At 44.1% G+C, this 144,179-nt stretch overlaps 1 protein-coding gene across 1 annotated transcript; it reads left to right on the plus strand.

Moving 5' to 3' along the window:
* Positions 1-20,741: 20,741 nt before the first annotated feature.
* Positions 20,742-81,055, plus strand: BSG (basigin (Ok blood group)). Its single transcript, XM_073594036.1, has 9 exons — positions 20,742-20,923; positions 60,968-61,312; positions 64,152-64,308; positions 65,395-65,483; positions 67,112-67,248; positions 73,275-73,551; positions 73,836-73,860; positions 77,473-77,534; positions 80,507-81,055. Exons 1-8 carry the CDS (start codon positions 20,851-20,853, stop codon positions 77,525-77,527), a joined length of 1,158 nt encoding a protein of 385 aa, XP_073450137.1. The 5' UTR covers positions 20,742-20,850; the 3' UTR covers positions 77,528-77,534; positions 80,507-81,055.
* The last annotated feature ends 63,124 nt before the right edge of the window (positions 81,056-144,179 follow it).

Genomic DNA, 144,179 nt, shown 5'->3' on the forward strand with positions numbered 1-144,179 from the left:
CAGGTATCGTTGGAAAAGGTCAATCGTCTTCCGGATCCCGAAATGCGAGGCCAGCTGGTGGTCATGAAATTTTTTTCAAGGCCTGCAATCTGACTTCCTGGGGAACAAAAATTTTGTCCTAATGCCACAGGAACTCTTCGAGACTCCTTAAGGTTGGAATTCCTGGCTCTGTGCACTGGAGAGAGGCTTGTACAATAGATGCTCTTAGGTCTGGTTGAATTAAAAGAAAGTTTTGTGTAGTCAGGATTGTGCCAGAAGTGGTCTCTTCAGTGGTGTCAGGGAACATCCGAGACAGGGCATTAGTCTTTCTATTCTTGGATCCGGGACGATAAGAGATATGAAAATTAAATCTCGGGAAGAATAATGCCCACTGCGCTTGATGCGGTCTCAAACGCCTGGCAGTCGTAAGATACTCTAATTTTTTATGATCGGTAAAGATCATGATGGGATGTGCTGCACCTTCAAGCAAGTATCTCTATTCCTCCAAAGTTTTAATGGCCAAAAGCTCCTTATCTCCGACATCATAATTTCTTTCTGGTTGCGTCATTTTTCGTGAAGAAAGGGCTACAGGATGTAACAATGATTGGGGCCCTGTCATTGAGAAAGGAAAGCTCCTGTGGCCACTTCTGATGCATCGACTTCCAGAACTTCCAGGGCAATGCAGGATCAGGGTGCTGGAGAACTGGTGCCGAAACAAATACTGCTTTAAGTCTGTCAAAAGCTGCCTGAGCCTTCGGGGACCACTGGAATCTGGAATGCAAACACGTTAGTCGGGTAATGGGTGATATAATGGCTGAAAAGTTCTTACTAAATCTTCTGTAGAAGTTTGAAAAAACGATAAATCTTTTAACACCCTTCTTGTCCGAGGGGGCAGGCCATTCCAGGATCGCTTTTACCTTTTGGGGATCCATGGCCACTCCTTTAGTAGAAATGACAAGACCCAAGAACTGGATTGACTCTTTTTCAAAGTCGCACTTTTCAGCTTTCACATACAATCCATGCGTTCTTAGAATAGTTAGCACCTTCTTCATGTGAGCTCGATGGATTTCCGGGGTGGCTGAGAAGACGAGGATATCATCCAGATACACAATGATGAAGTTGTCAAGATAATATCGGAAAATATCGTTCACAAAATGCTGGAACGTGGCTGGAGCATTACAGAGTCCAAACGGCATCACCAAATATTCCAAGTGTCCAAAACGAGTTCGGAATGCTGTCTTCCACTCATCCCTCTCACAAATGCGAACCAGATTGTAAGCACCTCGTAAGTCCAGTTTAGAGAAGACTCGAGCAGAATGGAATTGTTGGAAGAGTTCCGTGATGAGGGGGAGTGGGTAGAGATTTTTGATGGTGATTTTATTCAGCTCTCGGTAGTCTACACAAGGCCTCAACGTTTTATCCTTCTTCTCGACGAAGAAGATGCCAGCACCTGCAGGGGATGAAGGGGGACAAATAAATCCCTTTTCCAGGTTTTCATCAATGTATAGTCGTAAAGTCTCAAGTTCAGTCTCTGACATAGGAAAAATACGACCAAAGGGAATTTCGGAACCTGGAAGCAATTCAACAGGACAGTCATAGGGATGATGAGATGGAAGGGAGTCCGCTCTCTTCTTGTCGAATACATCCAGGAATTCTTGGTAGGCAGAGGGTACATATGGATTAGTACTAGAAACAGGTTGTATGGTCAGGCAGCTGGTGAAGTCCCTAGGACTGGGTGCAAGGCAATGCTGCTGACAGTAGGTAGCTGAGAACAAAACTTCATTCTTGAGACAGTCAATGTGAGGGTCATGTACTCGTAGCCAGGGGACTCCCAGAATGACCGGAATGGCTGGAATTGGTTGTCATAGGGATTGGCAGGGTCTCATGGGTAATCAGTCCAGAACTGGGTAGAGAGCCATTAGCCAAATGTACTGTTAACTGCTGCTTCTTGATAACAAGGGGAATTCCAAGTCCTTTGGCCAAGGTTATGTCTAAGAAGGAGCTACAGGCCCCAGAGTCGATGATAGCTGAAAGCCGGATTTCCTCTTCTGCCACTGATAGGGAGATAGGGAGAACGGGATGAGAAGAGGTAAGTCCTGACACTTGACAGTGCATTGGGGGCTGGTAGGATGGCTTCTTCGGCCTGATGTGGCAATTTTGCAAGAAATGACCATTGTCTCCACAGTAAAAGCAAAGATTCGCCTGTCGGCGGTAGAGCCTTTCTTCAGGTGACAGAGCAGGGCGGACCAGGCCAATCTGTCTGGGCTTGACTTCAGATACAGGAAAGCTGGAGGGACTAGATGCCGGAGGAAAGGAAGTTTCAGGCAATCTTTGGGCTGGTTGGAGAGTCTGAGACCTTTCAGAGTAACATTCTCGTAGGCGTCTATCCAGCTGTATGGTTAACTGGATGAGGCCCTCTAAGATACCTGGGATTGCTACCCTGGCTAGCTCATCCTTGAGGGACTCTGATAAGCACAGCTGATATTGGTATCTTAGGGCAGCTTGATTCCAGCATGTATCTGCAGCCCATGTGGGGAAGTCTACTGTGTAGTTGTCATGGATCTGTCACATAAGGGTTAACTTAGTGCAGGCTGATTTCAGTGATTGGCAACAGGCTGCCTTATTTAAACACCTTAGCAGCACTGTGTATTTGCTGTCTGATCTGCAGCTTCTTGTGACCCCTGCTCCTGTTTACCTGCTTCTGTGATTGATCTCCTGAATGACCCGGCTTGACCTTTGGACTTCCCTTGCTTTCTGCCTGCACCTGACCTCGGCTCACCTCTGACCTTGAACCTGCCTGCTCCTTTGGATTCCACTCTGCCCGCCAGTTGTAGACCTGGCCTGTGACCTGACCTGTTTGCCTGTAGCTCCTGCTCCAGCATCTCCCTGTCTGTGCTTTAACCAGCCTGCTTACCTCTGCTTGTATACACACCCCTCTGAACTGTGTACTAACTGCCAGACCCGATTTTTGGGTGTGTGTAAGTGAGGATATCGGGTGTTCCAGCCTCCAGTCTGTCTGCTGTTCGGATCCCCCTTACAGCTGGTTCTGACCTCTACAGCATCCGGTGCCACCTGTCTGCTCTACCAGGGGCCGCGAGTCAGATACGTAAGGGAAGACTTCTTCTGCACTATCGGGCTCATCAGTCAGGTACGTGAGAACGTGACAGTAGTCCTCTGCGGGGCGCTGCCCCTGCTGCAGGGTGTGCAGGGCATTCTCGGACGTAGCCATACATTGGGGGGTCATCGTATAACTGGGCCATAGCCCCGAAGAAAGTGTCAACAGAGTCAGTAATGGGGCTCTTTTGTTCTAACAGTCCGTGGGCCCAGACCTGGGGATCGTCCAAGAGTAAGGATATAATGAATCCAACTTTAATTTTCTCTAGGGAGAAAGTTCTTGGTTGTAAAGCCAGGTATAGCAGACAGGCATTTTTAAAGGCCCTAAACTTTCTTCGGTCCCCCCGAGAACTGAGTCGGTACTCGTAGTTCAGGAGGCGGGATCAGCACTGTGAGGGAAGACTCCTGAGGCAGCGCAGAAGTACAGGTTGAGGTGGGTTTCCTATCAGGAGACACGGGATCCGAGGAAAAGTGTTGCAAATGACTCTCTAATCGAACATAGGCGCCTTGCAGCCTCTGCACCACTTGGGTAAGTACAGAAACCTGTTGACACATAGCCTCTACAGGGGAAGCACCTCTGTCGATCTCTGACATGACTGGACTATACTGACAGGTGCGGGTATGGAGATCAAGATGCTAAGAGGGCTCCCCTTGCGGCTAAGTGCAGTGCGCCCCTGGAGTTGGAAACAGAGAACGCAGTGCCCAAAGAAGCACGGTTGGCCAGGTGCTTGTTTACAGTTAGATGAGCCAGGCCAGAGGTCATACATAGATAAGTCAGTCCAGAGCATAAACAGGGGTGGGCCAAGGTCATACATGGAAGACAGGAGCAAGCAGAGTCCAGGTACAAGCCGAAGGTCAAGCCGGGTGATCAGGATACAGAAGCAGGCCAAGGGTCAAACCGGGAGATCAAGAAGCGAGGTCAAGGCAAGCCGGGTCACACGGGTAATCACAAATTAGGAAGCAAGGTCAAGGTACACAGGGGAGCTGAGGAGATAATCCAGCAATGTCCTGTAGTCACAGGCTGGCTTAAATAGGGCCATTGGCGCCAGCATCTGTCACGCCAGTGCGCGCTCGTCTTGGAACCCTCTGTGAGCATCCATGTAGGTTCTGGGCAACATTGCCAGTTCTGTGACGGCCATGTCCCTGATAGATGCTCTGACCCTGCCCTGCCCCGCCCCGCCCCATGTAGTCTATGTGCTCAGAGATCCCCTGGCCTTTGAAAATTTCCCGCCCCTACTGCCAAAATCCCCGCCCCCTACTGCCAAAAGCTCCGCCCCCGGACCTCTGAGAGCAGGAGGTGAGCCCAGCTCCCCAGGTAGGTCTTTCTGGCAATATACACTGCCTGTAGACTCACTATTACGCTAAACCCTCCCTGACAATGTTGTTTACCCCCCTGTATAGCTGTGCATTGCTGATGCATGGGGCAGTCCAGAGATCAAATCTGTTCATCCCATGTAGCCAGAATGTTTATTTGCAATAGTCTGGAATGAAACTGGGCTTTTGGCACCACCTCAAAGGCAGCCACCATCAGACCCAGAATCATCACGTGGAAGCAAATTCAAGATGGCTCTGAGACCTGAGGACTCAAACAAAAGATAGGAGTTTTTCACGAGGCAAAAGCATTCTAGTGAAATATTAGATCCAGGAGTCAGTTTCAACAATACTCAACACTTTGGAGAGAGACTATCACCCATTGTCAGTTGAGTCAGAGTGGGCCAGGCCCCCTGACCCCCTATCTCTACCTTTGCAATCTGCCATGTGCAGTGCACTCAGTGTCCCCAAAAAGGGGGTCTTACAACCTCCACAGCTGTGAAGCACATTGGGCCAACTTTAGTGCCCACACAGTAACATTACAGGCTGGCCCTGCATCTTCTTCAGAGTAGGGTCTAATTACAGCCCCTAAGGTTTAGCAGGAGACTGAACCGATCCGGATGCACATAAAAGCCTCAGTAGCTATGGAATAGCTACAGATTGATCGGTGAATCCTGTGGAACAAAACCCAGTAAAAAGGGTGAAGTAAGTTCACTCAGGAGAGAGAGAGAGTCCATCACTGAAACACACTAAACTGAGGCTTGCTGGAAGGGGTTTTATAAGGAATGTCCGTATAAGTGCATGCCATAATATTTTTTATTGCACACTTATCCCTGCACAGTGGAGTGAACCTACATGATAAGAAACAGGGCTTTTTGCCTCGTCTTGTGTTGGACTGTGCTGGGCAGTTTTACAGTTCTGCCAACACATCTGATGTGAGACTCTAAGAATGGAAAAATGCTAAGAGTGTGGGGTAAAGGCTTTTAGGTGAAGGAAAGTTTTCATGTCTATTTTGCCAAACCGCACTAGATCCTAGCAATTTTTAAACCAGTTTGACTTGTTTTGCGCAGTTATGCCCATAATCAAATTCTTTATGACACCTGGTCAAGATATAGTGTGAAGGGGGTTACTAGGCTAGATGAACATAGTAATATAAATCCAAGGAAAAATGTAACCTTTCCCCACTCTGCGAAAACAAACAAAATGTTTCTGTTGCTGATTTCCACTCAGAGGAAGTGTTAGGCTTAATGTACACGGGATGCTGAGGCAACCTCCTCTGAATGAATTTTTTGACAGCTTCAAACAGGCGTTTAAAAACGCCCGTTTTGCGGCGTTTGCTTGCCGCGTTTACGTCTAGGAGCGTTTATTTAAGATGACATCATAGGACCCTCCCAAAGCCCAAAAAACAGTATTATTTAACTATTTCAGCCATTCTGTGAGACCAGAGTGAGTAGCAGAAGCTGAGAGAGCAGCAGTGTACTTGTATCTACCTTGATTTCAGTGCTTTTACTACGGATCCCATAATGTGCATATGTGAGGAAAAGATGCAAATTTTGTAATATATTTAATTTTTAAATTGCAATTGATTAGTATATTTTTGGTTTATTTTTTTTTATAAGCTATATATGTAATTTCATTTTTTTATTTATTTTGTCTTTTTTATGCAAAATTTAATTGCAATTTTTAAAATATATTTAATTTTAAATTGCAATTAGTATATTTTTGGTTTATTTTTTATTATAAGCTGTATATGTAATTTCATTTTTTTTATTAATTTATTTTGTCTTTTTTAGGCAAAATTTATTTGCAATTTTTAAAATATATATATGTATATATATTTAAAATATATTACATTTTTTAAATTGCAATTGATTATTAGTATTTTTTGTTTAATTCTTTTAAAAGCTGTATGTGTAATTTAATTTTTTTTAATTAATTTATTTTGTCTTTTTTATGCAAATTTTAATTGCAATTTTTAAAATATTTTTAATTAACCCTAACCCTAACCCTAACTGGAAACCCTAACCCTAACGTTCTTCAAGGGGAAAACCCTAACCATAACCCCCAACCCTAATGGGAAACCCTAACCTCAACTCCTAACCCTAACCGGAAACCCTAATGCCGCGTACACACGAGCGGACTTTCTATCCTACTTGGTCCGGCACACTTTCCGACGGACTTTGTCCGCCAGGTGCGCCGGACTTTAAAACGAACGGACTTGCCCACACACGCCGGGATTTTCCGGCGGGCTAAGTCCGCCCGTCTTTCCGACGGACTTTCGCCGGAGTTCCGGCGGACTTTCAGAATGAACGGACTTGCCCACACACGGACAAGTCCGTTCATTTTGAACGTGACTCAGGTGCGACGGGACTAGAGAAGGATGTCAATCTTGCCGCTTTTATCGGCGAGATTGACACCTTGCTGGCCCCGTCGCGGGGCATACCAGGCCCTTAGGTCTGGTATGGATTATAAAGGGGAACCCCGCTACGCCGAAAAAACGGCGTGGGGTCCCCCTAAAATCCATACCAGACCCCGATCCGAGCACGCAGCCTGGCCGGTCAGGAAAGGGGGTGGGGACGAGCGAGCGCCCCCCCCCTCCTGAACCGTACCAGGCCGCATGCCCTCAACATGGGGGGTGGGTGCTTTGGGGGAGGGGGGCGCCCTGCGCCCCCCCCCCCAAAGCACCTTGTCCCCATGTTGATGAGGACAAGGGCCTCTTCCCGACAACCCTGGCCGTTGGTTGTCGGGGTCTGCGGGCGGGGGCTTATCGGAATCTGGGAGCCCCCTTTAATAAGGGGGCCCCCAGATCCCGGCCCCCCACCCTATGTAAATGAGTATGGGGTACATGGTACCCCTACCCATTTACCTAGGAAAAAAGTGTAAGTAATAAAACACACTACACAGGTTTTTAAAATATTTTATTAAACAGCTCCGGGGGGGGATCTTCCTCCGGCTTCGGGGGTCTTCTTCCGGCTTCGGGGGTCCCTCCGCTTCATCTTCTCCCGGCGTCCGGTTGGTTCTTCTCCGCTCTCCGGCCTCTTCTCCCGGTGTCGCAGGTCTTCGGCCGGCCCCTCCGCTCTCTTCATGTAGCTCTATTGCGAGCGGAGGTCCGGACTTCTGGGCTTCTTGGCTTCTTGGCTTCTCTTCTCTTCTCTTCCCCCAGATGTTGACACGACGCTCTCTCCGGCTGGACTGGTCTCTGAGGGCTGCGTTGTGACTTATATAGGCGGAGACCCCGCCCCCATATGATGTCACAGTCCCTGGGCATGCTGGGACTGTGACGTTTTAGGGGGCGTGGTCGACCACGCCCCCTAAAACGTCACAGTCCCAGCATGCCCAGGGACTGTGACATCATATGGGGGCGGGGTCTCCGCCTATATAAGTCACAACGCAGCCCTCAGAGACCAGTCCAGCCGGAGAGAGCGTCGTGTCAACATCTGGGGGAAGAGAAGAGAAGAGAAGCCAAGAAGCCAAGAAGCCCAGAAGTCCGGACCTCCGCTCGCAATAGAGCTACATGAAGAGAGCGGAGGGGCCGGCCGAAGACCTGCGACACCGGGAGAAGAGGCCGGAGAGCGGAGAAGAACCAACCGGACGCCGGGAGAAGATGAAGCGGAGGGACCCCCGAAGCCGGAAGAAGACCCCCGAAGCCGGAGGAAGATCCCCCCCCGGAGCTGTTTAATAAAATATTTTAAAAACCTGTGTAGTGTGTTTTATTACTTACACTTTTTTCCTAGGTAAATGGGTAGGGGTACCATGTACCCCATACTCATTTACATAGGGTGGGGGGCCGGGATCTGGGGGCCCCCTTATTAAAGGGGGCTCCCAGATTCCGATAAGCCCCCGCCCGCAGACCCCGACAACCAACGGCCAGGGTTGTCGGGAAGAGGCCCTTGTCCTCATCAACATGGGGACAAGGTGCTTTGGGGGGGGGGGGGCGCAGGGCGCCCCCCTCCCCCAAAGCACCCACCCCCCATGTTGAGGGCATGCGGCCTGGTACGGTTCAGGAGGGGGGGGGGCGCTCGCTCGTCCCCACCCCCTTTCCTGACCGGCCAGGCTGCGTGCTCGGATCGGGGTCTGGTATGGATTTTAGGGGGACCCCACGCCGTTTTTTCGGCGTAGCGGGGTTCCCCTTTATAATCCATACCAGACCTAAGGGCCTGGTATGCCCCGCGCTCGCCGCAATAGGAAGATTTGTTTTTCCTATTGCAGCGAGCGCGAGATGCAATACCATCCCCTCGTGTCGCATTTGGTCCGTCGGACCAGCCTACACACGAGCGGGCTTTCCGTCGGACCAGCACACACACGAGCGGACTTTCCGCCCGAAACTGAGTCCGACGGAAAGATTTCAAACATGTTTAAAATCTAGGTCCGGCGGGCTTTTGGGAAGAAGTCCGCCGGAAAAGTCCGCCGCCGCCCACACACGGGCGGATTGTCCGGCACACTCTGGTCCGCCGGACCAAGTATGCCGGAAAGTCCGACCGTGTGTACGCGGCATAACCCTAACTTGTTCTTCAGGGGGAAAACCCTAACCCTAACCATAACCCCATAACCCTAATGGGAAACCCTAACCCTAACCGGATACCCTAACCCTACCCGGAAACCCTAACCCTAACTTGTTCTTCAAGGGGAAAACCCCAACCCTAACTGCCTAACCCTAATGGGAAACCCTAACTCCTAACCCTAACCAGAAACCCTAACCCCAACTTGTTTTTCAAGGGGAAAACCCTAACCATAAGCCCCTAACCCTAATGGGAAACCCTAACTTCTAACCCTAACTGGAAACCCTAACCCTAACCGGAAACCCTAACCCTTACTTGTTCTTCAAGGGGAAAACCCTAACCATAACCCCCTAACCCTAATGGGAAACCCTAACCAGAAACCCTAACGCTAACTGGAAACCCTAACCCCAACTTGTTCTTCAAGGGGAAAACCCTAACCATAACTCCCTAACCCTAATGGGAAACCCTAACCCCTAACCCTAACCGGAAACCCTAACCCTAACCATAACCCCTTAACCCTAATGGGTTAAGGGGTTATGGTTAGATGCAGAAAATCAGTTTCAAATTCCCCAAACATTGACAATCCATGGTGCCACTACCCACTGAGCTGGAGAGCTTGATCTGCCATCCTCATTGACTCCAGACTCAGAGAAAGACTTTCTTTTAAGGAGTGCTTGCGGAAGCCTCCTGTACGTTTGCCTCCGAGCTTTGCAGTCCCACACGTGCCTCCCTCACCTCCCATGCCTCCTGGTACTGAGTTGGTCAGTGAAGATGAACCCATGCACTTGGGCTTCACGCCTCTCTCTGCGGATGAGAGAGCCTTTATGAGGAGGGAGAGATTGTGCCTTTATTGTGGCCAGGCAGGTCACTTTTTGAATTCTTGTCCTACCCGTCCTGGGAACACCCGAACCTTAAAGTCCTGTCATGGACAGACCTTAGGTGGTGTTGTGTCGTCCCCAGTTATCCAGAAGGATAAGCCCCTGGTTTCGGTCACCCTTTCTTGGACTAAGTCATCTATCGAGATACAGGCTCTAATCGACTCTGGGGCTGCAGGCCTGTTCATTGATGCTGCCTTTGTATCAAAGCACTCGATTCCACTGCAGCTGTGTGACACTCCACTTGCCATTGAGGCTCTTGACGGGAGAACTCTACAGCCTGCCCATGTGACTCATGACACGGTTGCACCAGTCTTACTTCTCCTTTGGGTGACAAAATTCTTGCTGCTCAGGTCGATGCTCCTCCTGAGAGACCTTGTGACCGCTGCTTTGCCCCAGAGTGTCTCCGTACTGCCGTGCTCCAGACTTACCATTCTCCCAAGGCAGCTGGCCACCCTGGTAAGAATCAACTTGTTTGGGCCATTTCCCAACATTTCTGGTGACCTAGTCTATGTGCTGATGTAACTGCCTTCGTTGCTGCCTGTTCCGTGTGTGCTCAGAGTAAGACTCCACGACACCTTCCAGTGGGCCACCTACAACCCATACCCAATGGAGAGAGGCCCTGGACCCACCTGTCTATGGATTTCATTGTGGAGTTGCCCATCTCCCAATGCAACACAGTTATCCTTATGGTGGTTGACCGGTTCTCAAAGATGTGTCATTGTATTCCACTTAAGAAGTTGCCCACTTCTAAGGAACTGGCTTCCATTTTTGCTCGGGAGATCTTTCGCTTACATGGGCTACCCAAGGTGATTGTCTCGGACAGGGGTAGTCAGTTTGCATCCCAGTTCTGGCGAGCCTTTTGTGCACAGCTGGGAATTCAGCTTGCTTTCTCCTCTGCGTATCACCTGCAGTCTAATGGGGCTGCATAACGAGCCAATCAGTCCTTGGAGCAATTCCTACCTTGCTATATTTCTGACCATCACAACAACTGGTCAGACCTATTAACATGGGCAGAGTTTGCTCACAACAGTGCCATGAATTCTGCCTCCCGATTGTCTCCGTTTATGGCGAATTCAGGTTTCAAACCTTCCATGCTGCCTGACTCGTTTGTTCCGCAGAGTATTCCTGCACTAGAGGAGCATCTCCGTGGTCTTTGTTCCTCTTGGGCACAAGTCCAGAAGGCTTTGCGTCATGCTAATGATAGGTACAGACTCCATGCTGACCGCACACGCCTGCCTGCGCCTTCCTACCAGGTTGGGGACAGGGTCTGGCTGTCATCTCACAACCTCCAACTTCGTGTTCCCTCACTGAAGTTCGCACCTTGGTTTATTGGGCCTTTCCGTATCCTTCGCAGGATTAACCTAGTGGCTTACACGTTGGACCTTCCTCCTAGTATGCACATCTAAAATGTGTTTCATGTCTCCTTATTGAAACCGTTGGTCTGCAACCGCTTTACCATCTCGGTGCCACTTCCTCACCCTATACTGGTTGAGAACCATGAGGAGTATGAGGTACAATCCATTGTTGACTCCCGTAGGTTCCGTGGGCACATACAGTACCTGATGCATTAGAAGGGGTACGGTCCGGAGGAACGCTCCTGGGTCTCATTCTCGGATGTACATGCTCCTGCCTTCCTCCATGATTTTCATAGATGTTTTCCCCTCAAGCCCGGTGGTCCTCCGAGGGGGAGGGGTCATTGAGGAGGGGGGTACTGTCAGGGCTGGCTCAGCCCTTCCTTCTCTGAGCTGGCCGCTCAGCTGACGGCTAATTGCCAGCTCTCATCTCTCTCCACAGTTAACCAGCTGTTGTGGATCTGCTCGTCAGTCCCGCCTACTTAAAGATCTCCAGCTCACTTCATTCCTGCCTTCGCCTTGGTCACATCACAAGAAACCATCAACTGCGTACCTGTTTAAAGACTGGCTTTGCTGACATCCCTTCTGGCTCCTTATCCTGCTTGCTGTTCCTCTACTTGGATCCCTGACTTCTGGCCTTGCTGATTACCTGATCTGGTTACTGAACTCTGGCTTGGCTGATTACCCGATCTGGTTACTGAACTCTGGCTTGGCTGACTACCTGATCCGGTTACTGGACTGGCTATGCTTTGACTACTCTTACTCTATTTACCCTTTTATTGTTATTAATAAACAAGTGTGATTTTACTGTACTTCTGTCTCAGTCTAGTTCATGGTTTCTGTCACCCAGGAAGGATATAGAAATCCTACTAGACCCAAAGGCTTCCCAAGCTTGTGGTCCGGCTCCAAGGGGGAGACCACCAGCCCCAGGCTTCGGGTTCTATGGAAAAAAACAAACGGTTTTACTGTGGGGAAACACAATTAAAGGCTGAGGAGCACAGGGAGGGGGGGTTTTTAACCTCCTTGATTGTGTTTCCTGTCAAGTGGACCAGTCATCTCTCAGGGTGCCGTCCTGGAAGACGACTTGAGAAAAAGTGTCACTAATTCTGGGCTGTCGGCAGGGAAGGTAATTCTCACAAACTTAGTGTGAGAGGAGGACCAAGCCCCCTGCCAGCTTATTGGAGGGAAGAAGACCAGCACAGCACCAGAGAAGAAGAATAAAGACAGTATCTGGCGGCGCCCATAATGTATTCTAAGCACATTGCGTATCCTACCTGATACAACTTTATTCCTCCTGCAAAGGGTTGCCTGGGCTAGAAGCCTACTGCCCCTCTCTGAATGCTGGCATCTCTTTTGAGCACCACAAGAGGTGACCCACTGCAGCGGAGCATTACTCAAGCAGAGCAAGTATAAAAAAAATATTGGCAGGCAAAATACAAAAAAAAAAATTAAAACTTTGGCAGGCTGGCATAGTGTCACTTACCTTTCTAGCAGTCCAGGTCTTTTCACGACATGAGGCTCCTTCTAAGCTGAATAGGAGGCTGGCCGTGGTGAGCGGCACCGTCACAAGGAGCAGCCCAACTGCTGCAGAGTGGGGACCCGGGCCACAAAGAAATGGGGCCGTCTCCGCAGAGTCGGCCGTGGAGCCGGCCGCGGTAATGGCCGCAGAGAGGCCGGAGGTGGATGAGCAGGCCCGGCCCAAGCAGCTGAGAGTCGGGACCTATGGCCAGTCTGGGCCTGACAGACAGGGATGGATGGTGAGCTCACATACCTCTTGGCAGTCAGCTCCTCTCATCCAGATGTATCTGTGGCTGCTGGGCTTCAAATTTCCCGTCTCACATTTGTGTGTGTGTATGGGGGGGGGGGGTGTTGGTGAGACTGTTAGTGCTGGCTTTGGGCAGTGTGAAAGAGAGTGTAACAGACACTCTTGGCTTAGACAACTGCAGCCAGCAACCCTGCTGGGAAGCCATAGTCCGGTCTGAATAATATGTCCGGGTTTTAGGCAGTCTGAAACCTGGACACATGATTCAAAACCCAAACTGTGCGGGTGATTCCTGGACAGGTGGCAACCCTAGGCACTGCACTGCTGGCTCTGTGAAAGTGATTGACAGCTATGGAGCTGCCGCATCACTTTCAATTTGAAGCCGGGAGCCGGCTAAACAAAACCCGCACAAGCTGATGGCTTCTACCACAGCCATCACCCTTTGATATTAAAGGTTCACTCTTTGGGTGTACGTAGTTAAAGTCCATTTATTCCAAAATGTAATGTTAAAAGCAAGTACAATTTTGAAGTACTTTCAAATAACGTTTGTCAGGCTGTTTGATGCACTGAAATTTTTCATTCGTACTAGTTTATACCAGTGTATGGCCAGCTTAAATTGGTTTTAAACTCTAAAGTAGAACTTTGCCTACAGGTAAGCTTATAATAAATCTTACCTGTCTGTCCCTTGGAAACGGCCTAAGGTTTTTTTTTTTTACATATGCATTCTGTCTGTCATTAACGGATGGATGAAAAAGGAACAGCAATGCATTCCTATGAGCAAATGGATATAAACAGATGATTATCGGTTTACATCCACGTGCGTTTAGGTCCATTTTATTAAACAAAACAAGTCTCTATTTTTGTTCCATTTAAAAAATGGAAGCAGACCTAAATGGTTGTAAACTAATGTTGCGTACACACGACCGGTTTTGCCGTCATAATAAACTCCGACAGTTTCTCCGACGTAACTCCGACGGAATTCTATTCCAGCGGTCTTGCCTACACACAGTCAACCCAAAGTCCGACCAAAGTCGGACCGTCCAGAACGCTGTGACATACAACACTTACGACGGGACTAGAAAAAGGAAGTTCAATAGGCAGTAGCCAATAGCTTCCGTCTCGTACTTGCTTCAGAGCATGTGTCCTTTTTGGTCCGTCGGACCAGCATACAGACGATCGGTTTTCCAGATAGGAATTGGGTCCGTCAGAATGATTTAGAACATGTTCTATTTCTAGGTCCGTCAGATTTTTCGAAAAAAAGAAAAGTCTGATGAGGCCTACCTACACATGATCGGTATATACGATGAAAAGCTTCCGTCTGACTTTTTCTGTCTGACAGTCCGCTCGTGTGTACGTGGCATTACAGTCTGTTTTTTTAATTGGTTGTGTCCTAACAATGATGAGCCATACCTGCTATCAGCTGGGGATTCCTATATAAAACTCACCATGGCTCTTAGACCCTTTCACACTGATGCACTTTACAGGTGTTTTTGTGCTAAAAATAGCGCCTGTAAACTGCCTTTTCTGCAGCCCCAGTGTGAAAGCCCGAGTGCTTTCACACTGGGGCGGTGCGCTTGCAGGACATGAAAAAAATTCCTGCAAGCAGCATCATTTGGGGCTGTGCGGGAACAGTGTATACACCTCTCCTAAACTGCCCCTGCCCATTGAAATGAATGGACGCCACTTTCAAAGCGCCTTAAAAGCCATTTGAAAGCAGCACTAAGCGGGCGCTTTTAACCCATTTTTAACCCCTTCCGGGGGGTTAAAAGCACCCCGCTAGCGGTGCCAAAGCGCCGCTATAACTACCTTTAACGCTAACGCCCGCACCACCCCAGTGTGAAAGGGGTCTTACTAAATACCTTGGACTGTTCACCAGTGTAAATTTTGTCAACAAAAACATTTTCGTCAAGACTTTCGTCAGCGGCATTTTTACAGTGACGAAAACTATGACGAAAATCAATTCCGTTTTTGTTAACGAACGAAAACGTAACGATAATGACAGATCTTCATGCTTAGCAGTTAGCACTATGGATGTTGGCTGCATCTCTCACACCACACGAGTGTCTGCTTTCTGTTCTCACTGAGCCTAGGCTACGAGCATCTGGACAGCACATTCCCCTGGATCTGGAAATGTGATATCATCTCCTCACTGCCTGTCAAATGCCTCTAAAAAGTGACCTGAGCATGGATCACTTTTCACTGGAGTGACGGTGCCTGCTGCAAGTGTGAACAACCTTTTGGGTTCACACTGGTATGCTGTGATTTGGCCGCAGTAGTGGTGTACTCGCAGTTTTCCTGCATGTTACTCTTGTTTATATCCGCAGTCCCATAGACTACTATTAGGTTGCACATTTTTTCCACATTTTCTGAAAGCGCACCAAAAGTCCTGCATGCTGCATCTTTGGTGCGCTTTTAGAAAACCCTATAAAAACATGCAACCTAATAGTAGGCTATGGGACTGTGGCTATAACCTAGAGTAACATGCAAGTACACCACCACAGTGGCCAAACCACAGTACTTTGCACTATAGGCCTCCTCAGACCATCAAGAGTGGGCTAAATCTGTGGCATTGTTCAAACCTTAATACCATAAATATTAACATATTAGAATTTTTTACTCAGAGATATATAATAAATTTGGAAATTCTAGAGAAATGCTTAAAGGGTAACTCCACTTTTATGGGAAAAAAATAGCAAACAAAAGAAAAATAATATAGCGTATACAATTCATATTGTGATTGAATGTTATTAAAAGTTACCTTTCCTTTTCAATCTGCAACGCTGTACTTTTCTGTAAATGCAATGCAATATGGCTACCTGGAGGTGCTCTCTACACAGAATGTATACAAAACGCCCCCTGCTTGTGTGATTGGCTCACTGATTGTTCCAGAAGTCTGCACTAAGAAACAAGTCAGGTTTTTGGCATCCCCTGCAACAAAAATGTCATTTTTGGAAAGATACTCCCAATATGAAACATCATCTGGAGAGGTGCAGCCCCAGCAATTTACCTCATTAGAACTCTACAGCTGAAGCAGCTGATTGATAATCATGAAAACACTCCCATTAGATTCACTTAGCACAGGGGCACATAGGGAACACACAGGGATTTCTTCAGATAAAAAAGGTAGGAATCTGCAACAAGGTTTGTTAAAATTCTTGCAATGTACATAGATCACCCAGAGGGGAATGTTTTTTCTCAACAAAAGTAAAGTTATGCTTTAAATAATGCATTACAATTTAACTACAGTGGAACCTCTGATTGCGAGTAACGTGGTTAACGAGCTTTTCGCAATACGAGCACTGTATTTTGAAAAATCGTAACTCGGTTTGCGAGTGTTGTCTCGAAAAAGGGGAACAATTCACACCAAAGCGTGTGCATTACCGCGTTTGGCCTGAGGTGGGGGGAAAAAGGCCCGAAAAGGAAAGCTCGGCTGACCTCGGCAAACCTCGGGAACGGAATCTTTCCGAGGTTTGCCTAGGTCAGCTGAGGTGTCCTCGGGCCTTTCCGGCCGTTTCTGAGGCTCTCTGGTGCCCCCCACCTCTGGCCGCATGCGGTATTGCATGCCATTGAAGTCAACGCGGAACTAATTATTTTAGTTTCCATTGACTTCAATGGGAAAACTCGCTTTGATATGCGAGTACTTTGGATTACGTGCATTCTCCTGGAAGGGATTATGCTCGTAATCTGAGGTTCCACTGTAAACCCATTCGATTTTAGTTTTTAATAAAATGATTAATAAAATTATTTTAGTCAACTAAAATGTACTGCAGATTTAGTCGACTACATACTACTAAAACAATTGCAGATGACTAAAATGGGACTAAAACTAAAATGTCATTTTAGTCAAAAGACTGAGACTAAAACTAAATTGAAATTTGCTGCCAAAATTAACACTGATGTCCACTTTCCAAAAAGGGGTCATTTGGGAGGTATTTGTACTGTCCTGACTCCTGACATTTTATGGCCTCAAGAAATGAAATAGGCCATCAGTAAATCAGGACTTGTCAATTTTCAAATATATATACACCATAATTTGTAGACTCTAGTCTAAAACTTTCCTACAGACTAAATAATATACACTGATTTGGGTTATATTTGCCCAAGAAATGTAGCAGAATACATTTTGACCTAAATTTATGAAGAAAGATTATTTATTTTATTAAAATTTTATAACAGAAATGACGAAAATTGTGTGGTGATTAAATACCACCAACAGCAAGCTCTATTTGTGTGAAAAAAATGATATAAATTTCATTTGTGTAGAGTGTTGCATGACCGCGCAATTGCCAGTTAAAGTAGTACAGTGCTGACGAGCAAAAAAATGGCCTGGTCGTGAAGGGGGTAAGGCCTTCCAGAAGTCAGGTGGTTAACCACTTCAGCTCTGGGAGATTCTACCCCCTTCATGACCAGGCCATTTTATGCTATTTGGCACTGCGCTACTTTAACTGATAATTGCGCGGTCATGCAACACTGTAACCAAAAGAAATTGATATCATTTTTTTCCCCACAAATAGAGCTTTCTTTTGGTGGTATTTGATCACCACTTGGTTTTTACTTTTTGCTATAAAACATATCCAACAAAAAATCAAATGTCTTCATAAATTTAGGCTACAATGTATTCTGCTACATATTTTTGGTAAAACAAATCCCAATAAGTGTATATGAATTGGTTTGCGTGAAAGTTATAGCAACTATGGGATATATACTGGATTTATTTATTTATTATATACTGGTAATGGTGACAATCAGCAACTTATAGCAGGACTGTGATAGTGCGGCAGGCAATTTGACACTAAGGCTGGGTTCATACTATTGTGAATTCGATGCGGTTTTTTCCGCATCCAATTCGCATAGCAGGAGATTGTGACCGGCTCTCTATGGAGCCAGTTCACACATCTGCGCAGTGGCTCCGGTGCAATTTGTACAGAATTCCTGTGGGTCTTTTGGTCCGTTTCAGGTCCGAATTCAGCCCAAAATTCAGGCTGAAATCAGACCTGAAACAGTGAATGGAGAAGCACCGGAATCCTGCTGTGAGCTGCTGCGTTCTCCAGTGTGAACCCAGCCTCACTGACACATTGTGGGCACTGACTAACTGACAATGACATCACCAGTGACACTAATACAGTGATCAGTGCTAAACAATATACACTGTCACTATACTAATGACACTGGCTGAAAAGGGGTTAATATCTAGGAGCAATCAAGGGGCTAATTGTGTGCCTAGCCATAGCTTAGTATCATTCGCAAATACTGAGATTGAGCTATACCACTTACCACACCGAACCATTCCGAGTACTCACTATTTATCACCGCCCTTTGGACCCACCCCTATAGCCAGTTTTCAATCCATGTACTCACCTTATTTTGTACAGTAAACTTTTGTGGGGAACTGTATCAAATGCCTTTGCAAAATCCAGATACACCACGTCTACGGGCCTTCCTTTATCTAGATGGCAGCTCACCTCCTCATAGAAGGTTAATAGATTGGTTTGGCAAGAACGATTCTTCATGAATCCATGCTGATTACTGCTAATGATACCGTTCTCATTACTAAAATCTTGTATATAGTCCCTTATCATCCCCTCCAAGACCTTACATACTATTGATGTTAGGCTAACTGGCCTGTAGTTTCGTTGAATATATTGCGGTCTTTTATAAATATTGGTACCTCGTTGGCTTTTGTGCAATCACTTGGTACCATCCCAGTCAGTAAACTGTCCATAAAAATTAGATTGTGTTGTTTACCAACACAGAGCTCTAGGCTTTGATTTGACACAGTGATCAGCAGATCCTGGGCACAAATCACTGGCTGGGATCTGTTAATGAACACTGAGGTTTACTAAAGCTGGAGAGGGCAAAATCAGGCTCACTTCTGCATAGAAACCAATAAGCTTACAGGTTTTATTGCCAAGGCTTAATTAAATAATCTCAGGTTAGAAGCGGATTGGTTACTATGCAGAAGTGAGCCTGATTTTGCACTTTCCAGCTTTAGTAAATATACCCCAGTGGGCCTCAAATTGGGAAACAGGCAGTGACATACCAGTACCTTACGGTGCCTGTAGCTGCTGCTGTGGTGGGTCAGCAAGCAGTTAAAGAGGAGTTCTGCCCCCCCCCCCAGCAAAAAATGAAAAGTCAGCAGCTATGCATACTGTAGCTGCTGACATGTCCTTGAGTCCAGTGATGTCGGCACCCCAGACATTTTTTCCATCGGCTCTCGGGTGCTGTCGCAGCCATTCGTAGTAATGGAACCTGCCAGTGAAGCCTTTCGGCTTCACAGACGGTTCCCTACTGTGCATGCGCAAAGTGCTCTGCGCTTTCTGAATGGCTTGGCGGCGGGGGAAGGAGGAAGGGGCTGAACATACAAGTGATCTTGCCGTGGCAGGTGAAAGGTGAAAGTGGGGTACTGGAGGGGGGGAGGAGGCAGATAAGCGGAGCGCTTCACATTATCAGTGCAGGTGCATCTGGATATACACCTGGGGTCCCCCTCTCTCAGGCTGGATGTCCAGACTGGCTGTGGATGCCTGAAATCACGCGGTGGACTGACCTGGGAGGCAGCACCTCTCCCCTAGGTCTAATCTCTTCCTGTGGCTCGTGTAGTCTGACAAATCTCAGATCAGCAAGGTGGAGTCCCTAGTTCCTTTGCTCCCAGAGCAGACTGGCTATTATAGTTCTGTCTCCATAGAAAGCTAGAGGGCCATTTTAGAGACTACATATCCCAGAATCCTTAGCAGCTGCTGCTTGTTAAAGTTCTTCCAATTTGCTCCTGTAATTGGCTCTCCTCCTCCTGCCAATAGGGACACAGGGCGGGGCGCAGAGTGAGCAGCTGTGTGTGTGTCAGTGAAGAGAAAAAAAAGGGAGGGGGGAAAATCCCCGCCACAGAAACTGACAGGCACTTTCTCCCTCACAGAAGAATCTCTTTGGCCAGCTTGGACAGGCTGCGGGATATGGTGAGGCACCCGCTACACTGGTATACACATGAAAATCTCTATACTAAACAGCGGCGGCTGGTGTTTTTTTTTTTTGTTGGGGGCGGGGGGCAAACGACCACCCCCTCCCTTTCGTGCTGGTAGCCAGTCATCCAGTCCTGCACTTACCCCATCTAAGTCGTGGGCGGGCAGCGCTCCTACAGGGGGTGGCTTCCATCATCCTGCCTCCTCCCTACTCCTTCTAGGTGTCCAATAGGTTCGCCTGTCCTTTCATCCAATCAGGTAACGGGTCTCAGGACCTACTTCCTGACTGGCAGAGAGAAGGATCAGTGTGAGAATATTGAATATTACATTTGCTATTGTCACACAAGTGGGTGGGCTCAGGGTGCAGTGCTCTGCGCCCCGACCCCACCCTTCTTTGAAGCCTAGTAGAACATAGGAATCTATGCGTCTGGCGCCCTGCATGTAGATTACGGGGCTGGATGGGCGGGGGGGGCGCCTGTGTGACCCTAATTGATGGGCCCCCACTGATACTAAATCTACTATTTTACTATCAAAGATGAAATGCTGCATTAAACTCCATATTACTGCATTTGTTATTTTTAAACACTGATAAAGAGAAATCAATAGAGGTAAAAAAAAGGCTTGTGTGGTTTGTCTGTATATGGGATGTATGTGGCTGGTGTGTTAATGATTTCAGTATAGGCTGGTGTCTGGTGAGGAGAAATCTTCCCACATATTGCCAGAACTTGTCATTCTCCCCTCCATACAGCAGCAGATAATAGTGTATGAAGTGAGTAGCAGGGCAGCCATCTCCAGAGCTGCGTGTCCTCTGTACGTGACACGGAGGAAGGCGGAGCCAGTGTGCCCCAGGCCTCTCCCACCAGGGCGTATGATTGGCTCCCCGCCCCCTGACATAAAGCAGCAGCTGACCTCCAGCTCCTTTTCAGTTGGCTGCCGGTGTGTGAGGAGAGCAGAGCAGAGGAGGGAGAGCCGTGACTTTGAGTGACCCGGTGTAGAGGTCGCACGATGTACAGCTTCGCGCTGATCACGGTGCCCGCCGTGTTACTCCTATTGGGCGGGAGAGGAGCGGACAGCTCAGGTAAATGGCATCACCTCCGGGCCTGGCACCGTGTGTGAGACAAGCCGGCGGGGTCACTTGTGGGGACAGGGGAAGGACATGGCATCCATGTTTCTTGCTCACCTACCTAACCGCAGCTCTATATGACTGATGGAGTCTTAATTAGGCCTGTTAGGAGCTGATTAGGGCGCTGTATACTGCTAGCTGGGCTCTCTAATGGCTCCAGGAGCTGAATGGAGAACAGTGCTTCCAGCTTTGTCTTCAGATTGAGCTCTGTTTATGTAATACGTGAAAGCTGTATGCCCATAAGCTAGTAAGCTAGGCCTTGTTTTCTTTTAGCTCCTAGATACAGTGGATATTGGGTAACACCTGTGTTTGTATGTCTTTCGGGAAATTTCCCTTTACTTCCTGCTGCCTTCAGAGACCTAACAGGAAGTAAGAGAAGGCTGTTCTGGGGGGGGGGGGGCTTTTTGGGGTATGCGTTCCCACTTGGAGCAATTTTTGCAGCCCATTAATTTGGAGGGCTGAAGTTGCTTCCGAACATAAAATAATGCGCACATATTTTAAAAAATGAACCACAACAAATTTGAGCTAGCATGGTGCTGTTGTACCATGCCAATTGGTGCCCACAAACGCATCACGTGATTACGTCAGGGGAGCGCAGAGGCAAGTGAGTCTTGCGTGCTGTGTGGGAAAAGCGCACAGGTTGTAGGTTTCCCACACCTGGTGTGAACTGGTCCTTAAAGCAGGACTAAAGTAAGCTCTAACCGGCAGGGCCCTCTGATCCCTCCTGTATTCATTTCTATTGTAACTGTACTGTCTGCCCTCATGTTTCAAGCTGTTGGCGCTATATAAATCCATAATAACCCCTCCTTCCAACGGTGCACAGTCTTTAGAGAATACTTCCCAAAGGGAAATTGTTTACCAGCATCTTCTATCCTTTTTTTTTTTTTTCTGGGTGCCAGGCTGCAGCCATTTAGATCGGCCTGGCAAAGGATGACCTGCAGGAATGTAAGCTGAGCTGTGCATGCGCAGCTCGGTGCACATGCTAAAGAAGGCTGCAAACAGGTAGGTTTATGTTCCTGAAACTTCAGCAGTAAAAAGCCTGTCTGTTTGCAGGTTTTCTAATTTGGAGACTTTGGCTGTGCTTTAACCGCTTCAGCCCCGGAAGATTTTACCCCCTTCCTGACCAGAGCATTTTTTGCGATTTTAGCACTGCGTCCCTTTAACTGACAATTGCGCGGTCTTGCGATGTTGCACCCAAACAAAATTTACAAACCCCCCCCAAGCTTTCTTTTGTTGGTATTTGCCTCTGCGATTTAAATTTTTTTGCAATATTAACGGTTAAAGACCAAAAATTTTGAAAAAATGTTATACTTTGTTCTAAAATTTTTAATAAACTCAATTTAAGTCGTACATTTAGGCCAAAATGTATTCAGCCACATGTGTTTGGTTAAAAAAAAAAAAAAAATGTCAAGCGTAGATTTTCTGGAATTTACGCAGTTTTTAGTTTGACTACCTATCATTTCTTGAGGTGCTAAAATGGCACCCCCCCCATGACCCCATTTTGGAAAGTAGACACCTCAAGGAAATTGCTGAGAGGCATGTTGAGCCCATTGGATATTTTATTTTTGAAGTGATTGAAAAATGAGACAAAGTTGTCACTAAATGATATATTGCTCACACATGCCATGGTTATATGTGGCATTACACCCCAAAATACATTCTGCTGCTTCTCCTGAGTATGGGAATATCTCATGTGAGACTTTTTGGGAGCCTAGCCGCACACAGGACCCCGAAAATCAATCCCCGCCTTCAGGATTTCTAAGGGTGTAAATTTTTTATTTCACGCCTCGCTACCTATCAGTTTCGAAGGCCATAAATAAAATGCCAAGATGGCACAACCCCCCCCCCCCCCATGGCCCCATTTTGGAAAGTAGACACCCCAAGCTATCTGCTGAGGCATGTTGAGTATTTTGCAGATCTCACTTTTTGTCAGTTTTGAAAATTAAAAAAAAAAAAAAAAAAAAAAAAAATTTTCTTTCCTTTCTTCATTTTCAAAAATGAGATCTGCAAAATACTCACCATGCCTCTTAGCAAATACCTTGGGGTGTCTACTTTCCAAAATGGGGTCATTTGGGGGGAGGGGGGGGGGTTGCCCTGTCAGGATATTTCACGGCCTCCATAACTGATAGGTAGTGAAGAGTAAAATGTAAAATCACAATTTTATGCCTTTAGAAATCCTGAAGGCGGTGATTGGTTTTTGGGGTCCTGTACACGGCTAGGCTCCCAAAAATCTCACGTGTGGTATCCCCGTACTCAGAAGAAGCAGCAGAATGTATTTTGGTATGTCATTCAACATATAACCATGCCATGTTTGCACAATATATCATTTAGTGACAACTTTGTGCAAAAAAGGGTCCCCCCCCCCGAAACTTGTGGCAAAATATAAAATTTTCTAATGTACTCAACATGCCACTCAGCAAATAGCTTGGGGTGTCTACTTTCCAAAATGGGGTCATTTGGGGGGGGTTTGAACTGTCCTGGCATTTTATGCACAACATTTAGAAGCTTATGTCACACATCACCCACTCTTCTAACCACTTGAAGACAAAGCCCTTTCTGACACTTTTTGTTTACATGAGAAAATATTTTTTTTGCAAGAAAATTACTTTGAACCCCCAAACATTATGTATTTTTTTTTTTTTTAAAGCAAAGGCCCTATAGCTTAAAATGGTGGGTGTTGCAAATTTTTTTTCACAGTATTTGCGCAGCGATTTTTCAAATGCAATTTTTTGGGAAAAACACTTTTTGTTTTTAAATTTGAATGCACTAAAACACGCTGTAGTGCCCAAATGTTTGAAATGATCTTATGCTGAGTACATGGATACCAAACACGACATGCTTTAAAATTGCGCACAAACATGCAGCGGCGACAAACTGCATACATTTTTAAAAAGCTTTTAAAAGTTACCATTTTACATTTACAGAGGAGGTCTACTACTAAAATTACTGCCCTCGATCTGACCTTCGCTGTGATACCTCACATGCATGGTGCAATTGCTGTTTACATATAACACCAGACCGGCACTTGCGTTCACCTTTGCGTGTGAGCACGGGGGGCACAAGGGTGCGTGTGTTCCCACGCCCCCCCCCCCCCGGAATGTAAACATCGCCTATGATAGCAATAGGTAGTGACAGGTACACTTTTTTTTTTTTTTTTTTTTTTTTATTGGTCTATTAGACCTCAAAGCATCTGACCTCACCAAGATCGGTGTGATAAAATGCTTTGCCAATTTCCCAATGGTGCTATTTACATCCGGCAAAACCTAAGTCATGAAATGCTTGTAGTTTCCGGTTTCTTAGGCCATAAAGATGATTGGAGCCATTCTGGTCTCTGATCAGCTCTATGGTCAGCTGGTGAAACCACCGGCTGCGTTCTCGGATTCCCTGTTGGGACAGGAGAGCCTGAGAAAACAATGGAAGACGGGGGGGGGGATGTTCCCTCCCACTGCTTATAAAAGCATTCTATGGGCTAATTTAGCTGCTAGGATTGCTTTTACATGAAAGCCGACCGCTGGCTGGAAAGAATGATACCAAGATGATACCTAAACCTGCAGGCATCATTCTGGTATAACCACTCAGTCCAGCAACATAATAGTACGTTGCTGGTCCTTGTTGGGCATACATTGTAATGTTGGGTTTTTTTTTATGGGTTTTTTTTTATGCAGCCTGTGGGCTGAACAAGAGACTGATCGGTGGTTATGCCCACCATTAGAATACCGCCCTTCATCCACCCACTTCTGATGATGGGCATACATGCACCATTTTCCTTCAACTGGGGTGGTGAAATCACCTACAACAGCGATGGAGTCACGGCTTTAGATATCGTGGGAGCAAACTCTGTTGCTGTCCAGATAAATAAACCCGTGCTGCAGCTGAATGGTGTACCTGTTAACAATAAAACACAGTAAAGTATAAAAGAATTGCATACCTGAAAAGCAAACATGCTAAAACATAGTAACAATAAAAACATTGCATTGTAGAATACAGTAAAAAAGCAGAACAATAAAATGACATTATTTGACACTATTTTTGGTTTATTTTTTTGGGGTGTTTAGTGGCTGTAACTGTTCCAGGTTTGGGTTGCCCAAAATGCGATGGCATCTTGGGAGACCCTGTGAAAGTGTGGCCTAGTCTGTGCAATGCTGTACCCTACGATAAAACTCCACTAGTGTATGGTAGCATTTAAAACATTCACCAATGCATAGACCAGGATGGTCAGGACAGGAGGGACAAAAATAGCGGGTGTCACGCCTATATCCGCGCTCTCTACAAACACATTTTCTTTGGGGGGCTCGTTGGGTAGGGGTACTCTGGAGGACATACGGAAAATGCCTCTCATGCAGCCGGCTTACTGCATTTGGATTGGGAAGTTGGACCAAAACACTGTCTGGAAACAGAAGGGCTCTGATCTCCTCCTGGAATTTAAGGAAGGATCCAGTTCGTCCTGAAGCTTTGTATAGCACAAAAGCATTCAGCAAAGCCAATTGAAATAAACAGATGCTTTTTTTTGTAGCAGCGTCTGGCCTTGTGGGCAATTGAGTACGGTGCCAACAACTGGTCGTTGAGGTCCACCCCTCCCATATTTTGGTTATATTCGTGGACACAGAGGGGTTTCTGACACCAGTCACTGTAGTAATTTGCACCTTCATGTCTGCGTGAAGGGAGGAAAGAACGAAAACATTCTTATTATCCCTCCACTTCATAGCGAGCAAATTATTACACTTCAAGCAGGCTCTCTACCCCAGCCTAAGACGGGAATCTACAAGCCTCTGGGGAAAGCCCCGGCAATTAGATCGCACGGTGCCCCATGCTCCAATCTAATGATCAAACAAGTGACTAAAAAGTGGCACGCTCGTGTAATAATTGTCCACATACAAGTGGTACCCCTTTCTGAATAAGGGTGACACCAAGTCCCACACTATCTTACCAGCGCTTCCTATGTAGTCTGGGCAGTTCTCTGGCTCTACGTGACTATCTCTTCCCTCGTAAACCATAAAAGTATATGTATAGCCTGTGGCCCTGTCACAGAGCTTATACATCTTGACCCTGTATCAGCCACGCTTGCTGTGTTTTTTTTTTTTTCAGCGATTTACTACCGCTTTTAAGAGTGAGGTAAGCTTCTCGATCTGATAATCCTTTCCTGATGTGCCCTGAGATGCAACATGTGATTCTGAGACCTTTACTACTTTTGAAACCCTTTGATGGCCTTCGTTCTTCCCTGTGTATGTAGAAACCTGGTGGTTAAAATGCTTTTTTTGTTGAGGCACAAGTATATTTAGTGCTGAAAGGTAACGCACCTAAAATGCTCCATAACCGTGAACCAGCTATAAGGCAGACCTAGTAAAAAAGCTGTCTACGTAAAAAAAGTGAACTGTGTAGTTAAATTATATTCTTAATGTGAGTAGGTTTATATTTTTGCATAAGGGCCAATTTCATACTAGAACCTTGAGTAGCATGTCTTCAAACAGGAAAAATGCCAATCACAACTAGGGCACATAGAATAGAATTGTTCCTTTCACCCCCCCTTGCTGCCTAAGCCAATTTTTGACAGTCACACTTTGAAAGACAATTGCACGGTCATGCAACACTGTACCCATATGACATTTTTATCGATTTTTCTTTTCACACAGATGGCTTTCTTTTGGTATTTCATCACCGCTGGTTAATGTTTTGCTTAATACACGAAAAGACTGAATTTGGGAGAAAAAAAAACTTGTTCTAGAATTTTGCAAATAAGTAATTTTACTACTTCACTGATGTGCCATGATGAGGCTGCGGTGATGGGCACTGATAGGTGGCCACACCGGCTCTGGGCTGTACAGTGGATGTCCAGCTTGGGGCCATTGGTGAGCCAGTTCAGCGACGCCGGTTCTTGCTCCAAGGTGAGGCAGGGCCTCCCTGGACAGCTCGGCTTTGAGCTGCAACTGTCCTTTGTCCTGCAGCAGCTCCTCCTCTGACCTGCTGTTAACTCGCCAACAGTCCCATTCACTTTAATAGGGCGGCTGGTGATGCAGCAGTGACACAACAATGTGAGTGATGTGGCGGAAGCAGGTGAGTGAATGCCTGCTTAAAAGGTGCTGCCATGATGGATCTAAAATGACAGGTGCTCTTTCAATGTAAGCATTCATTCTTGCTGGTAATTAGAATCTTTAATATTTGCAAACAAAATGAAGGTTTCCTACTTAAAATAAGCCATCAGGTTGGTAAAACAGCGATATCAGAACCGACTCAATCATACAGTTTGTAGTGTACATAGATTTGCAAAACAATGGGATCAAGGAATATTCCTGAACTTTGACTTATCTCATGGTTACTATGAAATTGTGTGAATGCATCAATGCAGTGCATGTTATCTCAGCCTGCAGAGTTTGGATTCATTGGAGTTTACCAAACATGTTAATATTGCAGAAATATACAGCCTCATGCTACATAACAAAGCTCCTTTTCATGCTGAATAAACTAAATATCTAATATAAAATGCATCCCTGGGAATTACAGACCAGTTAGCCTAACATCAATAGTATGCAAGCTCTTGGAGGGGGTAAGGGACTATATACAAGATTTTAGTAATGAAAATGGTATTGGCAGCACCTCCCAAGCCGCCCCAAAGATGCTGCTTGCAGGACTTTTCCTAATGCCCCGCAAGCGCACCACCTCAGTGTGAAAAGTCACACAAATGAATGGGAGGTGGTTTTCAGGTGTTAGAGGCTATTTCTAGTGCTAAAACACTTGAAAACTACCTCGGTGTGAAAGGGGTCTAAGGGATGCAGGCCCAGCAGCTTCCCTCATTAGAGCCCTGCAGGTGCACAGCTGATTGAGAATTATGAAACCACTCCCATTCGACTTTCCCACATGGGCAGAGAACACTACAAAAGGTAGGAATATGCAACAAAGTTTGTTAAAATTCTTGCAATGTAAATCACCCATAGGGGAATTTTGTTGAGCAAAAAAGTGGAGTTGCGCCTTAATGCATATTTTGGAAGATGTCTGCAGTGAACCTTGTCTAGGCTACAAATGCTGTGGGTGACAAAGATTGCAGTGATTTTGCAAAAGGTATTGCAACAAATCTGTTTGGATAATGCTCACCCTGTATGTTGCACTTTGCATGTAGTGATGCTGGTGAGTCCCTTGCACACCAGTGCACGAGGCTCTGGTGTTTAGGTGCAGGTGGAAGGCATAGGTGCACTGTTTAGCCCTGCTGCCACAGCCTGTAGAAACTCAGACTGAAAGCTGCTGAAGCTGCACAGTGCTCAGAGTGCTACTAACATCTTAGGTAGCAGGTGCCCAGGAATGAATTCCCTATCTGCAAGAAGACTGTTGGGGCATTTTATCTCTGGGTCTATATTAGGGCTGAAACAACTAATCGATTAATCGGCAGCTAATCGATTAATCGGCAACTAATCGATTAATCGGCAACTAATCGATTAATCGGCAACTAATCGATTAATCGGCAACTAATCGATTAATCGGCAACTAATCGATTAATCGGCAACTAATCGATTAATCGGCAACTAATCGATTAATCGGCAACTAATCGATTAATCGGCAACTAATCGATTAATCGGCAACTAATCGATTAATCGGCAACTAATCGATTAATCGGCAACTAATCGATTAATCGGCAACTAATCGATTAATCGGCAACTAATCGATTAATCGGCAACTAATCGATTAATCGGCAACTAATCGATTAATCGGCAACTAATCGATTAATCGGCAACTAATCGATTAATCGGCAACTAATCGATTAATCGGCAACTAATCGATTAATCGGCAACTAATCGATTAATCGGCAACTAATCGATTAATCGGCAACTAATCGATTAATCGGCAACTAATCGATTAATCGGCAACTAATCGATTAATCGGCAACTAATCGATTAATCGGCAACTAATCGATTAATCGGCAACTAATCGATTAATCGGCAACTAATCGATTAATCGGCAACTAATCGATTAATCGGCAACTAATCGATTAATCGGCAACTAATCGATTACTATTTTCATAATCAATTAATCGGACAGTAACCTAATGGGGTTAAAAAAACTAAAATGAGCCCTTTATTAGTACAAAGAGCAAATAATTGCTACTGCAAATATTACTTTCATGGTTCTACACTAAAAAAAATTTACCCCTTACAGTAGTGATTATCTGCTGCTTTTTTTTTTTTTTCCTCTATTAAGGGCTAATTTTAGTTTTTTTTTCACCCCATTATGTTACTAAACGCCTTAGACCTGGTTCACATCTGTCTTTTTGGGGCTTTTTGCGGAAACGCACTACAGTTCATTCACATGGTTTCCTATGGGACACATTCACGCAAAACTGTGCTTTTTTGGTTCAATATACTTCAATAGAGAAGCTGCAGAAAAGCATGTAATACGTTTTTGCAGCAATATGTGTTTTTTAATCTGCCCAACAACAAATTGGCCAAAAAAAATGCAAAAACGCAAATTGCAGCAAAATCACGTGCACAAAAAGCACTGCAGAAACAGATGAAAAGCAAACTGTATAGGTGTGTACTGAGCCTTATATTGGCCACACGGATCAATTTTCAGACGAGAATATTCAGGCAAAATCTTTGTACATTCGCTGAATGAAAGAACGAATGTTCTTAAAATTACATTTTCTTTTGAAGGAAGACATTGTTTTTAATAAAAAAATGTGATCACTAAGTCTGATATTTACTAGATTCACCCTTTATTAGTATATACAGTATATCTCTTCTGTCTGTTATTCTCAGAGTGGATTTGATATTTTGCTCCCTAACCATATAGTTTGTTATTTATATTTACTACTGCATAGAGATTTTAAGAATAAATTAAATTTTTTTTAAAACTGTACACATTAACTAACTAAATTATACACCACACTTTTTCTAAGGTTATTAACCAAATAATTGATTAATCGAAACTATATTCGGCCAACTAATCGATTATGAAAATAATCGTTAGTTGCAGCCCTAGTCTATATTGCCCTAAATGTTTGTATCGTTCTGTGCACTGTTCATCAGGCTGCCAGCAGCAGGGCTGGATAGTGCACCCACTTCCAAATGCCTTGTGTGTGTTGGGCCATCTTTTGAACCATTGCTTGACTTCTTGCCAACCAGACACTGTCATTCTCCTGCGGCAGGTTGGCACGGCTGTTGCAAACCGCTGTAGGTGTACATCAGCCGCTTTAAGAGCTATAGGGGGGCGAATGCCCACAGTGCAGAGTTCTATGCTCAAGCTGACAGCTGTCAAAATAAAAAAAGCAGCATGCTAAGTTTCTCACTTCTTCAGGAGGAGATGAAGAGAAACCTTGTAACCTATAGTTCTTTTAGATCAAAGGGATGCACAATTGGTCTGTAAATGAGGTCGGTTTAACCACTTAAAGACTAAACCTTTTTCTGACACTTGTTGCTTACAAGTTAAAATCAGTATTTTTTGCTAGAAAATTACTTGGGACATATGGATGGATGTTCTATTTTTATTATAAAATATCTAAACCATTAAGTTAAAGTGGAGGGCCACCCTGGAAAAAAAATGCCACCAAAAATCCTAAAATTTTTTTTAAAAATTTGGGAAAAAAAAGTTTATACTTGCCTAAACCCTTGTTGCTAGGCAGTCTTCCTAATCTGCCTCTTCCTATTCCGCAGCATGTTCTCTTTGGTGAATGGCCCTGTTGCCTTCTGGGAACTGTGTGTTCCCAGAACACCACGGAGCCATTCAGATTGCTGTGCCACTCGCGTGTGCGCAGTAGGAAACTGGCAGTCAAGCTGCAAGGCTCGACTGCCTGTTTCCCTTACCTAGGATGGTGGTGCCGGGACCCGAGGGACGGGTCGGCCTCGGGCGGCCGACATCGCAGGCACCCAGGACAGGCAAGTCTACTTAAAGTCAGCAGCTACAGTGTTTCTAGCTGCTGACTTTAAAATTTTTTTTTAGGTGGCCAGAATCCTGCTTTAACCCAATTTTTTTTTTTTTTTTTTTTTTTTTTTTTTGTATAATGTGCAAGATGTTGCGCCGCATGAATCGTGAGAGAAATGTGATCTTTTAAGCAAAAAATTGCGATTATCACTTTAGCCAGAATTGTGCAACTCTAGAACAGCTATACTCACCAAAGCCCCCCCCCCCCCCCCCCCCAGGTGCCTATTTTCAGAAGCTTTTATAGTTAATGTGTTCACGTAATACAAAAGCTTCTGTGTTTGGACATGAGGGGCACGCATGGTAGCGGCTCTAGTGTTGAAGATGCCAAAACCAGAAGGTCCAGGCATCTGGGATTTTAATAAACCTGTCAGATGTAAATTGAGAAGCCCAGGTGGTATCATGCACCTCCTTCGACATAACTCGGTGTGCCTTTGCTTTTTGCAAAGGAGCTGAATTCCTAGAGCTGAGATTTAACCACTTCACCCCCAGACCATTTGGCTGCCCAAAGACAAGTGTTTTTTGCGATTCGGCACTGTCGCTTTAACTGACAATAGCGCGATCGTGCAACGCTGTACCCAAGCGAAATTAACATCGTTTTTTGTTTTTGTTTTTTCCCACAAATAGAGCTTTCTTTTGGTGGTATTTGATCGCCTCTGCGGTTTTTATATTTTGCGCTATAAACAAAAAAGTGAGAATTTTGAGAAATGCAGTATTTTTTACTTTTTGTTATAATAAATATCCCCTAAAATTATTTTTTTTTCCTCAGTTTAGGCTATGTACTCTTCTACATATTCTTGGTAAAAAAAATTGCAATAAGCGTATATTGATTTGCGCAAAATTTATAGCGTCTACAAAATGGGGGATAGTTTTTATGGCATTTTTATTTAAACATTTTTTTATTTGTAATGGCGGCGATCTGGACATAGTCGTGGACATAGTCCGCGGGACGCGCGGTCAAGGAGACTGCGCTTCTTAAAGGGGACGTACCTGTATGCCCTTTTGCCTTCCAGTGCCATTTTGCCGATTTACATCGGCGTGCGCTGGTCGGCAAGCGGTTGATCTAAAATGTGTGCCTGGTTTTGGGGTATAAACTGTGTGGGTTTTTTTTTTTTTTTTTTTTTTTCTTGCTGGTTTCAGGGGCAGGTGAACATGCTGCAGAATAGATTTTAATTTCTACATGTACATGCTAAAATTGACAACTTGTATGTGTACATCAATTAAATATTGACTTGGTTTTTATTTGGGCAACTGATTAACTGAAAAAGATACAAATTAAGTTTAAAGGTTAACCAAACCAAAAGACCTCCTTAAAGCATGTTTTAGCATTAAGCAATGATTTACTTGTTTACATGTTAAAAAAATCCTTTTGCCACATGTATCTGTAAAAAAAAAAAAAAATTAAGTTTAGAGCCTTAAAGGCTTTCTGTATAATCTTAAGTTTTACTAAATTGATGTAACATGACATATTCCTTTGTCACTCCTGCTGCTATGAGTAAAGCGGTATTTAATTTCAGTTTGCCGGTGCTTAGATATGAATAACTGTTCACTTTTTTTTCCAACCTGGTGATCCTGCCATGAGGTCTATTTTTTCAAAGGACAAAAACTGTCCAGTAAGTGACAGGTTTGAGACAAACTATTTACCAGTGCTGACGGGTGCTTACAATTGGCTTTTATTCATTCATGTAAAACCTTATCTCAAAAAACTTTTGCTGTAGCTGCTTAAAGTGCTTGTAAACCACCCCCCCCCCCCACCCCCCCAAAAAATCCTGTTTCTGTAGCCTCCCTGGCGGTTTTCCCGAGTGTGGCTCGGGGTTAAAATTCAGTACCATTAGCGGTAACCCCGAGCCACACTCGGGATCGCATCGCAGGATCCTGGTGCCTCCTTACTAACCTTGTCCCCGGGATCCTGCGATGTCCCCCGCAGTGTCCGAGGGCTCCGTCCTCCTCCGAAGCCTCTCCTTGCCAGGCTCCGTTCCCTGCGAGCGTCGCGACGCACGGGGGTGGAGCCTGGCGGCAAATTTAAAAAACAGTAAAAATCATAACACATACAGTACTGTAATCTTACAGATTACAGTACTGTGTGAAATAATTTCACATCCCTTTTGTCACCAGTGCTTTGGCCCATGCCCTGCATGCAGTTTTATATTATATACACTGTTCTTTCTGCCTGGAAACTGGAGATTGTCCATAGCAACCACAAAGTGTCCCTTTACATCAAAAGTGGCTTTAGACCAGCTAGAAAACAGCGTTAGTAAATTGGAACACTTGCAGAATTGAGCGATAGTGAATCGTGGGGAAATTTATTTTATTATTATTTTTTATTTATTATATTATAATTTATGATTTTGTGTTTCAAACTTTATCATACCCGGGATATCTACTAGACTCTGGTTTGGACAGATTTAAGTGTGTTATTAAGATTTACAGACCTACAATATAAAACGCCAAATTTCCATGCAAAATAATTGTACCGCTTTCAGCACCTAAAATCCGAAATAATCATACCGCCAAGGAGGTTAAGGGCCAGTTCACACCACATGCAGTCCAGTGTGGGGTTTTTTTTTTGTTTTTTTGTTTTTCTGCATCAAAAACGCATAGAAAGTAGGTTATATGGTTTTTAATGGCATAGTTCACACCAGTGCGTTCCAGGAAAAAAAAGATAATGCTGCATTTTTCATGGACTGGTATGGGTAAACTACGGGAACACACTGGAACACCCATGTTCTTAAGGTTAAGGGAAAAAAAGGGGGGGGGGGATGCACTGGAAGGCATTAAAAACCCGCAGGCAAAAAAACATCTGGCGCACATCCGAACTGCGTTTCTATGGTTTGAACTGGCCCTAAAGCATGTTATACAGCACAATGCTTGTGCTGTCGTTTGGCTCTTTCTATCACCTGAAATACTTGGCTGATCCTGCCTGGTTCTGAAAGTCAGATGTCATATGATGTCCTTGGGCTGAAGGTGGTTAACAACTTCAGTACCAAGCACTTTGACCCCCTTCCTGACCAGGTCAATGTTCAGCTTTCAGCACTGTCATACTTTAGCAATTGGTCATGCAACACTGAACCCAAATGACTTATCATTTTTTTCTTTTTGCTAGGTAAATAGACTGAAAATGTATAATTTTTTTTTTTTTTGTAATTTTGCAAATGAGTTTTTTTTTTTCTTCACTGATGTGCGCTGATGAAGTGGCACTTGTGATCCGTGCCCTGAGTATCCATGTAAACAATGTACTTGCTGGGGCTTATGTACGAACACTGGATGGTGCACTTCTGCACTGAAACAAATACGCTTCCAGGTTTTATTGCCAAAGCTTAATTTAACAAGTTGAAGTTAGAAGCCGACTGGCTACCATGCACAGCTGCACCAGATTCTGAGTGCACCAATTTTGGTAAAGCTCCCCCACTGTGTTCGGTCAGATTGGCAGAGGCGGCGTGCGAAAAGCCTATTCAGTTCAGATGGTGTCAAACGGGTGTGGCGGCGACCAGGTAAGGAGTACAAAGACAAGTGTGTCTTGCCTACAGTAAAGCATGGTGGGAGTGTCATGGTCTGGGGCTGCATGAGTGCTGCTGGCACTAGGGAGCTACAGTTCATTGACAGAACTTTGAATGCCAACATGTACTGTGACATGCTGAAGCAGAGCATGATCTGGCCCAGAATGTCTCCAGACCTAAACCCTATTGAGAATCTGTGGGGCATCCTCAAATGGATGGTGGAGGAGCGCAACGTCTCTAACATCCACCAGGTCTGTGATGTTGTCATGGAGGAGTGGAAGAGGACTCCAGTGGCAACCTGTGAAGCCCCGGTGAACTCCATGCCCAAGAGGGTTAAGACAGTGGTGGAAAATAATGGTGGCCACACAAAATATTGACACTTTGGGCACAACTTGGACATTTTCAAATAGGGGTGTAATCACTTTCGATGCCGGCAGTTTAGACATTAATGGCTGTCATTTTAAAGGACAGCAAATGTACACACTACTTTACATTGTAGCAACGTGTAATTTCTTCAGTTTTGTCACATGAAAAGATATATTTACAAAAATGTGAGGGTTGAGATACTGTAGCTGAGGCCACATACTGCACTGAGAATGCATCTCTTGAAGAAATAGATTAGTCCAAATTAACCATTTAAAACTTCACTAAAAGCAGACAATCATTTTTAAAGGTGTTAGGTTCTGAAGAGATGTAAGCCAGCTATTCCTCCAATACAGTGGTGATTGTGGAACAAGCAGAAGAGGCAAGCATTTACTTATTGCTTTGTTGGGACACTTATCAGAAATTTCATCTTTGTGACAGACATTTAAAAACTGTAGATTAAAGCGATTGTAAAGGTTCACCTTTCAATTTATAACAGGTTAAACTTGCCTGCTCAGTGCAATGTTTTTTCAGAGCAGCCCCAATAACTCAAGTCCCTCAACGGTGCACCTCTCCCCATCAAGTGAGAACGCATAGCTAGAGCCTTGCTATGGGGGCACTTGTACATGCTCACTCCCGAGTCGGCTTTGTGTGTCCAAAGAGACAGCATTGCTTGTCCCCTTGTGATTGACAGCAGCGGGAGCCAATAAGCCACTGAGGGAGGTGGAAAGTCTCTGCTGCTGTGCACATCGATATGTACAGTTTTATACCAACACATGTCAAAGTTCCAAAATTGTGTTCAGGCATTAATTGTGATTGAGAGCAAAACAAAGGTTAACAGGTCTATCTTCTATTTCCCAATGCCGCATCCTCTACTACTAGGCAGTGTGGAAGTTTGTTTGCCTCACCTGCCCATAGCCAGTGAGGGGGAAGTGGGGATTGCATAACCCTGCCCCCTCATTACATACTGCGGTTTAATGGCAGTTCAGCACAGCTCAAACTTTCAAGTTGTGTGAAGTCCTTAACGCTGCACCCCACCACATTACAGGAGCAATGTGAAGGAGGTATCAATGGTGGGTGGCAGAATATGAAATTCTATAGGGGGGGAAAATCTTGAAGGTGAAAACTGAATTAGTATCGTAGGAAATGTAAAGTGTTGACAGGTGTTAGGGTTGTAAAAAGCTGTACAACCTTTTCATTCTCCAGGTGTACCCTGTGTGGTTTAGGAATCTGGAAGGCGTTTTGAAAGCTTCTAGCCCATCAATGAACGCCCTGCATAATGACCAATAGATTGCCTTTTTCTAGGCTTTCCTTTCACTGGACAAAACAGACAATTTTAAAGCAGAAGGAAAGTCAAAACCTAACCCCAGATCTACTCCCAATCCCATACTAAACCTATTCTATCTACCCTGTATAAGGAAAGGTTTATGCTTTCCTACTATTCCCCAAAGGCAACCTCTGGCTATGACGCTGAGCATTTGCACTCAACTTCTTTGGTTGACTATGGCAAGGCCTGTTCTGGGTGGAACCTGTCCTGTTAAACCGCTGTATGGTCTTGGCCACCGTGCTACAGCTCAGTTTCAGGGTCTTGGCAATCTTCTTATAGCCTAGACCATCTTTATGTAGAGCAACAATTCTTTTTTTCAGTTCCCTTGCCATGAGGTGCCATGTTGAACTTCCAGTGACCAGTATGAAAGAGTGAGCGCGATAACACCAAATTTTAACACACCTGCTCCCCATTCACACCTGAGATTTTGTAACTTAGAGTCGCATGACACCAGGGAAGGAAAATTGCTAATTGCACCCCAATTTGGACATTGTCATTTGGGGTGTACTTGCTTCTGTTGCCAGCAGTTTAGACATGAATGGCTGTGTGAGTTATTGAGGGGACAGCTAATTTACAGTTGTTCAAGCTGCACACACTACTTTTACATTGAATAAATCACACTTTGCTACAGTGTTAACTTGTCACATGAAGATATAATCATTTACAAAAATGTCAGGGGGGTAGTCTTGTGATATACTGTACATAGTGTTCTGGCAGTGGGATGGGAACTTCTGTGCCACTCCCAGAATATCAGGCTCTGGCTTTTACAGAAAGCGCGTTCTATGAATCTTCCGATTGGCTGAGACAGAAAAGCGGGCAGATGACTTCACAATCTCCAACTTAGCCAGTCAAAAGAAGCTTTTGTATTCAGAGGATAAAAAGCTCCCTCCTGAAAGGCTGAGTGCTGCTCACCCCAACTGTATTTGGTTCTGGGTGTGAGACGGGAAGTTCCATACCACTCCCAGAATATAGTGTACGTAGCTAAGGCTACATTAAGTTTACACAGCGCTTCCAGTTGCTACGTGTCATGGGGAAGTAAATTTATGGTAAGATGCAAGAGACTAGATTTAGAAGCAAAAGTGACTCATCGCAACCTTAGTTTAAACAGTGACATGCCTCCATCCCTAAATACATTGTAAGTATGGGGAGGGAAAATGGGACTTTAAATGAGGCATGTCAATGTGATTGGTAGACATATGTATATAGATATAATTTTTTTTTTTGATACATTTATATTTTGTGTCATTCATAATCCCCTAAGGGTGGTCCATGATATTTGTAGGCATAATGAATAAATAGAAATTTTCTTAATTATGTTTATATTAACTTTGTAATATAATGCAAACAATCAATGGACATAATATAGTAGATACAAATGTATAAATAAAATTACAGATCATAAATGCAGAAATCTCATAATAAAAACAGTAGATCATCATTGAAATGGACTTGTCTGGGCCCCCTTAGTTGTATGCCCAACACGTTTCATGGATGACTGCCAATCGTCAGGGGTAAAATGCACATATATACTGAGAAATCAAATAAAATGACTAATATACAAAGCCCTCGGGTGAGAGGGAAATGTCAAATACACACTTTCCTAAAAATGTTTTTTCCATGGCTGCTGTTCCTTCTGGCTCTCTGATTGCTTGTGGAGGGGGTGGGGTGTTATCCTGCCTCAACCCTGGCTGGGACAATCGCTTCCAGGCCACCATGCCAATCCCCCACTGGAGCTAGGTCTTGCTTGCGGATCTTTCTGTATTTTTTAGTAAAGGGGGTATATTTGACATTTCCCTCACCCAAGGGCTTTGTATATTAATAGAATATTTTTATTACATTTTTCAGTATACATGTGCATCTTACCGCTGATTGGCAGCCAGCCATGAAATGCGTTGGGCTTACAACTAAGAGTGGCCAGACAAGTCTATTTCAATCATGAATTTTATCTACTGTTTTTATATTTGACTTATGCATTTATGATCTGTAATTTTATTCATACATTTATTTGTATCTACTGTAGTAACGTATGTCCATTGTTTGCATTAAATCTATTACAATTATGTTCATTTTCTTAGACAATATATCATTTTAAATATAATCTTATTTTATTTATTCATGCCTACAAATATCATGGACCACCCTTAGGGGTTTATGACACAAAACAATAACTTATCAAAAAAATTGTCAAATCTATATACATATTTCTACCAATCACATTGACATGCCTCATTTAAAGTCCCATTTCCCCTCCCCATACTTACAAGATACTGGAGATGTCTCGTGTATTCTAGAAGTATAAGACTTGGATTTTTTTTTTTTTTTTTGAACAGTGTAATTTCCCCAATCTAATCTAAATGCTCACAACAGCATTGCTTCGTATCTGTTCCTTAGCTTGTGGTTTGAATTTTTCAAGTACAATTGCTGTCATAGACCAAAGGCTGTAAAGAAGAAAAATCAAAAAACCTCTATCTAAAGCAGGGATATGCAATTGGCAGACCTCCCAGCTGTTTCAGAACTAAAAGTCCCATGAGGCATAGCAAGACAGCCACAAGCATAACTTGGCGGCAGAGGCATGATGGGAGTTGTAGTTTTGCAACAGCTGGAGGTCTGCTAATTGCATATCCCTGATCTAGAGGAATGAAGTTTTGATTGAAATCAATGTACCGTCCAGGACAAACTGGTATAGCAAGTCTGTGGGTTGAATGCACAGCAATAAATTATGGTGTTTTTTTTTTTTTTTTTTTTATTGTTCACAAATCCGCGTAAGGGATGGTACATTTATTGAACTCCAATCTATTTTCCATTAATAAAAAGTGCTCTATAGCAGGCAGACCTTTCATTCACCCATCCTCCATAGAGAGCTTTTCATTGATGGAAGCAGACATTTAACTTGTCCTCCCTTTCTCCATTTCATAGAGCATATTTTTTTGATGGAAGTTGTAGCACATCCCTCTATAAATGGAGGGGTGAAAAGGGTGGCCATGGTCCTATTCTAAATGACTACCTGACAGGTAGGTTGAACTTGGCCTTTTGATTTGTTCTTGCAAGTTCACTTAAAGGGCATCAGATTATTTACTTGACAAGTACCTGTCCATCCAGATAGTGGCAACTTAAATGACCTGTCTGAGACTCTGCCAATAAGATCTTTGATTTTACTTTTTCGATTTCCCATTAGACTTGTATTGCAGATTGGTGATATGGGAGAGGGGGTAAAGAGAATTAGTTTTTTGCAGTGTCATTGGAGGCATACAATTTTTAGGCGCTGTTTGACTCGTGCATGACACTCTGTATGGTGCAAGCTATTGACAGATATGGTTTCTCACAGATTAACCGCAAGTGTTAATGTAAACTTGTGTTTTTACTTTTACAGTATGAAGTAACCGCATTTAGTTAAGCTGTTTTCATGTGGTGCAGAGATTGATATATTTTTTGTTGTATGTAAGCGGAGACATGATGCAAATGTGTTCAATGCATTGTGGCACCCAATGCTCTACAGGGGTTATTTCTATGGTAGTCCCTATATCTACTGCCCCTCCCCCCACAGAAGTCTTGGGTACTTGCTGTCCCCAGCCCAGTGCTACTGACTAGATTGCATGTCTATTTGACATCAGTTTTCTAGCTGATCCTGCACTCCTTCATTGCTATGGAGAGTTCAGACATCCATAGAAGGATTGAATTTTGGCCAGTTTAGCTGGAACCAGCTGAATATCAATCCCATAGGCATGCTGTTTTGAAGTCTATCACTTAAATTCAGTACAGCCAGCCTGTCAGATGAAGAAAAAAACTTTTTTTTTTTTTTTTTTTTTTTTTTTTTAAATTTGATCACAGCTAACGGCTATATCCAACAGCAGTGATTATTCTATTGATACCTGAAAAACCTCCCCATTTTCAGATTACAGCAAGTAAAGTTTTCCCCAGAGAGGGTGGGACTTTAAAGGCATAGATTGTCAACAAAAAATTGATGAATACATTTTAAACAATATGTCAAAGTGTTAGAAATTTGTTTATCACATATCATAAGTACAAAAAAATAATTTAAGTTTCCAAATATGCATAAAACTTTAGGAGTGGACGGTGTCTCCAGAAAACTCAGAAACAAGATACACACAAAGTGTAATAACATGTAAGCATTTGATAAATCCTACGCATTACGGAGTGTTCCACACTCCTTCAGGGATAATCTGATGTGCATTAATTTTGTGCATGTAACCATCTAAAATATAAAGAAATGTATATTTTATCAACATAGCTAAATCAGCACTTATATCAATCAAAGGCAGCAGATGGTACAAAAGATACGTCTGAAGCTACTGTACTCACGCGTCCAAAGAGCAACCAGAGTCGGGACAATAGAGCCAAGGGCCAAACTTGAATGAATCAATGGATAGAGATAGAAAAGATAAGTTCCTGTCTGATGGCAGAGGTGGGCACGGAAAGCAGCTGGACGCAAACCGGGACCGCAAACAGCTGGAAACTTTGCTTGCATTAAAATTTGGGATGTTGGCTGACCCTAGCAGATGAGTTATTGTAATTCACACCTCCAATCTTTTTGACATTTTCAGATTACAATAGTGCAGTGGAAGGGAAATCCAAGCTCTTTTCTTGGCTTGTGGTTGAAGGAAAGAAAATTGCATAAATGTATGGCCAGCCTTGTACAGTCTTAATGCTGAGCTTTGTGTATTCCTTTTTTAAAACCACTACATGCCTTTTCAGTTAAACTAGATTAAATACCTGGTTGTCTTCATCGTCTGCATCCAGCTCCTTGCCTGGAGTTGAGCCTTTATCAAGTTGCCGACCCATCTTTTTCTAAGGAAATGTGTATGGTAGCATTCGTAGACAAATGGTTGTCCCAGATTAGTCCCAGTTGGATGGAAAATCCAATTAGTATTGCACTATGCTATTTATCTATTGTCTATAGGAGGAAAATTGGGCACAGAAGCTGTAGGGCAGCCCCTTAGTGCCGGTTCACACAGGGGCGACTTGTAAGGCGACCTAGCCGCCTGACAAGTCGCCTCCCGTTCTGTACAATGGAACCGTTCTAATAGGAGCGACGCAAGTTGCTCCAACTTAGGAAAAGGTTCCTGTACTACTTTGGGGGCGACTTGAGACGACTTGCATAGACTTCTATACAGAAGTCGTTTTGCAAGTCGCCGTGGCAGTCGTGTGCAGGTCACCTCGCTGAGGCGACCTGCAAGTCGTGCCGCCCCTGTGTGAACCGGGGCTTAGAGGCTTAAACCCCTCATGCCTGCTCTGTTGTGCTTGGTGTCAGAACACACGTCTCCTTGCTTTTCTGCTACAGGTTTTGCTTGAATTGAAGATATTATTTTTCCTTCCTAAGATCAACATCTATGGTAGATGTGGCTATATTAAATACTGGAAGTCTCACTTATTTTTTTAACAAGCGCAGGCTTTCCCAATTTATACTGGTGGTCTTATGGTCAGCGTGGACAAGGCCATCTGTGTTCTAGCTGGCACAGGACTCTGCAAGGAATCCCCAGAAACACTGTTCTGACCTGAATACCAGAGTATTAAAATTTCAACAAAGACTAGGTTGTTTTAAGACTAGGACTTTTTTTTTTTTTTTTTTTTTTCCCCGTGCTAGCCTGCTTTCCACCTTGAGTATTTTGGGAACTTCACTGTGCCAATTGTCTAGTTTTGGAGAGGGCCTTAAAGTTTTACTACTTGGCCACCGCTTCTTTCAAACCTATGGACTTTATAGGTACGCCTATACAATTTAACCACTTACCGACTGGCTCCTGTACATTGGCACTTTGAAGAGGGATATCTCTAACGGTAGCAGCTGCTGCCACAACCGAGGTATCCATCTTTACAGGAGCCAGCTGTGTTTCTGATAATGGTGGTCTCCGCGGTGGATTCTCTGCGAGATCGCCGCTATCGGTGGCGGGAGAGGTGCCACCCCTCTCCCGCACCCTCCGTCGCGGGTAGCACCCGCATATACGGTGGTCAAACCACACATGTGAGGTATCGCTGCGACCGGTAGAGCGACAGCTATAATTCTAGCCCTAGACCTCCTCTAATGCAAAACATGCAACCTGTAGAATTTTTTTAAACGTCGCCTATGGAGATTTTTAAGGGTAAAAGTTTGACGCCATTCCACGAGCGGGCGCAATTTTGAAGCGTGACATGTTGGGTATCAATTTACTTGACATAACATATTTCACAATGTAAAAAAAAAAATTGGGCTAACTTTACTGTTTTATTTTTTTTTATTCAAAAGAATTTTTTCCAAAAAAAGTGCGCTTAGACTGCTGCGCAAATACGGTGCGAAAAAAAAGTATTGCAATACCGCCATTTTATTCTCTAGGGTGTTAGAAAAAAAAACAATATATAATGTGTGGGGGTTCTAAGTTATTTTCTAGCAAAACACCTAAAAGCCAAAACGAGGCTAGTCCTTAAGCGGTTAATATAAAAAAAATATACATTTTTAATTTAAACAAGATTAAAAAAATGACATACATTTTGTAGTTTGACATAGCACCTGCATAATCCATTGTTGCCAAAATAGAAAAATCAAGGATAATTCAACTTCAGTGCTAGTAATGGAAAGAGATGGTTGGTGGTAGAGGCATAATGAAGGTAACTACATGTTGCGTGCTGTTTAGCACTTCAGGAGCTTTGAGATCTAATATACATAAAAATAAAAACCATGAATTTAACATCAGTTTAAAGTTGGAACTTTTTTTTTTTTATTGTATACATAATCAGTAGTAAGCATGTCAGCTGTGTGCATCCTCACCCATAGGCAGCCAAACAAACCAGCACACAGCCACGTTATCGTTATCGAGGCAAAGCCTGGTTGCAGGGGCGTATGTAACTTTGTATTACGAAGCAAAGATCATATAAGTAGGAAGAAGCCACTTACAATACTAGGGTATCGGAAGTAGTATAGGCAAGGGGCCTGGCAATAAAGGTCTGCCAATCAGACATCGTAAGTATTAAACGATTTGCAGAAATCTAAGTGTGTGTGTGTCGTCACAACACCACCCATACATATAAAGAAGCTGGTCAGAGGAAACTTGCAATAATTTGCAAGGTATGCTTACACAGATCTCCACACATTTCTCAGGACGGGGTAGCCACCAGACTAAGAAGCCAATCTAAAGGCCCTTCAAATGGCCACAATAGGATAGTACCATATAGACTCTCGAAATAGCCCAACCTAGACTATCCTTGCTGTATACCCAATATAGGCATCAGAATCCAGTAAGGGTCAAAGGAGGAGAGGGATGGGGATATATACAGATGGACGCGGCATTGCTTAGATGGAGACAGCCCCACTCTGGAAGCATACGGAGGCGGGTTTTACTATATCCTCCGGCGTTAGGCAGGTTTGGTGTTTTTTCCGTAGCGTGTGTGTATATATTTTTTCAATCCCAACCATAGTGGTAATATCACAAGGGTCCATGAATTGCCCCCCAAAGCCACGCTAGAAAGGTGGAAACACCAGACCTGCCCAAAACCGGTGGATATACTAAAACCTGCTGTCCATATGCTTCCAGAGTGGGGCTGTGTCCTTTGGCCCTTACTGGAGTCTGATGCCTATATTGGGTATACATCAAGGATAGTCTAGGTTGGGCTATTTCGGGAGTCTATACGGTAGAACTGCACAATTAATCGCTAAAAAATTGCGATCTCGATTCAACCCCCTGACAATCTCTGTTGCAGAGTTTGCCGATTCTTTCATATAACAAGTGGAGAGACTTATCTGCTCACTCAGCTATCAAAAGAAACCATCCGGGCAGTCTTAAGTTTTTAATATGAAACATTGTAACTAACTCTTCCTCCTTAGATCAAAGGGATACACTTCTGTTTGTAAAGAGAATCTGGGCAGTCTGCCAAGTTTTCAACGTGTAAATTCAGGAAGTTTAACCACTTAGCCCTCATGCACACAGGCTGTTAAAAAAAGTTATGAAAACGCCAGTATCTTTGCAGTGATTTTTTCAGCGTTTTTGCAATAGCGTTTTTGCAATAGCGTTTTTTAGCGTTTTTGAGCGTTTTTTTTTTCAATGGATCAAAAACGCTAAAAAATGTTGGTGAATGACGTTTTTGAGCGTTTTTCAGCGTTTTTGAGCGTTTTTCAGCGTTAGAGCGTTTTTACAGCTGAAAAACGTCTTTCAGAACCCACTGGTCCTGGGTTTTTTTTACAGCTTAAAAACGCCTATGCCACTTGCAGCTCAAAAACGCCTAGGTGGGCATGAAGCCATAGACTAACATAGACAGGCCTTTTTAAGCTGCAAAAAAAGCTCAAAAAAGCAGCTGTAAAAACGTCCGTGTGCATGAGGACTTAAAGTCTAAATCTTTTTACCAAGGCGTCTTTCAGGACAGCACAGGAGATAGTGACTCCTCCCACCGGACCATAGGAAACACCTTCTTCCTCCAGAACTTTAAAGGGAGGCTCCCTTCCATACTGCAGTTTTTGTTTGCTCCGGCCCGGAGGGAACATCTTTTGGGAGGCGAATCAATGTCTCTCGGGTGCTCCTGAGAGACAGGGCTTCCTTCTCTTTTCCTCCACTAGAGACCCGCTGTCCTCCGCGGCCTATCCAGGCAGCAGTAGCAATCGGGCTCCTCTTCCCCTCCTAGTGCTCGGTGAGAGCCGAAGATCCGGTGGCCCGCGCGGTTGTAGGAAGCGGCGGTGCGCGTGAGCCGCCGCTGGAAATGACGGAGCGGGTCACTGGGTCAGCGAAAACATCTCCGCCGTGGATGCAAGGAGGGACAGGAGCTGGCGCCTATTTCCGCTTCTGGTCTGGTGCATATGCTGCACACCAGACATGGAGGAGTCAGTGTCTGCAGCGGTGGGGACAGGCACAGGCGCCAGCAAAGCTCAGGTAGGAGCAGCGGTTAAAGTCTGCCTTTTTTCCTTTACCTGGTGTTTTGGTCTATCCCTTTTTTTCCTACCCCCTAATGGCAAGGGGCCTGTCTGGGCACTAGAGGTTGACTGGTTTCTTCTTGTGGGTGATTCTCATGAAGCTGAGACTGGGTCTCACTAAAATGTCCTTGTTTTTTTCCCTTTTTTTTTTTTTTTTTTTTTTTTTCCTCCTCACAGGCTAAAAGCTCTGACCCAAAAAAGATGTCCTTCTTGCAGGGCCAAAATGGGAGAGAATTGGAAAAAAGCCCTGTGCAGTGCTTGCATCACTTCTTTAGTCAAGGAGGAATCGGCTTCGGTTTGATGACCTGGTTGCCTCTGTTAAGAAGGAACTATATGCCACAATTCAAACTTTTTGTGACTCTTTAGTTAATCCAGCTGCTAGTCAGCCATCCACTTCTGAGTCTTCCCAGGGTTCCCTTTCTATCGCAGTGGACGCTTTACCTGAGGACCCCTCAACTAGGGAAGAGCAGTCCCCTGCTCCTTCCGTTAAAGATTCGGAAGAGGATGAGGAGGCTGAGTTGGCCCCTTCCAAATTTTAAGCTATCCCTAGAAGAGGTAGACGGGCTCCTTAAAGCTATTCATGTTACCCTTGGCTTAAGTGAGGAAGAGAAGGAATTGTCTCTTCATGACCGCATATATGCAGGGTTAATAGAACCTAAGGGGCGAACATTCCCGGTCCATTCAGTCATTTGACGCCATTGCTAAGGAATAGCAACATCCAGAGAACACTTTTTTTATTTTTTTTTTTTTTCCCCCAGAGCCCACAAAAGGCACTTTCCTTTTGAGGACCCTTCTGCGGTGTGGAATAAGGTGCCCAGGTTGGATGCTGCATTCTCCCAGGTCTCAAGATCCACAGACCTGTCTTTTGAAGACATGGGGGTTCTGAAGGCTCCAATGGACAAACGCATGGATCTTTTGCTCAAGAGATTGTGGCAATCAATCAGCAATTAAAAGCCAGCAATGGCCACAACATGTGTAGCCAGGAATTTGGAATTCTGGGTGAACCAACTTAGATCACATACAGTGGCAGATTCCCCTAAGCAGGAGATCTTGGATTCCTTTCCTACCCTGATCTCTGCAGTTGCTTATATTGTGCATGCTTCGGCTGAAGCAATCAAAATGTCGGCTAGGTAAGCAGCTTTGACAAATGCTGCAAGAAGAGCTTTATGGCTAAAAACCTGGCCAGGTGATACAGCTTCAAAAAGCAAGCTTTGCGGTATTCAGGTGACCTTCTTTTTGGACCTGATCTAAATAATATCCTAGACAGAACTGCCGATAAAGTCCTTCCCGGTCAAAAAGAAGCAGGCCCCAAAACGTCTTTTTCGACCTCAAAAAGCTCAAGAGCAGGACAGTAAGTTTCAGGGGAGGTGGAAAAATTGGTCCCCACAAAAAGCGAGGGGTAAAGGCAGAATTCTCTTCCGGCCTCTTTCACAGGCTGAGAAATCGCAGTGACTTGACCCTGCGGGTTGGCGGAAGATTACGAGAGTTCTGCAGTGGTCAGGGATAACTTCAAATCAGTTTATTCTGACCACTCTCTCGCAGGGCTATACTTGAGTTTTACAGAAACCCCCCAAGAAGGTTTCTGATAACAAATACCCCTAGAGATCCTATAAGGGCCATGGCCATGAAGTCCTCTCTCAAGGAACTGATGCAGCAGGGTGTAGTAATCCCAGTGCCACCAAAAGAATGGCAGGAGGGGTTCTATTCTCATGGCTTCCTGGTAAAAAAAAACCAACAGGAAGATTTCTAAAGCCGCTAAACGTAGCCATCAACTACAGAAAGTTCAAGATGGACTCAATTTTCATTGTCAGAAATCTACTGACTCCAGCTTGCTTCATGGCATCAGTGGATTTAAAAGATGCATACCTGCATAGTCAAATCTCATCCCAGAGGTATCTCAGGTTGGCGGTAAGGATAGAAGGCAGGATTCAGCATCTACAATTCAGAGCCTTACCCTTTGGGCTGTCATTGGCACCCTGAATTTTCACCAAGGTGATGGCAGAAGCCCTAGCTCTGCTTCGTCTTCAAGGAATCGCAGTAATTCCTTATTTAGACTATCTGCTATTTTTCGCCCCCTCAAGAGGAATTGCAGAGCAATTTAGGCAGAGCATGCAGCCATCTGGAGTCTCTCGGATGGATTCTAAATCTTCAAAAATCTTCCATGGACCCATCTCAGGATATTTGGTTTCTAGGGTATATAATAAATTCTGTAGATCAAAAGATCTTTCTTCCTTCAGAGAAGAAGGAAAAAAATTCAGGATACAGTGTCTTTACTGCAGACCAACCAGCATCTGACGGTAAGGCGGGTCATGTCAGCTCTGGGTGTTCTGACTTCATCAATGCCGGCTGTTCAGTGGGCAAGGCTACACTTCAGACATCTGCAGGCCTTTCTTCTGAGATCTTGGGATCACAATTTGGAATCCCTAGAATCTGAGGTAAAAATTCCAACTCGGGTGAAGAGGTCACTATGGTGGTGGAAGAGGCAAAATATCCTATCGGAGGGGTTAGTCTGGGCTTTTCCAATCGAAAAAAGACTGACAACTGATGCCAGTTCCTGGGGTTGGGGGGCCCACCTAGCAAAGGGTTTCATTCAGGGAAACTGGTCCAGGAAAGAGGCAACAAAGTCCTCAAAGTGGAGAGAGCTCAAGGCGATCGACTTAGCTCTGAAGTCATTTGCTCATGCTTCAAGCTCAGCATGTTCACATACTAACAGACAATGCCGTGGCTTATATAAACAGGCAGGGAGGTACAAGGAGCAAATTGCTGCAGGTACTAGCCATGAACATTCTTCGGTGGGCAGAAGGACACTTGCTGTCTCTATCAGCAGTCCACCTAAAGGGGTCTCTGAACAGGGTGGCGGATTTCCTGAGCAGCAACCTCATTCAGGAAGCAGGATGATCTCTGAACCCAGAAGTTTTTGCTATGATTGCCGAAAAATGGGGGCTGCCAGAGGTGGACCTGTTTGCCTCAAAGGAGAATGCCCTGGTTCCTCTTTTTTTTTTTTTTTTTTTTCCTCCCCCTAAACAATCAACGGGTCACTAGCAGATGCTTTGGCATAGCCATGGAAATTCCATCTTCGCTACGCTTTCCCCCATTCCAGTTAATTCCGTTAATAAGGAAAATTCAGAAGGAAATAGTACCAGTCATCCTAATCGCACTCTTTTGGCCAAGGCCTGGTTTTCAACCGTTCTGAGAATGGCGGTCAAGCCTTAGTAAATCGTGCCTGAGGAGCAGATGCCAATATTACAAGGTCCCGTAAATCATCCAGAGGTAGCCACTTTGGCGCTCAGCCTGGTATCTGAAGAGCAGCTCCTAAAAAGCAAGGGCTTTTCCAACCGGTTGATTTCAACACTATTATCAAGTAGGAAAAGGGTGACTAGGGACATTTATTCCAAGGTCTGGAAGGTTTATAATACATGGTGTAATTCATCTGCCCAGGACCCAGGGATTCTTGTTACCATTCTAGAATTTCTACAAGTTGGTGCAGACAAGGGACTAGCAGTTAGTACCCTGAAGGTGCAGGTTCCTGCGCTAGCAGTGTTCTTTAGAAAAATCTGTGGCCTCGAATCCGTTGGTAACTAGATTCTTTAGAGCTCTTACGAGATCCAGACCAGCACTGCTTAAGTTTTTTCCTAAATGGGATCTGTCGATTAGTCCTTCAGTCTCTACAAAGAGTCCCTTTGAGCCTTTGGAAGAGGCGCCACTCAGATATCTCACTTTTAAGTCTGTTTCTGATTGCTATTGTCTCTGCACGCAGGATCAGTGAGCTTAATGCTTTATCAATTAAGGAATCTGATTTGTCTATTTTTCCAGATAGGGTTATACTTAGGACAGACCAGAAATTCTTACCAAAGGTAGCTTCAGTACATAATCGTGTTCAAGACATTGTACTTCCAACCTTCTGCCCTAACCCAGCAGGGGAGAAGGAGACTTGTTTCCACATGTTGGATGTCAGGAGGACTTTGTTATGTTGCTTGGAAAGAACAGAGCTCTTTAGACATTCAGATTCACTGTTTGTGCTATTTTCAGGCAACAGGAAAGGTTGCCAGGCTTCTAAGGTGACTGAAACTATCCATTTCAGAGGCTTATTCGCGTGCAGGTGTCTCCACCAGCAGGAATTTGTGCACACTCAGCAAGAGCACTAGCAGCCACTTGGGCAGAGAGCTGGTGCCACCCTGAACAAATTTGCAAGGCGGCAACATGGTCAAGTTTTCACACATTTTTGAAATATTACAGGCTGCACCTCGCATCTGCTAGTGATCAGGCGTTTGGCAGAAAGGTCCTGCAAGCTGTTGTCCCGCCCTAAGGGGGTAAGTCTGTTATCCTCTCAGGGGCTGTCCTGAAAGACGCCTTGGAAAGAATCAATTAGACTTACCGGTAACTTGTTTTCCAGAAGTCTTTCAGGACAGCAACATCCTGCCCTATTGTATTATACTGTGCTGTGACTAACGTGTTTGTTCCAGCCGGGGCCGGAGGTTTTCTCTTCTACAACTGAAGTATGGTAGGGAGGTGCCTCCTTTTAACGTTCTGGAGGAAGGTTTCCTATGGTCTGGTGGGAGGAGTCACTATCTCTCAGGTGCTGTCCTGAGACTTCTGGAAAACAAGTTACTGGTAAGTCTCTAACTTGTTTTTTCTGGCACTTCTGTTAAAAAATCAATATTTTTGCTAGAAAATTACTTGGAACCCCCAAACTATATAGCTATCTATCTCAGAGATCCTAGGGAATAAAATGACAATTGCTGCAGCAATATTTTATGTCACTATTTGCCCAGCGGTCTTTCAAACGCAATTTTTTTTTTTTTTTTTTTTTTTATTTGGGGGGGGGGGGGGGGGTGCACTTCAATGAATAAAAAATGAAAATGCCACAAGAATCGTGAGAATTGTGATCCATCTCTCCTAAGCAAAAAAATTGTGATTCTCATTTTAGCCAGAATTGTGCAGCTCTACGATACAGTACTATCCTATTGTGGCCATTTGAAGGGCCTTTAGATTGGCTTATTAGCCTCTGGTGGCTACCCTGTCCTGAGAAATATGTGGAGCTTGGGTAAGCATATCTTGCAATTGTAAAATTTCCGCTCTGACCGGCGTGTGTACATATTCTCTCATTGGTGGACCTTTATTGCCAGGCCCCTTGCTTATACTACTTCCAAAACCCTAGCATTATAAGTGGTGTCTTCCTACTTGTATGATCTTTGCTTTGTAATACACATATAAAGTTATATACGCCCCTGCAACCGGGCTTTGCTCCTTTGTGGCTATGTGCTGGTTTGGCTGCCTATGGGTGATGCACACAGCTGACATGCTGACTATGTATAAAATTCAAAATGGTGGTTCTTTAAACTGATGTTAAATTCATAGTTTTTTTATTTTTATGTATATCAGATCTCAAGCTCCTGAAGAAGCGCGCAACATGTAGTTGCCTTCGTTTTACCTCCACCACCAACCATCTTTCTATTACTAGCACTCAAGTTGAATTATCCGTGTGGTGGGTTTTTTTTATCCTATTGGTAACAGTTGATTATGCAGGTAATGTGAGTGCTGTGTAGGTCAAACTACAGATTGTTTGTTTGTTTTTAATTACCATATTTATCGGCGTATAACACGCACATTCATTTTAAGAGGGAAGTTTCAGGAAAAAACAAATTTTTAATAAGGGTTAGTGCCCATCGGCAGCCTCATCATTGCCATCAATGCAGCCTGATCAATGCCCATCTGCAGCCTCACAAGTGCCATGAATGCAGCAGCCTTGCCGTTGCCATGAATGCAGCAGCCTTGCCATTGCCCATCTGCAGCCTAGAGGAGACAGGGAGGGGGGCGGGACAAGCGCCGACAGATTACATACAGTGAGAGTCTCCTATGATAGAACAGTGGTCCAATGGCGGCCCAGGAGACGGGACTTTCTATTAGAGGCCGCCAAGTAAACAGGAGATCCTCACTGTATTTAATCTGACGGGAATCATCCCGCCACCCTCCCTGTCCCCTCAGAGGCAGCTACAATTGAAGTATTGGCGTATAACACGCACATGCTATTTGCACCCGATTTTCATGGTGAAAGTGAGTGTTATGCGCCAATAAATACAGTGTCAACTTTTAAATTGTATTTAAATAAAAATGTATATAGTTTTTCTATTGTACAGGTGTGCCTATAAAGTCCATATTTCTGTGTCCAAAATATTTCTCCAATCTAGTTAGGACGTTGGCACACAATTTTTGTATCCACAATGCCATGTGATGCAAATTACTTTTATCTTTCAAACCTATGGCATACCTGTATTGAACATCCTAAAAGAGGTTCTCTGGCCTCTAGGATACACAATTTCTACATGCATTTGACAGGTTGTGCTGCCATGGTCTAGCCTTCAGATTCCGTGTGCCAGGTGTAAATTTCTCCTGTAGGTGGCAGTATAAACCTTGGTTGCTTATTACCGTTAAAGCGGTTTCTCTAAAACTCAGAGGGTAGGATCTAATAGAAAGTCCAGAAATCCTCCATCTACCACACTGCATCTGTCAAATCTGAATGGAAGACCTGCATATATCCATATATCGTTTGCTTGACTGTCAGACTTTTTTTTTTAAACTTTTGCAGTGTCCATGGATATTGAGATTTGATGTAAAAAAATTGTGAAAGACCTTACTGACTGCAAGAGTAGAGGTGTGTGTGTGTGTGTGTGTGTGTGTGTGTTTTTGTTTTTCCCCCTCCTCCACCCTTCTCTGTAGTGTCCTGTTTCGGTATTGTAAGGTCAATGATGTGATCTTTAGTGTAGCTGACAAAGGTCAACAGCTGTTCAGGAACCTCTACCACAAGTGTCAGCAAATTAAATTCTGTAGTGCCTTGCATTCTCTAAGCTTTAAATTATGTATCCAGCTATAGTTATGATTTGGACCCTGTTATCCCTTTTTAATAATCACTTTAATGAAGGCTTTACAATTTGGCAGTAATGCTGAATTCCCTTCATGAATGGGCCTTATTGTGGTAACTTTTTTGGTGTTGTCTTTGTCAGATATGCTTGCATTACTTGTCCAGTTAGTACGATCCTAGTTATAAAGCAGGGCTACACAAATATTACTATATTTTGTTATTACTAGATTTTGCTTGCTCCCAAATCACATTTTACTATGAATGTTTCCCTATGTTTGACTTATTTACACACATTTACAACCACTTGGGTAGTGTGTGGATAAAAATCTATTTTTTTTATTTGATTTTTATCAAATTTATTTTAATGCTTTTGGAGTAAAAATCAAAAAAAAAAAAAAAAACTACTTTAGTTTTTTAAATTCAAGATGTATTAGATTAGTTTGTTCAGCATGAAATGGAGCTTAGTTATGTAGGCTGTATATTCTGCAATATTTTGTTTTTCATAAACACATTCAAATGAATGCAAGCTGAGAGCATGCACTGCATTGATGCATTTACACAATATTACAGTAACCATGAGATTAAACAAAGTTCAGGAATATTCCTTTATCCCATTGTTTTGCATATCTAAATACACTACCAATTGTATGATTAAATCGGTTCTGGTATCGCTGTTATACTAACCCGACAGCTTATAATATTCTAAATGGGAAACCTTAATTTTTGTTTGCAAATATTAATAATTCTAACTACCCTCCATCAAGGCAGTGCCTGTTAGCGGGCATCCACTCACCTGCTGCTCACACATCCCTCACCTTGTCACTGCCGCAGCCTTGCCATTAAAGTGAATGGGACTGTCGGTGAGTCAGAGGAACAGCTGTCGTGGGACAGATGACGTTTGCTCTTTAAAACTTACGATTTAAATCAAATCCACTCTGATACTGTGATATGCGTTACAGATCCATACACTTGCCTCCCACAGATATGTAACTGATTCAGAGCACATGTGCATACATGTAAGTGATGTATAACTACCTGTGTACACAAAGACCTTTGGTTGTATTTTTTTTTTTTCTTCTATGTACTTCACTGATCCATAGTCACAAACCAGACACTTTGCGACTGGCACAGCCAGTTGTGGTGTTGGCGGTTTTTCTTCCAGACTCCAACTGCCAGTTACTGATGAAATTGAAGTTGATGAAACTCCAAATGGGCTTCAATAAGGCCCCTTTCACACTGGGGTGGTGGAGGTGTCGGCGGTAAAAGCCGCTATATTTAGCGGCGGATTCAGCCGCTAGCGGGGCAGGTTTTTTTTTTCCTCTATTGATTTTTAATTTACAAGAACAGAACCTTGGGGCATTCCCCGGCTCAAAAAGTACCATGTAAATCGGTACCTAACAGGTTATCTGCCTAAAACAGTGCTGTTATCGACAGAAAAACAGACAAAAAAAAAAAAACAAACAAGATATCACTGCTCAGCCACTCCATTTGGAGAGATTATGAAAGGAGAATGTGCAACTCGTCTTCGATAGAGGTGAGGTTTCCCAAGAGGGAACTCTGGTACTTGGCCTAGGATATTACAGATTCAACTATAGGGGTGTCACAAGGGTCTTGGCAAGTGTTAGCACAGAAGGGGGAGTTAATGGGTGTCAGATATACCATCTACTCTTGAGCGGCATTAGTGGAGGCAGAGTCAATCGTTAAGAAAAAGCACCAAGTCATCTGCGTATAAAGCTAATTTTTCAACTATGGAGCCCACTCGTATGCCTACCACAGCATTAGAGTTACGGATGGCAGTGGCTAGTGGTTCCATCACCAGGGCGAACAAGGGAAAGTGGGCATCCCTGCCTAGTTCCCTGTTGTATCTGGAACTGTTCTGAGAGCATGCCCCCTAGTTTAATTTGTGCTGTTGGGGATTTGTATAGAATGGTGATCCATTTACAGAAGGTGGGGCCGAATCCAAAGGCTTGTAGTACTATAAGCATGTAATCCTAAATGACGGTGTCAAGCCTTTTCCACATCTAAGGCCACCAAGACCTTAGTCTGGGAGGAGGTTGGAGGAAGTTGCAAATGTGTCAACACTCGTCTCAAATTTATGTCTGGATTTTCCAGGCATAAACCCAGTCTGATCTATGTTGATAAGGGAGGGTAATATTTTAACCAATCTAGCAGCGAGAATCTTGGCCAGGATTTTTAAGTCATAATTTAGAAGTGAGATAGGCCTATATGAGGCACAAAGTCTTGGGTCCTTCCCAGGTTTGGGGATGAGAACTATGTGGGCCTGATACAGGGTAGGTGGGAGAGATCCAGTCTCTAGACTGTGCATGTAGAGGGCTTGTAGTCTGGGGGCCAGCCTCTTTACGTACGTCCTATACCAGTCTCCCGGTAGACCATCTGGGCCTGTTGTCTTAGCAGGGGGAAGGGATGAGATCGCCAATTTGATCTCTAGTGGAGATCTGGGTGTCCAGAGCCGCCACATCTTCCTGCTCCAGAGGGGGAAGGGAGAGATTCTGGATTTCCTCTGTCATGAGTTCAGTAGAGACAGGCAGAGATTGGCTATACAATTCCCTGAAGTAGTTCCCAAATTCCTGAAGTATGGCTTTCATGCTCACAATCGTCTCCCCGTCAGGTGTATGTAGTTCAGATACCACTGCCTGGTAATGTGGGTCAGCAACTAGATTAGCTAACAGTCTGCCGTTGTCACCTGACTCATTCTACCGGCTAATAAATTTACATCATTGTTTGTTAAGGTGGTATAATGGAGGTTTAAATCTCTTCTTGCCTGTGCCAATAGCAGATAGGCCTCTGGAGAGGGGCTACGTGCGAAGCAGACGGCCGCTTCAGATGCACGGTCTTCAAGTTGTGAAGTCAAGAATTTATAGTCAGCCCTTGCCGCTTTGATGGCTGAAATGTAGTAACCCCTCGTGGTCGCTTTAAAAGCTTCCCATACCGTCTCTACAGAAGCCGTATCCTCATTGGCAGGCCAGTAAGAGTCCAATAGTGGAGTGACCATTTCTGTAATGGTTTCATCTTGTATCCACCGTGGAGCCAATCTCCAGGTGCCTGGGTCATTCCTCTCACCCACAACAAGGCGTATCTCCAAGGGGAATGGTCTGATAGCCCCGTCAGGAGATAGGATGTCTCGGATTACTTTGAGAGAACAGAAGCGCTGCCAAATGCCAGGTTGATCCTTGAGCTCGATTTTATGAGATGAGGACAAGTGTGAAAAGGCCTTGGCAGAGGCGCGCCTCCATCTCCAAAGTTCAGTGAGGGCGAAAGTGTCAGCCCAGTGCCTGAGATCCAGGTTCCCCTTACGCTGTGTGTTAGAGGAGTCAAGAACAGCATCTAGAATGGAGTTAAAATCCCCCCCCAAATTAATACATGAGCAGATTGGAAGGGTGCAAGTTTCTCATAGGACTTTGCTGCCATTCAAATGCGTTTCCTGGAGAAACAATAATGAGGTTTGTGTGTTGAGGTATTTAAACAATAAGGACCTTTTGAATTTGTTATTAAGCCCCGTACATTCCAAGAGAGCAGCGTAATTTCAGACATTAGTACACCTGTGAAAAAATGGTTAGCAGGAGTAATCAGATTAGTAAGTAAAGGTATGAAGACAGTTTCTGGCGGTCTAGTAGATGGATGGATAGATCAGATGAGTGGTGAGCACACTTAAACTGTAGGGAGAAAGATCGACCCTACACATAACAAAAAACTCCCTGCCATGCAGCCTTAAACTCGTAGAGTAGCCACTTCCGTTGGCATGCGTCCCATCTTGATAAGGGGGAACGGGCAGTAATTCCTCCAGGTTGATGGAAAGCACCCGGTCTCCCACTTAGAGAGAAGCCGTGGGGATCAAGTGCGAACCTCTTATCGGAAATCCGTGCATCAGATAACTTTTGTAGGGAAAGTGCTTCAATGCAATTTGTTCAGCCAGTCCTCAGCATCCGCTGGGTTGTCGAAGAACCAGATTGTTCCGTCATGCTGAACCCGCAGGCGGCTAGGGTAGAGCATTCTGTACTTTATGTTCTTATCTCTGAGCCGTCTACGAACATCATTAAAGGTTTTTCTCTTCCGCTGCAAGTCAGCCGAAAAATCAGGGAAGAGGAGCACAGAGGCATTTCCATATTTGACTGCAGGATGTTTGCGGGCTTCAGAGAGAATCCTGTCCCTGTCCTGGTAGTTAAGAAGGCAGACCAGAAAAGGCCTGGGAGGGTTTCCAGGAATGGCACGGCCCGTGGGCACCCGATGGGCCCTTTCTACCACGTAGGTGAGTGGGACGTCCGTAAGGCCCAGAAGGTTTTTAAAGAACTCCTCCGCAAATTCAGCGATCCTTTCTCGGGTAGCCCCAGGACTCTGATTATGTTGCGCCTGAAGCGGTTTTCAGCGTCATCAGACTTTGCGGCAAGGGACTGTACTGTGCACTGCAATTCGGCAATGGAGATGGCATGGGTGGCTGTAAGATCTTCGGTGGCTGATATTCTAGACTCAGTTTTGGACATTCTCCCCCTTATTTTGTCGAGGTCATTCCTTATAAGGTTACACTCCGCAGCAAGATGGCCAATGCACACCAGCAGTGAGGTCCTGCTCCGCTTGATCGCAGCAAGGATCATGGCTGTACTATCAGGAGGTAGTGGGGCTGATACTTCCGCCTCCGGGGCCCCCCAGGACCCATCTCCATTTCTGCCAATAAAATCCGGAATCCGATCAGTGTGGGATCCGGCAACAGGGAGGTGGTAGCCGGAGCGGTGAATTGACTGTAGTGGTTTTGGAATTCTGGAGGAGGACATCTGGTCAGTCTCAAGGGGGAGCCCTATAGCGGGCGATCTTCTCCCAGATGTGTGGGTCCACCACCATAGATGAAGTGCCTGGCCGCTTACCGGAACCCCATGACCCCCCGTTACAGAGGGTCTAACTGGGCATTGTAGTCTTGTTGCTTCGGGCAACCCAGGAATCAGGATGGAACCGGAATGGAACCTCAGAAGCTGTAGTGCAAATGGATCCCCAGGGGAAGATAAAGCCCGGCCCTCAATGGAATGTTAACATCATGTGGGGAAAACAAAAGAAGGCTCCCATAGTGTAAAATCCAATGGTATTTATTGAAAAAATATAATAAATACTCACATATAGAAAAACAATTCGTCCTCTGATGAAAGGACAGTCTGTGACACCGGCCGGATAGTCACAGGCCGCCCGTCCTGCTGGAGTGACAACGACAGAGGGAGGTGACGCGATGACACCGCTCAGCCCTACGCTGCGTTTCACAAAAATTTGCGTCTTCCAGGGGCACTGGGGTTCCGGTAAGCGGCCAGGCACTTCATCTATGGTGGTGGACCCACACATCTGGGATTTCATTCAATTAATTAATTTTTTTGCACATTACTGTACTTTTTTTGGGCTTCTTGTATATGGACTTTTATATTGAATTTTTGTACATGGACTTTTTTTATATATAATTTTTATAATTCATTTTTTATTTTTTACTTAAGGGGAGGTTGTTTTCATTTATCAACCTATTTTGGTGTTGTCACATTATATTATATGTTCACATAAGGTTTATCTTTGCACTTTTGTAATCATACATGTGCTAGTTTTTTTTTGTTTTAGCGCGAGTCAATTTCTTTTCCCATTCAAATTTGTGTTTGTGTCACATATAGGACTCTGCAGCATAGAAGGTCAATATCATTTACTAATTTTCGTTGCGCAGTTTTTCCTCTCTTTTTTTTGATCTTCTCCCAGGTCAGCGTTCAGGGGGCTGTAAGGGGTAATCAAGGTCGGCAGCAGGTAATGAGCACCAGGAGGTCACAGCATGAATAGGCATGTCGTGGTCACCAGCAGTCCTCCCTCTCAGCAATCCCTCCAGGTAGTGGGGGTAGATGGCTGAGTGTACCAGGTAGGGAAGGCCCAGAGCTCAGGGACAGAGGCAGAAGGAGGATGATGAAACTGGGTCCCAGGACAACTCAATCAGCCCACACCGGCAGTCTACACAGGGCAGCTCGCCCGATTTACAGTGGGTAGGTGGATGGATGGTGAGGCAGAAAAGTGTCCGAACTCCGGAGCCCGGGACCGGCTGCCCGTGGCGCACCTCCGTGGGGCCGCGGCGTAGGAAAGAGCGGTGCCTGTTAAGCTTCACTAGACCGCGACGGACAGTCCCAGCAGTCCGGCCGGCTACCAGGCCACGTCAGGCAGATGAATGGGCAGGCAGGATGGTGAGGGGGGGGGGGGGGGTTGGAGTGCCTCGCCTCGCAATGAGGCCAAAAACAGCTCCCCCCAGCAGTGCACAGGCCTGGAAGATGGCGGTGGCTGCGAATATGCAGGATCGATGGCCCCTCGGATGACAGCGGACGAATCCTCCACATTACAGGCCCAGGACTTGGCAGAGTGTGGAGAGGAACAGGCAGGTAAACTGGCAGTTTTTGTATTATCCTGTGCACGGATAGCTTAGGATGGAGAGCAGGATTCCCGGAGCTCCTCACAAACACGTCCGCCGCTGCTCACATCCGGACACGCCCCCTAGCGGGGAGGTTTTAACCCCCACTAGCGGCCGAAAGGGTTAAAACCGCCCGCAAAGCGGTGCTATGCCGGCAGTATAGCCTCGCTGCCCCATTGGTTTCAATGGGCAGGAGTGGTGAATACACCACTCCTTCACCGCTCCAAAGATGCTGTTTGCAGGAGTTTTTTTTTTTTCCTCCTGCCAGCGCACTGCTCCAGTGTGAAAGCCCTCGGGGCTTTCACACTGGAGACACAGCAGCGGCAGTTTCAAGTCTGTTTGCAGGAGCTATTAATGGCGCCTGCAAACCGCCCCAGTGTGAAAGGGGCCTAACCAGGTTACCAGACAGCATTTCGTCACTCTGGTGGCCAGGAGTTTTCCTGCCAAGTTTAACCACTTGAGCTCCAGAAAATGTTACCCCCCCCCTTCATGACCAGGCCATTTTTTGCTACTCAGCACTGTGCCACTTTAACTGGTGGTTGTGTCGTCATGCAATGCTGTACCCAAAATGAAATTTTTATATTCCTTTCACACATGGTGGTATGACCACTTTGTTTTATAGCAGACGTTAAAAAAAATTATCTATAATCTAATGTCTTACGTTTTTATGTAGTTACAGCACCTACAAACCGATAGTGCAGTGGACAATCTGACACTGTTATTGTGACAAATTAATACAGTGATATATACTGTACCAATGATGCTGGCTTGAAAAGGGTTAACACCTAGGGGTGGTCAAGGGGTTAAATGTGTGGTGTACTTTGTGTAATAGGTTAGTAAAAGCAGCACGCTTTACAAACACATCTGTTTCTTATCCCTGCTTTGCAGTGATGAGAAATGGACGCTCCCTCTGTACAGATCTCCATTTACCATCACAGAGCTCTGGGCTGTGATTGCACACAATCAACAGATCCCAGCCGTGAATCATTGGCCAGGAATTGCTGGTGGGCTCCTGCTGTGTACAATCATGCACGCCCTAAACCTGGAAATAGGCAGCAACTTATCAGTATATCGCTTTGTCTACAGTGGCTGCTTGGCAAGCTGCTGCAGTACGGGGTGGGTTGTCAGCAAGTGGTTTAAAGTGACGGGGAAAAAAATGAGACTTTACAATTAAAATAACATGTTATACTTGCCTGCTCTGTGCAGTGGTTTTGCACAGGGCAGCCCAGATCCTCTTCTCGGGTCCCTGGCGGGAGCTCCTTTTTAAGTGCCTCCACAGAAAGCAGCTTGCTATGGAGGCACCTGAGCCGAGCTGCAGCTCTGTGTAACCATTCAGGCATGGAGCTGTGGCCTGGCCCTGCCCCCTCTCTCCTGATTGGCTCCTGCGGCCTTTAAACTCAGCCAATGGCACCGCTATTGTCTCAGCCAATCGGGAGGTAGAGTCCTGGACTGACGAGGCACTTGTGAATCTCGCTGGATAGAGATGGGGCTTGGGTTAGTATTGGGGGTCTGCGGTTTCTTGTAATGCATGAAGATTAAAAAAAACTGACTTTACAACCACTTTGTAATATTGTGTATCCTTGGTCTTATTGCAATGAGCTCCAGTTTTTACTGCAGTGTACATTACATATATTGTATACTAAATTACATATATGCAATATGCATTGGTTTAAGGAGTTTGGAGACCATGAAATCTGTTCATTTTCAAGCATTGCACAGAGCTCATTCACATTCCATTCTGCCTGGGTGCATGTAGTCCCATTTTATACTTCTCTGATTAACAAGAGAACACTTTCAACAAAAAACACAAGGTTTTCTAGACGACTCGATACCTAAAATATTCTTAAACTCTGTTTATTGCCACTTGAAAATGCATTGACTCACACATTTTTGTGCAATGGAAAATGTTGCTCAACTTCCATTGCAAAGGATGGACCTTCTGTCTGAACTTTTTTCCAAAGGCCACTTCCAGAAACTAAATGTTGGGGATTAATCATTTTCTTAATGTGATGGACTGAAGTCAAATATTTGAGTCTTGTGATGTCTATTTCTTGTTTGGTCTGATTTTAATCTAATCTGTTTAATTATGCCTTGTCCTATTTAGCTGTATGTAGCCTAAATGGCTCAGATGATTGAGAACAGTGTTCATTAACCATCCTGCTTCCATTGCTCATTCTGTTATCTAATACTCTTGTATGATTTAAAAAAAAAAAAAAATTCTAAATAGCAATGTATGTGAAAGCATGCGCGTACAGGTGTAATGGGTGAGCACTAAGTCTTCAAACCCTACGGCTCGGTTCATACGGGGGCGACTTGTCAGGCGACCTAGCCGCCTGACAAGTCGCCTCCCGTTCTGTACAATGGAACCGTTCTAATCGTCGCTCCGACTTAGAGAGGTTCCTGTACTACTTTGGGGGCGACTTGCATAGACTTCTATACAGAAGTCGTCTTGCAAGTCGCCCCGGCAGTCGTGGCGACCTGCAAGTCGTGCCGCCTCTGGTGTGAACCGAGGCTACAGCTTAACTGCAGTGCCAGCTAGATATGAGAGGCACTAGTGGCAGCGTTGTTTAATATGCTTACTGTAAGGTGCTATAAGTTCTAGTTAACAGTTTAGTACTTCATCTAAATTACTATGAGCAGCAAGGTTCCAAAGTATAAATCAGTTGATTCTGTTCACACCTACTCTTCTGTGTTTTTATTTTATTTTTTTTTTGTTAACCTTTTACCTGTGCCCCACAGCTGGGTTCATAAAATCTCCACTCTCGGAGGTCAGACTGACAGGTGAATCAGTGGAGCTACACTGTGAGGCCATTGGGCGCCCCATACCAGAGATTCAGTGGTGGTTTGAGGCAGACTATAACGAGAGTTTCTCTCAGCTGTGGGATGGAGCCCGTGAAGACAGAGTACAGATGAACACAACCTATGTCTTCCATGCTACAAGCACACTCTATCTTTTTGACCTAAGCCAAGAAGACTCGGGAACCTATGAGTGTCGTGCCAGCAATGATCCAGAACGTAACCATTTGACCAAGATCCCTCGCATCAAGTGGATTCGTTCCCAAGCCAATGTTGTTGTCATAGACCGTGAGTGATCAACTAAATGGTGAAGATATCCTGAAGCCCTGCTCCCTCTTTATCCAGAGTGCCTCCTCCCAGCAGTACTAGATTAGAACTTCCCTTGCAAGTGCTTGGCTAAATATTAACTGTTCCTTGGTCCAAGATCCCATTCCTTAATGTTTATTTCCCTTTCTTGTTTAGGGATTTGATGACCTCTCTTGTATTAGAATTGGTTTGCTGTACCCCAGCAGTGAAGCATTTTTCTTCTCCTTTCAAGTTTTCCTTTCCTAATTGATTCTCCTAGGTTCAAGAGAATATTTCTAACTAAAAATGTGCTTTTGTCGGAATGTTAAGCTCAAGGCACAATACTGAAGACTGAGATCATGTTCAACAAAAGCTTCAGCATGGAAATGTACACTTGGGAGTCCATTGTTATACCAGTTGTCATTCTCGGCATATAGTTCCAGAAGTCTGCATATTGTCTGATTTAGTTTCCTTATGTTGGCCATCCTACACTAGTGTTTTCTGTTCAATGAATTGTAATCTGTCATGTTTTTTAATCTTCCCTGTTGGGGCAACTCCTGTTCCTGTCCCATCTCTAGTTCCAGCCTCCTTTATGTTTACCTTTGCTACATTTGTCCCAGTTTTGTCTTCACGTTACGCAACTACATCTCAGGTCTTCTTCTAGTCAGTCTTTGGTTTCCAAGGAGTGTATTTTGATGCTGAGACTTGCTCTGAAGTTGTAATGGGTTCACTAATTCGGGGTTGTACTGCAAGAGTTTAAAATACGTACTTTGTTTTTACTGTTCATGGAAGATGATCAAATTTTTTTTTCTCAACTGTTAATGGAACTGATTTTCTTATGCATCTTGTGATTTAGGAGCAAATTTGAGACAATCAAACAGCTTACAAAATAACTCTTAAAGCAATAGTTTGTGCACAACCTCTGTTTAAAATGGTTCAGCTCTAATCAAAATGTTGATGCAGTGCTTTGGATAAAATAGCAGTTGTAGACCTAATTCGCATTTGTGTGACTTTGGACCTCAAAGTCGCATGACAAGTTGTCACCCATGTTTTCCAGTGATAACCATTCATATATTTGCAACCAAAGTCGTTCATGCACTACTTTGGTCTGACTTTTGTGCAACTTGAGGGCCATAGACTTCAATGTTAACCCTCAAATGTTGCATGAAAGTTGTAGCTGAATGTTTTACATGCAACAGTGGGTCCAACTTTGTATGGGTGCAACTTGTCCCTCTGCAAAGTTGCACTCCATTTTGGAGTCAGAGTGTGACTAGTGCTGTATATCTGGAGTTTGACTAGCCATTGTTTGCACCAATACGATTTGACAGTTTCAGCAATGGAATCATTTAAATCATTGCAACTCAAGTTGCATTAACTTTGAAAGTTTCCTGCACTACTTTTCTACAAATTTTTCTTTGGGACTTGCATTGACCTCCGTTAAATGAAGTCAAACGGCAATGAAATTTGAGTTCCAAATCGCATTGATCTGCGGCTTTGAAATTGCACTGATGTAGCACTATTTCAAAGCGGCACTGGTGTGAACCATGGCTTAGTCTGAGGATTTCTTTAGTCTAACAAGCCCAGAGACATTTTGTGTGTGTGTGTGTGTGTGTGTGTGTGTGTGTGTTTTTTTTGTTTTTTTTTCCTGCCCTAGCCAGATAGTCCATATAGTCAATCTCCAGGAAGGTTGGAAAACCTAAATTCTATGGGCAGCTTGGTGTCATTAAAGCGGGCTATACACTAGTAGATTTGTACGAAAATTGTCATTGATAGCTTGATGTCGTTGAAAAGTTGCCAATAACATTTGATTGTGAATGAAAGGGGCTCATCCATAACAAAAAACACATACAGTACTGTTAAAGTGGTGGTAAACCCTCCCCCATAACTTTTGCCCATCTAATTCATCAAAAGCACTGCTTGTTGCTGTATATAAATGTCATCTTGCTCCGATTCCATGTAACCTGTAGTCTTTGTAGTGACGTCAGCCGCGCTTGCTCATCTCTGCCCGATTTACAGCACGCTTCTCTCATTAAGAAGTGTGCCCTTAGAATGCTGTGCCTTTCATATCTGCTCCTAATGGCACTGTGCCGAGATATCGCAAGACTGTCTCATTCATACACCATGTCCATGCACCAGATTTCAGCCCGAAATATCGTGGAGATTACAATCTCATTCTCTTTTACCCAATGCCCATGCGCGAGATTGCAGCTGAAAGGGCGGAAGTATATTACACTAAGGACTCTGAAGACTGCAGTTAAGATGGCCCTGTCTTATCACAGTAAGAACAAACTTTTAAAAAGCTGGAATAGTAAGAATTATGCAATTGGGGCTGAAATATGATGCAGAATGTATTAGAATACCTTTTGCTACTGGCTTGTTTAAAAAGTAGCATTGTAGGGGGAGGGTTTACTTCCTCTTTAAACTTTAACTTGAGAAATCTTCTGCTTCAAATTTTTCTTGTCCTTGCGTTCAAACTTGTCTATTTGACCCTAATGTTCTTAAACTGCAAACTTTTGCATGAAATTCTACTAGTTATAGCCAGCTTAAGCAGAGGGGCGCGAGTGGTAGACGCCCACTGCTTAGATGGGAATAAGGTATATTTGCTCTTTTTGTCAGTGATTCCTGTCTGTTTATGCAATTGAGAAGATATTGTTGGTGTGCAGAAATGGCATATGTTTAGTGTAACTCTCCCTGTAAAAATTCTAGTTTATTAGCAATTGATTGCCTGGCCCTGCTTATTTGTGCCACCCCAGTAGCTATAATAAAAAATGCATTTTTTTTTTTTTTTTTTTTGCTTATCCTGACTTCTGCTGTGGCTCTTAACTGTCTTTTTTGTTTTTAGATCCACTTATTGAAACCACCCAACCAGATGCAACTGGTGGAGATTTGCTCATCTGCAATTTAACAGACTCTACTCTTGCCATTTCTGGTCACCAGTGGCTTAAAGGAGCCAAAGTGATACAAGATGATACATATTCCTCCCAAATTACAACCTACAAGTAAGTATTCTATTACAACAGCTATGTAAGCTGTATATGCAAAAGAATGCAGAGCGATCTTGCATCAATGATTGGCCAGTTAGCATGAGTATGTAAAGTACATCATTAACTTTACAAATATTCATATACAAATTGCAGACCTGTCATGATGTACAGAAAGCTAAGTGTTTTTTTTTTTAAAGTACAGCCAGTTCATTTGGCTGTACTTCTGTGGATCACAGGAGTGCAGTTCATTCTGCAGTCTTGTTACCTCTTTTGAGCAGACTGCGGGCTAAAGCAGTCGGCTGATGTAACCGAGCCGACGCAGGCTCGGAAAAGATTGCGACCATGTCATTGATCTGCCCATATGGCTAGACTGGCACTCGGCTCAGCCTCTCGGCAAGCCACTGAGGGCCTGAGTCATCCACAGCCCACTGCTCCAGGGAGCTCTGGGGGGGGGGGGGGGGGGGGGCGGCTTCAGAGCAGAGAGCTGGTGACTGACAGTAACCAGCCCTCTGCTCTGGGAGCTGCGGGAACCAAGCAATCTGCGGTGTTTGACTTTTCGGGTTCTCAGTGTTTGGAGCTGAAGGGGGACAGATGCAGCATTGGACCGATGCTACATCCACCTAGGCAAGTAATTTAAAAGTAGTATAGGAATTTTTTTTTTTGAAACTAATACATTGTAACTTGGGGACATGGTGGTTTGGTTATGTTACCACAAGTGTAAACCATGTGTAGTAGAGCCCTTTTGAGAAAAAAAATCATTTTCTTTAATGGGGAGATGCCTATTCGGTGAAATTTGATGTTGGTTTTGTGAGCCGTTTTAGACCAATGTGTTGCCTAGATTGTCTTGGCATGGGAATGTCCTGTGTCAGGGTTGGGGAAAGATTGGGTTTGTCTGTGCAGTCAGCTTCTGCACACATTAACATCAATGTAATGCTGAAGTGGTGACACTGCACATGCTATGAGACCATCCTAATTATCGCTTAAGTTTAGCTACTTCTGTCGACCAAAAAGCATACGCTTTCTTTGGCTTTTGTCGCTTTGAGAATATTATGTAATGCTATTCTGTGGACGTTGGTAATAAACAGTATTTGCTTTTCCTAGTATTACTGCAGTGAATGCAGAAACCTCTGGACAATACACCTGCAAGTTCCTGACCTCTCCTGATGTGTATGCAGTGATTAACGTAACAGGTAAATTACACCAGGAAAGCTCTCGTATTTTAATGGGCAAATATACAACCTAAAATGGGAAGATATTTCCAAAGTTTAAAGCTGTGCTCCAGTAAATATATAGCAACTATAATCTAAAGCATCAGACCATTTAATGAGTACTGAGTCTGCGTCCTCATTCTTTAATCTTCATCTGGATTAATCATTTGCTGCTTTTTTCATGAGTCTTCTCTATTTCTCAGACCAGTCTGCTGATATTGGTATCTTAAAGCAAACCCAAATGGGCCCTAAATATAGTCTAAAGTGGAAATACTACTGTAGTGCAGGGGCTTGTGATATTTTGCTTTTTTTTTTTTTTTTTCTTTCTTTCACTGAAGTTACTTGGATTCCTGCTCCAGGCTGTATAAGGCCTCTACAACTACGCTAAATGACATTAAGCTCTTGACTTCATAGTATTAGGACCTGCATCTGCCATTCAGATTTCAGTTGCCAGAACATTTTACCTTTCTGATAGTGGACACTTGAATGTTGAAAATGGGGTAGGGGGACTGTCAGTTTGGGAATGTATCGGTCCTGCCTGCAGTCAGGTGGTTGCTCAGACCTATCAAAGTATTTAAAGAATATCATGCATATTACACAAGCTGTGCACCCTACAGTCATTTTAGCCCTTGCTTGGGGTGTGGTTGGTCACTTTACACAGGCTAACGTTTTGATTTTACAACTACCACTTTCATTTAGCCTTTGTCGAATATTCTTTATGCTTTTTATTAAACTTCCTGGGCTTTATTTCTTGGTTATGATGGCTGATACTTTACCCATATTGCACTCCGGCATGTATGGATCTATAGGCTGTGCAGTTATACAAAGTTCCAGTTCTTACCCTGAATCTTTCTGGGGCAACAAATGACAGATGCATTGCTTATATTCAACAGTACAGGCATACCCTGCTTTATGTACCCTCACTTTACGGACACATTGGCATCTATAGGAAATCTTGGTCAGCTTGACATGGCGCTGCTCCCGAACCATACTTACATACTTACATACTTGCATACATGCTCCGGTGTGTACTTAAAAGGTGGGGCATGCCAGAAGTAGACTATTTACCTCCTACCACGCTTCTAGTTTAACACACTACTTGATTTAAATGGGTTTTTGGCAAAAGCCGAGTTCAGTTAAAGCAAAACTAAAACCCTTATGCCACTTTCACACTGAGGGGTTTTAGCGCTAAAAATAGCACGTCTAAAGTGCGTCTCCTGTCACTCCCGAGAAAAGCTCGAGACAGCAAAAGTCCTTCACGCAGCATCTTTGGGGAGCAGTAAATACACTGCTCCCAAAACGCCCCTGCCATTGAAATCAATGGCCAGCGCTTCGGCAGTGATGCTTTTAACCCTTTTTCGGCCGCTAGTGGGGGTTAAAAGTGCCCCGCTGACGCGAGCCGCCGCTTTACTAGTCTATTCCACATTTTCACAGCTTGCTGTGAAGAAACCTCTCTGTATTTGGAGATCTTTCCTCTAGATGTAGAGTGCCACTTTGTCCTCTGTGATGGGACAGCAAACGCTTTAAGTTTTTTGGTAGGTTTTTTTTTTTTTTTTTTTTTTTTGTGTGGAGGAAAATGTTCATGTCAGTAAAACACATCTTCCTTTCAGTTGCCCCTCATGTTACGGCTTACAAGGAAAAAGAACATGGCAATGAAGGGGACACTGGAGTGCTGACCTGCAAAAGTAACTCCTTCCCACACGTAGAAGAGTGGATGTGGTCAGTGGTTACAGATGATGGCATTAAGGTATGAATTGGGTGCACCACCAGAGTTGTGTGTGTTTTTTTTTTGTTTGTGTGTTTTTTTTTTGTTTGTGTGTTTTTTTTTTTTGTTTGTGTGTTTTTTTTTGTTTGTGTGTTTTTTTTTGTTTGTGTGTTTTTTTTTGTTTGTGTGTTTTTTTTGTTTGTGTGTGGTTTTTTTTTTTTTTTTTTTTTTTTTTTCTTGTTCTGTTTAAATGTCATTTACTCTGCAACACTTTTTAGAATAGGACAATTTAAATCTTCAGTTAACCTATTTAAGATTGGTTTTCTTTTGGTGGTGGTTAACCGCTTGGCATCCGCGCTATAGCCGAATGACGGCTACAGCGCGGACCTACATTCCCGGGAGGACGTCATATGACGTCCTCCCCTGTGCACGCTCCCTGCGCGCGCCCTACAGGGCGCGCGCCGGGCGCGTTGTGATCACCGAGTCACTGAGACTCGGCTGATCACCGATCTGTGTAAGGGGCCGGTCCCGGCCCCTTACCATGTGATCAGCTGTCAGCCAATGACAGCTGATCACATGATGTAAACAAAAGATCGGTAATCGGTTTTTTTTTTACTCACGCTGACAGCGCGAGTAGAAAAAAAAGCCGATCAGCGGATCGGATGTGAGGGACATCGGTCCCCAAGTGGAAGAGGCACATCTGCCTCATCAGTGCCCAATAAAAGTGCCACCTAATAGTGCCCACAGTGCCACCTAACAGTGCCCACAGTGCCACCTAACAGTGCCCACAGTGCCACCTAACAGTGCCCACAGTGCCACCTAACAGTGCCCACAGGTACCACCTATCAGTGCCCACAGGTACCACCTATCAGTGCCCACAGGTACCACCTATCAGTGCCCACAGGTACCACCTATCAGTGCCCACAGGTACCACCTATCAGTGCCCACCTGTACCACCTATCAGTGCCCACAAGTACCACCTATCAGTGCCCACCTGTACCACCTATCAGTGCCCACCTGTACCACCTATCAGTGCCCACCTGTACCACCTATCAGTGCCCACCTGTACCACCTATCAGTGCCCACCTGTAGTGCCCATCACTGCCACCCATCAGTGCCCATCACTGCCGCCCATCAGTGCCCATCACTGCCGCCCATCAGTGCCCATCACTGCCGCCTATCAGTGCCCATCACTGCCGCCTCATCAGCGTACATCAATGAAGGAGAAAAATTACCCGTTTAAAATTTTTTAAAACAAAATATAAAAAAATAAACTTTTTTTTTAAAAAAAATTCAGGTTTTTACATTTTTTTAATAAAAAGTAAAAACCGCAGAGGTGATCAAATACCACCAAAAGAAAGCTCTATTTGTGGTGAAAAAATGATAAAAATTTCATTTGGGTACAGTGTTGTGTGACCGCGCAATTGTCATTCAAAGTGCGTCAGCGCCGAAAGCTGAAAATTGGTCTGGATAGGAGGGGGGTTTAAGTGCCCGGTAAGCAAGTGGTTAAAGTGGTTCTAAAACTTTTTTTGGTTTGCAAAATAAACTATATACTCATGCATATCCATCTCAATCATAGCACTTGGTCTGGATTCTGGCTGCTCTCCTCTGCAATCTGCATGCATCACTTCTGCTCCTCCTAACATACAGGAGATGTTTGCCTGCCTGTGTGAAAAGGGGGGGGGGGTGCGCCCCACTGTCCATTCCATGTAATGCCCACCTGCCTCCTGGAAATAACATGTGGTCTGGGCAGTAGAGGGCTTTCTTTGTGCTTTTATCACTTGTGGATCTTGTGTAAAAGGTTGTTACCACTATAGATTTGTTTTGGACCTTTTATAAGTTAATGGCTAAAACCAGTTTTGCAACTTTGGCATGTGTTTAAAGCTGCATAAATCTTTGCATCTACATGGTGTATCCAAGCAAATTGTACCAAGGACTGGTTTACATGAGTACAAGGAGTTTTCAATTTGATTTGGGGTGCTGTGCGGTTTTGGACACAAACACGCAAAAATTGCATGAAATGCATGGCATTTCCATTCAAATCCAAGGACCACAAAATTGTACCAAAATCCCACAGGACCCTTCTTCAAACCTGCATCAGTTGTACTGCTTTGATGTGAACAAAATTTATGGACCAAGTCATGACTAAAGACAAGGTAATCTATAGAGCTACTCTTATCACCATTGTTAATCTTTTGTGTAGATGCAAAGATTTATGCAGCTTTAACACATGCCTAAAATATTTTCGTCAATTGTATGTTTTCAGTAATTAAGAAAATAAAACTAAGTCTATTTATGAAATCTATGATGAAAATCTGTTCAATCTTCATCAATGAACTAAACAGAACAAAAATGCAAGGAAGGGATGTTTGCCCACCTGAACTTCCGCTTTCCTCTGAGCTCTGCCTGTCAAAGCCTCAGCCCCCTGACAAGCTGTATTGGCTGAGAGAAGCAGGGTACCTCTTTCTGCCTAGGAGTTCTGGAACAATGCCCTGCAAGTCACATGGTGAGTTCCCCTCCCGGCAAGGTGGCCATGCTTGGCACTGTGTAAAATAACAGCCTCCCCAGACTAGTTTTCTGCCCTGTGCACTCCATCACTCCCATTTTTTGCTTCCCCATTCCCTCTACATGTTAGATTTTTACTCCCAGGAGTATATAATACGTTAAAGAATTCTAGAGAGATGCTTAAAAAAAAAGCATTACTATTTAAAACCCATTTGCTTTTAGTCGCCTAAAATACCGTATGACTAAAACTAAAATAGCATTTCAGTCAAGACTATGACTACAACTGAAAATTTGACAAAATTAACACTGCTCTTGGCTTGTAAAAATTATAAATAAGCTTTTATTTGATTTTCATATTAAAAATCACAAGTATAGGCCATTAACCTTTTATCCTCCACCTCCTAATTTTAAAAAGACAACATTGCCTATTTAATTTCTCAAGTGAAGCTCTATGGTCCCTCAATAGTGTCTTTATGGGTTATTCCATAAATTATTACATTGTAAGTTAGAGGACTTTCCTTGAATTGGGGGCGTGGGCACTTTAGCAATTTTTAGTTTTTATAGAACTCTCATCTGCTTGTAGCAGTTTTTGAATTGATGTGAACAGCCACGATGCGCTTTCTTTTGTCATGTAATTCAGTGTGACTCAAGTTGCATAAGAAAATAGCACTTTTGAGAACCAGACCTAACTGCTTCTGTAACCGTGTGTTTTTATTGCCTGTGTCATATAATGCATTGTATGGCCAAGACTATTCTATATACAGTTTCATTCTGAACACATTAAGGCCCCTTTCACACTGGGGCGGGAGGTGCGTCGGCGGTAAAGCGCAGCTATTAGGCCGCTAGCGGGGCAGTTTTACCCCCTGCTAGTGGCTGCGAAAGGGTTAAAAACCACCGCAAAGCGCCTCTGCAGAGGCGCTTTGCCGGCGCGATAGCCGTGCTGCCCCATTGCTTTCAATGGGCAGGAGCGGTGTATACACCGCTCAGAAGATGCTGATAACAGGACTTTTTTTTCCCATCCTGCTAGCGCACCGCTCTAGTGTGAAAGCCCCCCCGGGACACAGCAGCGGCTGTTTTGGATCAGTTTGCAGGCACTATTTTTAGCGCTATAGCGCCTGCAAACCACCCCAATGTGATAGGGGTCTAAACCCTGTTCAGTAGAGTGGCGTGAAAAGAAAATCCCAACAAATTTGCTGCAGCATTTGATGTGCTTAACTCTCCATGTTCTCTGCTCTTTGGATGTGTTTAAAGTTGCATTCAGAGGTTTGTAGTTGTACGCGTTTTTAGAGCTATATGATGGAGAAATGTACTGTCCAAATTATCAGTGTTTTAAAAGGCTATTACGCAAACCAGAGGATAATGTCAGCCTTGTGTTTTTCATCTGAATGGGTGGTGCGTAAAACTGACCTTTAGCCAAGGTTCACATTGATGTGATTTGACATGCCAAATCGGCCACTATTGTCGGCAATGACACCGTCAATCGGTGCCATGCTGACTTTGCGGCACCACACCGATTCCCAAAAGTAGTTTCTGTACTATTTTTGGTGACTTCGGGTGCGTGTTGTCTGTGTCCAGCCTTTGTTTTTGTGCAGGGATTTTCTCCAGCTGTGCATAATTCAAAATGTATACACACCTTGTACCCCCCCCCCCCCCCCCATGGACTTGACCTTTGTACATGAAAGTTACATCTTGTATGCATTTTTTACTTCTGCATAACTGCTCTGCTTCCTGGCAGAAATCCAACAGGCTGAATAGATATTTTAAGAAGCTGCCTGTCACCCTGCACGTAGCAGCCCAAACAGTGCAGCGAAATGAGCTCATTAAACAATTGGGTACTGTGAGCCTTTCCCATTTTAAGACTATAAAATGGGTCATCGCCACTTACTGTGGCGATGACCCATTTTTACTAAATATTTTTAGCCAGTGTGGTTTTTATAATGTAATTTTATTTGGTTGTCGGGATTAGTTGTTGCTCATTTGTGACAGTCAGTAGTGGTAATCCTTTCCCCCTCCCCCAAAAACCTCCCAATAATTCTACCTGTTTTAGTTGAACCATTTTTTTAGTGTACTGGCAATTTAGCCCATTGTCAGCTATGTTGACCACTTGCTAACCAGGCCTCTTCTGCCACTTTTTGTTTAAATCATTATTTTGTGCAAGAAAATTACTTTCTTCTACTTTCTACTCTTCTGCGCAGAGGGATGAGACGCCTCAACCACTTGCCTACTAGGCACTTAAACACCCTTCCTGTCCAGGCCAATTTCAGCGCTGTTGAACTTTGAATGACAATTGCGCTGTCATGCTATGCTGTACCCAAATGACTTTTTTTTTTTTTTTTTTTTTTTTTCTCTTCACTTTTCCTATTAAGGAAAGTAAACATACCTGGTCATATATAAATAAGATGGGTTCTCTTGAGAGAAGTCTTATGGACCAGGAACCAGAGTGATGTCAGATGTCGTCCAGTCCTCCAAGGGCAGAGAGATGAGTGGCGTCCATCTTAGCCTCACTTGTCTTCATACCCAGCTAACGACCACATTGGTTGATTCCCAGGCTTCACTGATGGGTCAGGTAAGCCTGGGAAATGGTGTGAGGGGGCATCCTTCCCACCACTCAAAGTAATCCTGTGGCAAATACACCCAGGACCACGTTTCAGAAAGGAGAATCTGCCATAGTAAAGAAAAATACTAAGGTTATTGCAGCTAGCAATCATATCACTATCCACTGTCTCTTAATGCTTTCATTGTTTAGTTTTTCTATTGAGTCAGTCTAGGTTTCCTGTCTCCTCAGTGTCTATTGTGCTATGGCCAAAACTTTTTTAATATAAAGTTATTTGACCACTGAGAGTGCTGCATTACACTGTACCTACCTATAGTATGTGGTGCTGTGCTCTGCAGCAGTATAGGAGACTTCCCATCTGCTGCTGTATCAAAACAGAGGCAGATTGAATTTCTCAGCCATTCAGGGGGAGACTTGTATTTTTATCAAGGACTATAACGCTCCTCTGGAGGAGGTGGAAATTGTAAATTGCACCCACCTCTCTGCCTAGGCCAATTAGAGGAAGCATGGTTAAAGTGAACCAGGTTTTGTTCTGCAGCAGTACAGACAACTTCCTGTCTGCTGCCGAACAGTGTTGCGTACTGTATGTAGCTGATGCTGCTACAGTATGATGCTGAATCACTTGGTTTTTAACGTAACAGGAACCCTGGACTTCGGCATTAAGAAGCAATTTTTGGAATCCTGCTTTGTGACTTGTGCATGAGTTACATGGTGAAGTTTGGATATTGAGATGAGGGGGAATGTTGTTCTGTCAGATGTACTGGGGAAATATCTAAAGTGTTTAGCAGGCAATTTCTAAGTTGCATTTGACCTAGAAAGGATAAAACTTAGTGTAAAAGGTTCCTGAATATTTCCTGTTCTGTGTGGGGTGTTCTATAAAAAAAAAAAAAATTGGGATACAACTGTTAAAGTGCAAACAGAAGCTAAATATATGCACGCATGTATTTTTACTTTTATTTACTTACAAAAGATGAGACAAGTAAGTTCAAGTGATTTTTCTGATTTACAGTCCATAGTGAATGGGAGTGATGACCGTTATTACATAAAGTCCACTGGAAATAAGACAGAGCTACGTATTCACCAGCTGGAAATTGAAAGGGATGAACGTCAATACATCTGCAATGGATCGAATATACATGGTATCACTGGGGCCACCATCTCTCTGCATGTGCGCAGCCGTCTTGCTGCCCTCTGGCCATTTCTTGGCATCGTAGCTGAAGTTCTGATCCTAGTAACAATAATCTTTATCTATGAAAAGAGGAGAAAGCCAGATGATGTGCCTGAAGGTAAGACTATTAAAATTCCTAATAATAAAATACTTTTTCTCTGGATAATGTGTGTTCATGGTATGGAAAAGAGTTGTGGGGTATCACTGTAGTGAACTCATTGTCTCTCTTTCTGAGCTTCTGGACATGTGAATTCTTTTGGTAAGATGGAGCTTGAGCCTTTTTCCTGCTTTGCTTGGTTAGAACATCTGCTGTGTTCTATTGAACATGTTAGCAAGGTGCCTACTGCTATGCCGTCTTTCCAAGTCTTTAATCATAATTTTTTTTTTTTTTTCTCTTCATAGATGAAGATGGTGGATCTGCGCCTCTGTAAGTACTAAGATTGCACTTACTGGGTTAAATGCTTGTAGCGTGTTTAGGACATCCTTGATTCTTTTCTTGGTTCCCCAGTTAGAGCTCCTGGCACACCCCAACCCCCCCCCCCCCCGCTGAGTGCCCCATAGTAAGCGGATTGCTCCCAAATGTGCCCATTTATACGGTGTGGATTGGACCCATCCCCTCCACTCCCTCCTCAATGGCTGTGATTGACAGTGATATGAAAGCATGGCTCCCGTTGGTGTGTCTGAACCTATGAGGGAGAGGGCAGCGATGCTGCTCTCATGCTCAGCACCGGATTGAGATGGAGCTCAGGTAAGCATAAGGTGGTGGCTGGGGGGGAGCTGCACTTAAGGTAAAAACCTTCTGCATTTTTAGAACCACTTTAAAGGGGTTTTAAACCCTTTTGTTTTTTCACCTTAATGCATCCTATGCATTAAAATGAAGAAAAAACCTGGCAGTGAGGACGCACTGTCCCTCTGCCCGGGAGTTCTCAGCACTTGATTGGATAGATTGATGGCTGCGCAGCCATTGGCTCACGCTGCTGTCAATCAAATCCAATGATGGTACGGGCCTGAGAGCGCTTCTCCTCCGGGGTTATCTGATGTAGGGAGGAGCCGCGAGAGCCATAGATTGACTCCAGAAGTCTGTGTTTGGGGCCACTCTGTGCAAAACAAACTGCACAGTGGAGGTAAGTATTTGGTTTTTTAAAAAAAAAATTAAACAATTAAACTTTACAATCACTTTAAGCTCCCAGTGTTAAACTTTAAAGTATCCTACCAAGAGAAAAGATGGTAAAACTAATAACCCCTTTATACTACTGCATGCTACCTTTTTAAAGGTTGTGTACACTTTCCGATTGTTTTAACTAGGTTCTCAAACTGCAGAGGTCATGCATCAACCTGTGCAGTGTCTAGTATGCACCATTTTTAAACAAACCTCTCTGACGCAGGAATGTTAAGACTTAAGCAGGCCATAGATGAAGTCAATTTCGTGCTGGGGAGAGGGAGAGCTATTGTGTTGTCCCCGCCGGGAACACAATTGCTAGCAGCTGTAGCTGATATCGTGTGCTAGAAATCCAACGTGGTGGTTGTACCAAAGTATATCAGTGTATCGACAATCCAGTCAGCCTGCCCTTAGTTTGAATCTCAGCTGGTCCCTGCTGAACCGTGCAAGATTTGCACTCTGTGACCGGCTTTACTATAGGCTGTGCACAAAGGAACAAATGACACAACATGATCAATGTACATCTTGTACAGGTGAAAAACACAAGTTGCAGGTAGGAAGGTTTAGAATAGAAACTAAGGCAATGTGGCTTTGTGTAAACCCCCCCCCCTCCCCCCAAAGTCACCAGGAGTGTAAATCTGACAAGCTGACTGTTTCCACGCACCCTTGTTACATCTGCTTCCATGCAGCTGTAGCCATGATCCCAGTAGCAAAATTTGCAGCCAGCAATAGGCTTTCTAGAAGTGATCCAAGTAGCTCTACAGCCACTTGATCACTTCCACAGGGTGATACCCCCACCCTCATGAATGAAACCAAAAGTGACAAGTATTTTGTCACTTCTGGTTGGTTTGCAAGCAGTTTTTATTGTAGTAGTTTTGTAAAGTATCTGATAACAGATCTGTTTAATCACTCAGTAAAGAGTACCTGTCACTGCTATCAGGTTTTTTTGGACATAAGGGATAAACATCCCTTGTGATGTCCAAAAAATTGCTCCAAAAAAACTGTTTAAAATTAAAACAATTGGTACCCTATTCAACCAATTAAATTATTTGGCGGCCAGGTGAGACATCAGGGATCTTTAAACAGAATAGAGGGTGAATCCCAACAGGCACAGGTGGCAATAAAAGGGGAAGCATTCTAATCCATCTCCACTCTAAAGAATCATTAAAGGCAACTTTTTTTAGTATTAGATTTTGAATTTTTCTCTTGAATCTTGAGTAGCCCTTCAAGAGATGTGCAAATCCCAGTTTTCCCTTTTGCTAAATAACCACCATACTGACATATATATTTTATTTTTAGAATGCCTGATCTTATTGGTACCCATATATGGTGGTTTCTTTCCGACTTCTAGCCATGTAACAGACTCCCAACAGCCTTGAAGTTTAACTACTTCAGTCCAGGAATGATTTGCCCTTTAACCGCTTGCCGACCGGCTCGCGCTGATATACGTCGGCAGAAGGGCACGTACAAGGCAGATTAATGTACCTGTACGTTGCACTTTAAGGTACGTTGTCCTCCCTAGGAGACACTTAACCCCTTCACTGCCAGTCACATTTATACAGTAATCCATGCATTTTTAATCGCACTGATCGCTGTATAAATGCAAATAGTCCCAAAATCGCGCCAAGTGTCTGATCTGTCCGCCATAATGTTGCAATCACGACAAATCGATTGCCGCCTTTACTAGTTAAAAAAATAAAATAAAAATGCCATAAACCTTCCCCTATTTTGTAGACGCTATAACTTTTTCGCAAACCAGTCAAACTTATTGCGATTTTATATAATTTTTTTTAACCAAAAATATGTAGAATACCGGCCTAAACTAAGGAAGAAATTTTTTTTTATACTTTTTTTGGGGGGATATTTATTATAGGAAAAAAATGTGTGTTTTTTTTTTTTTTTTCAAAATTGTCGCTATTTTTTTGTTTATAGCGCAAAAAATGAAAACCACAGAGGTGATCAAATACAACCACAAGAAAGCTCTATTTGTGGTGGGTAATGATCAGGCCATGTTTTGCGATATAGCACTACGTCGCTTTAACTGACGAAATTGATTTTTTTTTTTTTTTTCCTCCACAAATAGAGCTTTCTTTTGGGGTATTTGATCACCTCTAAGGTTTTTTATTTTTTTGCTCTATAACCGACAATTTTAAACGCAATATTTTGTACTTTTTGCTACAATGTCAAATGTAAAAAGTTTGTAATGTCATTGGCAGGAAAGGGGTTAACACTAGGGGGTGATCAAGGGGATAACTGTTCCCTAGGTGTGTTCTAACTGTGGGGAGGATGGGACTGACTAGGGAGACTGATCAGTGTTCCTAGTTTAGTAGGAGCACACAATCTGTCTCCTCTCCCCTGAGAGAACTGGGATTTTTGTGTTCACACACACAGATCCCCCGTTCTCGCTCTGTTGCAAGCGCCCGGCGGTCATCGGGCATGCGCATCAGCTCCCAGGACATGCTGCGGGCACGCGCCTGCTAAAGCGTCTTAAAGAGCCGACTTACAGCTACAACAGCTTGTGCAGGGTAGCCAATCTGCTGCAGTATAACTGTGGCATCTGTTCGGGAAGGGTTTAAGGCACAGTAGGAATAACTTGTGAAGGAATGTGTATTTAGTGTTCATTGTAAGGCTTGTCATACAATAAATCTGCGGATAGTGCAGAAAAACAGAATTTTATTCTTTCTATAAAGACAGATATTCAGAGTTTTGAAAGTTAATCTGCCATTGGTGAGCTTTGAATTTTTTAGTTTTTTTGTTATCCTTGAGTTGATTTAAAGGTGATGTTGCTTGTTTAGGTTAAAATAATACTTGCTTATAGTTGGCAAATAACATCCAACCCTCCATCGTAAATTTTATTTTTTTTTCCTGTTCTTTTTGTAGGAAAAGTAATGCTGGTGCAAATCATGACACTGTGCGACAGAGGAACTCTAGCTGAGATGCAGGTAAAGGCTAACTTGCCCATTAAGTTCCTGTATATCTGTTCTTGCCCACACGTTGGAGAAATGACTGTTCAAACATTTCAGTACAAAGTAAAATTTCAAAAATGCATGGCTTTTTTTTTTTTTTTTTTTTTTTTTTTTTTTTTTTATTCTGCTCAAATTCATTTTTTATTTTTTACATTGACCTTTTTCAAGAATTCTAAGCCTGGGGTGTTTGTTGGAAAGTAGGAACAGTTGGCGAATTATGCACTGGCAGTACTTTGAGCACTCTACATTGATGGTCTTGAGCAGGTTATACATGCTGAATTTTGTTTAGTGTTTAGCTATCCCTACTTGACAGAAGTAAATGGTTTGTTTGCCTTCTGACCAAGTTGTTGGAAAATTTCTCTACCAGTGGCTGCAGAAATCAGTGTCTTGACAGCTGCCCCTGTCAGAATACAGTAGGGGAATGCCTCCATCCACCTTGTGTTAGTGACTGGTTTTGATGTTCTACTGAATTTTTGCTTTAGTATTGGCTTCAGTGTGTTTGTTTTTTGTTTTTTGTTTTTAATTTTGCTTGGAGCTCAGCATGTGTAAAAATTGAGTGTTTGCCAGAAAAGTGGACTGATCAAAGTCAGATGGCAAGCATTTTTGTCAGATTTCGATAATGGAGCAATTGGAACGGGACATGCACATGGGTGGTATTACCTGTGGCTTTGCAAGCAGCACCACTTGAGTGTAGTAAATCACTTTAATCAAAAAGTAGGCAACTTGCATTCTTGAGCTTGTATACTGCATATCAACACTTAGTGTGGCTGCAGAAATAACAGTCCTGCTGTGCGTGGCATTTGTCCAGTGGAAAGACGCTTCAGGCACATTGGTGGGTTCCAGTGCTCCTTGGCACGATCCCCATGTGGACACGCCACTGATGGCTTGAGATGTAAGTGACGGGGGTGTAGATAGTGCGCTTTCAGGGCATGCGTGCTCCTTCATCAGGCCATGTGGTGGCCATATTGCTGTTGGTATTTATGGACCTATAAATACCAACAGTAAGGCTGCCAACAGGGCCTGATGAAGTAGCACGCATGCTCCAAATTTGCGCCAGCTAATCCTTTCTGCTGCTGCGTCGCTCGAGTGGTCAGTGGAGTGTCCACACAAGGTTCTTGCAAACCAAGAAGCACCAGAACCCACCAGCGTGGCTGAAGCTGCTTTCCACTGGACAGATGCCTTGCACATTGGGGACTGTTCCGTCTGCCCGGACTGAGTGTTGAAATGCCATATACAAGCTCTCCTGAATGTGAGTTGCCCACTTTTTGGTTAGTGATTTTTGATCTACTATACTCAGATGGCGCTGCTGGTCTTTGTTTTTATTCATCTCAGACTTGCTTCTTTCTCGTCCAGCTGGCAGCCACCCACCTATTATATCTGGACTTTCATTCGGACCTAATTTTGGACTCTTGCATTGTTTTTGCTACTGGCCTCCCTCTCATAGGTGCCACATTCTCTAATTCTGTGGCTTTGCAGCATGGCTTTATAAGAAAAAAATATTCCCTTGTGATTCTCTTTGGAACGACACTCCTGGAACAAAGACAGCTACTATGGATAAAGAGGGCAATGAGGGGAGAATAAGTAAAATCTCAAATTATTGAAATATCAAAAGTTATAATTGCATAACAGTATGCTTCTAAAAGGATTTATATAGAGCTAGTCCTAAATACATAAAAAAAAAGGGCATAACAGATGCATGACAGATGCATAACATGTGGTATACCTGTGACAGACACACACACAAACAAAAAATAAACAATAACAAACATAACTACGGTGCAGGCGCCTGAATGACCACGGATGCACAAGATCCCTAATGGCAAACCGCCAATAAAAACAATAGAAACAAAATAAACTACAAAGGGATATTGTGCATGTGTGGCCCCTGGGGTGAAAGGACTATTAGCAGATAGACCTACCAAGGAATGGATTGCTATACAAGAGGTTAAAGTTGTAGGGTCTCCGACACTAATGTCTTTCTAGGAGGAATGAGACAGTCCAAACAATTGATTGCATGCGCATGCTGAAATCAATTCATACAAAAAGGATTCTATTCCAAAAAATAAGTTGTTAGAATAAAAATCAGATCTCCTGCAGGATATTTGCAAATAAAGATGAGTAGATGGTCACACTATACTTTAATGGTTACTGCCAAACGATATATATGCCTTAATCCAGATGAAGTAGATAATGGTAATTGGAATCTGCCTTTAATTATCAATGGATGTCCCCTACCAGTGGCTCAATATGCATCGCTGTAGGCTATCCCAAAGTCTACATTCATATCCAGATTGTGTAAGTTGTATGTTGCCAAAAGTCAGTGCAGATATGCAAGTATAAACAGATAATAACTTTGGTTACATTACCACCCTCTTTCCTAATACAGGAATGTTGGCTGAGATTCCCTGCACTTCCGCAGTGGCAAACAGGCTCTGTAGCCTCTCCGACCGTCATAGGGGGATTGAACCACGAACGCTCTGTAGATCTAGCATAGCAGACTTGTGTGTGTGTGTGTGTTTGTGTGTGTTTTTTTTTTTTTTTTTTTTTTTTTTTTTGGCATTCAGCTGATTTGTTTAGTCAGGGTATGGCAATGTCATGTGGCAGGTCATGGCCTCATTGGCAGCAACTCCATCCATGGGGATTCACTTTTTCCTCTTCAGAGGTCCCCGCCACCCATTTGAATTGGGAGATAGCTGTAGCGGCGTCTGTAAACTGATTTTGTTGACGCGTTTCACAACGTCATGTAGCTTCAACTGGACGTGGGATTTAGCTTATGAATATAAAAGGCAAAGCTGTTTCTCCTTTTGCTCTTGTACACCTCCTTTTTGACAACTGTGCATGCTGTGCTCAGAGGGACCTATTTGTGGTGCTGGACTAATGAAAAGCTAAATGTACCTTGTGTCTAATTTATAACACGGCAACTGAATCCTTTTTGTTTTGCCTTTCAGATGAAGTCTACTACACATAGAACAAGCTTCAGAATTTTTCACTCAAGAGTTCATTGGATTCCCTGTCCCATGACCTTTCAAATATATTGACAATTCCTCTTGTGTTTTTATGTATTTTTATTATGTAATGCCTGGGAGACATTGGCTTCTAGGCATTAACTATACTGCTGGACTTTATGTACATGTGGTTCTAGTTCTGCTGACAGGCTACTTCTAGATACTGGTGTGAATAGTTGCCAAAAATGCTAAAGGCTTCTGGCGCACAAAAATGAAAATGGGTTCAGCTGTGTCAATGCCACTTTTTTCTCCATTGATCCTCTGAGTTCTGTGACCTATATGATTTACTAATGTTAGTTTGTAACGCATACAAAATTTCTATTACAGACAGCATGCTATGTGCATGCAACACTTATATAATTTTTTTTTTTTTGAGTTGACAGAGTAAAAGTGAGGAAGAGAAAAAAAATCTGACTAATTTTTTGTTTAAGTGGACACTGGATTGTAAATTTGTATCTGCAAAGAAACACCAATAAAGATTTCCCTCTTTTATTTGTGCAGTTTTCCTTATTGCATGTAAGACCTCTAGATTTACATACATGTGCTATCAAATCTTTGCAGTTTCAAGGCATTCTTGACATGTCATCCTCCCTGTATCTTAAGGAAAGACTTTATTGCTGTTGACAAGTGTAGCTAGTTAATCCCCAATGGCAATTATTTCAGTATTAGCCACTTGACCTCTAGAAGTTTTAACCCCGGTATGACGGGCCACTTTTTGTGATATGGCATGGTTACATTTAACTGACAATTGCACGGTCATGCAACACTGTACCCAAATATAATGTCGTGTTTGGGTTTTTTTTTTCCTGCTATAAAACATATCCAAATGAAGGATAATCAAATGTTTTATTATCAATTTAGGGCAATATGTATTCTGCGTATATTGATTGGTTTGCACAAAAGTTATAGCCTCTAAAAACTATGGGATATTTTTACTAGTAATGGCGGCAATCAGCAACTTGTATTGGGACTGCGATATTGCAGCAGACAGTCTGACACTTTTTGGGGACAAGTGACATTAATACAGTGATTGGTGCTAAAAATATGCAGTCACTGTACTATTAACCACTTCAGCCCCAGAGGATTTGGCAGTTCAACGACCAGAGCACTTTTTGCCATTTGGCACTGCGCTGATTTAACTGGTAATTGCGCGATCGTGCAATGCTGTACCCAAACAAAACTTGCGTCTTTTTTTTTTTTTCCACAATTAGAGCTTTCTTTTGATTTTGCCTCTGCCATTTTTATTTTTTGCGATATTAATGGAAAGACAAAATTTTGAAAAATATTTTCTACTTTTGTTATAAAAAAAAATGTAAAACTCAATTTTAGTCATAAATTTAGGCCAAAATGTATTCAGCCACATGTCTGGTAAAAAATGTCAATGCGTATTTCTTGGCTTGTGCAAAAATTGCTGAGAGGAATGTTGAGGCTTCTCCTGGGTATGGGGATACCACATGTGAGACTTTTTGGGAGCCTAGCCACGTACAGGACCCTGAAAACTAAGCACCACCTTCAGGCTTAATTTTTGATTTCACTCCTCACTACCCGTCAGTTTCTAAGGCCCCTATTCTAAGATGGGGGGTTTGTGCTATCTGGACATTTCAGGGCCTCTGAAACTGACAGTGAGGAGTAAAATCACAATTTCACGCCTTTAGAAATCCTGAAGGCGGTGATTGATTTTCAGGGTCCTGTATGCGGCTAGGCTCCAAAATCTCACATGTGGTATCCCTGTACTCAGGAGAAGCAGCAGAATGTATTTTGGAGTATAATTCCACATATAACCATGCCATGTTTGAACAATATATCATTTAGTGACAACTTTGTACAAAGTGCAATTTTCCTGAAACTTGTGACAAAATATAAAATATTCCATGGACTCAACATGCCTATCGGCAAATAGCTTGGTGTCTACTTTCCAAAAAGGGGTCATTTGGGGGGGTTTGAACTGTCCTGGCTTTTTATGCACAACATTTAGAAGCATATGTCACACCACCCACTCTTCTAACCACTTGAAGACGAAGCCCTTTCCTGACACCTTGTTTACATGAATTTTTTTTTTTGCAAGAAAATTACTTTGAACCCCAAACATTATATACATTATATTATACCCCCCCCCCCCGTTTAGATTTCAAGTGTCTCCCATCCTCCCTTACATTAGTGCTGCTGCCAGGAAGAAGCTGGGAAGCAAAAAAGTGCAGGGTCTGGAGGAGGGCTATCTTCAGCCTGCTGAGATGAGGGAGTGCTGGATCTGTAGGAGTTGTCCTGTCATCCCCTCTGCTACCAACTGCTGAGATGGGGGAAGGGGGGCAGACTAGCCTTTCTGCAGCTGCGTGGAAAAGAAAAGGGTAATTCTATAACTGACACGTCGCACCGCCATATGGGTGATTCAAGTGGCAATGGTTTTTGATGTACTTATAGTAAAAACTGGTTTAAAATACATAAAAATAGCTAAAAATCAAACCACTATATGTTCCCCTTTTTTTAAAAAAAATACTACACCATGAGGCACTTTTTGTCTAATTGCCTTTTAATATTTTGGGGACATATGGTTGGAGTTCTACCCTGCGAAAAGTGTGAAGGATCCCTGACATTGGAGCTGGTGGACATCCCCCATCTCACCCATGCTGTTTTAATGAACCTTTCTGGTCAATGTGCATTGCTAAGGGGGCTGTCTGGTGAAGGCAGATGATCGGGGGTTACACTTTCTACTTGCATGAAAAGATGTTTCACCTGGGTGTAGATTTGTTTTAACAATATTACAACATACATGTTTTCTTTCTGGTATAATTTGGAGTTTAGTCACATTATCTGGAGTGTTACCAGCAAGAATTAAAGGAGAAAGACACGCAATATCCTTAAAATGACGATCCTCCCTAAATTTTACCTTTTACAAGCCCTACCCATCCATATCCCTGCGGGATACTTTAGACAAGTGCAAACAGCATTTATAGAGTTCACATGGGCCAGAAAAATTCCCCGGCTCAACAGGAAAATACTTTCCTTACCTAAACAGCATGGGGGTTTGGCAATGCCGGACATCCGTACCTATTATCGGGCTGTACATCTAAGTGGACTAATAGACTGGTGCTGACATCGAGATACTAAGCTATGGCCACAGCTGTAACAAGCCCAGAGTGAGATACCTCTTCATAAGGCCCTGTGGTGCTACCTGGCTCTCCTGACAAACGTTAAACGCCACCCTCTGATAGGCACCACCTCTAAAATATGTGCACACTTCATTTTCCAAACTTCCCTCTCATCCTAAACTTCACCCCTAAGACCCATATTGGGTAACCCCTAATTTTAACCAGGCCTGTGCGATGCGGTCTTCCATGGTCTAAGTGATTCAAACCTTTACCAAGCCTCTCATTTTGGTACAATAGGGTGCTGGAGGACTATTGCAGAGTTCCGAAACACCGAGGGCCCGTTCTGCCTAGACTTCCTGAGATCCCTTCAGCTTTGCCACTTCCTCAGCTCCATCCCGCCTCCCGATGAAACCAGCCAACCCCTCACGACCCTGGAGGTGTAAACTCAATTTTATCACCACTGATAAAGTGCAAGGTGTAAAGTGGTTAAACTAAAAAGTCCAATAAGTTCATCCAAAATTGAGTGAATAAATAAATAGTCCTTCAAAAACAGTCTCCATAAAAAGTGATGCTGGAACTTCACACAACTGCTCAGTGCTCACAGAACTCTCACCTCCATAAAATGATGAATCAGCCTTAAGGATATCCCTGGTGATTCCCCACTTCAAGACTCCTGGCTATCGGCAGTCGATATTTCCCTCAGGATTCCAGACAACATGTGGGAATTAAATAAATGCCTCCCATACTGTAGTATGTTTAAACAATCAAAGATTTATTAAAAGACAAATGGAAGCTTACATTTAAGAAGGTTAAAACAAATTGAATAAAACAGCAGCGTTACAGACGCCTCTCACGTCACTTCCAGTCCTTTCCTTCTGGCCACACCCTATGTATTACGTGACTTCATCAGGGACCGGATTGGATCTGAAGTGATCGTATTTATGTGTAGTAACAGGAAAATGGTAAACGGCCACTTTGTTGAAGGCTATGTCTCCACAAAGTGAGCGGTCGTTTTCTTGGTTAGATCAAATATGTGAAATAGGTACTAGGCCACGGGATTTATATATGGAGGCACAATCTCAAACAGGAAGCTAACTATCGGCCATTTTCTTAAAAATGATGTCTCCTACAATATCGTGGCCATTTTGTTGGTTAGACTAGATATACGAATAAATCAAGAAGTGTGTGTGTAAGGACAAGATATTATTTAGACAGCTAATTAATTTAAATATAATATCTAAATAGCCATCAAAACCCTATGCCTACATTTAAAAAATAAAGAAAAAAAATATCAGCAAAATTAACAATGACTCTGTGTTCCATATGTAAACAGACACCGTTATAGTGTACCAAAGTGTCTGTGCACAAAACGGTAGATATCAGACTAACAAATTCCCGCAAATATTACGGCCATTAAGTAAATGAGAAATAGAAAATATAAATTCTCCAATGGATCAATATTGGTTCTATATTGGAAATAAAGGGCTACACATATAAAAAATCCGGTGATGAGTTACCCAATGTGTAAATTAGGAAGTATTCCCAAAAGACTATATGAGACGGATGGTGTCCCGTACCTTGAAGGTGAGCATGACGTGCAGAGGGAGACCTCTCGTATGGCTCTGGTTCGGGGATCACTGGAGTGGAAACAGTGACCCTCGGAGCACAGCGGGGTAGGAGAGCCTACAGGTTCTGCTTGACTGAAGATGGAGTCCGCTTGGCGGAGACAGGAACAGGCTTGATTGCTGCGAATGCAGGAACACTGAGAAGTAGCAGGCAGATGCAGGGCTGCAGGCAGGAGCAGGGTCAGACAAGCCAGGTCACAGTAGCGGATCAATCAGACAGAAGCAGCAGGCAGAGAATGGTCAAAGTCCAGGCAGGATCGGCAACAGGTGATCAAACAAACAGTAACACAGAACAGGTCAAAGGCAAGCCAAGGGGTCAGGACTGGAGACAGCAGCGAGGTCAGGAGAAGCCAGGTAACACTGGAGCAGATGCAGGTTCAGGATCGGGTACAGGATGAGCTGCAGATCAGACAGCAAGGATGCATTCTAAAGAGGCCCCTTTTAAGGATCACTGGGCGCCAAAGCTGTGTTGTGTGCGCGTCCGCGATGTGCGCATGTCTATTCACTACTGAATGCCTATGGACTGGAACAGATCCCAATGGACCCATGTACCCGCAGCCAGTTGCAGAGCCATGCGCAGTATGTCCATGACATTGCCCGCCCCCCCCCCTTTAAGGCAACCTCCGGGTGCCCAACAGAACTCTTTTCTGGGGGTGACTGAAAAAACGCCCGGATCAATCTTGGAGCGTGAACATCCTGCTGAGGTTCCCACGGGATCTGGAGGGCCGGAACCCCTGTCCGGAAAGGGGTCTGGTATCGTGGGCTTAAGTAAGGACACATGGAAAACTGGGTGAACCTTGAATGAGTCTGGTAAGGTAAGTTCATAGAAAACTAAACGAAGTTTCCTCTTAATCGGAAAAGGGCCAATGAATTTAGGTGCCAGTTTTTTTGAGGGGCAAGCCATTCTGAGGTTGGTAGTTGACAACCATACTTGGTCACCTGGCTGGAGAGATAATTCACCTCTTCTTTTCCGGTCGTAAGTTTTCCTGTTGGTTGCTTGTGCCTTGACTATAGTTTCTTGCAGAAGTTTGTTGTTTTGTTTCAAGTAGTCAACAGTAGTCTGTACCGCTGGGACCGGAGACTCCGGAACAATGTCAGGTAAGACTGGGTGAAACCCATAATTAGCAAAAAAACGGGGACAGGCCTGTAGCAGAATGGCTGGCGTTGTTAAAAGCGAACTCCGCTAGGGGTAACAGTCCTACCCAATCATCTTGAACAAATGTAGTGAAGCACCGGATATATTGTTCGAGGGTCTGGTTTGTCCTCTTGGTCTGGCCGTTAGTCTGCGGGTGGTAAGCAGAAGACATAGATCAATCTTCAAAACTTTACATAATGCTCTCCAGAAATGAGAAGTGAACTGGACTCCCCTGTCTGAAACTATATTCGTTGGAATTCCGTGTAACCGGACAATTTCCCTGATGAAAACCCGGGCAGTCTCCATGCGGAGGGTGTGTATTTCAATGGTATAAAGTGGGCCATCTTCGACAAACGATCAACGACTACAAAGATAGACGTGCATCCTTCAGACAGGGGTAGTTCTACTATGAAGTCCATAGCAATCATGCTCCATGGTCGGTCAGGGATGGGTAGTGGTCTGAGAAGCCCCCAAGACTTAGTTCTAGTGGACTTGTTCTGAATACAGACAGTACAAGACTTGACATACTCTTTGCAGTGTTTCTCAAGGTTCGGCCACCAGAACATGTGCAGAATCAGCTCCAGAGTCTTGTGGACTGCAAAATGGCCAGCCAGAGGATTATCATGGCAAAGACTGAGTACCTTTGTTGAATAGTGGGGACGCAATTGCATCCAAAATTAACAGTTCCTTGTGGTTAGTGGCAGAGATCACAGGTTATGGAGGGGTCTGCTGGGTGACCAGACCTGACTTGATGCGGGACCCGTCTGCTAGGAAAATGGAAAGTCCTTGAGCCTTGGGTTGGAGGGGAATGAGCTGTTGGCGAGCAAAGTTTAGGTCGATAAAACAACTGCAAGCCCCAGAGTCAATAATTGCCTTGACCGGAAGAGTCCTTCCTGGAAGTTGGAAAATGATGGGGAGAGCCAGTTGTGTAGTGCTGGCAACAGGTGCGGGGTAACTGGACGAGGATATGGATAGACATCTCCGGAGCTTTACTGGACAAGCGTATACATAATGGCCGGCTTCCCCGCAGTACAAAGGTTATTCTGCTGCCGGCGTAACCGTTCCTCAGGGGAAAGAGCGGGCCTTATTAACCCCAGCTGCTTAAGTCCGAGGGGTTCTGAAGTTCGTTTGTTAGGTGCAGCATGTACTGGACTGAGAGGAAGCAGGACAAGTGGAAGCAGGCACTCGGGGTAGTATCCTGGTGGAATGGGTCTGCTGGGCTGCTCTCTCTGCCTTACGCTCACGAAAGCGTCGATCCATCTGTATAGTCAGAGAAAACAAGGCTTCCAGGGAGCTTGGTATACTGACCGGGGCAAGTTCATCTTTTAATTCCTCGGACAGGCCGAGACGAAACTGATGTCACAGGGCTGCACTATTCCACTGGGTATCTGCGCTCCAGCGTCTGAAGTCCATAATGTAGTCCTCGACCGCTCGGCGGCCTTGCTGGAGCACATGAAGGGCAGCCTCTGCAGTGGAAGACCTCTGCGGATCGTCATAAAGTAAGGACATGGCGTTGAAAGTTTGCAAAGAGTCCAGTACAACATGGCGACCCTCAAGCAGATGATGGGCCCAGGACTGGGGTGCTCCTTGTAACAGAGAAATAACGAACCCCACCTTGGTAGTCTCTTGGGTGAATGTCCGGGGCTGTAGTGAGAAATACAGTTCGCAGGCATTGTGGAATGCCCGAAATTTACTCCGGTCCCCAGAGAACTTCTCCAGGGTAGGGACCCTTGGTTCTGGAGAACACATCATTGCTGCAGGCGTGATGAAGGTCTCTGAAGGTGACTGGTCAATAGCAGGGTTAGCAGGGGTACCCAGGAGTTGCACTCGCTCTTCCAGATGCTTGTAACTGTCCCGGAGAGATTCCACCACTTGAGCAAGATCGGAGAGGTGCTGGCACACTTCATCTGTGGGAGAGGTCCCTCTTGCAGGCTCAGGCATGGCTGTCTGATACTGTCACGTACCTTGAAGGTGAGCCTGACGTGCAGAGGGAGACCTCTCGTACGGCTCTGGTTCCGGGATCACTGGAGTGGAAACAGTGACCCTCGGAGCACAGCGGGGTAGGAGAGCCTGCAGGTTCCGCTTGACTGAAGATGGAGTCCGCTTGGCGGAGACAGGAACAGGCTTGATTGCTGCGGATGCAGGAACACTGAGAAGTAGCAGGCAGGTGCGCACAGATGCAGGACTTGTAGGCAGATGCACACAGATGCAGGACTTGTAGGCAGATGCACACAGATGCAGGGCTGCAGGCAGGAGCAGGGTCACACAAGCCAGGTCATAGCAGCGGATCAATCAGACAGAAGCAGCAGGCAGAGAATGGTCAAAGTCCAGGCAGGATTGGCAACAGGAGATCAAACAAACAGGAACACAGAACAGGTCAAAGGCAAGCCAAGGGGTCAGGACTGGAGACAGCAGCGAGGTCAGGAGAAGCCGGGTAACACTGGAGCAGATGCAGGTTCAGGATCGAGTACAGGATGAGCTGCAGATCAGACAGCAAGGATGCATTCTAAAGAGGCCCCTTTTAAGGATCACTGGGCGCCAAAGCTGTGTTACTGTGCACACGTCTATACACTGCTGAATGCCTATGGACTGGAACAGATCCCAATGGACCCCTGCGCCCACAGCCAGTTGCAGAGCCATGCGCAGTACGTCCATGACAGATGGGGTACCGGAAATTTAGGTTACATAGTTACATAGTAGGTGAGGGCGAAAAAAGACACAAGTCCATGAAGTCCAACCTGTGTGTGTGATTATGTGTCAGTATTACCTTGTATATCCCTGTATGTTGTGGTTGTTTAGGTGCTTATCTAATAGTTTCTTGAAACTATCGATGCCCCCCCGCTGAGACCACCTCCTGTGGAAGGGAATTCCACATCCTTGCCACTCTTACAGTAAAGAACTCTCTACGTAGTTTAAGGTTAAACCTCTTTTCCTCTAATTTTAATGAGTGGCCACAAGTCTGGTTAAACTCCCTTCTGCGAAAAAGTTTTATCCCTGTTGTGGGGTCACCAGTACGGTATTTGTAAATTGAAATCATATCTCCTCTCAAGCGTCTCTTCTCCAGAGAGAATAAGTTCAGTGCTCACAACCTTTCCTCATAACTAATATCCTCCAGACCCTTTATTAGCTTTGTTGCCCTTCTTTGTACTCGCTCCATTTCCAGTACATCCTTCCTGAAGACTAGGCATAGCATCGCATATACCTAAATACGAACGCCTTCACATAAACATCAAATTTAAATTAAAAATTTCTTAACCACTTCAATACAGGACACTTCCCCCCCCCCCTCCCTGCCCAAGCCAATTTTCAGCTTTCAGCGCTGTCGCTGTTTAAATGACAATTGCACTGTACCCAAACAAAATTTTTATAATTTTCTTCCCACAAATAGAGCTTTCTTTTTGTGGTATTTGATCACCTCTTCCTAAACAAATAAAAAAATACAGAAAATTTTGAAAAAAAAAAGTTTTTCATAAAATTTTGTAAATACAGTGGGGACGGAAAGTATTCAGACCTCCTTAAATTTTTCACTCTTTGTTATATTGCAGCCATTTGCTAAAATCATTTAAGTTCAATTTTTTTCCTTATTAATGTACACACAGCACCCCATATTGACAGAAAAAACACAGATTTGTTAACATTTTTGCAGATTTATTAAAAAAGAAAAACTGAAATATCACATGGTCCTAAGTATTCAGACCCTTTGCTCATCATTTAGTAGAAGCACCCTTTTGATCTAATACAGCCATGAGTCTTTTTGGGAAAGATGCAACAAGTTTTTCACACCTGGATTTGGGGATCCTCTGCCATTCCTCCTTGCAGATCCTCTCTAGTTCTGTCAGCTTGGATGGTAAATGTTGGTGCACAGCCATTTTTAGGTCTCTCTAGAGATGCTCAATTGGGTTTAAGTCAGGGCTCTGGCTGGCTCATTCAAGAGCAGTCACGGAGTTGTTGTGAAGCCACTCCTTCGTTATTTTAGCTGTGTGCTTAGGGTCATTGTCTTGTTGGAAGGTAAACCTTTGGCCCAGTCTGAGGTCCTGAGCACTCTGGAGAAGGTTTTCATCCAGTATCCCTGTACTTGGCCGCATTCATCTTTCCCTCGATTGCAACCAGTTGCCCTGTCCCTGCAGCTGAAAAACACCCCCACAGTATGATGCTGCCACCACCATGCTTCCCGGTTGGGACTGTATTGGACAGGTGATGAGCAGTGCCTGGTTTTCTCACACATACCACTTAGAATTAAGGCCAAAAAGTTCTATCTTGGTCTCATCAGACCAAAGAATCTTATTTCTCACCATCTTAGAGTCCTTCAGGTGTTTTTTTTTAGCAAACTTTGTGCGGACTTTCATGTGTCTTGCACTGAGGAGAGGCTTCCGTCGGGCCACTCTGCCATAAAGCCCCTACTGGTGGAGGGCTGCAGTGATGGTTGACTTTCTACAGCTTTCTCCCATCTCCTGACTGCATCTCTGGAGCTCAGCCACAGTGATCTTTGGGTTCTTCTTTACCTCTCTTACCAAGGCTCTTCTCCCCCAATAGCTCAATTTGGCTGGACGGCCAGCTCTAGGAAGGGTTCTGGTCGTCCCAAACGTCTTCCATTTAAGGATTATGGAGGCCACTGTGCTCTTAGGAACCTTAAGTGCAGCAGAAATTTTTTTGTAACCTTGGCCAGATCTGTGCCTTGCCACAATTCTGTCTCTGAGCTCTTCAGGCAGTTCCTTTGACCTCATGATTCTCATTTGCTCTGACATGCACTGTGAGCTGTAAGGTCTTATATAGACAGGTGTGTGGCTTTTCTAATCAAGTCCAATCAGTATAATCAAATGCAGCTGGACTCAAATGAAGGTGTAGAACCAGCTCAAGGGTGATCAGAAGAAATGGACAGCACCTGAGTTAAATATATGAGTGTCACAGCAAAGGGTCTGAATACTTAGGACCATGTGATATTTCAGTTTTTCTTTTTTAATAAATCTGCAAAAATCTCAACAATTCTGTGTTTTTCTGTCAATATGGGGTGCTGTGTATACATTAATGAGGAAAAAAAAAATGAACTTAAATGATTTTAGCAAATGGCTGCAATATAGCAAAGAGTGAAAAATTTAAGGGGGTCTGAATACTTTCCGTCCCCACTGTAAGTACGTTTTCTCCTTCACTGATGGGAACTGATAAGGCCGCACTGCCGATAAGGTTGCACTGATGAGCACGGATGAGGTGGTACAGATGGGCACTCATAGGCGGCACAGATGGGCACGGATGAGCAATGATAGGTGGCACTGATGGACACTGAGTGGCACTGATTGACACATACTGTAGATGGCACTGATTGGCATCACTGATTAGGAGACACTGGCAGGTATTGCTGGTGGGCACTGATTGGCATCATGTGTAGGCACACATTGCCACCCATGGCCACCAGGGATGCCATCCCTGGTGGTCATCAATGGTGGCCATCCCTGGTGGTCCTGGGTGGTGGGTATCCGAGGGATGACTGATAAACAATAAGTGCAGACCCCCCTGTCAGGAGAGCTGCTGTCAGACGCAAGTGAGGAAAAGCCAATAAACGGCTCTTCCTATTTATATCGTGATCAGCCATGATTGGACACAGCTGATCACGTGGTATAGACATAGTTACATAGTAGGTGAGGTTGAAAAAAGACACAAGTCCATCAAGTCCAACCTATGTGTGTGATTATGTGTCAGTATTACATTATATATCCCTGTATGTTGCGATCATTCAGGTGCTTATCTAATAGTTTCTTGAACCTATCAATGCTCCCCGCTGAGACCACCGCCTATGGAAGGGAATTCCACATCCTTGCCACTCTTACAGTAAAGAACCCTCTACGTAGTTTAAGGTTAAACCTCTTTTCTTCTAATTTTAATGAGTGGCCGCGAGTCTTGTTAAACTCTCTTCTGCGAAAAAGTTTTATTTCTATTGTAGGGTCACCAGTATGGTATTTGTATATTGAAATCATATCCCCCCTCAAGCGTCTCTTCTCCAGAGAGAATAAGTTCAGTGCTCGCAACCTTTCCTCATAACTAAGATCCTCCAGACCCTTTATTAGCTTTGTTGCCCTTCTTTGTACTCGCTCCATTTCCAGTACATCCTTCCTGAGGACTGGTGCCCAGAACTGGACAGCATACTCCAGGTGCGGCCGGACCAGAGTCTTGTAGAGTGGGAGAATTATCGTTTTATCTCTGGAGTCTGGAGTTGCTGAGCCTATCATCTACTAGGACCCCCAGGTCCTTTTCCATCCTAGATTCTCCCAGAGGTTCTCCCCCTAGTGTATAGATTGCATTCATATTTTTGCCACCCAAATGCATTATTTTACATTTTTCTACATTGAACCTCATTTGCCATGTAGTTGCCCACCCCATTAATTTGTTCAGATCTTTTTGCAAGGTTTCCACGTCCTGCGGAGAAGTTATTGCCCTGCTTAGCTTAGTATCGTCTGCAAATACAGAGATTGAACTGTTTATCCCATCCTCCAGGTCGTTTATGAACAAATTAAATAGGATTGGTCCCAGCACAGAACCCTGGGGAACCCCACTACCCACCCCTGACCATTCCGAGTACTCCCCATTTATCACCACCCTCTGAACTCGCCCTTGTAGCCAGTTTTCAATCCATCTCTGTCAGAGATTCTTTACCTAGATCGGAGTTGCGGTGTGTCAGACTGACACGCCGCAACAACAACAATCGCTGGGATGTGCGCCCCCGGGTGCGTGCAGTGGCTTGTTATCCTGATCACGTAATATGATGTCCGGTCAGGATAGCGCAACCACATTGTCCCATTGTAGATATAGCATTGATGAAACGCAAACTAAATTGGATCATGTTAAACGAGAAAATAGTGAGCATACTAAATGACAAACAACCCCTATTTGAGAATATATGGTCCCCCTGGTTCAGTTACCTACAGGCCCCCGAGACATAAGGCTATCCACTCAGACAGCTGACCACGGAATCCCGGATGGACCCACCCTCCGTTTCCCTTTCTCCTTTTCTCTTCTACCATAGTTTTATCTCATGCTTACCCCTTTCATTACGTTTCTACAATCCTCTCGCTTTCCTCCACTTTGGTTAACCCAGACTCGCCTAGGAATATTGTTGAGTATAGGGTCCCCTATAGGTGACAGGTTAAACAATTGCTGAACGAATCTTATCCGCTATAGTATCAAGCCACCCAGACTATTTTGATGTGATTTTACTCTAGTTAGGATGTTTCACAGAGACCAAGTTGTCCTACACACACACCATCGGAAATAAATCCAGGATTTTGTTGTCGGAAAATCCTTTCGTGTGTACAGGGCATTACAGTTTTGGGGGGTAGAAAAATATAACAAACCATGGAGGGGGGGACATAAGGTGAGAACTATAAGTCAGAAAGAGTCTAAATGGATACATACCTTGAAGACCCTCACGCCGGATGGACTCAATGTTGAATTCGACCATAACTGCTTTTTAAGTAATTTTTTATTTAAATTTGATGTTTATGTGAAGGCATTCATATTTAGGTATATGTGATGTTATGCCTAGCACTTCATTTCCGGTACCCCATCCATCTCATATAGTCTTTTGGGATACTTAATTTATGCATTAGGTAACTCATCACCAGATTTTATATATGTGTAGCCCTTTATTTCCAATATAGACCCAATATTGATCCATTGCAGAATTTATATTTCCTATTTCTCATTTACTTAATGACTGTAATATTTGTGGAAATTTGTTAGTCTGATATCTATTCGCATATTACCTTTTTGTGCACAGACACTTTGGTACACTATAATGGTGTCTGTTTACATATGGCTCACAGAGTCATGGTTAATTTTGTTGTTATTTTCTTTCTTAATTTTTAAATGTAGGCATAGTGTTTTGATGGCTATTTAGATATTATCTTTAAATTAATTAGCTGTCCAAATAATATCTTGCCCTTACACACACTGCTTGATTTATTCGTATATCTAGTCTAACCAACAAAATGGCCACGATATTGTAGGAGACATCATTTTTAATAAAATGGCTGATAGCTTTCTGTTTGAAAGTGTGCCTCCATATATAAATTCCGCGGCCTAGTACTTATTTGACATGTTTGACCTAACCAAGAAAATTGCCGCTCTCTTTGTGGAGACATTGCCTTCAACAAAATGGCCGTTTACCAATTTCCTGTTACTACAAATAAATACGATCAGTTCAGATCCAATCTGGTTCCCCTGATGAAGTCATGTGACGTAACGTGTAGGGTGCAGCCGGAAGTAAGGAAAGGACCGGAAGTGACGTGAGAGGCATCTGTAATGCCGCGGTTTTATTCAATGCGCTTTTTAACTTTCTTAAATGTAAGCTTCCATTTGTCTTTCAATAAATCTTTGATTGTTTAAACATAATACACTGTGGGAGGCATTTATTTCATTCCCACATGTCGTCTGGAATCCTGAGGGAAATATCGAAAGCCAATAGCCAGGAGTCTTGAAGTGGGGGATCACCATCACCAGGGATATCCTTAAGGCTGATTCATCATTTTATGGAGGTGAGAGTTCTGTGAGCACTGAGAAGTTGTGTGAAGTTCCAGCATCACTCGTTTTAGGGAGACCGTTTTTGAAGGACTATTTATTTATTCACTCAATTTTGGATGATCTTTTTGGACTTTTTATTTTAGCTACTTTACACCTTGCACTTTATCAGTGGTGATGAAATTGAGTTTGTCACTTTTCAATATCGTATGTTTATATATTCATATTCATCTTTTAATATTCACTTGCTGTTTATGTCAAGATACTATATATACATCAGCTCCTCCTGCCTCTGACCTTATCCTGTGCTTATGTCTGTATCCTGACCCAGCTTGTTGACTCTGCTTGTTCTTGAGCCCGTTGCTGACATCTGCTTGTGACCCAATCTTGCTTTCTGCCTGCTGTTCAGAGACCTGCTCTCCTCACCCTCTACTGACCTTGGCCTGTCTCTGACTCTGCTCTTGGTTCCTTATTCTGTACCTCTGCCGCCCTGTTGTTGACAACTTCTGCCTTCCTGACCATGCATGAGATTCTGCAGCTGCCAGATTGCCTGCTGCACAGTTTTCAGTTCCACATCTACTATAAGATCTGGCTTAAATCTCCTACAGGCATCCGTGCCACCCTGTTCCCTGTAATACCCTGTCATCAACCCCAGGGGAAACAGGACAAGAGGTGTAAGGGAAGCCATCTCATCAACTCAGACTCCACTAGGTAACATGACCAAACTTTTGATTTCAGTTCTTAAAGAGTAACTCCACTTTTTTGGGAAAAATAGCTATCAAAAACATTATATAGAATATATAAATGCTACACAAGCCATATTGTAATTCTATCTTTAAAATGTACCTTTTCAATCCACAGTAAAATTCAATGCAATATGGCAACCTGGAGGCATTCAGTGTATGGAATCCCCCCAGAAATGTTGATTCCTTTTTATGGGATTAGCTCTCTGACTAAGGCCTGCACTAAGATACAATTCAGGTTTTAGGCATCCTCTGTAGCAGAAATTAAATTTTCTGTGTTCTGTTTCAAATGCCGCTTCCAACTCAGCTTGTTCAATTCAGCTTTGACTAAAAATCCTGCAAGCTGATTGGTTTCTATGTGGAGCTGCACCAGATTTTGCACTCTTCAGTTTTAGTAAATTAACCCCAATGACTTTAGCAAGCCCTGTCTCTTCAAATAATAACTAACATTGACTGAGTTAAATGGAAGAAGTGGGGGAGTCTAGCTAGGACTAAAACTAAGTAGCACTAAATCAGAGGAACAAATCAATACATGACATAAAAAATTAATGAAAGTGGGGCAGAACACTTCCTGCCAGAAATTGTAAGATTTCACTATAACCTGTAACGCAATATAAGCCCATAAAGAATGACTTGTCCTAGGACCTAAAAGAAACAAGTGAGGGAGAACATGCAAAACATACACTCATTGGCCACTTTATTAGGTACACCTGTTCAAGTGCATGGTAACACAAATTGCTAATCAGCCAATCGCATGGCAGCAACTCAATGCATTTAGACAACTAGATGTGGTGAAGACAACCTGCTGAAGTTCAAACTGAGCATCAGAGTGGGGAAGAAAGGGGATTTACGTGACTTTGAACGTGGCATGGTTGTTGGTGCCAGACAGGCTGGTATGAGTATTTTAAAAACTGCTGATTTACTGAGATTTTCACGCACAACCTCCTCTAGGGTTTACAGAGAATGGTCTGAAAAAAATAAAATAGCCAATGAGCGGCAGTTGTGTGGATGAAAATGCCTTGTAGAGGTCAGAGGAGAATGGGCAGTCTGGTTCAAGATAATAGAAAGGCAACAGTTGCTTATATAACCACTCGTTACAACCAAGGTATGCAGAATACCATCTCTGAGTGCACAACAGATGGGCTACAGCAACAGACCACACCGGGTGCCACTCCTGTCAGCTAAGACCAGGAAACTGAGGCTACAATTTGCACAGGCTCACCAAAATTGTAAATAGAAGACTTGAAAAACGTTGCCTGGTCTCATGAGTCTCGATTTCAGCTGTGACATTCAGTCGGTAGGGCCAGAATTTGGTGTAAATCCATCCTGCCTTGTACGAACAGTTCAGGCTGGTGGTGGCAGTTTAATGGTGTGGGGGATATTTTCATGGCACACTTTGGGCCCCTTCGTACAAATTGAGCATCGTTTAAATGCCAGGGCTTACCTGAGTATTGTTTCTGACCATGTCCATCCCTTTATGACTACAGTGTACCCATCTTCTGATGGCTACTTCCAGCAGGATAATGCTCCATGTTACAAAGCTCAAATCATCTCAAACTGGTTTCTTGAACATGACAATGAGTTCACTGTACTACAATGGCCTCCACAGTCTTAATCCAATAGAGCACCTTTGGGATGTGGTGGAATGGGAGATTTACAAATCTACAGCAACTGTGATGTTATCATGTCAATTTGAACCAAAAACTCTGAGGAATTTTTCCAACACCTTGTTGAATATATGCCACAAATTAAGGCAGTTTTGAAGGCAAAAAAGGGTCCAACCTGGTACTAGCAAGGTGTACCTAATAAAGTGGCCGGTGAGTGTATGTACACAATCCAAAAAACATAAGGTGAAAATGGGATGATCTTGATATTGCTGTCTTGATACCTGAAACAGTCCTTGAAGCATCAAGCCACTTCACCATGGGTGGCAAAACATGCATAACCGCTTTGAGACTTTAAAAGAAAGGTCTCTCTTGTTGATCTAAAGGAATTTTGGATGACACTATCCTCGAGGCTCATCTCTCAACCTGCAAAGTGGAGGATGTTTGAAGACTGGGGTGGTGGCCTGGATAAATCTCCTAGGCCGCTGAATGCTAACAAGACTATTGTGTGTTGCTCGAGCTTGGTAGAGAGATATGAAAGTTAATTGCAACTTGGATCAGGTCTCCTGGTCCAAGATATGCAAGTTAATTGCAATAATGAGGAATCAAAGCCCTTGATGCTCTTGCCAGGACTTTCTTTGCAAAGTTACATAGTTACATAGTTACATAGTTAGTCAGGTTGAAAAAAGACACAAGTCCATCCAGTCCAACCATTAAAAAAAAAAACAAAAAAAAAAAAAAAACGTACAATCCAATATACCCAATACTATACCCACAGTTGATCCAGAGGAAGGCAAAAAACCCCAGCAGAGCATGCTCCAATTTGCTACAGCAGGGGAAAAAATTCCTTCCTGATCCCAGAGAGGCAATCGGATTTTCCCTGGATCAACTTTACCTATAAATGTCAGTACCCAGTTATATTATGTACATTTAGGAAAGTATCCAGGACTTTCTTAAAGCAATCTACTGAGCTGGCCAGAACCACCTCTGGAGGGAGTCTATTCCACATTTTCACAGCTCTTACTGTGAAGAAACCTTTCCGTATTTGGAGATGAAATCTCTTTTCCTCCAGTCGTAAAGAGTGCCCCCTTGTCCTCTGTGTTGACCGTAAAGTGAATAACTCAACACCAAGTTCACTATATGGACCCCTTATATATTTAAACATGTTGATGAAATTATTATGCATGCTATGCAGTAAGATAAGAATAAATAAAACTGCTGCAAGCAGCTTCCCCCGCAGCCCCCCTTAAACGAAAGCTCTCTTGCTCTTCATTGGCTCAAATGGCTCCTGGTGCTGTTAATCAGAGCCAGTGAGAAGGCAGGGGCGGGGTCAAGCCCCACTCTGTGTTTCTTATGGTTACACAGAGCATAGTTCAGGGGCGAGCACACACGAGTGCCCCATAGCAAGCAGCTTGCTATGGGGACACTCAGAGAAAAGGATACAACCTTTAATATCACTTCAAGCTTGAGTGGCTTCTGCTTGCATGCTCACCATGGATGGTGGGTGGAGAAGCATTCCTTGACATCACCATGTTTGGGCCAGCTGTTTGAAAGTTTTATTTTCTACTGTCTAATTGGATGTAAGTGTTACTATATTTTTAAAATAAATCTTCTTGGAATGAAGCCTCTTTCTTTTATCCTCTGATGCCGGAGATTACTTAGGGAATACTTGGGAAAGGATGATTCGTCTCTCCGAAATTTCCACTTAACTGGATAACCGCTGTATTAGAAAAGGATCTTTCCCCTGCGGAATCCTGGGAGGAGATTATCGCTGCTGGCAGGCTTTTGCTTGAGTGTGTTTGATCTCTATAATTTGAGATCCAATGGTTAAGGTAATCGGCGCTGATTTATCACTTTATGACAAAAAAGCACCGGATGAATACATTGGTTTTAATTTACTAAAGCTGAAGAGTGCAAAATCAAGTCTTACTTCTGCAGAGAAACCAATCAGCTTCTAACGTCAGCTTGTTCAATTAGGCTTTGGCAATAAAACCTGGAAGCTGATTGGTTTCTCTGAGGAAGTGAGACTGATTTTGCACTCTCCAGCTTTAGCAAATAAACCCCATGTGTATTTTTTACTCTGCACTCCTTTGAACCCTTATGGACTTAGCATTTGATGGCAACTTATTGATTTATGATTTATTTTTTGATCACTATATATGTGTTCACTAGTGGATGCGCGCTTTCTTTTTATATATATATATATATATATATATATATATACATTTTTAGCTGAGCATTTAAGCAGCAGCACCTCCCTCACTTATTTACATACAGTATCTCACAAAAGTGAGTACACCCCTCACATTTTTGTAAATATTTTTTATATCTTTTTATGTGACAACACTGAAGAAATGACACTTTGCTACAATATAAAGTAGTTAGTATACAGCTTGTATAACAGTGTAAATTTGCTGTCCCCTCAAAATAACTCAGCACACAGCCATTAATGTCTAAACCGCTGGCGACAAAAGTGAGTACACCCCTAAGTGAAAATGTCCAAATTGGGCCCAATTACCCATTTTCCCTGCCCAGTGTCATGTGACTCATTAGTGTTACAAGGTCTCAGGTGTGAATGGGGAGCAGGTGTGTTAAATTTGGTCTTATCACTCTCACTCTCCCATACTGGTCACTGGAAGTTCAACATGGCACCTCATGGCAAAGAACTCTTTGAGGATCTGAAAAAAGAATTGATGCTCTACATATAGATGGCCGAGGCTATAAGACGATTGCCAAGACCCTGAAACTGAGCTGCAGCACGGTGGCCAATACCATACAGCAGTTTAACAGGACAGGTTCCACTCAGAACAGGCCTCACCATGTTTGACCAAAGAAGTTGAGTGAATGTGCTCAGCGTCATATACAGAGGTTGTCTTTGGGAAATAGACATATGAGTGCTGCCAGCATTGCTGCAGAGGTTGAAGAGGTGGGGGGTCAGCCTGTCAGTGCTCAGACCATACCCTGCACACTGCATCAAATTGGTCTGCATGGCTGTCGTCTTAGAAGGAAGCCTCTTCTAAAGATGATGCACAAGAAAGCCTTCAAACAGTTTGCTGAAGACAAGCAGACTAAGGACATGAATTACTGGAACCATGTCCTGTGGTCTGATGAGACCAAGATAAACTTATTTGGTTCAGATAGTGTCACGCATGTGTGGTGGCAACCAGGTGAGGAGTACAAAGACAACTGTGTCCTGCCTACAGTCAAGCATGGTGGTGGGAGTGTCATGGTCTGGGTCTGCATGAGTGCTGCCGGAACTGGAGAGCTACAGTTCATTGAGGGAACTATGATTGCCAACATGTACTGTGACATACTGAAGCAGAGCATGATCCCCTCCCTCCGGAGACTGGGCCGCAGGGCAGTATTCCAACATAACGACCCCAAGCACACCTCCAAGATGACCACTGCCTTGCTAAAGAAGCTGAGGGTAAAGGTGATGGACTGGTCAAGCATGTCTCCAGACCTAAACCCTATTGAGCATCTGTGGGGTATCCTCAAACGGAAGATGGAGGAGCGCATGGTCTCCAACATCCACCAGCTCTGTGATGTCCTCATGGAGGAGTGGAAGAGAACTCCAGTGGCAATCTGTGAAGCTCTGGTGAACTTCGTGGCCAAGAGGGTTAAGGCAGTGCTGGAAAATAATGGCGGCCACACAAAATATTGACACTTTGGGCCCAATTTGGACATTTTCACTTAGGGGTGTACTCACTTTTGTTGCCAGCGGTTTACACATTAATGGCTGTGTGTTGAGTTTTTATGAGGGGACAGCAAATTTACACTGCTATACAAGCTGTACACTCACTACTTTACGTTGTAGCAAAGTGTCATATAATAAAATATTTACAAAAATGTGAGGGGTGTACTCACTTTTGTGAGATACTGTATATATATATATATTTTTTGGGTTAGTGCAGATATTTATTTTTACACACTAGAGGATTTAAATAGTTAAAGCAGACCATAAAAACTAAAGGCAATAGTGAAGTTAGTATAGACGTATTCAGATAAATTGAGATGGCAAGGCTTCGCCCCAAAACGCCTCAGAAACACCCAACCATGGTTGCCATATTTTAGTGAATTTCTTAGGGCACGCCCTACCCTTATATATCAATTTAAACTTGGGCAGATCCCCATTTACCACACGGTAGAAATTTTGAGCTGTGGGTGGAGTAGCGTCTTTCCAGTGTAACAAGCTCCCTTTACGTGCATAAAATATTAACATACGCAACAGAGTACGAGCATAAGTCCTAGGAACAAAGTCATTTAAAATACCTACAGGGAAGGCTTTAAGTTAAAAAAAAATTCAAATTTAGAACCACTTTTAAGTGCATAGATGACTATCTTTACCTGTTGGCACTGTCCAACCTCTAAAATTCATATATTAAAATAATTGTTCCATTTTATATATAAAATTACTTTCATAATTTCATTTGTTATGAAAGTCGTTTTTTTTTTTTTTCAATTTTATTAAAATGACTTGTCTGCAGGCACTATGGTGGATTTTCTAAAATAATAGAGACTGCTTGCTCACTTAGTAAAGTGTATGTTCAATGAGCTTAGTAAATAAGGTAAAGCTGTGTTCATTTCTATCAAACGATAGTCATTTTTTTTTTCTCACACATAAATTGGTATTCAATGTGAACACAGGTTCATTTTATATACTATCATTTGCTTTACAAAAATAAAATACATTTCTCATCATGTCCATTCATTTTGCAGAGCAAATTGCTTCTACTCCTTTATTAAATCAACTCCAATGTAAATATGTAAAAATGTCAGAAAATGTAAAATGTCCCTTCTTTGCAATATGGCAACTTGAAAGATTTTTAATGTAATAACTAACCAAAAAATGTATTTTTTGCTTGTGTAAAATTGCTCTCTGACCTACAAATTAGAGGTATACCTTTCAATAGTAGTTTCATTGTTGATGAAATACTTTCTCAGATTAATTCTCATCTAAAGGTGACATACACCACGGCTTTTCTATTGCAACACAGATATTGATAAGCTTTTATAATAAAGATGGATCCTTTATTTGTTACATTGTTCTGAAGAGTTTGAGTTTTCTCTGTCTTTTTATGTAGCATTGTTGCTCTTATTTAGCAGGAGAATCAAAATGGATAATTACTTATATACAGTAAATATTTCTCAGAAAAACAATCCTGAAAAGGAACAAAAGATCTACTGTTGAGTTAGATGGCAGGAGGCCATCTTCTCCTGATATACTGAGAAAACTTTGGCTCACTAATAAAACCATGCATTTAATTAGGAAGTTGTTCTTTTTTATAACTGCTTTGTTCTAGAATTCCTTATAGCTATTCAGACTTTGTGGCTAGTGTCCCAAAACAAGAAGGCAATTGGGTTTAAAAGGTTCAGATGGCACGCTACAAATCTAATCAGATGCTGAAAACCAATTGCTGTGGGAGAGTAGATGGCTTAATCCACTGCTTTTGTGGATGCTGTTTTCTTCACTTATAGAAGTGTTCCGTCTTACTCACCAAAGGGCTGCCATTACTTGGTCATTTCTTAATTCATCAGGATTACTGTTCTGTGACAAATTTGTAGTTTAATTCAATGTTGTCTAAGTGGCTTGAATGTATTGCTTTACTGGGATTTCACTTGTACTATTTTAGAGATGGAACTGCCACAGAATCAAAAGCTTGGGATGCAGGGTTCTAATGAATTTAGGCTTTACATTCCCCCTGAATGGCTTCTGTAATTATTTATAGATGGAAGATCCATTATTTGGATCACGGGTCATGTATTCGTTTTCTGAACACACAGATATGCAGCCAGCAGAACTTATTACAGAATGCTTGTCAAGTAAATTCCTGAAATGTTCTGCATTATGTGGGGCCGTTACAGTTGAATTACATTTTCCTATTGAATTGAATTATATTTTCCTATTGATTTTCACCTTGGGATTGACCTTAGCAAAGGTTGCAAGGTCTGCATGGCTCTCTCCTAAGGCTGGATTAAGAGCAAGTGATGCCTTATGCCGCGTACACACGGGCGGACTTTTCGGCATCAAAGGTTCGACGGTCTTTCCAACTGACTTTTGACAGACTTTTGACAGACTTTTGACGGACTTCCGACGGACTCCCGACGGACTCCCGACGGACTTCCGACGGACTTCCGACGGACTTCCGACGGACTTCCGACGGACTTCCGACGGACTTCCGACGGACTTTCGAACCAACGGACTTGGCTAGACACGATCACACCAAAGTCTGACGAATTCGTACGTGATGACATACGACAGCACTAAAATAAGGAAGTTCATAGCCAGTAGCCAATAGCTGCCCTAGCGTCAGTTTTGTCCGTCGGACTAGCATACAGACCAGCGGATTTTTCGATAGGAACTGGGCCTGGCGGAGTTCCAGCAGAAAGATTTGAAACGTGCCAAATCTAAAGTCCGTCTGATTTTCGACCGAAAAAGTTCGCTGCAGGTCCGATGAAGCCTACACATGGTCGGATTGTCTGACGGATTTGTTCCGTCGGACCAGTCTGGTCGAAAAGTCCACCCATGTGTACACAGCATTAAGCACAACCGAGTGACGATGACCCCTTGGACCTTTTATTGCTTACCTAACTAGACCTTGGAGAGAAAAACAGAGTGTCTTTGACACTATTTAAAATTCCCTCACACCAAAATCATTGGTGTTCACAACAGATTCATGTATCTGTTGGAAACATGTACATGCATCTGTCTTAGGAGGTCGCTGCCCTGAGGCCAAAGTGTCTATAGTGGTGTTTTGCTTGTGCCTATCTAGCAAGGTTACTTTGGGGTATAAGCAAGGAAGCTGAGACCTCTGCAGTGTGTAAATGTGTTTTTACTATACAAAAATGCTGTACATACAGAACTATTACAATATTAGGACTATAGTACAAGACTGACATATCTATAGCAAGCAAAATGCCTAGCAAATAAACAGCCTATGGTCTGTAACAGTAGAAATACACTTAAAGTGGATGTAAAGCCGAATTTTTTTTTTTTTTTTTATATATCATACTGTAGAGTATAAGATTTCCTATCATTTGAGCCCAGTCTTGCCACACAGAGTTAATCCATCTCTGAGCAATCCTCTTATTGTTCAGTGAGAAAAATCTTGACAAACTGAGAAAAACTTTGTCAAATACTCCCCCTTGCTGTGAGTGACAGGTGATTTACATCTCGTGCACTAGCCTAAGACACGGGCATTATTTTTTAATTCCTTCCCCCACTCCTTTCTTCAGCAGCTCTGCAAGGATTGGCTGTTCCACACCTCAGCATGATTTGGCATGCTGAAGTCAAGCTACTTTCCTGTCTTTTCACTGGATGTTAGAGATCATAGCAGAAGTTCAGCAGAAGTTCAGTGTTAGAAATACACAGGAGAAAATGCATATTGACAAGGGGAATGTAGAGGTGGGTGGGGAGTCTACTGACATCAGGACTCCACCCACCGAGCGCCAGACAACCGACCCACCCACAGAATATGCAGTTTTTCAGGTCTAATAACAGACAGAGGGGAAACATTTGACAGGTAAAGATACATGCAGGAGGCATGTATATCCTTATGGCCATGTGTTCTGCAATGAAGACACTGTCCTTCCTTCAACCCAATCTGCACAATGAAGATGAGCATGTGAAGAAAGAGTGCATTCCCTATGAGCCTGTTTATCTAATGAGGTGATCCGGGGACCCAGCGGCTGATCAGCACGTGTGGTGTATCCAGAGTTACAGCCTTTTATGCTTACCATGATCCTCTGTAGTGGGGGATCATGGCCTTTTGGTAAGAAGTAACCCCTTCTATAGCGGTGGTGGATCACGAGTTTGTGTCACATAGCAGATGAAGATTTTTTCATGTGGAGGAACTTGATTCTCATCTGTGCTCGGGTGGACGATGTTTGTTTTAGTCACCCACAGAGACTAATTTAGTTTTATTTGAACTCTTACACATATTCAAGTTTGATTTATCACTTCAGTTATTTGTTCTTCCATTCATAGACATTGTGATTGGGTGTTTATGGGATGTATGAATTATTATTTATGTTTCACTTCTGTGAAAACTAGTCTGATGGAGAAAAGAATTATATATATATATATATATATATATATAACTCATATCAAACACAACACATTCCGCCCTTAATTTCTGTCTCAGACTACACACAGAAAATCTCTTCATTACTAACAGCTCATTCTACACATTTATTTTCCTTGAATGCAACCCCTCCCATATTTCTATCACTGAGAAGGTGTTTCAGTCTGGATAAAAGTTCATTAGAAAGTCCATTCTAAAGTTCTTAAGAAACAAGTCCAGGCTTGTAATACATCAAAGGCATTGCTCTCCACAGCTTGTGTAGTCTGACATTATTCTGTCCATCATGAAACCACTTTTCTCTGGTTTTCCTATGGATCAAATCAGAGACAGTCTGTGGAGTGGAAAAGAAAGTGGATTATCTGCTCCTTCTAATAATACATAAACAGTAGATCCCGGCCCTTCAGCTACAATCTCTCCTCTAACTGGCTTCTTGCCTAGATATCTGACCAACACTTTGCCACCTGCCTGTATCAACTTCTTACCCTCCCAAAGAACATCAATAGGGAGGAGAGGAAGTATACTGATATTTCCCAGAAGATCACTGCTGTTTATTTTGGAAGGTTTGATGTTATGTAGCTTCACTTTCTACTCTTGCTGAGAAGTATCCACTAACCAGCCACTATCCTGAAGCTTATCTGCCAATGCAAATATAACTTCAAACCTTCCTGCCAGATTCCCTCTCATTCCTAGATAGGCTTCAGCTTCAGATACGTCACTCTTGGTTTCTATGTTATGGGAAGCAGTAACATGGTACCTGTTAAGCCCTGTTCTTTAAGGAACCTTATGTAAATACTGAACTCTGCACTCCAGCTGTGGAATCTGTACCCCAGCCCCCACCATCCTCTCATATGGTGTGCTTTTGGCTATTGGCCTAGAATTTAACAACATGACTGCCTGTGTGAGGACCCAATCCCACCCTCTTAGTATATGTGTGGGTGTAAGCTTGCGTATCTGGTCCTTCAATAGCCCATTGTGTCTTTCAATCAAACTAGCTGCCTGTGGATGGTATGGGATGTGGCACAACCAGTACACTCCAGAATCTTTGGCCCACTGCTGTACTGTTGATCTGGTGATGTGTTAGCCGTTATCACTTTGGACTTGTTTGGGCCAGCCATAAGCAACGACAAGTTTCTGGAGCAGTTGAAGCATTGCGGCTTGATCTGCACGTTTGCAAGGATGAACAAGCAAAAGTCCTGAATAGGTGTTCACTGCAGTGCAACAATATCTCAGTCCATTGTTTCCCCGGGGCAAGGGACAGATGAAGTCAATCTGCCAGATCTGTGCAGGCCTCTCACCCCTATGGCCATTGTTGCACTTCTCCACACACTGTAAAGTTCCTTATTACAGTCTTTATCATGTCCATGGATATAGGCAATATTCTCTGCTGTGCCCATTCATATGTTGCTTTCTGCCCTAAATGTCCAGATTGCTTGTGGGCCCAGTTGGCCAAGTTCATCAAGACAGGATCAATTGGCACAACTGCCTTCACTTTGGCAATTTAATTTGAAAATTTGTTATAGTTCTCAAAGTCTGGAACTAGGGGCACATGTGCGTCAACATGCCCCACTTTTATGGTGCGGGAGTGAGCTTCCTTCCAGATGTAGTCCCAGACTTCCTTGCCTCCCCACACCACCTTTCCATGAATTATCCATTCACCGGACATCCATGTGGGCATCCAAGTTGTCAGTCATTTAAAGACCGCCCAGCTGTCAGGGTAGATAGTGACATGGAAAGAAGGATCCTCCTGAAGAGTTGTCACTGCAGCTTTCAACTCTGCATACTGACTGGACCCTTCGATTCCGGTCTCCTGCAGGACTGTGTCTGTACTTGGGTTGTAGGCTGCTGCTGCTGTCCATTTACACCCAGAAGAGGCGACTATGGCTGAACCATCAGTGAACCACGCTCACTCCTTCATGTCTTCTGACAGAGGATGGAGCCTCTTGAATGGGGGATGACCGTGGCACAGGAATTTCTTCTTCTGGCTGGGTGCTGGTAAAAGTAACAAGCCCTGCCAACTGCGTTGAAACCCCCCCCAGCTGCAATACCCCCTCTTTCTTGAAGGTACCACTTCCATTTCATTGGTGTCTGGTTCTGGGCTACAGCTGCCCTAGTGGTCAGTCCATTATCTCTCACCCATCCTGCTATTGGCAATGCAGTATGGATGGTGACTGTGTCCTTTCCTGTAATGGTCTCTATATGTTGAAGTGCTGTGTAGGACCTGAACAGGTACTTCTCTAGGGGCGTGTATCTCTTCTGTGCCCCTGTCAGTTGTTTGGACCAAAATCCAATGGGTATTGCTCTCAGTCCTTTCTTTTCATTTGACTGCCACAGACTGCAAGATATGGTACTATCCTGCTCCAATACATCCAGCTGAAATGGTACTCCTCGTCTCACAGGTCCTAATCCCTGATGCTGCAAAATGGCTTTTTTGGCAGCAAGGAATGCGGTCCGCTGCTTTGAACCCCATGAGAACGCAGTCTTTTTCCTGGTAACATTGTATACAGGCATCAGAATCAGTCCAAGATGTGGGATAAATGATCTCCAGAATCCCACAACTCCATTGAACTTCTGTGCCTCCTTTTTGGTAGTAGGGGGCGACAGAGCCTGGATAGTTTGCACAACTGTCTCTGGACTTTTCCTCTGTGGCCCAGTCCACATAATTCCTAGGAATTTCACCTCTGTGGCAGGTCCTTGGACTTTGTCTCTGTTTATAGCCCACCCTCTGTTCTCCAAGTGCTGTATCAGCAGGTGCAGTGCTTCAGTTGCATCTTCTTTTGTCCCAGAGATCATGATGTCATCAATGTAGTGAAACACAGCAACTTTCAAATTCAGGGTACTTAAATCTTGGGCAATCAGTCCATGACAAATCGTTGAAGAATGAAGATAGCAGGGGCGTTGCTAGGTCTGCAAAAGATCTGGGGCTAGAGCCCATAGCAGCGGTCACCAACCATTTTGCCGGGGGGGGGGGGGGGGGGGCACTCCGGTGGTAAGCAATTTTTCGTGGGCAAAGGCTGGTGTTGGCATTTCAATCATCATGGCACCATGGTTCATATGGTGTCAGGGTGATCAAAGCGCATTGTTTCTATTGTTACATTCTAATATATAATGAAGTGGTTCAACTCACCATAATGCAGAATCAGTGGGAGCCCTGGGCGTGTCACTTGCCACATCTCCTGCCACCAGATGCAGCGTGTCACCTGCCACCATCACCTATCACCAGATGGAGCATGTCACTTGCCACCGTCGCCTGTCACCAGATGCAGCTTTTTAACTTGCCACCGTCACCTGCCACTAGATGTGCATTGTCACTTGCCACATCACCTGCCATCATTTGCAGATTGCCACGTCACCTGCCACCCGATGCGGATTGTCACTTGCCACCATTTGCAATTGGTCACTTGCCACGTCACCTGCCACCATTTGCAGATTGTCACTTGCCACGTCACGTCACCTGCCACCATTTGCAGATTGTCACTTGCCACGTCACCTGCCACCATTTGCAGATTGTCACTTGCCACGTCACCTGCCACCTGATGTGGATTGTCACTTGCCACGTCACCTGCCACCATTTTATAGGTGTGCGCAGCCTATTGCATTAGGGTGTGCACCCCAAATCTCAAACACACATGAACGCCACCTGTTGTCACAGAAAGGAGGCTCTGGTGGTGGGAGACAGTTGATAGGGAGCATATTATGTTACGCCCTAAATACAGGTGTAACATGTTCCTACTGTTGAACCTAGCCTTTCATATAATGAGGGCATTTACACTGGTCACTGGCACCCTCAACCACCCACCTGGTGCTGTCCCTGGATAATGCTAATGCACATGGGGTGATTAGGGTGTGCCCAGGCACACCTGGCACACCCTGTGCGCACGCCTATGCACCATTTACAGACTGTCACTTGCCACATCACCAGCCACCATTAGCAGATTGTCACTTGCCACGTCACCTGCCACTAGATGTGGGTTGTCACTTGCCAACTGATGTGGATTGTCACTTGCCATGCCAGCCAGTGCCACCAAATGTGCATTGTTGCTGCATTGATGGCAGGCTGGCAGCACTGGTCCATCTAGTGAGGGCAGGAGAGCAGAGATGTGGGGCAGGCAGTGAGAGATGATGTAATCTCTCTGCTCCCTGCCGCACCTCCGACATTGAAGAGGCCTGTGTTTTGCCAAAATGAGCACCCGCGCTGTGAGGGCGGAAGAGCGCTGATGTGTGGCGGGCAGTGAGAGATGATGTCATCTCTCTGCTCCCTGCTGCACATCGCTCCCACATTGAAGTGGCCGGCTGTGAGGGCGGAAGATTGGTGATGTGGAGTGGGCGGAGAGAGATGATGTCATATCTGCTCATCTCTCTCCTCTCATCCACCTCTAATGCAGCCCGCCCGCTGGTTAGGCAGGGACCCTGCGGCAAGAGACTCGGGGCTATGGGCTCCAGATTCGGGGCCACAGCCTCAATAGCCGACTCCTGGCGACGCCTATGGAAGATAGCCTTGTAGATGGCCAGTGAAAGTGTACTGGTGGCCATCCCACACCATAGCAAACTGGTCTTGACGCTCTGGGTCTAACAAAATTGAAAAGAAAACATTAGCCAGGTCTATCACAGCATGATATTCTCCTGCCTCTTTAGCAATTTTCTCAACAATTGAGATCATATCTGGTACAGCTGACTTCAATGGAGGTGCCACTTTGTTTAAACCTCTGTATTCCACAGTCATTCTATATGTCCCATCGGGTTTCTTTACTGGGAACAACGGAGACGAGAAAGGGCTTACAGCAGATCTAAAGATCCCTACTCTGAACAGTTCTTGAATAGTCTCCCCAATTTCTTTGTGGCCTCCAGGAAGTCTATACTGCTTGAGACAGACTGGCTTCTCTAGTGGAGGAATGAAGACAGGGGTCCATTTCGCATGACCTCTGACCATAGACTTCACCATCCTAACCAGATACGCTTTATCAGCGTATACCCGAATGTGAATGTACCCCTTTCATTTTGAATTGACTGACCTTGAAGTACATCCATCCCAAGAATATTTTCAGGTAACTTTGATACCAAAACAATTGTCATAAATCCTGATCCCTTGCCAATAGCCAATTTCACCTGTATCCTAACTGCTGGTGTGGTTTGCCCTCCAAACCTTCTACATAAATCAATTCTCCTTTGTGATGGGAAGGACTTCCTTGCAAAAGTGTAACTTCAGCTTGGGTATCAATTAAAGCCATTACATGTGTAGGAGAAGATGACTTCCCCCACCATACAGTGACAAGTGCATACAGGCGTCGGTCTCCTGCTGTCACTGCCCTCACTGCTATTACAGGAGACTCCCCTTCCCTTCATAAAGGATAAGGAACCTTCCAATTCCCTTTTCCGATTCTCTCGAACTCATCCCCAGGATAAAGGGATTTGGGTTTTGGTTCATGTTCAGTTTTGGGAATTGGTTTGGGGCTAACAGGAGGGATCTGTTCTGTTTTCTCTAAGTCTAGGCTGATGTTATCTTCACTAGGCAGGGGCGTAGATAATGGGAGGGTTAGGGGTGTTGAAACCCCCCCCAGAGCAATTGTCAGTGGCACAGTGACAGCAGCTAGGCTGGTGGAGCTATTGGAATACCAGCTCCGGGAGAAGCGCAGCCTGTCTCCTACACTTCCATACCAAAATAACCAGGGAATCCCGGGTGATGACAGGAGGGTGGGACTTTTGAGGAATCTTCAGCTACTTGTTGGCTGCACCGCCCCCCTGCTGCCTCCTCAGCCAATAAGTAGCTGAAACTTCCTCAAAAGTCCTTCCCTCCTGTCCTGACATCATCCGAGATCCCCCGATGGCAGCGGGCGGGTGCATGTTTTTTTGTTTTTTTTCCCCACTGCCTTCTCATCCAAAACGCACAGTCCCACACTGCTACACTGGAAAAGACTTCTACCATCCCGCACCTGCATTACAGGAAGCTCTGGGGATTAGAGGTGGCTCTGATGAAGAGGGGAGAACTGCACGGAAGTGCCTGAACTGCCTGCCATGAAGTTCCTCCACTGATCAAGGTGAGAGAGGAGAAGAGAAATGTTTTGCCCAATAGAAATGAAGGAAACACTGAGCTTTTAGAAGTGCCTGTGCCCCCCCCCCCCCCTTTAATTACAGCCATTGTAATGCCACCAATATTCCTGTCCTTTTTAACAGGGTAAAAGTAACCTGACACCTGTGCAGTATACAAGTCAGCTTACTGTCACCATGTTAAAAGGACAGGAATATTGGTGGCATTACAATGGCTGTTATTAGGCTGGGTTCACACTAGCCAAAACTCTGAAAAGCAGTCCACAGTGGGTCGCTTTTTAGATTACGGTTAAGTGGATGCTGTCCGGTGTTCAGGAGGTGATCCTGTCGCCCCCTGATTGCCTGTTTTTTTTTTTTCAGAATGGAAGTTTTTAATGATGTTAATGCACTGCAATCACAAGCCAAGTGTTTGGTTCACAGTTGTGGCACAGCCCCATTGACTTGGGTGGCTTGATCAACTCAACATGCAGTGTTCAATTTTTTTGCAGCTGTGACACAAAGTGTGGCAGCCATGGCATGTGAACAGCACTCCTCCACCTAACATCTAATATGCAGCTGGGTTGCCAGGGAGTAGTATAACTGGGGCTCAGCCACCTGTTTTTACTGCCCCACAACAGCCCACGTGTGCTGTTAACACAATTTTGCCACACCCATGCAATGCCTCATATGTCTCTGGGTGCCCAAGAGGGGTCCCTGCCAGGTAGTCTGTGCAAGGCCTCGTGATTTCTAATGACATGCCTGCTGATAGGACACTGCAGGGGGAGAGAAGAACTCTGATTCGCTGCATTGGCAGACTGATTCGGCCTCGTCCACTGGCAAAAAAGAAAGGTCTGGGGGGAAGTGTGAGAAAGATGAGGTCATAAATGGGGCCCACACGAGAGAGGCAATGCTTGTGGGAGCCAGCAGAGAGACCCAGCAGAGACTGGGTAGCAGGTCACCTGTAGTACAGGAGAAGTTGGGTGTAGACAGAGGACTGCAGTAGAGTACTGTGTACAAAACCAGGTGAGGCATGAGCAGTATGAGCCAGAGGAGAGTGCAGTTGTACCGGGAAAACACAGACCACTTGGAAGCAGCAGCAGACATTGGGGACACACAAAGGCAAAGCAGCCCTGTCCGTAAACAGGTTGGAAACCCCAATTAGTCAGCCGCCTTCAGCTCAGCCCAAAGTGTAAACAAAAGCCCCTCTGTAAAGATCCTGGCAGACTTTGGAGGCTTACTCCATGTTTACTATTTGCTTCACTAACAGATGTGCCTGCTGGGGGTGCTGTATAAACTGTAGGTAGCATCAGCTACCTACAGGATACAGCGCTATGTTCTGTCAGCAGGATGGAGATTTCCTGTCCCAAATACAAAACTTCCTCTGATTGGCTGAGGCAGGGGGATAACATTAAGAACTTCATCTCAGTGAATCAGAGAAAGCGTCGCCGGGTGACCCCGCCCCCCTCTGACTCATCCCTATGGCTTCCCCGTAGCGTAAGAGGGGGCGGGGTCACCTGGTGACATCACCGTGTGGCCCCGCCCCCAGTTATAAAAGAACTGTCACCTGAGAGGACGGTCATTACGGCGGGTGCCTCCCATGGAGGCGGAGCAGTGCGGGTTTTTTTTTTTCGGTCCGTCGGAGTGAGAGAAGAAGATGAATGGCCTTCGTGGGACAATTTTATTTTTTTATTTTTAATAAAGGACTTGTCCCCAAGCCGTGTCATGTCATTTTTACCATTTTCACACTCTTTTTGTAAAATGGTAGGGGTACATTTGTACCCTGTTACCATTTCACACGGGGGGTCGGGATCTGGGGGTCCCCTTGTTAAGGGGGGGCTTCCAGATTCCGATAATTCCCCGCCCACAGACCCCCACAACCACCGGGCAAGGGTTGTGGGGATGAGGCCCTTGTCCCCATCAACACGGGACTGTAAGTTATAAACAAATATATACCGCGCTGTCTCAAAAAAAAAAAAAAAAAAAAAAAAAACAACTAAAGCAGCCAGCACAGCAGTGGATAAAATTGCAAAAATGACAAATAGGGTGAAATGTGCAGCGCTTATGTGATCATATAAACAAATAATATTAGTACAGAAAACTTGAATAATAAATGATGTGCTCAAAAATACTCCAAGCAGTCCTCTATTATGACATGTGATGTCTATAAACAGAGTAACTTGGACGTGTGATGTCCAAAAAAGAAAAAAGTCAGTGACAAGCTTCAGTCATGTGTGATGATAATCCTCAACCACATGTGGATATAATATAGTGACAGTCTTTAACTTCAAATATGTATGATGTAATAACAGTTAATAGTGGGTCCACCACCAAAGACACCAGAGGCTTGGAACTCTTGTCCGGGCGCCATTTTGGCAGAACCAGGAAGTAATCCTCCTCTACACATGAAAACGAGGCTTGGAATGCAAGCCCTGGTGCCATTTTGGAGGAACCAGGAAGTAATCTCCATAATTTGCACTTTCAATCAGATGGAGCTGCCACTTGTTATGGGGGTAACCAGTACCTATAAATACTCAGCCAGTACAGTGGTCCAGCACCCCAGATGATGACTTCTAAGTCGAAACGCGTCGGAAGGATATGCTGAGACCACTGTCCTCTTTTATACAAGCGCTTGATTTTACTGCTTAACACGTGAGTGTATTTCCTTTGCTTTTTATGTATTAAAATTTCCATACAGAGTTACACTATATGCCTTCCTCTTTCTTTTAATTATGGGGCTGACTGCCTATATCTACTGAGTCCATCCATACCTTACACTTGTTCGGAGGTCCATCTGGAGGTCATATCTGGATAGAGCATCTGATCCCCTTGGTATATTATACCACAAAGCTTGATTGACTCACTAGGTGTACACCTATTTGAGTTCAATCCCCCTGGTAAGCAGCTTCTGGTGTCTTTGGTGGTGGACCCACTATTAACTGTTATTACATCATACATATTTGAAGTTAAAGACTGTCACTATATTATATCCACATGTGGTTGAGGATTATCATCACACATGACTGAAGCTTGTCACTGACTTTTTTCTTTTTTGGACATCACACGTCCAAGTTACTCTGTTTATAGACATCACATGTCATAATAGAGGACTGCTTGGAGTATTTTTGAGCACATCATTTATTATTCAAGTTTTCTGTACTAATATTATTTGTTTATATGATCACATAAGCGCTGCACATTTCACCCTACCCATCAACACGGGGACACGGTGCTTTGGGGGGCTGCCCCAAAGCACCCTTCCCATGTTGAGGGCATGTGTCCTGGTACGGTTCAAGAGGGGGGGCACTCTCTTGTCCCCCCCTCTTTTCCTGCAGCCTGCCAGTTTGCATGCTCAGATAAGGGTCTGGTATAGATTTTTGGGCGGACCCCCACGCCATTTTTTTAAATTTTGGCGCGGGGTTCTCCCTAAATTCAGGTCTGGTATGGATTTTGAGGGGGACCCCCACGCCATTTTTTTTTAAAATTTTGGCGAGCCTGGTATGGAATTTGGGGGGACCCCCACGCAATTTTTTTAATTACTTTTATTACTTTTGGTTCGGGGGTTCCCCTTAATATTCATAACAGACCCAAAGGGCCTGGTAATGGACTGTGGGGGAATCCCATGCCGTTTTTTTCAATGACTTTTATGTATATTGCCGGGACCGACAATTCATTATAGCCGCGAGTACTTTTAAATTACTTTTTTCCCTTTAGAAATGTCATTTTGTGCAGGGACTGTTGTAAACACACATTTTACAGGCATACTATAGTTTCACTTTTATTATATTATTATTATATAAATTACTGCTCCCGAAAAAACGAACGTTTTTAAAACTTTTTTTTGCATTGATACATGTCCCCTGGGGCAGGATCCATGTCCCCAAACACTTTTTATGACAATACCATGCATATAAGCCTTTAAAATGAGCACTTCTGATTTCTCCAATAGACTTTTAAAGGGTGTTGCGCGGCTTTCGAATTTGCCGCGAACACCCCAAATTGTTCGCTATTCGGCAAATACCCGATGTTCGAGTTGATCTTATGTTCGACTCGAACATCGGGCTCATCCCTATTCCTTACCTGACAAAACAACACTGTCCGCCCCTTCATCCTACAAGTGTAGGAGCCAACTCAATAGCGGCTCCCCAGACCTTTGTTTGTATTGTCTGGGGAGCCAATAAACTAATAGCAAATAAACATCCTATGGTCTGTAACAGTAGAAATACACTTAAAAGTTACTTAACTCCAGTTACTGTGTTTGTGATCTCCAGTGACAACGAGGACTCAGTTGATAGTTATTGGAGAATCAGGCGAAAGCATCTTTTTCTTCAATGGCTGGTTACAGATGAGAGTCTTTTGGTTAAAGCATGATGGGCCCTCCCAGCTTATGCCTGACAACCCCTTTTATGTGTCAGGCTCTTTACCATAGTTACCAAACAACAGAAAACATACCTGTTAGCTGTAGAGATAATGGACTGCTGAAACTGTCAATAGTTCACACTGCTTGAGGACAGTTATGTATTCGTTACCAAAATATTACTCTGAGAAACAGCCTCAAACAAACTCAAACAAAACCTGATTTCTGTTTCTGTGAAAACTAGTCTGATGGAGAAAACAATTAACTTAATATATATATATATATATATATATATATATATATATATATATATATACATACACACACTCATATCAAAGGCAACACAAGTAGACACTCTATCCTAAGTACAGTTCATCTCGCCCCACACCGAGCACTGGTTTCTCTCTGTAGACCAGCTTAGAGTTTGTCTTAATTCTGCGGCATACATGATCTGACACTTCTGGGTAAGGGGCGCCACAAGCGGCTTGCTCCCGCTGTGATCACACACAGCAGGAGCCCAGCAGCCGGTACCACAGACTCAATGTCCGCCGGCACCTGCCGATTGTTGAGTACACAGGCAGAACGGCGAACTGCCTATGTAAACAAGGCAGATCACCATTCTGTCAGTAGTGAAGGCATTCATCCTGTGTTCCTGCGAAGCAGGGACACGGATCTATGCATTCCCTTTGTAAAAGAACCTCCCCCACAGTACACAAGCACTGGCTAGGAACACATTTAACCCTTTTGATTGCCCCTGATGTTAACCCCTTCCCAGCCATTAGTACAATGACCTTGCATATTTTTTAGCACTGATCACGGTATAAGTGTCACTGGTCCCCAAAAAAGTGTCAGTTAGTATCTGATTTGTCCACTGCAATATTGCAGTCCTGCTATAAGTCGCCACCGCCATTACTAGTAAAAAATAAAATATCCCATTGTTTGTAGACGCTATAACTTTTACTTTGTTTTAAGTTACACTTATTCTTTAAAGTGGAGTTCCACCCACTTTTACAACTCTTCAGCATCCCTCACTAAACTGTGCACTGTAAACAAATTGGATATTTTTTTTTTTTTCTCAGCACTTACTGTATATCTGCTGTATTCATTTTTCACTTCCTCCTCCCTGGCCGCGGCCCATCGCATCATTTCCTGTTTGCAATGCCTTCTGGGAAGGGGAAGCAACTTCCTCTGACACTGCCGTTGCTATGGAAACTGACCTGAAACCTATTACACTGCTTGTGCTGCACTGAGCATGTGCGAGATCTGCAAGGATGAGATCCAGGAAGAAATACAGTCTGGCTTCAGATGCCCACACTTAAGATGGCCACGGTCTGCTGTAGGTTTATAAAATAACAAACTACTGCTATAAACTAACAAAACAGACCTTTATAGACTAACTTTACTAGAATACATTAAGCTTGTGTATTATAGGGGTATTTTTATTTAAAAAGTATAATTTCGTCCGGAACACCACTTTAAGGCTCCATTCACACTAGCGCGTTTTTTGATGCATTTTGCATTTTGCAGAAATGCACGGGAATTTTTTAACATGGGTTCCTATAGAACATGTTCACATCAATGCCTTTTTGTTTCTCTGCATTTTTGGAAAGGGTCAGGGACTTTTTTTCATGCAAAATGCAGCGTTTTGCATGTAATAGAATTCAATGGACAAGCATCAAAAACGCAAGTGCACCGTTTTTGCAGCGTTTTTGATGCGTTTTTGCCGTTTTTTTTTTTTTTTTTTAATTTTTTTTAGACTGTAAAAAAAAAAAAAAAAAAAAAACGCAAAACGCAAATCGCGGCAAAAACGCCGCAAAAACGCCGCAAAAACGCTGCTCAAAAACGTGGCAAGCATGAAAAAAAAACCTCCAAAAACGCTCAAAAGCAACATGCATAGGTGTGAATCGAGCCTAAGGCTCGATTCACACCTATGCATGTTGCTTTTGAGCGTTTTTGGAGGTTTTTTTTCATGCTTGCCGCGTTTTTGAGCCGCGTTTTTGCCGCGTTTTAGCGGCGTTTTTGCCGCGTTTTTGCCGCGATTTGCGTTTTGCGTTTTTTTTTTTTTTTTTTTTTTTTCATTTTTTTTTACAGTCTTACAAAAAAATTACAAAAAAAAAAAAAAAACGGCAAAAACGCACCAAAAACGCACCAAAAACGCATAAAAAACGCTGCAAAAAAGGTGCACTTGCGTTTTTGATGCTTGTCCATTGAAAACCATTACATGCAAAACGCTGCATTTTGCATGAGAAAAAGTCCCCGACCCTTTCCAAAAACGCGGAGATACAAAAAAGCATTGATGTGAACATGTTCCATAGGAACCCATGTTAAAAAATTCCCGTGCATTTCTGCAAAATGCAAAATGCATCAAAAAACGCGCTAGTGTGAATGGGGCCTTAGAGCATGATAGCAAGGGGAAAAACTCCTACCCTGGATTATAATCATCTGTTTATTGCCAGATGGTTATTCCAGCCCTGCCCTTTACCCATATAATGTAGGCCTCTTAATTGTTAAAGGCAAAACTTTTTTTTTTTTTTTTTTTTTTAGTTTTGGACAAAGTGGAAAGGGTTTAGAACACCTTGTTCTGTTTACCATTATTATTCAAAGTAAAAGAAAATCCCAAATTTGGGGTTGTCCTCAGAAAAGTATTAGAGAAGAAATCTTCCAATGGGGACACTAGTTCTGGGAAGCCTCAATTGATTTATTTTAATTTGCAGGAATTTCCTCTCACTTCCTGTTTTGGTCATAGGACAGGAAGGCTACCTTTACACTGCAGCCGCCCGAGCATTAGCGGTAAAGCGCCACTCGTTTTAGAGGCACTTTAATGCTGTTATAGCGGTGCTTTGGCACTGCTATGTGGGCGGTAACGAAGCGCTTTTAACCCCCAAGAAGGGGTTAAAAAGGGGTTAAAAGCGCCTGTGTTGCGGTGCTTCCGAATCGGTTTTCAGCCGCTTCGGAAGTGTTGCCCATTCATTCCAATAAGCTGGGGCGGTCTGGGAGTGATGTATACACCACTCCTAAACCGCCCCAAAGATGCTGCTTGCAGGACTTTTTCTAACGTCCTGCAAGCGCCCTGCCCCAGTGGCTTTCAGGCTTGCACACTGGGGTGGCAGGGGAGGCAGTTTTAAGACTCTTTACTGGCGTTATTTCTAGCTCTAAAATGCCTGAAAACTGCCCCAGTGTGAAAGGGGTCGAAGTGAAGGCAAATCTCCCACACAGATAGTAAAAAAAAAACCTGACAGGGGTTATAATTCTTCCTTACTCTTTTCTTATACATGGACCTTAAGATTGGTTGTGGTTTGTTTTCTAAAGCTACTGTATATAGTTCATAAAACAAACAAGGGATGCTTTAACAAAGCAATTAACCAGTTACTAAAACCCCAAAATGACTAGACTGAAGCTGGCTTTTTTTGGACATAATTTAAGAAGAACCAACTCACTAGAAAAAACATTGTGTTTGGAAACGTTGAGGGGAAAAACAAAAGCGGGGGATGACCAGCAATAAGGTGGCTGGATGCAGTGCACATGCTGTTGCAAAGACTGAAGAAGTCAAATAGAAGATGGATCAACCTGCAGAAACACTATTCATCTGGTTACCAGGAATTTACATTGACCTTACAGCACTTAATAATGATACTTAAAGTGAAAATTTGGGGTTCTTTTTTTTACGATTGCTGAGAGAGCTTTCTTCTCAGAACAGAGAGTAAGGCCAGGTTCACACATATGCGAATTGGATACAGTTTCACCGCATCCAATTCGCATGACAGGAGAGTGTGACCTGCTCTCAATAGAGCCGGTTCACATAGTTTCGGTGTGGTCCACATTTAAAAAGGGTCCTGTGCGTCTTTGGTTACGATTTCTGGTGAGAATTTAGGCAAAATTTCAGACCTGAGTTGCACCAGAATCGGTAAACAGGGAGGCATCAGACCCCATGCTCTGAGTTGCAGCATATTTGAACCCAGCCACAATGTCTTTTCTGCAAAAAAAAAAAAAAACACATTTTCCCACTATTTTAGCAATTTATAAAATAGTGTACTGCCTGCAAAGTGCAGTGTATTCCCAAGTTCAACCATGATATTTGTAAGATGCCATAACTGCACCTGTGTCCCAGGAATTATATAAATACAGCGTGAATACACAGAGATTGCAATGTAGGACCTGGGAGACTAATGGAGAAGATGGCAAAGAATGGAACAGCGAGGGATATCACTGGAAGAGCAAGTTAGTTAGGTTCTGCTGTACTATTAAAATCTATTTTATTTTATTCTTGTCAATTGAAGGACACAGGAGTTCAGAGACTGTCAGTTTATACTGCTACTTTCGGGATGATTGGACACTCTATGCAGCTATCCGGATCAGATCAAAGTCTGACTTTGGAGTGCCATAGCTGGACCTTGCTGGGCTGGACGTTGCAGTGTTGGCCTGGAATGTCATCTTCAGGCAATGGGCTCTGCATTGTGGAGGTTTTCAGACTGAGGACTGCATAATTCCCAGGTGGATTGACACAGTACTAACGCTGACTCTGCTGTTTTTCAGACCTTAACCTATGCAAAGCCTGATAGCAGCCATTAGACCAGTGGTTCTCAACTCCTGTCCTCAGGACCCACTAACAGGCCAGGTTTGCAAGATAACTGAAACACATCACAGGTAATATAATTTGCTGCTCAGTGATTGCAGTAGTCTGCCCAAGGTAATACTTAAAATCTGGCCTGTTGGTGGGTCCTGAGGACAGGAGTTGGGAACCACTGCATTAGAGGGCGGTCTGGAATAGTCACCTGTGATTACTTGCTATTTTGCTCTTGGTTGGTGCTAACACATACTATAGTTTGTTTGCGTGTCAGTGTGGTTGAGTGTGACGGTGGCCCGGGCTAAAGTAGTTTGAAGGAGACAACGTTGTCAATCCTTGTTTTTAACATGGTCACTTTTATGTATCTTGCTGTAGATAGTGAGACTGTGTTTTCAGATATTTCTCTCAATAAAATGTATTTAAAACCTTGGTTACACCGCTGTTGATCCTCAAATGAAGCTTCTTTTAGAAGGGTGGACCTCTTTGCCCCCCCCCTGGCCTTAGCAAAACTGTGATTTAGCTTCAAAGGACCCCACCAAGTTATGCGAGGTGAGACAGTGACTTGGTCTCTGTGAACTGTTAAAATTGAGTCCCTTTACATGGGCTTACATACTCTTATTTTACTAATTTTGTTTGAAGATTCCAGACTTGTGTGTATTATGAAAGTTAGCTGCAGAGTGCTCTCCAGCCCCAGGTGTGAACCTGTCTGTCATGGATATGCAGTAATGTTTGTCTGTCACCTTACCTCTCCATGTGATCAGCTTAAAGGGGTTGTAAAGGTAAAAATTTTTTCACCTTAATGCATTCTATGCATTAAGGTGAAAAAACTTCTGACAGAACCGCCGCCCCCAGGCCCCCCGTTTTACTTACCTGACGCCTCGAAAGTCAGCTTCGCGTTCCCGACATCTGTTCCTCCGCTCACCCTGGCCGCTGATTGGCTGCAGTGGATGGATTGAAAGCAGCGCAGCCATTGGCTCGCGCTGCTGTCAATCACATCCGATGACGCGACGCGCCGGGGGGCGGGGCCGAGTGATACAGCGAGCGGCTATAGCCGCCGGCTGTATCACGGGAGCGCGCCCGCAAGCACTCACCACCGTGCGAGGGAGCTCGCATGAAGGTGGTGAATGCTTGCGGGGAGGAGCTGAAACAGCCGCCGAGGGACCCCAGAAGACGAGGTTCGGGGCCACTCTGTGCAGAACGAGCTGCACAGTGAAGGTAAGTATAACATGTTTGTTATTTTAAAAAAAAAAAAAAAACACCTTTACAACCGCTTTAAGAGGCCAGCCACTCTCACCTGCCTGCTTAAGTAATCTCTCCTCAAAGCATGGCTCCACTCCAGCACCTATCAGGAAACTCTATATTAACCTGTGCACTGCAAGCCAGCTGTGCTGATCAATATTGCGTGTCCTGGCTTCCGTGTGCTACTTGCTGTGTGTTCTACGTCTGATTCCAGTTACCGATCTTGGCTTGTACTTGACTATCCTTACCTGCTTGTTGCCCCGACCTTTGGCTATCTCCTGACTATCTTTTGTTGTCACAGTCTGCTGCTTCCTCTCTACCTCCCTGTAGTCTACCGTGAGCTGGGAGGCCCTAGGGGTTTGCGACCTGGAGCCAGACTGCAGCTATATCGATCCCCACCACTAGGGGCCTCTGGTGAACACCCGCTGGCTCTTAGATTCCGCGCCCTGGGAAATCTCATGCTCTAACTCCCAGTGTCATCCGTGTTGGTACTACAGAGTACCTGCTCTCCTGTATCACCTAGAGCTCCATCCGCAGCAGTCAGCCGTAGGGTCCACTACCTTGCGGTGCACTCCAAACCCCAATGGGGTGCATCTGTCATCTGGACTCAGGTGACCTGACACTGTCTCCGAAGACTCACCTTGTGAGTGGGCTGAACACTGGGAGTGTCCTCGCTATTCAGACTGATGAGAGACATTTTTAAAATACCAGCCAATTTCACCATGGCAGGGGTTATTGCTGAGGGCTTCAGTGCTAATGTCATCCACTAGGTGATGTACGACCACTGTGCATTGTGCACTCAGTGCTCCTTTTACTGCCACCCAGCGTTGAAGAAGTACTTTCCTGCTGATGGTTCTGACTGTTATATATATAAAACTGAAGTTATATGTGCATAGTTGCCAACATTGCAAAAAAAATTTGTGGGACACTTTTTTGGCTGTAGGTGGAGCCGTAAAATAATTAGGGGGCGGATCATACGTTTGTAGGCGTGGCATAGCAAAAAAAAGAAAATTGTGGCACGCTTCGCGTGCCGCGGCGAGTAATGGCGTAGTTTACGTGAAATAGTGGACGTGGCTTAAATGGGCGTGGCTCAAAGGGGTGTGGTTAGAGTCTGAGATGAATGAGGGATGGAGAGGGAAAGGGGGAGAGAGGAATGGAGGGGCAGCAGGCCCAGATCCTACACAACAATAGAAATATGTGTATTCTAGAAAGTTTAACAATCAGCAGATAAACATACTCCAAACACCTGGTGTTAGCGCTTCAATCATCCCGGCACCATGATTGTTATGGTGTCAGGATGATTGAAGTGCATTATTTCTATTATTACATTGTAATATAAAATGAAATCATTCAACTCACCATAATGCCAAATCAGTGGGATCCCTGAGCGTGTCACTAGCCGAGTCGCCTGCCACCAGCAGAGTCTGTCCTTGCATCAGGTGTCCCCAGCAGAGTCTGTCCTTGCATCAGGTGTCCCCAGCAGAGTCTGTCCTTGCATCAGGTGCCCCCAGCAGAGTCCCTCCTTGCATCAGGTGCCCCGGCAGAGTATAGTTAACCCCCTCCTGTATATAGGTAACCCTCCCCCTCCTGTATATAGGTAACCCTCCCCCTCCTGTATATAGGTAACCCCCCCTCCTGTATATAGTTAACCCCCCCTCCTCCTGTATATTGCTAACCCCCCCTCCTCCTGTATATAGTTAACCCCCCTCCTCCTGTATATAGCTAACCTCTCCCTCCTGTATATAGTTAACCACCCTCCTCCTGTATATAGCTAACCCCTCTCCTCCTGTATATAGCTAACCCCTCTCCTCCTGTATATAGCTAACCCCCCCTCCTGTATATAGTTACCCCCTCCTCCTGTATATAGTTAACCCCCCTGCTGTACATTAAAGTTAAATTGCTGCAGAGACAAGAGCCAGTGGCGTCACTACAGCTGGTGTCACCCGGTGCGGAAAAAAATTGGTGTCACCCCCCCTCCACCAACTATGGTCCCCCTTCAGTACAGACCCCCCTGCCTCAGTAAAGACCCCCCCCCACTAAGTACAGACTGCCCCTCCAGCAATATAGATCCTCCTCATCAGTACAGACCCCCCACTAAGTACAGACCCCCTCAGTGTAGACCCCCCTCATCAGTATAGACCCCCTCAGTACAGACCCCTCTCCCTCAATACAGACCCCCCTCAGTGCGGTCCCCCATCTATCAGTGCAGACCCCCCTCCATCAGTGCAGACCCCCTCAGTGCAGACCCCCCTCCATCAGTGCAGTCCCCCCCATCGGATAGCGTCCGCTCCGTACTGTGCAGGCGCCGATAGACACCGATAGACACCGGCGCCGTGTGTTCAGTGGAGAGGGGAGGGGCCGATCCGTGCAGCAAAATTAGCCGATTGATTGGCTGCATGGATCGAGCCTCCTTCCTCTCTCCACTGAACACAAGGGGGAAGATCTAGCGGCGGCGCCGGTGGCCATTTTGCTGGAGCCAGCTGCTCCAAAAATTAAAAAACAAACATTCCCAATTTTCATGATGAAAATCCTGATTCGGGACAGCCTCCGATCAGGACAAGGGTCCCGGGAAAATCGGGACTGTTGGCAACTATGTATGTGGTACTCTCCTTGGTTCATCTCTGCTGCCTGCCTACAGTGACTTGGTAACCTTTGGCATCCTGATCCTCTCAGCTACCCAGCAGCCAGTTCTAAAAAGAACATATATTTTAATACGATTGTAGCGCTGGTAAATTTAGTGGGTTATCTGTTTTATACATAGTCAGATTTAGCCTCTGTTCCAGTTTGGCATGTGTTGCATGTAGTTTCACACTGTGCCTGTGGGTGTTGTTCTCGCCATGGGTCGGTGTTGGAAAGGCAACGCGCTGAAGCGTATGAGTGCTCTTCTGTCCCGGAGATAACTCGGTGGAGGTGGTCCTCCGAGTTGCATTCTGGGAGAGGGTATTTATGGGACAGACGCCATGTTTTAGGGTCTGTTTCGTTCCACCTGCTGGCCCTCCTGGCCGACAGGTATGTGTTAGGAGTACTACCGCGTGGTCCTCAGACCGGGAGGACCACGCTGCTGCAGCGTGTGGGTGGGCTCAGAAGCCTGTCTGGGGCCTACCACAGCGGCGAGGGAATGGTCCTGTGCTCTCTGTCCTACGGGAAGAAGCTGGACAACTGAGAAGATCCCAGGGGAGGACCCGTCATGGAAGGATCATGCAGAGTGCTGGTCTGGAGAGGGGCCTGGTGACTCAGTTGGAGATCGCATCCTAAAGTTAACCTACCGCATAGTACTGCCGGGTCGGCTTAAAGGTTCTAGTGCTGCGTTTGCTGTCCATTGTAAACCATTACATCCTGTGGCAGAGGATCGTACGGGTTTCTATTCCATTCAAGTCTGTGGCAGAGACTTTTGTTTGTGCTGCGTGCCGGTTGCTAGGTTAGTGAGAGAAACCTATCCGGGCGGGCAAAGATTCAACTCTAAAAGGAGAGTACATTCATCTACAAGATTCCAATTCATAATACTACATCAAGAAAAGGTATTGGAACTTCCCTGCAACTCTTCTTCTACCCCTTTCCTGCTACTTCCTTCAGTTACTCTTTATTAAAGCATTGGAAAAGATACTCAAGTGTCTGGTGTCTACACTGTCTGGCATTAAACTCAACAGGACCCTAGACCCGGTTCTGGTGAAATTGAGGTAACAAAGGTGACGGCAACAGCCCGCTTTAAACCAGCAGCTCCACCGTGAGTTAGTGCTACACGATGTAATATGCACTGCAGAATCCTTATCTGATCATCCCGCAGCTCTAGTGGCTTCTAAACCTTCAGTAGCTGAGGCCCTGGCTGGCGCTGAGTCTCTTAAGTCCACTCTAGAGGGAAATAAAATAGCAAATTAAAAAAAAAAATAAAGCATTGTGACAGAGAGAGGCTCTGTCACTATAAGTTTATAGGAAAAGGTGACCCAGGAGTCTCATTAAAGGTTAATGCAAAGTTCAGAACTAGCATCTCTCCAGATTCTGTAGTTCTGAATCAGAACATTCAATCCTGGGTCCAGGTTTTGCTGGAGGCCTGCAACCTGGGTCACTACACAGGTTTGCAAGGTCATTTTATAGTCAGGTCTAAGAATTGCTCAAGGCTCTCATTTTGGAGACAGCTTCCAGTTTGGAGATGGAAGGTCTCATCAGGGGGCCCCAGCCAGAAACCACGAGACAGCAGGGCTCGGTCCCAGGAGTCAGGAGAACCCCAATTCTTAGGCCAGAGGTGGGCCACGCAGCAGGGCACTGCGATGAAGGATAGAGAGCCAAGTGTTCTGAGAGAGCTGAATGACACAGTCAAAGGACTGGTAAGAGGAGCAGCCATGCTGCCAACACGTAAGCCAGGTGGCTTGGTGTTTTCGTTAAGTCTTGTTATGTGGAAGAATCCCCTGCGTGGGCAACTGATGTATAAATGAACTTTCCTTCTTTTAAATAAAAGTGGGCTACTGCCCCCTTAAAATACAGTTTGGACTGGCGTACTCACTGGAAACGCACCTACCGCTTGAGTCTGATCACCCCAATCTTACCCGTGATGGAAAATGAAAGGTGTACTGCGGGATGTGTCATAACCGAGATGACTACGACAATTTCCTGGGAGCAATCCAATCTAGAGAGCGCTGGAAAAATTCAGCACGGAGAATGTGGTCTCCCATAGCAACCAGAGAAAGTCAGCTTTCAGAAAGGAGGAGCTACAGCAGAGGTGTGGCTGAAATTCTGAGTGAAGAGGTTTGTGCAAAAGTGTCTGGCAACCGTGAAGAAAATTTTTGTTCAGCCTGCAGGGGGTGATGGAGAGCACAAGAAACCAGTGGTTTCAAGTTATGGCTGCTTGTGTGAAGTGGTCAGCCCAGAGAAGAGGGCACAGTATCCAGCAAGGGGTATGACCATGTGTTACCCCTGACAACAGGAAACCTCTTTGGCCTGCAGGGGATGTTGGAAAATCCAAGAAGGATGCAATGTTGCTCCGTGTCTATGTGGGGGCATTAGCTTGTGAGAGCACAGCAAAGAAGCGACAACACCCTTAATTGAAACTTTGCACCTGCCAAATGGAATGGTAAGACTGTTGCTGTTACAAATGTGAGAGAGACTGGTCAGGGGACTATTCCCTGTGAAGTGGGAGCAAGTCCAGTGAGAAAATCTGCTTTCATAGACTTGTGGCAAATGAATACCCTGTCTAGTAGCAAAGCACAGTTTGAAGCTGAACCTGCAGCAAGCGTGAGGACTGTTATGGACTTGTCTTCGTGCAATGCCCTTTGTAGCAGAGAGACAAGGGTTAAAGCTAAACCTAATGATGTGGTGTGTACTAAGAAGTCTGAAAATGGTGATCTATTTTCCTCTATGTTGATGTTTAACCACTTCAACCCTGGAAGGATTTACCCCCTTCCTCACCAGAGCACTTTTTACAATTTGGCATTGCATCGCTTTAACTGCTAATTGCGCGGTCATGCAATGCTGTACCCAAACTAAATTTGCGTCCTTTTCTTCCCACAAATAGAGCTTTCTTTTGATGGTATTTGATCACCTCTGCGGTTTTTATTTTTGCGCTAAAAACGGAAATTTTGAAAAAAAAAAAAAATATTTTCTACTTTTTGTTATAAAAAAAAAAATCCAATAAACTCAATTTTAGTCATACATTTAGGCCTAAATGTATTCGACCACATGTCTTTGGTAAAAAAAATGTCAATAAGCATATATTTATTGGTTTGCGCAAAAGTTATAGCGTCTACAAACTAGGGTACATTTTCTGGAATTTACGCAGCTTTTAGTTTGACTGCCTATGTCATTTCTTGAGGTGCTAAAACAGCAGGGCAGTACAAACCCCCCCAAATAACCCCATTTTGGAAAGTAGACACTCCAAGGAAATTGCTGAGAGGCATGTTGAGCCCATTGAATATTATTATTTTTTTTGTCCCAAGTGATTGAATAATGACAAAAAAAAAAAAATTACAAAAAGTTGTCACTAAATGATATATTGCTCACACAGGCCATGGGCATATGTGGAATTGCACCCCAAAATACATTCTACTGCTTCTCCTGAGTATGGGGATACCACATGTGTGGGACTTTTTGGGAGCCTAGCTGCATACGGGGCCCCGAAAACCAAGCACCGCCTTCAGGCTTTCTAAGGGCGTAAATTTTTGACTCCTCACTACCTATCACAGTTTCGAAGGCCATAAAATGCCAAGATAGCACAACTCCCCCCCCCCCCCCCCCCCCCAAATGACCCCATTTTGGAAAGTAGACACCCAAGCTATTTGCTGAGAGGCATGGTGAGTATTTTGCAGCTCTCATTTGTTTTTGAAAATGAAGAAAGACAAGAAAAAATTTTTTTTTCAATTTTCAAAACTTTGTGACAAAAAGTGAGGTCTGCAAAATACTCACTATACCTCTCAGCAAATAGCTTGGGGTGTCTACTTTCCAAAATTGGGTCATTTGGGGGGGTTTTGTGCTACCTGGGCATTCCATGGCCTCCGAAACTGATAGGCAGTGAAGAGTGAGATAAAAAATTTACGCCCTTAGAAAGCCTGAAGGCAGTGCTTGGTTTTCGGGGTCCCGTATGCGGCTAGGCTCCCAAAAAGTCTCACACATGTGGTATCCCCGTACTCAGGAGAAGCAGCAGAATGTATTTTGGGGTGTAATTTCACATATTCCCATGCATGTTTGAGCAATATATCATTTAGTGACAATCTTTTTCCCGCAACTTGTGTCACAATATAAAATATTCCATGGATTCGACATGCCTCTCAGCAAATAGCTTGGGGTGTCTACTTTCCAAAATGGGGTCATTTGGGGGGGGTTTGAACTGTCCTGGCATTTTATGCACAACATTTAGAAACTTATGTCACGCATCACCCACTCTTCTAACCACTTGAAGACAAAGCCCTTTCTGACACTTTTTGTTTACATGAAAAAATTTTTTTTTTTGCAAGAAAATTACTTTGAACCCCCAAACATTATATATTTGTTTTAAAGCAAATGCCCTACAGATTAAAATGATGGGCGTTTCATTTTTTTTTTTCATACAGTATTTGCGCAGCAATTTTTCAAACGCATTTTTTTGGGAAAAAAACACGCTTTTTAAAATTTTAATGCACTAAAACACACTATATTGCCCAAATGTTTGATGAAATAAAAAAGATGATCTTAGGCCAAGTACATGGATACCAAACACGACATGCTTTAAAATTGCACACAAACGTGCAGTGGCGACAAACTAAATACATTTTTTTAAAAGCCTTTACAGGTTACCACTTTAGATTTACAGAGGAGGTCTACTGCTAAAATTACTGCCCTCGATCTGACCTTCGTGGTGATACCTCACATGCATGGTGCAATTGCTGTTTACATTTGACGCCAGACCGACGCTTGCGTTCGCCTTTGCGCGAGAGTAGGGGGGACAGGGGTGCTATTTTTTTTTTTTTTCTTCTTTATTATTTTTTTGCTTTTTTATCTTATTTTTAAACTGTTCCTTTCATTTTTTTTTTTTTTTTTTTAATCATTTTTATCGTTATCCCCTATGATAGCAATAGGTAGTGACAGGTACTCTTTTTTTGAAAAAAATTGGGGTCTATTAGACCCTAGATCTCTCCTCTGCCCTCAAAGCATCTGACCACACCAAGATCGGTGTGATAAAATTCTTTCCCAATTTCCCAATGGCGCTGTTTACATGCGGCAAAATCTAAGTCATGAAATGCTCGTAGCTTCCGGTTTCTTAGGCCATAGAGATGTTTGGAGCCATTCTGGTCTCTGATCAGCTCTATGGTCAGCTGGCTGAATCACCGACTGCATTCTCGGGTTCCCTGTTGGGACAGGAGAGCCAGAGAAAAACATGGAGGACGGTGGGGGGGGCATTCCCTCCCACTGCTTGTAAAAGCAGTCTAGAGGCTAATTAGCCGCTAGGATTGCTTTTACATGAAAGCTGACCACTGGCTGAAAAGAATGATACCAAGATGATACCTAAACCTGCAGGCATCATTCTGGTATAACCACTCAAAGTCGAGCAACATACCAGTACGTTTCTGGTCCTTGTTGGACATATATTGTAAACTTTTTTTCATGCAGCCTGTGGGCTGAACGAAAAAAAGAGATTGATCGGTGGGTATGCCCACCATTAGAATACCTCCCTTCATTCACCCACTTCTAATGGTGGGCATACATGCACCGTTTATATATGCCGAAGCATGAGGGCATGGCTGCTCCGCCCCTGCTGCCCCCATGCTTCGGCATGTATGCTGAAGTATGTAACTGTGGTGGTGAAATCACCTCCGACAGCGCTGGAGTCACGGCTTTATGTATCATGGGAGCAAACGCTGTTGCTGTCAAGATAAATAAATCCGCTCTGCAGCTGAATGGCGTACCTGAAAACAAAAAAAATGGTTAACAATAAAACACAGTAAACGGTAAAGTATAAAAAAATTGCATATCTATAAAGCAAACATGATAAAACATAATAATTAAAACATTGCAGTATAGAATACAGTAAAAAAAAGAGCAGAACAATAGAGAGAGAATAGAGAGAACAATAAAACGACAACTATTTTTTCTTTTTTTTTGTAACTGTAAACGCTTCCAGGTTTGGGTCTCTCAAAATGCGATGGCATCTTGGGAGACCCTGTGAAAGTGTGTCCTAGTCTGTGCAGTGCTGTACTCTACGCTAATATTGAACAAGTGTATGGTAGCGTTCAAAACATTAATCCAATGCAAAGACCAGGATTGTCAGGACAGGTGGGACAATAATAGCGGGTGTCACGCCTATATCCGCATTTGCTGCAGACACAACATCTTTTTTGGGGGGCTCGTTGGGTAGGGGTACTCGGGAGGACATAAAGAAAATGCCTCTCATGCAGCCAGCTTACTGTATTTGGTTGGGGAAGGTGAGGTGGAGCACCGTCTGGAAACAGAAGGGCTCTGACGATCTCTTCCTGGAATTTAAGGAAGGATCCAGTCCGTCCTGAAGCTCTGTATAGCACATAAGCGTTCAGCAAAGCCAATTGAAATAAATAGACACTTTTTTGTACCAGCTTCTGGCCTTACGGGCAACTAGGTATATACACAGACACAGAGGGGTTTCTCCACAACTCCAGTCGCCGTAGTAATTTGGACCGTCGTGTCTGCATGAAGGGAGGTAAGAACTAAAACATTCTTATTATCCCTCCACTTCATAGCGAGCAAATTATTACACTGCAAGCAGGCTCTCTCCCCCAGCCTAAGACGGGAATCTACAAGCCACTGGGGAAAGCCCCGGCGATTAGGTCGCACGGTGCCACATGCTCCAACCTGCTGATCAAACAAGTGACTAAAAAGTGGCACGCTCCTGTAATAATTGTCCACGTACAAGTGGTACCCCTTTCTGAATAAGGGTGACACCAAGTCCCACACAATCTTGCCAGCGCTTCCTATGTAGTCAGGGCAGTTTGTCGGCTCTACGTGACTATCTTTGCCCTCGTAAACCATAAAACTACATGTATAGCCTGTGGCCCTGTCACAGAGCTTATACATCTTGACCCCGTATCTGGCACGCTTGCTGGGAAGGTACTGTTTGAATGACAAGCGGAAAGAAAACTTAATCAGGGACTCGTCAACGCAGACAACTTGATGGGGAGTAAACAAGTCTGCAAAACGTTGATTGAAGTGGTCTACGAGGGGCTGAATTTTGTAGAGCCGATCGTATCCAGGGTCTCCACGAAGACGACAGAGTTCATTGTCATTGAAGTGCATGAACCGCAAGATCTGCTCATATCATGCCCTGGTCATGGAGGCAGAGAGCAAGGGCATATGGTGAATTGGGTCAATGGACCAATATGACCGCAACTCACTCTTTTTGGTTATGCCCATGTTGAGGGAAAGGCCCAGAAAGAGCTTAAATTCGGAGACCGCAATTGGTCTCCAATCTCTGGCAAGGGAGGACTGGGAAATAGTGGCGATGTGTTGACCAGCGTACAAATTGCTTTGGTCCACAATAGATCTATAGAGATCTTCGGTGAAAAACAGCGAATAAAAATCAAGTGACGTAAAATCAACTGTTTCCACCTGAATGCCGGGTTGGCCAATGAATGGGGGAAGTACAGGTGCTGCAGAAGTGGTGGTTCCCAATTAGGATTGGCGAATGCAGCAGGGAGGGCACTATGGGCACGACAGGCCTGTGTTCGTCTTCTTGGTGGCAGCGGGACACTACTTGTGCTTGCCACCTCGCCAGCTTGAACTGCACTTATGGGACTCGCCACGTCACCACATGATACTGCAGTGCTGGATGTACGACCAGGGTGTACTAGGCCGCTGGTGCTTGCCAGTTCACCAGAAGGAATAGCGGCGCTAGTAATGCTCTGCTTCATACGAGGGACCTGCGGTTCTTGCACATCAACGACAGAAGAAGAAGTTCGGGGTCTGGTACACCTGACCTTGGCAGGGACCACAACTCCGTCGTCAGAGCTATCTGTCATGGAGCTGCTGTCGTCTACAGGATCGTATTCTGAGCCTGAATCTGACAGATGAGTGGCTTCCTCTTTGCTATCTGTCGTGCTCAGAAACATGTAGGCCTCTTTACTAGTGTACCTTCGATTTGCCATTTTGGGCTCTAAATTTAGTGGTACACTAGTGAGACTCACAGGTAAAAAAGCTCCTGACTGTTAGCGACTGTATCAAAACGCTACCAAAAAAACTGTTAGCGATCGCAGGGATCAGGCCTGATTCTGCGAATGCTGCAGTTATGTGTGTTTAGTGTTTTGTAAGTGACAGTGATCAATCGATACTGCACTTGGGTGGGCTGGGCAGGGCTGGGCCGAGGGGCAAAACTCAGGTGCTAGCAGGTATCTGGGCTGATCCCACTAACACTGCGTTTTTGGGAATCCTAAACTGATGGGGGCGCTAGTATAGAAATGATCGGATCAGATATTGATCCGTTCAGATACTATACCACTAAGGGAGGTGTATGCTGCGTGCGTGGGTGTTACCGGTACTGGCGCTAACCTGGCGCTGCCTGGGGTGATGCAAACCTTATCTGACCCTAAAACTTAACTTATATCACCGCCGGGCGATTAGGGGGTTAAACCTTTATTAGGTAATAAACGGCAGGTGCCCTGAAACTATAAAAATCAAACTAACCAGCGTCACCCGTAACAGTTATACGGTGATCACTGGTGAAAGGGTTAACTAGGGGGCAATCGGGGGGGTTAAAACCTTTATTAGGTAGTATATGGGGGTCCCTGACGCTATAAAACACTGACGGCAAACCTCTATACTTACCTCCCTAACTAGCGTCACCTGTGACCCTAATACAGCGATCAGAAAAACAATCACTTAGTGACACTGGCGACGGGGGGTAATCAAGGGGTTAAAACTTGGTTAGGGGGGTATCCTAGACCTAAAGGGGGCTACCACTAACTGCCCTACCACTTATACCTGTCACAAAGTGACACCAATGCAAAAAAAAAAAAAAAAACTGCTATTGGTGTCATTGTGACAGGGGGTACAGGGGGGTGAAAAGTGTGCCTAGTTTGTTCTACTGTTAGTGTAGTGTTGGTGCAACTCGCATTGATGTCTTCTCTCCTCCGCGCCAGAACGAAAAGACCGTCTCGAGGAGAGATGACATCACTTCCTCTGCCGCTGTTTACATTACAGCAGCAGAGGAAGATTGTCATTCGTTTGGAGCGAATGAGTGGCCTCCCCCTTAGCCTGGATCGCTCCCCTAACAAAGCCGACCGCCCGCGGGAGGCAGATCACGTACCAGGTACGTGATTTTGCCTGCCCGTGCCATTCTGCCGCAGTATATCTGCATTAGGCAGTCGGCAAGTGGTTAAAAGGAAAAACTGTTCTGTGCAAGGGACAGGACTGATTCAGCAGAGTCCTGAAGTAGATAGGTCAGGGGTGACCACTGAGAGATTTGTGCCATTGCCCATAGGAACCATGACAGGTGCAACAAGGTTATCCCTGGAGACCTCCCAGGATCTCATGGTGTCTGAGCTTGAGGTTTTCCAGGATGACTGTGTAGCCACCCCGACGGGTCAGAGAGTGTCTAATAAAGTAAAAAGCGACGTAATAAGTATCCCACAGGCTCAAGCTGGTAATGAGCTGGGACAGCCTGTGAAAGTTGAGAATTATGATGAGGAATGTATTTCTGACAATGTTGATGATGGTTTTCCCATAGCAACCACAGACAGGGCCGCAGAGTTGTCCCTGGAAATCTCACGAGGACTCCCCGTGTTGGAGCCAGCGGTGGTCCAGGACAGCTCTGATACTGCTCAGGTGGAACAAAATGGGAAAATGGCTCAAATGGTGGAGCATGTATTATCACAGCCTAATGTGCTTAACAATGTCTTGTGCCTGATGTCTGCTACCAAGCCACTCTGTCCGCCTGTGTCTCCTTGGGTAGATGGAGCAGTACTACGGAGTGCTGGTGACTGGAGCACAGACAGGATATATTGGGATAGTTTGGCAAGAAAGTTAATGGTAGTATTGAATGAAACCTTCATGTGTGATAGTAAGGTGGATACTATTGCTGCTGTGACAAATGGAGAGGCTGAAAAGCCAATAGACACTGGTGCATTGGCTGTTGCAGAACTTAACCCCCTCCAGACGGAAGGATTGGAAAAGAGTGCGTACATAGGTGAAGTTTTGTCCACAGAAAAACAGTTTAGCAATGTTAAATGTCAAAATGACGGGGTAAAGGATAATGACTTGGAAAAGCTCAGTATTGCTAAAAATGAGAGGGTGAATATGACGCATGCGTTTGGCAGTGCTCAAAGGGAGCCGCAAATTGTGTCAGTTACCTCCTGAGGTGGAGGTCTCCAAGTATTTCGGCCCCTCAAGCCTTAGCAAATTAGCCCCTCCACGTTGCTGGCAAGGGAAGAGTCCCATACCTGCGTGTATCCACCAAAGATGGGCGGTCTGGTACTGCAGAGTACCAATCAGTGGAGACAAGGGATACAGGCAATGTTAAAAAAATCTTGATAGAAATTGGTATTGGTTACTACAATGTGGGTTACTTTTGTGGAAAGTGGTCTCACGGTTCTCTGCGAGAGTGCTTCCAACGGCAGTTGTGTGCGGAAGGCGCTCAGGGGAACTGCTAGAGCAATTGAAAATGACAGACATGGTGGAAGTCTCCCAGTATGGTGATGTGATGAGGTGCATTCCTGCTGATGCGGTCCAAGGTGCGGCTGAGCAGTGGTTGGTACATTGCATGTGTACTGTCTCAACTGCTAGGCCTCATGTGAAGGAGGGGCTCGGAACAGACGCGGCAGTAGCGGTGATTCTGCCCATCACCCACAAAGAGGTACAAGTTGAGGTACCCGGAGACACTCTGACAGAAAATAACAGTGTTGGTAACAGAGAAATGGATGAACTGATGTTGCACGTTGTTGCAAATGAGGTATTGGTTGCCAAGAGTAACCACAAAAGGCTTAATGAATCCAAAGGTACATCAAGAGTGGTTGAAGTTGATACAAATGAGAAAGAAAGGGGTTTGGGGTTAAGCATAGGAGGTTCCCTACAGCATCAGGACAGCATCAATAAGTTGGGAAAACGTGGCAGAAAAGCCAAAATACACCAAGAAAACGAAGGTATTCTTAAGACCCTAAGATCAAAGGTTTTTAGTAGGACCTTGTTAAGGTCTCAAAAGTGCTTGTGGAAGCATGTCAGGAAAAAGACCTGAGAAGGTCTACATGGGTCAAAGGGAGCAGAGTTCCCCTTTAATGGTGCCAGAGTTAGAAGCTTGTGTCTCCTGCCCTGCGGTTGGAAACAAAGGGGGGAGGTATGTGATAGAGAGAGGCTCTGTCACTATAAGTTTATAGGAAAAGGTGACCCAGGAGTCTCATTAAGGGTTAATGCAAAGTTCAGAACTAGCATTTCTCCAGATTCTGTAGTTCTGAATCAGAACATTCAGTCCTGGGTCCAGGTTTTGCTAGAAGCCTGCAACCAGGCTCACTACACAGGTGTGCAGAGTAATTATATAGCCAGGTCTGAATTGCTCAAGGCTCTCATTTTGGAGACAGTTTCCAGTTTGGAGACGGAAGGTCTCACCCGGGGTCAGGGGGCCCCAGCCAGAAACCACGAGACAGCAGGTCTCGGTCCCAGGACTCAGGTTAGCGCCTATCAGGGGTGTTAGGAGAACCCCAATTCTTAGGCCAGAGGTGGGCCACGCAGCAGGGCACTGCGACAAAGGATAGAGAGCCAAGTGTTCTGAGAGAGCTGAATGACAGTCAAAAGACTGGTAAGAGGAGCAGCCGTGCTGCCAACACATAAGCAATGTGGGTTGGTATTTTCGTTCATGTTATGTGGAAGAATCCATGCATGGGCAACTGATGTATAAGTGAACTTTCTTTCTTTTAAATAAGTGGGCTACCACGCCCTTAAAACACAGTTTTGGACTGGCGTACTCACTGGAAACTCACCTACCGCTTGAGTCTGATCACCGCAATCTTACAGCATATACAATTGCTACACAAGTTATATAGTGATTGAATGTAATTCAAAAGTACCTTTCCCTTTCAAGCTGCAGCATTGTAATTTTCTGTAAAATTCAATGCAATATGGCAACCTGGAGACCTTCTGCACACACCGGGTGTACAGAATTTTTCCTAGACGTCTACACAAAGTTACACGTCAGATTTTAGGCATCCTCTGCAACAAAAATGTAATTTTTGGCATGATACCCCCAAAGGGTTAATAACTTCTAAAGGGATACCTACCCTGCAGCTTTCCTCATAACACGAGGTGCATTAGCTGATTAGTAATCAAAAATCACTCTCATTCCGAATGAGTATCCAAAGACACAAAGTGGAATAATAAACACCTTTTTTTTTTAAAGCAGAAACAGGTAGGTATCTGCAACAAAATTTGTAAAATCCCTGCAATGTACATTGATCACCCAGGGGGGATTATTTTTTCTCAAAAGTGGAGTTATGCCGCGTACACATGGTCGGACTTTCTGGGAAGCTAGGTCCAACGTACTTGCCGCCAGACTTCCGGCGGACTACCACCGGACTTTCAGAATGAACGGACTTGCCCACACACGGACAGGCCCGTTCATTTTGAACTTGACTTGGGTACGACGGGACTAGAAAAGGAAGTCAATCTCGCCGCTTTTATCGGCGAGATTGACACCTTGCGAGCCCCGTCGCGGGCATCCCAGGCCCTTAGGTCTGGTATGGATTTTAAGGGGAACCCCCTACGCAAAAAAAACGGCGTGGGGTCCCCTCAAAATCCATACCAGACTCCGAGCACGCAGCCCGGCCGGTCAGGAAAGGGGGTGGGGACGAGCAAGCGCCCCCCCCTCCTCAGCCGTACCAGGCCGCATGCCCTCAACATGGGGGGGTGGGTGCTTGGGGGGAGTGGGCGCCCTGCGTGCCCCCCACCACAAAGCACCTTGTCCCCATGTTGATGAGGACAAGGGCCTCTTCCCGACAACCCTGACTGTTGGTTGTCGGGGTCTGCGGGCGGGGGGGCTTATCGGAATCCGGGAGACCCCTTTAATAAGAGGGCCCCAGATCCCGGCCCCCCACCCTATATGAATGAGTATGGGGTACATGGTACCCCTACCCATTCACCTAGGGAAAAAGTGTCAATAATAAAACACACTACACGGGTTTTTAAAGTAATTTATTAGACAGCTCCGGGGGGGGGTCTTCATTCGGCTTCGGGGGTCTTCTTCCGACTTCGGGGGTCCCTCTGGTTCCTCTTCTCCCGGCGTCCGGTTGGTTTTTCTCCACTCTCTCTGGCCTCTACTCCCGGTGTTCGACCTCTTTTCTCCCGGTGTTCCAGTTCTTCCGCCGGCTCCTCCGCTATCTTCATGCTGCTGTTTTGCCAGCGGAGGCCCGGACTTCTGGCTTCTTGTCTTCTTCCCTCTTCTCTTCTTCCGATGTTGAAACGACGGTCTCTCCAGCTGGAATGCTCTCTGAGCGCTCCGATGTGACTTATATAGGCGGAGACCCCGCCCCCTTATGCCGTCAGTCTCTGGGCATGCTGGGACTGTGATGGTAAAAGGGGGTGTGGTCACCGGATGTTGACCCCCCCCCCCCGGAGCTGTCTAATAAATTACTTTAAAAACCAATGTAGTGTTTTATTATTGACACTTTTTCCCTAGGTAAATGGGTAGGGGTACCATGTACCCCATACTCATTCACATAGGGTGGGGGGCTGGGATCTGGGGGCCCTCTTATTAAAGGGGGCTCCCGGATTCCGATAAGCCCCCCGCCCACAGACCCCGACAACCAACGGCCAGGGTTGTCGGGAAGAGGCCCTTGTCCTCATCAACATGGGGACAAGGTGCTTTGTACACCCCAGTTGAAGTCCTAGCGGACGAAACGGGTCGGGTTAGATATGCCTGTTATGCCACGACCAAATTAAGCGCTTTTTTATTGATTTTATCAGTTTTGGCTTTCTGGCCTCTGTTATTGTTTATGGGCCATTAGACCTTTGCTATACCTGGTCTCTGGTGTGGACCATGAGCCAGTGTGATCCTTTTTCATTGTAAAGCTTTCATTAAAGTTTTTTTTGAAGCGGTTTTACGCTATGTGGAGTTTCTTCTTTTGATCTTTCCACCGGAGGAGCTATACAGTGAATGAAATACCTGAATGTGGGGGACTGTTTGGTGGGGACCCTCACCTTCCAGCATCTCTACTAACAGATGAAGCAGCATTCCACTTATTGCCGTTCGTGTTATCACAAGCTTACCTTGACTCCGAAGCCGCTGGCCGGGGAGTCCACCAAGAGTATTTTATACATACCTATATCCACAATTTCAGCCTTATCACTTCGTTATACGGGAACCATCCTGGCTGTTCGGAGGGAGTTCAAGCGGCCAAGTATCTAGGTGTACCTCCATAGGTCCAACATTGGGACTCACATCTGATTTAAATTTAGTTTGTTTATGAACATTATTTATATATTATTGCACTTATATTAGGAGGAATTTTTCATAATTTCTATATTTTTTATGTTTTCATATGCCAATATAACACACGTATTTGATATGATACTTGTTTGTAGCGGATATATACGTCTGCTGATATCACGTTTTAGCATATTTTGTGTTCATTTACGGGATTCTAATTTAAACACCACGTTTTTTTATTTCCCCCTTATGGGGATCTTTCTTTTTAGATAGCACATCTATTAATCTCTATATAGATATCCCCTTTAGGGTATTGTAATCAACCTTCTGTCTGGTTATACTTTATTGGATACAGTATAATATACATCTGATAAGGCAGACTATAGGGGTGTTTACTCAGGGATTTCACTACTTCTTCTCTATAGGATTTGAACAAAATTCTATTTGATTAAATACCTCACTGGGAAGTTTTGGCCCTCTGATTGATATTTCAGTGGGTCTGACCCAAATGAGGAACAAGTTCACTTTAGCGCCACACTGTATTTTTTATTCTTGATTCACAATTTGTCTAGTTGTTGTGCTGGCAGCTTTTTACACATTTTTTTTGGGACTGGCGCAATATTATCAATTCTAATTTTGCTTTGTGGTGGGGGGGCCCCGCAGGGCGCCCCCCTCCCCCAAAGCACCCACCCCCCCATGTTGAGGGCATGCAGCCTGGTATGGCTCAGGAAGGGGGGGCGCTCGCTCGTCCCCACCCCCTTTCCTAACCGGCTGGGCTGCATGCTCGGATCGGGGTCTGGTATGGATTTTGGGGGACCCCACGCCGTTTTTTCGGCGTAGGGGTTCCCCTTAAAATCCATACCAGACCTAAGGGCCTGGGATGCCCCGCGCTCCCGGCAATAGGAAAATTTGTTTTTCCTATTGCAGCGAGCGCGAAATGCAGTACCCTGCTCCTCCGTCGTATCTGGTCCGTCGGACTAGCATACAGACGAACGGGCTTTCCGTCAGGAACTGAGTCCGGCGGAGTTACGACGTAAAGATTTGAAGCAGGCTTCAAATCTAAAGTACGTCGGATTTCCGACCGAAACGGTCTGTCGGAAGTCCCATGCAGACCCCACACGGTCGGATTGTCTGCCAGATTTGGTCCGGCAGCGTCCGTCGGACTTTTGTACCTGAAAAGTCCGACCGTGTGTACGCCCCATTACTGTTTAACTAACAACCCTATATATGAGGAATCACAGGTCATTACTTCTAAACTTGGAGACCATCTTGGCTCTTATTGACACAGTACACACCCCCTGAAAGTATCCCTTTTCCCACAGAATGCACTTTCTCTCCTCTGCTTCCTACCCTGTCTGTCCTACACATTTGCAGACTTTGTTTCAAAGTGAATTCCATTTTTATTTTTTTTGCAGCCCCCCACTTCTGGATTCCTTGGCTCCTCACATATGATGTAATCGCCCACACGCTCCCTTAACACTGTCCACATCACATGCAGAGGCAGTGAGATGAAGTACCATGTAATCTCAATGCCTCATATGCACAGACGCACTGAAGGTCTCTCAGTCATTTGCAGATTTACCACTTTCCATTCTTTGACCAGTACTTTTGTACAGGGTGCCTCCCATGTGGTTCATCCTGGCTGCTCCCATTACGCTGTGGGATCCTAACTTAGTTAGTTTTGGCAAACCAAAACTGCCATTTGAACCAATCAGGAATATTTCCCTTTGCACGGTCACTCACAGGGCTACATTTCTGTATGCCATCACCTCTGCAAATCCAATGTCTGAGGCCTTATCCTGTAAAAAGTCCTTTCTGATATTCCACAGATACAACGTGCTATGGAGGCATAGAACTTTCTTCCTAAGGTAGATTTGGCCTTTTACCTCAACCAGGACTTAATTTTTCCATCCCTCTGTCCAATTCCAGTCCATCCAGAAGGGGATCTCCCTCCATTTTCTGAATATAGTTCAGACCTTGCAGCTACTGCATTTATTAGAAAGTCAGACAGTCTCTATATCACTGTAAAGCTAGGTACACACTATAAGAAAATCAGAAGAAAAATTCCGTTTGAGGCACGATCATTCAATTTTTGTATAGTGTGGACACAACTTTCGACATCCGATTCAGACTTTCCAAACAAAAATTTCCCAAGGGACAAACGCCAAATTCTTTCTTATACATGAACAGAATGAACGATTTATTTTCGAACAAGAAAAATCAGATACCAAAGACTGCACATGATCAGAAACAATAAACAACACAAAAAAAAAGCCTCTGTGGGGTGAGAATTTTGGTACATTATTTCCATCCTCTGTTTCGACTTGTGAAACCTCAAAAAAAATGGATGATCGTTCTCCCGATTTTCTTATACTGTGTACCCACCTTAAAGGGTAGCCTGCTTCTTGTTCCATCATTTCTCGATACCTCAGGCAGATCCTCTTCAATAAGGATTGGGTTCCACCCTTTCCTGTCAAGGTGCACTTTATTAGATCTGTGAGTGCTCAGGCTTTTTGTCATCAAGCAATAGTTTCCGAGATTTACAAGGCTGCCATCTGGTATTCTGTTCACACATTCTCTAAATTTTACCACGTGTTCAGACCTCCTGATTCCATCTTCGGATGTAAGGTCCTTAAGGCGGCTTTTTGAATTCTAGGCTGTCCCCAGTTCTGTTGATTTTTGTTGCTTTTGCTTTCCTGACATACTTTGAATACCTATGTCCTTCAATAAATAAGAAAGAAAATGAACTTACTGTAAAATTAATTTCTTGAAGTTCATTGAGAGACTGAGGTCCCACCTCTCTCTGTTTTTTAAATATAGTTTTCATACTGTTTTTCCACAAAACTGAGGCATGCTGGGAGTAGGAGGGGTTATGCTCAGCTGGCCCACATTTAATTTGCTTGCCTATCCTGCTGTAGGCATCAGTATAAGCTGGCAGTCTCTGAATTCCTGTATCCCTTAATGGACTTCAAGATATGGATTTTATGGTAAGTAAAATATAATTTTTTTTTGTTGAGTTAACCAGTGATAAGGTGCCCCACAATGTCATGTTTTATGTTTTGCCTGCTTATTTGTTTCATTGAATGTTATTTGTTATGTAGTAATTGAAGGAGCTCCATACATTTCCAATATGCCATATTGCTAGATGCAGATTTATAACAACATAAAAAATAGATTGTTGCCATTGAAGACCTGACCCTCTTGTAGCCCCTTGGAGAGTTCCAGGTCTATGGCTACTTTTGGGCTATGTATAAAACGAGAGGGATTTTCTGCTTCTTGAAACATTCGATGCCTTCCGTGTTTAGAAAAGCACTTTGCTCCTTACCAATTTTCTTTTAGTGGGGCAGGTCTACAAGTGTTTACTGTTGCACTTGGAAATCCTGGCCAGAGCCAAACAACGTGACAAATAAGGTATTGAAAGTCGCACTGCTAGAGGGATAAGACTGATGAGCAATTTAGCTAATTTCTAGAGGTAAACAGATGTAACAGATGCAGGCAAGGGGCCTTAAAATCTCTTCTTTACACTAGAACTTTTTCAGTTATGTTAAGGATTTGTGTACAGAGGTATTTACCCTAAACAGATTTTCACTTCTTAATCCAGATTTTCACTTCTTAATCCAGATTTTATTCTGCCTTTCTGTTAATACTCACACGCACAGGTCATTTGAGGTTGATTTACCATGGCTTTGCCAGGCAAGTGAATTTATGTTGTCTTTTCTTATGTTGTCCGTCTGAAACTGTAAAGAACAAATTATGACAGTCTTTCATTAAGAATTAAACTGAAACAGAACCCCTATAATTATTATTCTAACTGTGTGGGGATGCCTAATGTGTGTAGTTCAATTGGTGTTCATGTTGGTATTCATATGTTCATCTACTTGATTGTATGTAAATTTATGGGTGTGGCTATGTGTCAATTGTTAGTAAGATTTTGTTTCATTTGTTTTATTTTTTCATATTCCCTCCTCTTCCTTTTTATGTTATTTAAAAAAAAAAAAAAAAAAAAAAAAAACTTTATTATCGTCACAAGAGACCTGAAATACATCAGTATGCATATACAGGTGGTGACAGGTACCTCTATAAGGAAAGAAAAAACTTACAATTGAGATATTATTTCACCTGCCAACTAAAACTCCCAGTTTGGAAACTCCCTATTGCCATCATCCCTCATTAACACCTCAGTTTATTGCTATCGATATGTAAAGATCTAATACAGGTATTTTTTTTGCACTGCTGCACCATGATTGACTGTGGCCTTTGCAATAACTGAAAATTAATGTGACCAAACAAACAAAAAATCAATTATAAAAATAACGCATTTCCCTTAATTATGGCATCAGCTGAAGTATTGCTGTGTTCCACTGGTTCATCTGTTTAGTGAAGGGAAACCGCCAGGCATGAGGGAGCTCAGGCAATTTATACTAGAGTAATACATCAACAATCACCTGCATAACAGGACCCTATTGCTTTTGACAGCTTCTTACATACTGCTGAGTTTATTCCTTATCCTTTGCTAGTACAGTCAGTGACACAATAGCCAATGTGTATAATATGATGAGTTGATGTAATTTATCCAATTTTATATCATACTTATTTTTTTTCTAAATAACATATTACTTGTCAGTTTTGAATCTGCAAAGTGCTATTCTTATCACCAGCTTATGCGAGATAGAATGGTTCCCCATAGACCTCCAATGCCAAGCTTGTAGCAAATTAGATTAGCACAGAGAAAGTATGCCAACACTTTCTTATAAGAGACTTACATCATTACAAAATGTTTGTCTAAGATTGCTGTTTATAACCTTGGTACATGGGTTATGCCTTAGTTTTGCATTAGTGCAACCAAGAATTACCTCTAAACCCCAGCTGATAGCAGCCTTTTGATTTGCATTTTGTGCCACTGCACAAGTGCTATCCATCTGTTAGCTTGTGCAGGCAATAAACTAGTCACACCATCTAAGTGGTCTATGTATGCACAATGGGGGAGATTTACAAAAACTGGTGCACACAGAATCTGGTGTATCTGTGCATATTAACCAATAGGCTTCTAACCAGCTTGTTCAATTAAGCTTTGACAATAAAACCTAGAAGCTTATTGGTTACTATGCACAGCTGCAGCTGATGTGCGTACCAGTTCTAGTAAATCTGTCCTGGTCAGCAGGTATATTTCTGTTATGTTTGGGTTGTGGTCCCTTTAAGGGGTTGACTTGTATGCAGTTTGAATGCTCAGGGGTTCTTGGCATTACAAGTGTTTACATTTGTGGTAGAACACAGACTGAAAAAGCAACACCAGAATGCAGATGCACTTTGTAGGGTACACTGTAGGGTTGCTCACAGTGCCTCTGATACCTCTGTGTCGAGGCAGAGGGGGGATATGTACAGGATGCCGGGGATGTGTCTTGGACAGCAGGTATATTTCCCCACTGTTTGGGTTGTTGTCCCTTTTAAGGGGGACAACTTGTAAAATAGTATACAGTTTAAGTACTCTGGTTCTCACTCATGCAAGGTATGGGGATCCCGGGTAGTCCAGTCAGTGAGGAGAGGACTGAGTTGCGGTACTCTCTGGATAGGTAAGTCCTACATTGGGACCTGAAATTCAGAGGTTCGGAGAAACTTTGGGTGGAAAAGAGCCTTCAAACTCTGTTTACAGGGACTTTGGTCCTGAAAGGGTTAAGCCACCTGCAAGGCATTCTTGAAAAGCAGCAGGAAGGAATCAGCACCCATGAGCTAGTGTAGAGTGGTTCACAGCTGTAAACAAGTGTGGACTCTCTGGCGACTGAAACTCTATTTGCTGAGCTCCTGCAGCTCGTCTTGTA

This window comes from Aquarana catesbeiana, linkage group LG01 (genome assembly GCF_042186555.1).
Source record: "Aquarana catesbeiana isolate 2022-GZ linkage group LG01, ASM4218655v1, whole genome shotgun sequence".
NCBI lineage: Eukaryota > Metazoa > Chordata > Amphibia > Anura > Ranidae > Aquarana > Aquarana catesbeiana.

Coding starts and splice junctions, on each gene's coding strand:
- BSG (XM_073594036.1), top strand. CDS start 20,851: ATGTACAGCTTCGCGCTGATCACGGTGCCCGCCGTGTTACTCCTATTG. Junction 64,309..65,394: donor TCCCAAATTACAACCTACAA/GTAAGTATTCTA, acceptor TGCTTTTCCTAG/TATTACTGCAGTGAATGCAG. Junction 73,552..73,835: donor GCCAGATGATGTGCCTGAAG/GTAAGACTATTA, acceptor TTCTCTTCATAG/ATGAAGATGGTGGATCTGCG.